The following is a 144,179-nucleotide window of genomic DNA, read 5'->3' as shown; positions in this document are numbered from 1 at the left end:
TGGTAGAACTTTTAAGCAGAAACTTGAAAAATGATGAATGTGGTCTTACTGCTAAAGATGTGTGAATTTGACAAAAGGTAAATTTAGAAATCTCAAGATGAATGGTTCCAGTCAGGATAATCTAGGTTTTGCTGTGATAACAACCAACATCAAAATCACTGTGGTTTAAAGCCACGGAGATATATTGTTTGATTACACTGCATGCTCATCAAGAATCAGCAGGGGGCTCTGTTCAACAGTCACTCTGGGGATGAGGCTGATGGAGCAGCCACTACCCCAAAGAGAGCCAGTTCCAAGTAAGAGAGTTCAGGAGGGTTTTACAGAGCAACTGACTATGCCATTTAGAGGGAATACATGTCTATTCCACTGAGGTCACCCCATTCACAAAGGGATCAGAAATCTCATCCTACCATGTACCTATTTTCCAGCATTTCTGTCTCTTGCCACCATTTTTATTTTGATAATCCTCCAAACTTTCAGATAGGGCAACTGGGAGAAATAATTCGTGCTATCATTTGATTCTCACAACAACCTCACAAACTAATTCTTATCTTTCCCATTATGCAGATGTGGAAATGGCAACATGGAGATATCCTGTAGCATGCTGAAGGTCCCACAATGAGTAGACAGAAGAAGCAGTATTTTAAGCCAGGCACAGATACAAAGCCATTCTTATTCTTCCCACAATACACACTACCACTTACAGCCCTACTTTCCCTTTAAAATGAGTTGGCATTTTCATTTTCAATCCACGCTGGCCAAACCCAAGGAGGAGAGGGAATGCTTTGCAAAATGTGTTTAATCAGAGAAGAGATCTACATGTAGCAGATGTTGAATGGGTTCAATATTTTTTGGTCATCTTTGTCTTCTGTGAGTAGATGGAGAAAGGAAGAGGAATAGACCACAGAGCAGATAAGAGGCCTCTGGTATTTCTGGGGAAGCTTATGTGTATTTTTAAAGGTTCTACAGGGATTCAAACACGTATAGGCCAGCCCAGTCTGAAACTCATGTTTCATAGAGTTGATTCCTTATGACCCATAAAAATGTTTTCACTTGTCCCTCGTGTTACTTGTAGAAATATGTATCAGAGAGATCTGAAAATGAATACACATTCTCTTTTCAAATGGCCCTAAGAAGTGGTCTGTTATGTTTCTTGGTTAGGAGGGCACATGCAGTTGTGTTCCAACTCCCTGACATTTGGGACTTGCCTTCATCCAAAACTCTTCATGAGTCTAACTTTCAGGTAGAGTGTGGAAGTATCCACATTGTCTCAGAGAACTGTTTTAAACTTCCTATAAATTCAATATGTTAAGTTGGTCATATTTATTTATGAAATATTTCCTAACACCTGTTACAATTAATCTACATCCCCCCCCCCACTCCCAATTACAACCTGGGTCCTAAGGGAAAGTCTGAAGCATTGGCCTAAGCTACCTGGGGCATATTCTCTCTTTCATAGAAAAGCCCCATTTCTCAAGGCTCAAGGGTGCCAAATTCTGAAATAAAAGCTCCCAATTAAAGTAAATTATTGGCCAGAGGAAGACAGAATGTAGAAAAGAGAAACCTTGAGTTATAAAGCTTTAGCTCATAAACATTTTAGACTTCTTCTCTTTAATGTCTCTGCCTTAAAGAACTACAAGCAGGTCTTTTAATTCCCAATCTACATACTGGTAAAGCACGACAAGAAAAATGAATGAGTCCAGACTGGACTTCTCACCAGAGGCAGCTGGCTTTCCACAGTGTCCCAAGATAAAAGAATCCAGGCTTCGCAGGAAAATGCAGTTTAAATAGGATGGGGCAAAAATAGGTTTACAATTGTGAGTATGCAAAATACAGAGTTTATTCTGGTATTGTTATTTATTAATGACTAGAGTCCCGATGCACAAGAATTGGTGCAAGAGTAGGCCTTCCTTCCCCGGGCTCTCAGCACCAGCTTCCCTCCAACACTTGGGACCAGGCTTCCCTCCTCTGGCTACCAGCAGGCACCCAGCCCTGGGCTGGCTTCCCTCTGGCCCTGCTTTGTCAGGAAGGACAACTGGAATGATGTCTGGTCTAAATAGCATCTTACCCTTTTATTTTTTTATTAATTATTGTATTATTTTCCATCTGAACAACTGTTAACCTACTTTTGCCCCATCCTGTATGGGTCCTGACTCAAGGATCCTTAAGTGGTATATAGCTTAGAATCAAATACAGAGCTTGTGAATCAAGCAATAGCCTAGATTTACAATAGTCTCCAATCTAGGAAACAGCCAGTATGCACATCCACAGGCCTCAGAACCAGTCCATCCTACAAAAGGATGGTCCAGAAATTAAATCTCCTAGTTCACAGATTAAGAAACTAAAATGAAGAACTCTTAAGTAGATGGGCCTAGAAATCAAGAATATAACTTGCCCAGCCGGCATAGCTCAGTGTTTGAGCATCAACCTATAAATCAGAAGGACATGGTTCAATTTTCCTTTAGGGCACAGGCCCGGGTTGCAGGTTTGATCCCCAGTGTGGGGCGTGCAGGGGGCAGCTAATCAGTGATTCTCTCTCATCACTGATTTCTCATCATCCTATTTCTCTCTCCCTTCCCCTTCCTCTCTGAACTCAATAAAAATATTTTTTTTAATTTTTTTAAAAAATATAACCCAACCAATGACAATGATTGTCATTATCCTTTAGCAACCAACTCAGAAGCAATATTCATAAGCAGGGAGGGGTATTCAGGTAGAATCAGTAGGATCTGGTCTTTATTTAACTGTGAAACAATTGAAGAGTTTGAAAAATTATGAGGTGCTTTTTTTTTTTTTCTTCAGAGTAACATGGCAAGAATATCAATTGGGAGAAGCAAACCCCTAAGAGCTTCTTATGTTAACACGCCAATGTCCTAAGAGACTCCCCGTGTGATCCTGGCCATGAGTGCCTTAGTCAGCCTCCCACCAGGACAAACAAAGGCAGGGGGAAAGAGCAGAAATAGCATGCGCTTCTGCAAGGAGGCATTTGAGCCGCTCTGAGTGCCTGCGAAGTGAGTGATCCCAGGGCCGAGCACCACGATCCACCGAAGCCTGTGATGCCTCGTGGCTCCATCCTGGACTTGCAGCCAACAGGCGCTTCACACATCCAGCCTGAATTCCGTCTCCCGAAAATGAAGTGCTTGCTCTTAGGGGAGCCCCCAGCTCTGACCTGCATGTAACTAGATCCACTCAGATTTCAGTTCCTTGTTTTGCTGGTGTAACACTTTATACTTTTAACTGTGAGAAGTCAAAATACATAAAAATATATTTAAAGTAATTTTTTTTCCTAAAGAATAACTCACAAGAAACAATGTCCTAAATGAAGGCACTTCTAAATATGTCTTGAGTCTTTTTTCCTCCAAAGGAGAGAAGGATTAACTCTAACTGCCATGAAAAGTTTAATCAAGATGCCCAATTAATGGGTGAATTAAAACTAAAGATAGCTACCATTTATTGTTCTCAGTCCCAGGAACTATGTCCAGAAGTTTATAAACATCCTTTTATTTAACCTTCATGGCAGTGCCATGAGATACTTCTTATTGGCCCCAACTTACAGATGCAATAGATCCTGAGAGGGGAGTGATATCCTGGGGCCAGGCTAGGGTAAGGGAAGAGAGGCACTCAAGTGTAAATTTTAAGGAGGCACTAATTCTCAGGGTTGTACAAATGCAAGGCCATCACCTGAGTATGGGTGCCACCTTAAATTTCCATCCTAAGAGCCTCCTTTGTCCCACCTTAGCCATGTCATACACAGCCTAGCAGTAGTCCACCTGGGATTAAAACTCAGGTCCATCTGGATCCAAAAACCTCATCCTATCAGCCATCCTAATGCAGACACAGGCAACTCTACCTCTAACAGTTCCTCCCAGAAGTCTCCACAACAACATCCCTGAGAGATGAGATCACAGATCACTAAAGGGGAACCCAGTAGAATCACGTGGGGGTGTGGCAGGTACACACACACACACACACACACACACACACACACACCAGCACTCCCCCACTACAACAGAACCATCCCACAATCATGTTATCACAGGGTAACCCAATATCCTAAAAGGAAAAACCACTTTGCAATGGTTCCCAATACAAAACATGTGAGCACACGATATCTGCTACATCTATTTTCAACCTAAGTTATTGATCAATTTGTTCCATGACAGAGAAAACAGTGCATATTTTTCATCAATGTAAAAACCAAAACCAAAGTTAGGATAAAATACCCTGGCCAACTCCCCAGCCTCGGCTCTACCCTGCTCCTGGCTTCAGCCATAAAACTTATAATTGCTCAGCAGTGGGGGGAGTAAAACACAGTTCTGGAGAGCAGTGAGTCTGGCTGCCTTGAAGCTCACCTCCGTCTCTTTGAGGTTCAGCATCCTCTCTATAAAGCGCACTGCCATTTCTATGGACTGTGAGGGAAGAATACTCCCCCTGTCCCCTGGCAGAAAGTGCTCTTCCCTGATTGGCTGGTGGTGGGGAGGATGTATGGGAATTCAACAGTGTCTGAGTTTGTCAAAATTACCCCCAATTATAAGAGATATTACCCAAAATGGCTCTTTTCCCTTGCTGGCCACGATTTCCCATTGTAATTTTCATTTTCATCTGAAAAGCATTTTTACCAAAAATAAAATGGTATCTATTTAGTTTAAAAATGGGCACCAGCCAGGTGTGGAACATGTGGCCTATTGGTCCTGAGTTAATCTAAGACACATCTGTCAGAAGCCGCTGACCTCAAGATGTTAAAGGTTGTGGGGAGATGGCTGACAGGGGGTGAGAAGGAACACAGATTTTGATATGCCCACAATGTGATAAGATTTCCAATAGCCATGTGCCAAAGATTTAGGCAGGCAAGACAGAAGAGAAAATCAACCCTTACATTTCTTAATTTTTTATTTTTTAATTGGTTTTAGAGAGAGAGAAAAATATCAGTGATGAGAGAGAATTATTGATTGGCTGCCTCCTGCATGTCCCTTACTGGAGATCGAGCCCAAAACCCAGGCATGTGCCCTTGATTGGAATCAAACCTGGGACCCCTCAGTCCACAGGCTGATGCTCTATCCACTGAGGCAAAACAGCTAGGGCCATTTCTTAATTATTTAGCTTAGTTTAAATAAACAATGAAATCATATTTCAATTAGGGTTTTCATCCCAAGTATGGTATTTTTATCTTCCCAGTAAAGGGACCAAGAGCAGAGGGATTTGCAGGTAAGCTGAAGCTTCATTCATCTCTCAAATTCTTACAGGTTCATTAGCAGCTTGAAGTTTCTGGAATCCCCTGGGGGCTAACCCTTGGTTCCAGCCCAAGATCTGCTGAAGCAGGGACTACATTTTAACAGACGACTGCTGGCATGCTAGAGTCTGGGAAGCACTGGAACTCTAAGATTCGGGATGAGGAGTGCAGAGATAACCAAGTTAGCTCTCATCCCCATCACCAGGGATGGAGTGCCTACAGTGTGCCAAGCAAGTGTTCTTTTCCCAATACTGTCACGAGGGCCTGGTGCAGAGCAGTGCTACATACATGCACCAGGAAACTTTCTGTGCCTCTGTTTCCTCACACGTTAGAATCGGGTAGTACTTGTGTCTTCAGTGCGAGGTTGTGAGGGTGAAGCAGGAACCCCTATTAAGAATGAAGCACTGTGTTCTACACATAGAGAATGTTCAGAATGTCTTTGGTCTAGGTCAGTGGTCAGCAAATGCATTAGTCAACAGTACAACAATTGCAATTTCTTTTGAGAGTCAAATTTTTTAAACTTAAACTTCTTCTAACGCCACTTCTTCAAAATAGACTTGCCCAGGCCATGGTATTTTGTGGAAGAGCCACACTCAAGGGGCCAAAGAGCCTCATGTGGCTCGCGAGCTGCAGTTTGCTGACCACGGGTCTAGGTGAAGGAACAAAGGTGGCCAATGGGCAAACAGTAGGCCTGCCTCCTCTGGGGGAGGAAGGAAGGTCCAGCTCCTCCCCTCCCACCTGCTCCCTGCATTTCAGGTGCTGAGGGAGGGAGAGATGGCCACCGAACCCACAGAGGCCCAGGGTGCACAGCTGGGGTGAGCCCTGTGTGGCACACTCTATCTCAAGCAGGATGCCCACACTTCCACCCATGGAATGCAAGGAACAGGGGTATGTGGGGGAGTGAAAACCCTGGAATACACCTGCATGTTCCCTCCCATGGAACCCAGAAAGGCCATGAGGCTTAAAGGTATCCTCTCTGTAGCCTTTTGTGGCTGAAAATAATGTGAAAAGAGCAGATTTTATTGGCCCTTTGTTACCTGCTGAACTCGAGGTCTTTAGATCTTGTCGATGAGGCCTTTTCTGCCTCCCAGTGGGCGCTGCCCCTTCCTCTTTGCCTCCCTCCACAGGGACTGCCTGTCATTCTGTCCCTTCATTGTACTCGTTGTTGAGGGTACAAATCTCCTGAGGGTCCTGGACACACACACACACACACACACACACACACACACACACGCATGAGAAACCCGCCTTTTTCTTCTAGAATTCAATGTAATTCCTGTCCAAGCCCCCATTTCCACCGCAAGCTCCTGTCAGTCAATCTAGGGCTTCCCACCCTCTCTGTCTGGTGTCTCAGGCACAACTGAGATCAGCATAGAGCCAAGGCTATTGGAGGCACTCAGGGCAGAGAGGAACACCCCAGCATCCAGCAGGGCACTCCTGTACCCATCCCCTGTTCTGCCCTGAGAGGGACTTTCCTCTAGGTCTATGCTGTTCTGTGTCCACAGAAGTATTTTGTGATTGCTCCACAATGCCGGCTCTGGGACCCATCAGAGCGTCCCAGTCCCATGGGCCCAGGTGCCCCGGGCAGCCACTGGCTCTTGGCCCAGGACACATCCCCGGGAAATGCTCTCCCACATGCACAGGTGCGCAGGAGCACACAGCCCTGGGCACCTCACTCCTCCAGGAGGGCGCAGCCAGCCAGCCAGCCTGCTCACCAGCCGGGAGAGGGGAGTCTCCCAGACCCCAGACCAGTCACATGGATAATCACTTAAGGCTAATTACTCGCTTGTGTCAGAGAGATGGCCCCCAAACATCTGGTTCTGATAAGCCGCCCCTCCTTCCCCAACTCCTGCCTGAAATGTTCTACCAAATGTTGCAGGGGGGAAATCCAAGCTGTGCGGCATCCGCGTGGCTGCTGGTCGGTGACCCAGCTCTCTAGGCTGACACCCAGGAGCAGGTCTGCACTGGCGCAGGAGATTCGGTGTCAGCGTTCATTTTCCAGGCGTGGGACTGAGCTCGCCCCCTTCCTCCCTCTCTCCCTCACCAAGAGAAGAATCTGGGGGCTGTCCCAGAGCTTTGTTGTACTCTTCATGTGATCCTTCCAAGATGCCCTGCTCTACTCATTCATGGTTGATTCAGTAAACCTTTAGGGTTCAAGGCATGCTGCGCAAGGCCCAGCATGGCAAATAGGACACATTTCAGAGGATGTAGGAAAGGGAGCCCGTGGGCACGGATAGTGGGACTGTGAGTTTGTGTAGTCACCCTGAAAAACAGGATGGAGATTCCTCAGAAAACTAAAAATATATCTACCACACGACCCAGCAACTCCACTTCTGGGCATTTACCCAAAGAAATAATTCAAAATCATATATGCACCCCTATGCTCATTGAAGCATTATACACAAGAGCCAAGATATGAAAACAAACAGTAGTCTAGGAGAAGGTGTCCCTCAGCCCAGCCTGCATTCTCTACAATTCGGGACCCCCTCGGGGGATGTCCAACTGCTGGTTTAGGCCTGATGCTGGTTTAGGCGAGATCTGATGTAAACTGGCAGTCAGACATCCCTCTCGTAATCTGGGACCACTGGCTCCTAATCGCTCACCTGCCTGCCTGCCTGATCACCCCTAACCACTCTGCCTGCTGGCCTGATTGCCCCTAACTATTCTCTCCTGCTGGCCTGGTCACCCTAACTGCTCTCCCCTGCTGGTCTAACCACCCCTAACTGCCTCTGCCTTGGCCCTGCCACTGCGGTTTTGTCTGGAAGGATGTCCAGAAGATCACTCAGAAGATGTCTGGTTTAATTAGCATATTATCCTTTTATTAATATAGATGGCTAATATGCAGTGTCCCCTTGGGAGTTCAACCAGGAGACCGGGAGTTTGATTACTGGCTATGATGTGTGCTGACCACCAGGGGATAGTGCAGAATGAAGGAAGGCCCTGGCCATCAGCCAGAACCTAGGTAAAGGAGTACCCAGCCTGCAGCCAGGAGGCTATGATTGGCAGCCAGAGCTAGGGACCCTACCCATGCATGAATTTCATGCACCGGACCTAGATAGATAGATGATAGATGATAGATAGATAGATAGATAGATAGAGGAATATTATCCAATCGTAAAAAAGAACAAAATCGTGCCATTTGCACGATTGGATGGGCCTAGAGGGTGTCATGCTAAGTGACATAAGTCAGACAGAGAAAGACAAATACTGCATGGTTTTAATTACATGTAACATCTACAAAAGCAAAATAAATGAACAAATAAGACAAAACAAAAACAGGCTCATGGAAACAGAGACCAAGGGGATGGCTACCAGATGTAGGGGGTAGGAGAGGATAGAGATAGTTAAAGAGGAAAATGTCAATGATACTGTGATAAATTTGCACAGTGTTGGTTACTAGAATTAGTGGGGTGATCACCTTGTAAGGTATAAAAGTGTTGAGTCACTATATTATAAGCCTGAAACTAATATAAGTAATATAATACTCTATACCAACTATACTCAAATTTATATATATATATATATATATATATATATATATATATATACACACACACAGTGTGTGTGTGTGTGTGTGTGTGTGTGTGTGTGTGTGTGTGTGTATATATGTCAGAGAAAGTTGAAAATATGACCTATTACAACCCTCTCTTGTTATAGGGTGGCTGGAGAAGGGAGCACCCACGTGCAGCATCCACATCCACACAATGACTGCAGTGGTATAGCCTAGACTAGAACCAAGCATGGCTGACCACTCACATCCAAGGGGAAACTGAGGCCTGAGCCTTACAAGTACAATAGGCTGAGGATGCCAGATGAGACATACATGCTTTCTAGCTTCTTCAAAGTTGCCATCAGTCCCCAAGACCAAGGAGAAAACACAAATTTTATTTTGTGACACCTGTTGTTATTGCCACAGCAACTCCATTCATATCAGTAAAGAGATCCTTGCTATTCCAAGTAACTTAAAAGTTCTGAGAAACTCCAGGGCATCTACCATGCAGAGATCTGCCTAAGACTTATTGGCATCTGCCCACCAGGCATGGCTTGAAAAGTACCTCAGTTTAGGGATGCCTGTGCCTCTTTCCTTCATTTTAATTCTACATGGCTTCTCTAAATCTATCACAGTCCATCATGTCTACAGCTATGAACCTGGACCTGAAGTGTTGGCCCTTACCATTATCTTGACTCACATTCTCAACTCCTCTCCTCACACACAATCGCAACAGCCTTCAGCCAATTTCTTAGCTTCCATCCATCACTGTCATTGGAGTGATCTTTATAAAATGCAAATTTAATCAGGATCTATACCCCCCTACTCTGCTTAAATCTCATGGCTTCCTATAGCTTGAAATAATTCTGAAGAACTTAATTAGCAAGACCTTCCATGATCTAGCACCAAATGATCTTCACAGCCTTATCATCCAGCAATCTCCATGACCCTCCAGCAGCCCAAGGATTCAAAGAGACTAAATGCCACAATCTTCTCCACAACCATTACCCTCTCTTGTATTCCGATACCATTTCGCACACCCAGAAAGCCTTTCCCTCACACTTCCACCCGGAAATCTCAAAGTCACCTTTAACCAATTTAATTGTCACCACATCGGCTAACTATTGACCTAAGAAAGTACATTTGAGACTCCCTCTACTTTTACACTTTACCCAGTTGCTATCACATTGTAAACTGTTTGCTAAACTAAATGGAGAGATCCTTATGGATACAAACTAGGAATTGTTCATCTTTCATTACTTAGGTTCTTGTACAATAAGTTTAATAAATCAATGGCAAGATCTGCATCTTAAATATCTCTATTTCTAATTCCTAACATAGTGCCATGGCATACAGCAAATAATCAAATTATACAAAGAAAGAAAGAAAGAAAGAAAGAAAGAAAGAAAGAAAGAAAGAAAGAAAGAAAGAAAGAAAGAAAGAAAGAAAGAAAGAAAGAAAGAAAGAAGGGAGGGAGGGAGGGAGGGAGGGAGGGAGGGAGGGAGGGAGGGAGGGAGGGAGGGAAAGAAGGAAGGGAGGGCAGAGACACCCCTAACCCAAGCTCACTTATACTTTCTTCCCTTCATTTTCACCCTCTACCTGCATCTTATGGTGAGCACTTCTACTGTGTATTCACTGGGCCATTTCTTAACGTTAGGGTACTCTAGGTGAAGGGGTTGGAGCAATATTTGCAGTGCAAGGCAGAATTTTTTCCTACATACTCCCATTAAAGCCATCAATAAATTAGATTAGTGGTTTTGACATTTTTCTGCCTACTTGCTGAGCTAAGCCTCTAAATAGAGGCTCTATAGTCCTTTCTTACAGCCCATCTCAGTGTTTATAAGGTGGTAGAGGTTGTGGGACTTACCTGTCGCCGGGCCAAGGTCAGAGGGAGCAAAGCACGGCTTTATTAGACTCTGGAAAAGTTCCCAATGGGAGACTCCTTCTCACATATATCGCCGTAGCTGGTAAAATACCTTCAAGCGGCTTCTAACCCCGCTGAAAAGGTGGGCCATGGCCAGTAACCCTCACCTAATATATCAACATAAATCTTACTCCTATCACCTTTTATTCCTTACGCTTCTCTGCACGGTTGGGCTGCATGAGGTCACTAGGAAATTGGTAGAGTTCCCTTCCCCCAGGACTCAGGAACACACTTCACGTCTCAGTTCCTGCTACTCAGATTCATTACGGTGGGGATTGGGGGTTTATGTGAGTGTTATGGCAGAGTCAGGGGCTCCTGGAACGAGGGGTCTGTTAAAAAATCATCTCTCCAAGTTTCTCATTTTACAACAGAGGAAGCAGGGGGACTCCAGGGGAATGAGTGCTTTTCTGTCACAAGCAGAAGTAAACTGGCTAAAGAAGCATTCTGAAACCCGCTACCCACCTGGCTGCTCACTCTGGGCACCAGAATCTTAACTTAAATAGACAATTCTGTTTCCACAGCTTGGGCATCTTTACAGAATAATGCCTATGGGAATCTTTTGTTTGTTTTTTGTTTTATTTTGTTTTGTCAATCTTCATCTGAGAATATCTATTCTCCATTGATTTTTAGAAAGAGTGGGAGAAAGGGAGGGAAGAAGCAGGGAGAAAGAGTGAGAGAGTAACACTGATGCAAGAGAGACATATCAATGGTTGCCTCCCTATAGGTGCCTCAGCCAGGGAATCAAACCCACAACTCAAGCAGGTGGTCTGAACTGGGAATCGAACCTGAGACCCTTTAGTGTACAGGCCTGTGATCTAACCATTGAGCAACACCTGCCAGGGCATGCCAGTAAGAGTCTTTAACACAAGACCTGACAACAGAGTTGATTCAAAAGCACTGGCCCCATAATGTAAATTGAAAACTAGTTATATTTTTCTCCAGTAATAAATTAAGCTTGTACCCATACAAAAATAATTAGCTTCTAGCTCTTTGTTACTGAGAAACAAATGAGTTGTGCACTGCAGAGTCAGACAAGACTCCCTGCTCTTGTCTGCTCTGGACTCTCCGCCTTCTTCCAGGCCACGTTAACCCTCTTAGAGCCCCATATGATTCTCTTTGCTTGAGATCACCACTTCCTTTCCCGAGTCAAGGTCATATTTTCAGCTCCAGCCCCTGCTTTTCTCTAAGCTTCTTTGCTGTGGCAATGAAAGGCCAGTGTCATACTTGACAACCTTTTACAAAAAGGTCCAATGGGGCACAGGGGTGGGGATTTGCTCCCTTGGCTGGAAGCAGGGTGACTTGATATTTTCTGTGTAATATCAATAGACATTCCCCATAAGTGAGGAAGGTCAGGGGTTTTCCTGATTTACCATGTTGTGCCTCTTCTTCATGGATTACATTAGCAGGGAGGGATGATTCCACAGGGTTTAAACCTTAGCCTAATGAGATTCAGTCCCTCTGAAAAACACATACTCCACTAAATGATGGACTCACAAGGCACTGAGCTAAAGACAATACTATTATTTCATTGAATTCTCACAACAACCCTATGAGACTGATACTGTTATCATTACTATCTTACAAACGAAGATGCTAAGCCTTAAAGAGGTTAAGCTGTGCAACATTACACACATGTTAAATGGAAGATTGACATTCATTTGGGGCTACAGCCAAAGCCGAGCATTTAGTCATTGCACCAAATGCTCAGCACCTATAGTAATGGACAGTGCTATCCCTCTGTGCTGCATTGATTAAGGAACCTGTGTTTTAAAGACAAGACTACTTTCTTAGAAGGCACTCCTTCCTGACTGCCAGTTCAAATACCATCCTCTTTGGAGCTGATCTGTAACTTCACAGATACTTTCATTGCTTCAACCTCTATACCATTTGGCTTTAGTCTTCCAAAGTCTCAGCACTTTGGCAGGTTCATCTTTTAGCAAGACTGGAGATGACAGTAGAATGTACAAAGCCCAACAAATTGAATCAGTTAAATAAGGACAGCCTTAAAAATGATGTTTTCCAGAAAACTACCAGACCAATCAAATAATAATTATGCTTTCATTTAGTTATTTAGACATGTTTTCCTTCAGCTTTTCAAACATTTAAAATAGCTAATATAAAGTCTTTGTCTAGTAAGTCTAACATGTAGGCTTCCTTGGTTTTTTAGCAACTGCTTTTCTTTCCTGTGTTGGGGACATACTTTCTTATTTATCTGTATATCTCATACATGGTTGTCAAAATTAAATAATGTGGCAATTCTGGAATCCAGATTCTTCTCCCACCCTCCAACCAGAGATTGTTGTTATTGCTGTTTGTTGTTGTTGCTATTGTTTGTTTACCAGTTTTACTGAACTAATTCTCTAAACTCTTTATTTCATATGTGCAACACTGAAGTCTGCTTTGTTAGCTTTGTAGTCAACTAATGATTAGAAAGAGATTTTCTTAAATTCTTGGAACCAACAAGTCTGCCAGTCTTTGCCAAGGAGTTCTGTTTGAATGCTGACCAACAACTCTGTCTTATCTTTTCATTCCCCCTGAGAAGAGCCTCAAAGTCAGCCACAGATGAGAGCTTAGAGCCTTCTCAGTTCTTTCCTGAGCATTCACATAGGCCATACATGTAGGCTACTAAGTTCTCAGTTATATGTCAAAGTTATTCAAAGCACCATGTGGAGATATTATTCCCCAGCTTTTTGTAAAGTTTCTTTGGTTAAACTATTATTTGTCCCAGTTGTTATGCACTCTCAGGTAGCCATGATATTAAGCAATTAAAATGCATTGTTTTAAAGGAGAAAAAAAAAAAAAAACTTTTCTCACTAGATGAGCTCCAAATCAGTTAAATAAGGACAGCCTTAAAAATGATATCTTCTAGGAACTATCAGAGAGATTAAGTAATGGCAATTCTATCAAAATGGGGCTTTGAAAGAGTGCCAGTCCTATTCTTTTTTCTCTCTGGTAGATGGCAGGCTGTTAGTTTTCAAGTTACCATGGAGCTAGAATTAAGGAGATGGATATTGGGAAAATTAAGCCTCCAGTGTTCATATCAACTTTTCATACTAATATTCAGCTGTCTTTCTTAAATAAATGCTTCCTGGATTGCTTCAAGCTTTTGAAAGAGTTGATTATGACAATTTTTGTAAATGGTCTCATTGTGTTTATGGGGGAAAGACTCTTCAGGGGTTCTAATTCCATCATTTTCACTGAGGTACAACCAAGACTCATTTTAAATCAATGTTTCTTTGCTCTGTTTGACCCATTTAAGTTTCTGGCTGCTTTGTTTCTGCTCGTTTTCATTCCAGTTTCCTCATTGCCTACTTTCAAGCAAAACATTTTTTTTCCCTACCTCAGGTCTTTAAACTATTCCTTCACTCCATTGTCATTGGATTTACTTAGGGGTTTTATCCTCTCTCACCCAAATTATCCCTTACATTGTGTCTTACTCTCTTTGAATACACTCACAACCCCACAGTTAGATTGGTCATTTTAAAAGATAAATCTGACTGTGTCTTCCATCGCTTATGCTCTTCCAAAGATCCATATCACCTGGCCAGTGGCCATGGACAACGGGGGGGGGGGGGGGGGTAAGGGCATATGTAGGATGGGCTACGGATGGGATTGGGGGAATGAGGACAATTATGTGATACCATAATCAATTTTTAAAAATGGGGGTGGGGGGGAGCGAGATCCACATCACCTCAAGGATAAAGTCCAGTCATTATCATGTCAAGGCATACAAGGCCCTCTTGATTTGACCCTGAATTTTCACTTTGTCCTTGCAGCTCTTACCCCAGTCATCTATAAATATGAAATTAATTATAAATTCTTCACTCTCTTCTTAGTATTTTTGCCCCTTGTTTTCCTATCAAATTCATGCATTTATCCACTCAACACATATTTTCTAAACACCTACTATGTGTCAGGCTCTATAGAAGGCATGGGAGGAAAGGGATTGAACCAGACAGGCAAAGTTCCTCTCCCTGTGGATATAACATCAGAGCAAGAAACTAACTATAATCAAGTAAATGAATAAACAAACTGGAAAATTACAGAATGCTTAAACTGCAGTAAGGAGATTAAAGGGGGTAATAGTAACAGGAAAAAAAAAACCACTTTCAATAATCACTCTGAAATTTTCTCTCTAAGAAAGAAATATTTGAGCTGAGACCTAAAGGATGACAAGGAGCCAATAAGGCATAAGGAGAGGGAAGAGACTCTCCGTACAAAAGCCTTGAAACCAAAATAAAACTCAAATAAAAATTAAAATAAAGAAAAATTGTCCCAGAAACCTCCACACATTCCAATGAACACACACACACACACACACACACACACACACACACGCATGCGCACACTTAACTTAGGTTCCTCAAGTGAGTAACTGCTGAATGGACCAGCTGACAGATGGGAAATCCTTGCACAGAGCTATGACAAGGGGAAGTCTGTGGGAAAAGCTGGTGTTGTTTAGCTGGCCCACCCCTGCTGAGTGAGTCCAAAGTTTCCCTTGGATTCATTCCCACCTGAACTTCCACCCTATGAGCTAAAAGGGCCTTTAACATTCGTGTTTTATACAAAGAAAGAGATGAGGATTAAGTAGCAGCTGCTTAGGGCTGGATGTAGAGAAGAAACACATATATGCTTGGTTGTAAAATGACTATATTTTTAAAAGAAACTTAAAACCCTCCATCCATGCTTTTCAGAATTGTGATCCAGTTAAGGAGTGTTGGGTAAGCAAAGTCCTTTAAGGGAAATGGCAAAAGGAATGAGAAAGTGTTCCACAAATAGGGGACGAGGGGTGTTGACTGAGGAGGTGATAGACTCTTGCAACTGAGTATCCAGCCCACAAGCACAGACCCTGAGACTGAGGATTTCTTGTAGAAGTCGAACCACAGCCTGATGGTCCTGGCAAATTCTTCCCAATGCTAGCTAGCACTCTCTGCATTCGTATGTTTAATGAATAACCACTGAGTGCCTACAATGTGCTAACCCCTTCTTCAGGTCAAAAGACACGTGAGTGAACAAATAAAGACACCTTGTAGAATTATATTCTAACTAGAAGCCTAATGCATAAAATTCATGTAAGAGTAGACCTTCTTTTCCCTGGCTGCCAGCACCAGCTTCCCTCTGGCACCCAAAACCCAGGCTTCCCTCCAGCCCCAGGCAGGCACCTGGGACCCTGGCTTCCCTCATAGCCCTGGCTTCATCTAAGAGGTTTTCTGGAAGGTCATCTGGTCTAATTAGTATTTTACATTTTTATTATTATAGATGTGGAAAAAAATCAGATGATAAGTAAATAAGAGGGGCCCTCACAGAATGTGTCCAATGTTAGTAAGGGCTGTAGTAGGAAAATAAAGCAGGAACAAGCAATGCTGAGAGGTTCTGCTTCTAGACAAGATGGACTAACAGGAACTTGATTTACCCTTCAACTCAAAACAACTGGAAAATCTGGACAAAATATATAAAACAGTGGTTTGCAAGTCATTGGATACCAGGTGATGAATGACAGACAACAGACAAGAGACAAACAAAAAAAGTGAGCATACTCCCTGTAGAGGTTTCCCCAGCTGCAGCACAAGGGAGAGGAACGCAGGGAGGACCCTGTGTCATTCCCTGACTTGAGAAGCTGGAGCTGGGAGTCTGAGGAGACTAAAGCCGCTAGAGTTTTTTGGAAGGAGTACTAGAGAGGACAGAGCTATTGAGAGAGGAAATTCTAGAGACCTTGAAAGGGTCCATTTCAAGTATTTGGCAGAGTGCTGATCCGTATATGCATGTGAGGAAACTACACAAGGCTGGGAAAAGAACAACTTGTGGTGGAAGTGCCCCCAGTGTTCCAGGTACAGCAATAGTCCAGGAGAGGAAAGTAAGAGAGAAAGTAGTGAAGGTGGTGAAAATATATCAGATTCTGAATATATTTTGGAAGAACAACAGGATTTGTTAAGGGTTTATTCCAGAAAGTATGATTATATTTATATTAGGAAATCTCTCCAATAGACTTGGCTTCTGTGTTATTTCTTTTGTTTCATACCACAGATGTCCTAAGCTAACTCAGATCTTTCTCCAAACAAGACCAACCATTCTCTCTCTTCTAATATATGTGTGTGTGTTGATTTCAGAGAGGAAAGGAGAGAGAGATAGAAACACCAATGATGAGGAAAAATCATTGACTGGCTGCTACCTGCAAGTCTGCCACTGGGGATTGAGCTCACAACCCAGGCATGTGCCTTGACCAGGAATTGAACCATGACCTCCTAGTTCATAGATTGATACTCAACCATTGAGCCATGCCAGTTGGGCCTCTTCTATATTTTCTTTTTATGGGACCAGAGTATGAAGATCTGAGACTTTGGTTGGGTTTAGGTATGGTGAAATAGAAATAATAATTTTCTTTGCCTACTTTAGGCTGAAGCCAAACTAACTTAGGAAAGGTTGGAATTCTTTGTGGTCCAAAGTTGTCTTTTAGAGTTCTTTAAATTGGAATGTGACCTTCTTTGTACTTATTCGTTGTGCATATTTCCCCTTTAGAAAATTCATTAGGAGGGGTGACAAGAACTTGAGATAGGATTCAGTTATTCCTGGTTTCTCTGACCAATTGCCATATTACCCCAGATGCACACATGACCTCCAACAGGATGTTATTAATATAATTCATCACATAAAATAATTCAAAAGCCATTATTATTTATTTTAGAGTTTAAAGTGAATAGAAGACTATTTCTTTAACCTGACAAAAAAAAATATTAATCTTAAAATTAATTGACAAAATCATCCCTAACTATAGTATCATATATCAGAGGAATTCCTATGAAAGTCAAGGATAAGGCAAGAACAATAGGAATCCCTACTTTAGTTACCAGTAGAAGCCTGGTGCACAAAAGTTTGTGCACTTGGGGGGTCTCTCAGCTTAGCCTGCGCCTTCTCGTAGTCCAGGACCCTTTGAGGGATGTGAACTTGCCAGCTTAGGCCCAATCCCTGCAGGATCAGACCTAAGCTGGCATTCAGAGACATTCCTCTGGCAGCTCAGAGCCCTTGGAAAAGGTCTAACCAATGGCTTAGGCCTGCTCCCCACAGGGACATCCTTAACGCTGCCATAAATCCCGCTGTCACCCCCTGGTGGTCAGTGCACATCATAGCCACTGGCATTAAGGTCAATTTGCATATTACCCTTTTATTATATAGGATTTTTGTGTAACTTCTGGATAATACAACAAGATAAAATACCAAAAAATAAAAGAAATGTCTTATGTGTCTTATAAATAAAATTATTTACTTATTTGGAAGGTATATTATTGAACACCTAGAACACATGTGTCAAACACAAGGCCCGCGGGCCAAATCCGTCCCGCTAGGCCTTGCAATGTGGCCCGCACCGCGCTGTCATCACTGCACTCCGCTGCGTTTCCATCACAATGACAGTTTATGACTGTTCAGTAAACCATTAGGCCCGCGATTTAGGCTGGATTTTAGATTTTGGCCCCTTCTCTGATTGAGTTCGACACCCCTAACCTAGAAGATACACACACAAAAAAAAATGAAAAAAACCTTCTAACTAAAATCCCATACAATAAAGGGCTTTTATGCAAATTGACCAACCATGGAATGACTGATCACTATGATGCACACTGACCATCAGGGGGCAGACAGTCAATTCAGGAGCTGCCCCCTGGTGGTTAGTTTGTTCCACAGGGGAAGAACCACTCAACCAGAAGTCAGGATCAAGGCTGGTGAGCACAGCAGCAGTAGCCAGAACCTCTCCCCTACCTCCGTGGTAGCACTAAGGTTGTTTGTCTGATGGCTTAGGCCCCCTAAGTCGGACATCCCCTAAGGGCTCCCAAACTGCAAGAGGGTGCAGGCCAGGCTGAAGGACCCATCCATGAGTGCATTAATTTCATGCACTGGGCCTCCAGTAGTTCAGTAATGGAACTGGTTACAAATTTGTATTATTTTTTAATTTTCTGTAAATCTAAAAAAACAAATTATAAGGTATAAGATTCCTTTATAATAACAAAAATGTTTTAAATTCTGAAAAGACATTTACTAGATTATATTGAAAGTATGTACATGCTATTTATAGAATTTTTATTATATTGACATAATATAATGTGCAAATTAACACTTTGATCACGGGGGTTTCAAAAAAAAGGGACCATATTAGAGACTGGCAAGTCAGTTGAGAGGCCATTGATAATTTTAGATAAGATAATAAGGCTCTGAACTAGGAGAGTAGAATAGATATGGTATCTATTGTGGCTAGTGTGGCTCAGTGGTTGAGCATCAATCTATGCAACAAGAGGTTGCTGGTTAAATTCCTAGTCAGGGCACATACCCAGGTAATGAGATTGATCCCCAGTCGGGGGCATGAAGGAGGCAGCCAATCCATGTTTCTCTCTTATTGATGTTTCTATCTCTCTCTTCCTCTCTCTCTAAAATCAATAAAAACATATTTTAAAAAACATGGTAAAGAGGGGAAATTTGGGCTGATAGAATTTGACAATGTGGTAAACCATTAAATAAGAGGTGATTTACTTTCCTGGATCAGGCAGTGAGTAAGCAGGAGTCCATTACCATAGGAGGTGATCTACAGTGAATAGAATTTCTAAATAAAATTCTATTAATTCATACTATAGAAAATAGTATGGAAGCCAAAGCGCTTGTGAATGCAGGATCAAAACTTGACAGAGACAATGGGAGGATAAGGACACATATGTAATACCTTAATCAATAAAGAAAACTTTAAAAAAAAAAAAAAAAAAAAAGCTTAACAGAGAAAAGGTTTATTTTAGTTCCAAATGTTTAGCTCAGAATATCAAAGTCTCGGCCCCAAGAGATTTTTTACATAAATGAATACTACAAGCTAGTGTTTTCAAACTGCAGGCTGAAATCCATTAGTAGATTGTGAAATATATGTAGTAAAATTGCAAGTACATTTTTTATAAATAAGAGAATATATTAAATAAAACACATGAGTGTATTACATATCCAAAAGTAGCTATTGATTCTTGAATTTTTATTGCATGTGTGTGTGCGCGCACGATATTGAACTGTGCCAAAGACTTGAAAAATGCTGCATAAGTAATACATTTGGGAGATACTGAGGAAAAGTATGATTGGCCAACCTCTCAATAGATGAGATAAATGAGCTCCAAGTAGGAAAATGGGCCAGATTAAAGGTGACTAGGGTCATGCAAGAAGTAAAGGAAGGGAAGAAGTGCAGTGGGAATGTAACCCGGGCAAGCCATGCCACCTGAGTTGGATACTGGGGAGTGGGGAGAGCATTCCCAGGAAGAGGAGCAGCTGATGCAAAGAGGGAAAAGTGGGGAATATATGGGCTTTCAGAGGATGAGGAAGATGTCCATCAAGCTGAAGCCAACTCAGACTGAATGATGGGAAGCTCAGGCTCAGGAAGGTTCATATAGTCGGAGGGCTGCTTTTGATGGGAGCGGGGAGTATCATGGGGTATTTTTGCTGTGATAAATGACAAAGATAACCAGATGGCCTGGAAGACAATGGAACCAGGGCAAGAAGAATTTTTAGAAGTCTCTTGAATGAATAAACCTAAGGAAAAAGACAAGATTTGTAGCAGAGCCATAAAAATCACAAATATGGTGTATTCCATGATAAAAGACTTAGAAGGCTCTTGAAAATGGGCTACATGAGAAAGACAAGAGAATAAGGCTAAGGTAAAAGCCTCCATCTCTGGGCAAATGAGTCTACCTGTTATTAATGCTGAGGTAACTAGTGCTGTTAATACCACCAGTAAGTGCTTTTTGCCTTCACTACACGCCAAATGTTTTCAAATCCATTAGTCATTTGATTTTCATGACCATCTTAGACAATGAGGGGGTATACCACTAACTCTGTGTTAAAGACAAGGATGCCCTGTCCAGAATGTATCTGGCTTCCCAACATGATGTAGTTCGTAATGACAGTAGATCACCAGATCTTGTTGCTCTTAACCCAAGATTCTCTCTGTGTGTGACAGTCCACAGCTCACATGTTGCCTTTCTCTCAGAATGACCCATCAATTTGTTAATTAAAACTATTCCCAGAATTGAATCAGCTCAATATTTCAGGGAGAAGGCCCATTAGGAAGGTCGCTGTGGCTTGGTGCAAGTTTATTTAATAAATATTTTTCTTATTTGGAGGTTTTAATTTTAAGTATGTGGTTTACTCTTTTTGTATGATTATTTGCTCAAAAAAAATTTTAGTCAGCAACACACCTCATAAAAAGTTAATATGTTTCAGAGCCCTTTTTACTATTTAAAACAGCACAAATCAGGCATTCTTGCATTTTGAAGGTGGTGCCCTTGTAATTGGGCTCTCTCCAAGGAAGGGCCTTCCAAACCCCGTCGTGAAATTGCTCTTTTGAAAGGAAAACAACCCTCGAATGGAGGGTTGTCTCAGACCGTGTCTGCACTCACCAGGAGTTCGCACATCAGCCACTCGGGGGTGTCTGGCTTTCCCGGTCACCTGCATATTTCTTTCTTTAGTGTTCATAGGCCTGCTCTAAGTGTGCCTTTGGCTTTCAGGGCAGTAGAGCAGGAAAAAGATGACTCAGAAGTCCACCAGCCCTGGGTTTACATGGCAGCTCTGGCTCTCCTTAGACATGTGACCTTGAACAAATTCCCTCACCTCTCTGAGCATCACTTTCTCACCTGAACCACAAAGTGGTTAAGTTTCATGTCACAGGGTTTTTATTGCCTGGAGGTAAGATAGCAAACTGAAAACACTGAGCCCAAAGTGAGTCTCCATTGAATACGTATTGCCTAAGAGCCTCTCAAAGAGAAGTTTTGCTGAGAGAGTAATCACGGGGTTCATACGTGACTTACTTGGAGAATTAGCACTTAGACCTTACTCTTTCCCAGGCTCAGAGATTTATACCCACAGGCCCCTACCTGGTCATATTCTACAACCAATTGCTTCGAGCAAAAAGCTGGTCATGGTTTTTCAAAGTTGGAGATCAACAGCCCTGACTTCTTCAATTTCTTCACTCAAAAAAAAAAAAAATATGTTTACTGAGCACTTCCTTTGTGCCAGCTATCGTTCTGGGCATGAAGGATATAGAAATAAAGATGATAGACAAGATTTGTGTTCTTCTGGGCCTTACCTTCTATGGAGGAGCACAAACAACAGGTAAACAAGCAAATAAAGAAGAAGCAATATCAGGTAGAGATGGGTGTAATACAGAAAACAGTGTGGTGCATTAGATAGGCTAATCTAAGAAGCCTCCCTGGAAACATAACCATTAAGCTGAGAATTTGCTGACTAGATGGGCTCGCCCATGGGAAAATCAAGATGAAGAACAAAGACCCTAAGACAGAAATCAGCTTTTGGTTCCATGGAATGGAAAGAACACCAGGATGGCTGGCAGGGGAGTGTTGCTGGAGTCTGAGTGAGAAGGGATCAAATGGAGGTGAGTGTGAGAAAGAAAGGAATCAGATTGTGCAGGTCCTTGCAGGCCAGAGGGAAAGGCAATGTTCTGTTCTAAGGAGATTTGAGCCCATTAGAGGATGCTAATCAGAAAAGTGCCATGACTTAAGTTGTTTCATTGCTTACTCAGTCTGCACCTTGGGAGCAAGGACAGGAATAGAACATCTCTTTGAAGGTATAGCAGAGCCACCCCCCCCCCCCAAAAAAAAAGTGATTGGATGGTAAAGGTCATGGGGGAACTGAACTGGACACACTGAGAACATATTTTGAAATGATGTGATGGGAGGTTGGAGTGGAAAAGAGAGAAGCCAAGACTATAGAATGTGGGTTTGGTTAAGTGGGTGAATTGTAGTGGGTGCACTGAGAGAGGGACCTGGGAGGGGAGCAAAGGAGAGGGGAAAACTGTAAATGTCCTCTGTTGCCTTTATTTACAGACTGGGTCTCAGGGCAGGAGTCAGGACCAGATCTATATATATAACCTCTCCATCCCCAGGGCTGAGTGCAGCCTACACAGCCCAGGTACCTAGTAACTTGTGCTCATGTGACACAGAGAGAAAAGACCTGTAAATCCCAGGTCTGTTGCTTTATCCTCAAGCTTTTTAATTTCTCTGCACCTCAATTTCTTGCCCTATAACACTGGAGGACAAAGACTTACTTTGCCTCTCCCATGGAATGTTGTCTCAAAATTAGAGTTGTACATTAAAAATTAACTTGAAACCATAAGCACTGGACAAGCATAAGTTTTATGGAAGGGATTATGATCTTACTAGAGGCCTGGTGCATGAATTCGTGCACGGGTGAGGTGTCTTGGCCTGGCCAGCAATGGGGCTGGTCAAGACCATTTCACCCAGTCCCAATCGGGGCTGATTGGGGCCAGCTGGCCATGGGAAGTTGGCTGAGGGAGCACACTGACCATCAGGGAGCAGCTCTTGCATTGATCATCTGGCCCTGGTGGTCAATACATGTCATAGCGACTGGTCAACTGGTTGTTCAGTTGCTTAGGCTTTTACAAAAATAGATGTTAGCAGGTTAGCCTCTACCTTGGTATCTCCATAGTCTAATGGCTAGAGGGCTTCTGGGCTCAGCAGGCCTCGGGTGGAAGCCCTTAGACAGGCAGCATGAACTTTCCAATCCTCAGTTTCTTAGCCTGTACAATGGGCATTATCCTACCTCTCACACAGGGTCGCTGAGAGATTCCGAAATGAAAGATGTGAATGCTCCACTGCAATGCTCACAGGTCGGAGAGTATTCTCAGGGAGAGAAGGGAGATCCGTCACTTTTCCCACAGTTATTTATCTACTGAGAAAGAAGGCACCAAAAAGCTGTATCGAGTTACTGACTCATGAATGTAGGATGGAGAGTTTCATAAAGAGGCCACTGTGAGCACAGTGACGGATTGAGTGTAGAAGACTGTTAGGGCAGAAATCATTTCCACTTACATCTGAAGAGCATTCTGTCGTTTACAAAGGCATTTTTGTAACACACAGAGTGCCTCCCCCAGTTAGCCTTCCTCAGGTGTGATGTCTGTGGGCAGAAGCTGCTGGCCCTGTTTGCCCACCTGGAGGTGGACACTTCACTCCAATATTCCTGTAGGGTCTTTATACCTTATGGAATTTGGAATACACTGAGAATAACTGAATCCAGACAACTGACAGGAGAACTAAATGCAGACCCTCCACATGGGCTATAGGCTGACCCTGAGGCCTCAGACTCACTCAGACAAACAAATCATTGCTAATACAGGAGTCCCCCGCTATCCACGGCTTCACCTTCCACAGTGCCAGTTACTTGTGGTCAACCACAGTCCGAAAATATTCAATGGGCAATTCCAGAAATAAGCAATTCATACGTTTTAAATTGCACACCTTTCTGAGCAGTGTGATGAATTCTTGCGACATCCTCCTTCCCAGGACATGAATCATCCTTTTGTTCAGCGTCCACACTGTCTACTCTCCCTGCCCATCAGCCACTTAGCAGCCATCTGTTATCAAATTGACTGTCCCTGTATCCAAAGGCTTAAGTTCTAGCAAATCTTAGTTTATTTAATCATGGCCCCATGGGCAAGAGTAGTGATGCTCAATGTGCCAAAGAGGAGCCATAAGTGAGTGTATGAACAGGAAACATCATGGTATATAGAGGGGTCTGGACCATCCTCAGATCCAGGAATCCACTGGGGCTCTTGAAATGTACACCCCGTTGGATAACAGGGGACTACTGTCTCTTTTGCATATAGTGATTTTTAACTGGTTACTGGTTGAAATATGCGAAGAAAGAGAAAAGTTAATATCATAGTGGAACAAACGTTCATTAAAATCTGTCTGGGAGAGGGATGGGGGGAGAAGGTATATAATAAAGTCTCCTGACACTTATCCCACCAAGTGGAAAATCACATGAGCTTCTTCTCTCTGATCGGATCTTGTTCAGTGCCTGGACCATTTTTGCCTCCCTGCTATGCCATCTGTAGCCTTCCCATTGTCCAGGACAATCTGAGTTTAACCTAGTCTGCATACCAGTAGTTACTTTGGGACTAAAAGGTCTAATTGATAAGAGTTATCAGCTTCTTATCTACAATTCCATTTCGGTTTTGCCTGTATTGTTATGGTTCTCACTGCTGCCCTCCTTATAGCTAGAGCACAGCTCTTTGTAGCCAAAACTGAAGACACCCATTATCTTCCTACAGACACCCTGCAGGGGTGCGGCTGCCTGTGTCTGTGACCCGAGGGTGCTTCTCTCTGCCCCCCCTTTCCCCCCTGCTGCCATGCTGCAGCCGTAGGAGGCATAGCATAGAGAGCTCTGATCTTCAGCACTAGTACAAAATTCTCTCGCACTGTTCATACATCAACACTGTGTTATTTCCTGCCCTGGAGAGAGGGAAAGGGAGAGAGGGAGGGGGAGGGAAAAGGAGAAAGAGAGGAGGAGGGAAAGAGAGGGGAAGGGAGGGGGAGGGAAGAGGAGGGGGAGGGGGGAGGGAGAAGGAGGGAGGAGGGAGGGAGAGGGGAAGAGAGAGGGAGAGGTTCTGTCTGAAGCAGCCTTTGGCTCTCTTTCTTGTTGACCATTTCCGGCTCACTCACTCCCACAACAAATACCTTCTTTGATCCTCCAGATAATACTGTGTCGTGCCAGAACACATAGATATCAGTTAAAAAGAGGAACAGAATTGGGTCTCATCCTTGTATCTCCTCTAGCTCCAAGCTGAGAGAGCCTCCAGTCAGTCACTGAGCTTCTGTCATAAAGCCTCTCTGACCCTCAGTCTCTTCATCTGAATGGAACCCAGATGCTTGCTGTCTTCTCCTCCAGGCTTTGCTGTTTCTGCTTTGGCTTTGGCTACAATTTGATGTAGAAACTGACTTCCATGCCAGATTCCATAAGAAATCCCATCACAGTAAGAACTCATGACTTTTCAGAGATCGAGGGAGCCCTGGGAAGAGGTTCAGACCATGCCATGCACTGCAGCATCCCATATTCTCCAAAGGTCCTAGCCAGGATTCTTTCTCATTGTTTCCCCTCTCTTATGCAACCTCCCAGGCCTCTGGCACCACGAGAGCCAGGGACCTCCTCCTTTCTTCCTGAGAGCATCTCCTGCCCAGCCTCATTTAGATGTTCCTCAGAAACCAGGCAGTCCCTTCTGAAAGGGAGAATGGAGGAGACAAGTTTTTCTTCTCCTACAAGAAAAATGAGAGGAGTAATGTGTCCCTTCCTATGCAGGGTTTGAGGACAACCATCTGGAATGGGATTAAAAATTCTCTGTAGAATGTAAAGTATCAATCAAATGTAAAGGAGTATGATGATGGTGACAGCAGAAATGCAACATTCGAGATAGGAGAACTATCCAGGGCTGTCCATGCTTCTTCAGCTACAGGGAGAAATGGAGACCCAACACATTCACACACACATGCATGCACACATATACACACACGGGCACACACACACACACACACATGCATGTATGCATGCACACATACATATATACACACATACACAACTGAAACAGTTTCACAAAGCAGCTCTACGCAGTCTACTCTATGTCTTTACTCTCTTCCCTTCTGCCACATTTTCAAATGCTCATTGTGGCCATGAAATTCCTTTCAAAACCCAGCAGTGAGTCACTAGCCTTGCTTAGAAGAACCCTGACAATCCCACTCTCATTCTCTAAAGAAGAAACCAAGGCCCAGTCATTGTTTAAACAGACGTTTACTGCGTGTCCACCCACCCACACGATGTACTGAACTTGGGAAGGTGCCCCGAGGACTCCCTGGGCTGGAAGAGGGGCATGAAGAGGCAAGTGTGGGCAGGGATTGCCAAGTTCACACCCCTTTAGGGAAAAGACTAGAATTCATACTGCAGGGGTTATTTTTTAAGTTATTTGCCTATAGTTTTGTTTAATATATTTTTATGGATTTCATAGATGGAGAGAGGGGGGAGGAGAGAGAGAGAGAGAGAGAGAGAGAGAGAGAGAGAGAGAGAGAGAGAGAGAGAGGGAGAGATATCAATGATGAGAGAGAATCACTGATCAGCTGCCTCCTGCACTCCCCACACTGGGCACTGAGCCGGAAACTCAGGCATGTGTCCTGACCAGAAAGCAAATACCTCCTGGTTCATAGGTCGATGCTCAATTACTGTGCAACACTGGCTGGGCACTTGCCTGCAATTTTTAAAATACAAATGTTTCATTGTATTTTTAAATATTTCCACTTGTAGCTGATGAAAAATATAACTTCCAGGTAAATTTTCAAAATTTTTGCTCTGTGTACATCCATTTGCTGGGGCCTGTGGACAAAGCAAACCAGCACAGCGGGGGAAAGCTCGGCCTTAAAGGGGCAAGAAATGCAAATTTCTATCTTATAAATAAAGTTGTATCACTTGAAGACCTCCTTCATATAACACTGATTATTTTATTTCAGTGTTGTCAACAATCCGAAGGCGTTACTCCCAGTTTACAGACAGAAAGCTGAGGCCACTCCATCAGTGAGTAACAGGAAGGCTGAACCCTGGCTGGGCTGTGATGGGAGCTAGGTGGCAGCCTAGGTCAGGATGGCCTTAGAGGAGGCCTGAGTTTCTCCTGAGGCAATCGTTATGAAACACGGCAATCCCTTATAAATTTGAAAAATTTTTCTCAAGTCATTGTAAAAATCACCCCTGCTTTTCAATATATCATAAATTGTCCTCATAAACCTCATTTTCTCATCCCTTTCCTGGCACAGACTTCTAGTCCAGGGTGGATGCCAGAAAGCAGCATTCCCAGGCCTCTTCCAGCTCCCAGACTCTGTGCAAGAGCCCGAGAAATAAGCCAAAAGCCCACTGTCTCCACACCCTCCTCCCAGCACGGCCCTGACTCACGGGCCCCACTCCCAGAGTGGGTCTCCTTCTCCAAGCTGTTTATTTATTTCCAGAAATTCTCACAAGGCTAATGACAAGGAAACCTGACATTTGTCTAACAGAGCTCAGACGGGAGAAAACGCAAAGCCCCTGAAGGGACAGTTGGGTGAATGGGAGCAAGCGGTTTTTAAACCCCAGGTGCAAATCAGAGCAAGAGGTCATTGTGAGAACCAGACAGGAGACGAGTTCAACTGCAGTTGATCTGCACAAGGCCCAGGTCCTTGCAGAAAAATATAAATAAATAGAACATGCACTTCAAGATGTTAGACTTACAGAAGGAATCTCTTTAAATTTCCTTTGTCTGTCATTAACACACACGCACCATGGCAGACAGAATTTGAGATGCACTTCATCAAGAATAGGCTGTAAGTCTATAAAGTCACTTGCAAAGCTTTCTCATGCCCATTACCTGTCCATTGCTTTGCATGAAGAGGTAGCTCCAAGCATTATTATTAAAATACTAGGGGCCCAGTGTACGAATTCGTGCACCTTGAAAGGAACTGTGGGCTGTGAGACTGCAGTAGGCACAGGGGCATGTCTCAGCCCATCCTCCATGCCCCTGCTGCCCCTTCTGTCATGGCCCCTGGTCCCCTATCTCCCAGCAGCCCCACTCCCACCACCACTGCTCCCATGTGCCGAAGGGAGTGGTGGTGGTGGGAGTGGGGAGCAATTGGGGCTGGTACCAGCAGTGGATGCAAGCAGGGCCAGCACCATCAGCGGGTGCAAGTGGCAGCTACTGCCCCAATCACCCCTCAGAAGGAGGAGGTGGAAAAGTCCTCAGGGGCTATCAGGGCAGGCAGCTACCGCTCACACCTGCTGGTGGTGCTAAGTGATCAGGACTGGCTATGGGTGAGAGCAGTGGCTGCAGTGCTAGCTACAGGTGTGAGCGGGGCCAGTGCTGGCAGTGGGTGTGAGTGGGGCTGGCGCCAGCAGCAGGTGCAACTGCTGGGCAGGACTGAGGTGTGCGGGAGCAAAGAACATTCAGTAACTACCAGAGGCTTGCTCCAATGACAGCAACCAGCACCCTGCCTTGGTCTGGCACCTTGGTCTGGCACCCCTGCTCATCTGTTCCACCATCTTGCCATGTTTCACACATGCCCCCTGGTGGTCAGCACACATAGCGACCATTTGTTCAGTTGTTCCAGTTGTTCCACCATTCGGTCTATTTGCATATTAGCCTTTTATTATATAGGATTAAATGCAAGCTGTAAATGCCAACCATACTCAACATAGAATGGAAGAGAAGACTGAAGAGGCATGCTTTGCACCATGATAGAAAAATTGTACTGCAGGAAGTAAGCAGCCATTGAATCACTGGAAGCCAGGGTAGCTGCAGGACTCTGCCTGCATTACAAAAGATTGTCCTTGCAACAAAGGGAGGGTGGTGAGACGACAGTGATACTAGGTGAAGCTTGGCCAGTTGGGCTGGCATTGTAATACTCTAAAAATAAGTGATTATTGTCCAGAGAAGGTGAGAGGAGACAATTCTCCATGGGCTTCCTAAGTCTCTGCATGTCTTGTGATTGAGGCACTGACCACCTTCTGTTCTAGGCTGTCTCTTCAACAGCCTTGGAAGAGATAGTGTCTCCCTGCAGAGCAAAGGGAAAGTTTGCTTAGAGCTACCAAATAGACATGGTGTCTCCCACAGCCTCCCAGAGCAAAGACAGGCATGTTTGCTGCCTATGTTAAAGATTTGGGTTCCCTGAACTCAGGGTTCCTCTCCTAGAATAAAAGTTGTGCTATGTGCAGGTGTCATGTGTTTTATTTTTGTGTTTCTTGCTGACACTCTGGTTACTGAGATTGCCATGAGTAATCACTTACCCTTTGTCTCTGACCCCTGCAACTTGTGTCTTCTACCAGCATCTATGAAACTGTGGCAGACTTGAGCGTTCACTTATAATGAAGGAACACTCTCCTCCTAACTCTGGGATATAACTGTTACAGCAGGAATGGCGAGGGAAGAATAGATGTGGAAGAAATTTAAGTTATTTTGGCAGAGAGAGAAGAGAAAGTCTTAAATTTAAAATAAATGCATTCTCCCCCTTGTGTACCCTTCCTCCTTTCCCAAGGACATGTCTGTGAATTCACTCAATTCTTAGTCTTTTGTGGTGCTAAAGGAGGTATGGATTAGAGAAAAGTCTGAGAGTACAGATGATTACGGGGCTACATCAGAAAAGGTCCAGAGTAGATCATGAAACAACAGAGAGGAAGAGAAATAAAAGATCCTTGGGGTTAGGGATAGTAGCAGGTTGGATTGGAAGAGTTTGGGGGCTTTTCAGGGGAAAAAAAAACAAACAAGAAGGCAGCTGTTCAGGTACAGTTAAGATAGATGGTAGGTAGATAGGTAGATAGAAAGAAAAAAAGAAAAATGATAGAAAAACCAATCAATATACAGGTAGATAGAAAAATGATAGGTAGAAAAACAATAGATGACAGATAGATTGGTAGAATGGTGAGTAAAGAGAGAAATAGGTGTAGCTAAGATAAAGATAGAGACAAAGAGAGACAAAATGCAAAAAGCAGATTTCCAGGATTGCTGTGTTTTATGAAAGAGACCTCTCTTTAGTTCTTTACAGGGTTCAATAAAGGTTAAAATCATTTTAAATTTTCGTTTTGTTTGCCAGGCTGCTGGGGATTTTTTCATCAAGTAAGCCAAGGCTAACTTCAAGGCACAGCCAACAGGCCAAGACATATGTGAATTACAGGTGCAAGACTCACGAGAAGGCAGTTCATTCCATGTGTCAAATTTAAGGGCAAAAGAAATCTGCGGTAGCACTCAGGCTGCCGACTTGAATGCTTGTTTTATGGGGTGCTGTTTATCACACCAGGCAATATGGGTGATGGGGCAGGGGTGAAAGTTGTAGCTTTTGATCTTGAACATGTAGAGTTGGGAGTATCTGATGGCCTGGAGTCCATGGCGGTGATAAGGCACCTGTGGCAATGGAATTGAACGAGAGGCTGTTGCCAGGGGTAGATCCCTGGAGCAGGCCATAGAGAGCTTGAGAAGGGCCAGGCAGCGGGAGGAAACTGGAAGAAGCTGTGTTAGAAAAGCCAAAGGAAGATCGTGTGTCAAGGAAGATGATTGGATGCTGCTGTGAGATCCAGGAAGACAAAGACTACGATTGCCCTAAATGCTCACTCTTCTCTAAAAAATAAAAATAGCAATAAAAGGTATAATATAAAAGACTTACTAGTAACAGAAAAATAACCGTCTTCCAAAACAACACATGGAAGAGAAACACAGCAACAAGTGGGAAGGGAAGGGAGGTCAGCAAGGCCAACCAGGAGTCCACAAGGAGATGGAGAGGGGCCCACGCAGTGCGCCCAGGCCAGCATTGGTCTCAGAGCGTGAAACCTGTAGCAGAGCAGGCATCTCCACTCACGAACAGAGGTTGAGGAAACCGCAGGGCTCCCGGACTGTAGCAGACATCAACCTGTTGTCTGGATCAGCTGGGAGCAGGGCAGCCACAAGGCCAGTGGGCCCACTGCAGGCCATGTGCCCAGCTCTTCTCTCCAGCACAGTCTATCCATCCTGGCCTCCAAGGCTCCCAGCTCTGCCATCTCAGCTCAGGGACACCGCCACACAACACCCAGCTTCCCATCCCTGCACAGCTTCCTGAGAAGTCACCAGGCAAGGATCTGGGAAAGTCATGACTCACCTCGCATGTCTCCCTGTCTCTGGGACCACTGCCCTCACCATCTAGTGCTTGATGTATGAGAACTATGTCCTATCTGGCTTTTGTTTTCTCAGAGGAGAGGGTCAATCTGGTTCCTATTACTCCATCTTGACCGAAAACGGAAATTGCTCCTCTGACTGCAAATGCCATCTGTCTATAAGCCCTTGATTTCCAATTCGCACTTCCCACCCCTGCCTCTCACACACTCTCCAGCTGCCTCCCTGGCATCTTCCTTCATATGTCTTCTCATTACCTCACACATAGGTGTCCTCGAGGAGGCACCTGTTCCTCCTCCTGCACAACCCTTCTCTTCTGCTCTGTCTGTAGCAGTCACATCCTCTTATTCATGCAAAGAGCTCCTGACCTTTCCCTTTCGCTCACCCATCACTGCCTACTCTACACAGGTGTACTTAAAACAACGAACAACTTCTGTCCATCACTCACAAACTCCATACACTGCATGGTCCTCTTCGGTCCCCTTGTCTGCACCTGACAACAAGCAATATCTTTTGCCTCAGATGATGCTATGGCCTCCACACTGGTCTCCTCTGTTCAGTCATGTCCCTTTGCATACTATGTTCTACTACACAGCAGATGAAGTAATATTTTCAAAACACTCATCTAGCCATGTTACCTTCCTGCATGGATTCTCTGATGTCCTTTCATTGCACTTTGCGTGAAATCTGAGGCTCTTCCTATGGCCTCCAAGGCCCTGTTCCATCTTGCCAGCTCCCTCTCCACCTTTCCCTCTGCTCACCAACTGCTCTGGCTGCCACACCCACTCCTGTCCCAGTTTCTTCCCACCTGCCTGGAAGTCATCTCTCCCCTGGACGCAGAGCTGGCTGCTCCACTCTTTACCCTAACTGTCACTTCCTCAGGGAGGTCTTCATTGTTCGCTCAATCCAATGGAGGCCCTGCCCTTGCCCATTCGACGTCTCAGCCCTTGTCTGTTTCTTTCACAACACTTTAGAAACAGAGTTTACTGATTCTATTCCTGTTTGTTCACAGTGTCTTGTCTGTCTGTCTCACTCGAACATCAGCAGCAGAGGGACAGGAACACTGTCCGTCTTATTCATCATTCTAATCCCAGCTTCCAGCACAGTGCCTAGCTCTGTAAGTGTAAATCAATCAATCAAAACTCAGTGAATAAACAAGAATGCATAATTGTATTTTGAAGGTAGAAAGCTCTGGCTACATTGTGGACCACACTGGAAGTGGGCAAGCCTGGCCTCAGCAGGGCCAGATGAGGGTGAGACAAGGAAGGTACCTTATGCAGAACATTTAAGGAAGTCTGCATTTTCATGACCATGGATTCAACATGGGAGAGCTAGGGCCTCCTTAAATATGATACTCTAGGTGCCTCCCACGCCTCACCTGGGCCCCAGCCCTGAGCAGCAAGGATACCCTTTGGGAGATGATTAAGACAGTTCAGAAAAGAGTTGAACCATGGTAAAGGACAGAAGTGGACGGTTAGAGACATGGAGGAGACCTAGACCCAGCAGGCCTACTCTCCAACTCTCTTTGCTCAAATCTCCTCATCCAGTCTGCCTAAAACACACAGGCTTCTCTTCCCATTTCCTAACTTGCTTCTTTATCATTCTTTCCAAGCTTCCAGGGTTAATTATCTTAGCTACCTGTCACCTCACTAGCCACAAGTAGGATTTTTGGTGAAAAGAACTTTGGAAAAGTTTGAAGCTCACAGAATTCAAGGGCATTATAGCAGAAGAGAAACAAGGAGCCATTTATTCAGTCTAACACCGTGGTTGGCAAACTGCAGCTTGCGAGCCACATGCGGCTCTTTGGCCCCTTGAGTGTGGCTCTTCCACAAAATACAATGTCCTGGGTGAGTCTATTTTGAAGAACTGGCATTAGAAGAAGTTTAAGTTTAAAAAATTTGGCTCTCAAAAGAAATTTCAATCGTTGTACTGTTGATATTTGGCTCTGTTGACTAATGAGTTTGCTGACCACTGGTCTAACAAGTCTTGAAGCTGTACCCACAGGATGCTGGCGTCTTATGACTAGACAAAGTGTTCCAGCAAAAAAATCCAACAACCACCAAATCTTCCCATTTCATAGCTTGTGTGTTTTGATGAAGGGAAGTTAAATACATGAAAATCATTTAAGTTATTCCAAAAAACATTCTTTGCAAATATTTAGGATACTGTCTCTTATCTTTATCTTGGTTTAGATGGTATGAGACTTAGCAGAGCATAATAAACACTGTTTTGCCGGGTAAATCAATATTTCCTGGATCCTGCTAGGAATACTGTGACTTCCACAAGCTCTGTCACCTAAGCATGATGAGAAATATGACTCCACCTTCCTTGTTTTTCAACATAATAAACTCAGTTCACCATTGAAATTGACAGCAATATCCAAATTTGGGGGCTCCCACTCACCAATGCAGTTCCTGCTTTAACCTTCTCTTTTCCCCATAAAGGCTTGCTTCCCATATTAGTCAGGATGGGCTCAGTTATGCTGCTATGACGAACAATGCCCAAATCTCATAAATTTGAATGCACAACCACACAAAGTTTTTATGTGTGTGCACATCTCCAGTTCAGTTAGATGTTGGGTGGGCAGGGTCGCCTATCTCTGTTAATCCTAATCACTCAGTGGTCCAGGTTGATGGACACTTTAGAAACATGTTTCCAGAAGTGGGGAGGGAGTGTGGAAAATCATGCGTGAATTTTTTTGTTTCTGCCAACAAGAGACACATGAAATGTCATTGGTCAAAAGCCAGTTATATAACAGTAGCTGATTTCCAGAAGGGCAAAGAAGTATGCATTTATAATGTGAAGAAAGATTTGGAGGACAACCCTGACTGCCATACACAGTCTATAAGAAGAGAAGGAGGAGAAGGCAGATGACTAGAGGAGGAAAAGAAGAAAAACAAGATGATTAAATAACCCTTATGCTAAGGGATCAGAAGGCTTGCATTTTCTTAAGATGTGTAATCTTGGGTAATTAAGTTAATCTCATGAAGCCTTACTTTTGTCACCTGTAAAATAGGAGTAATAGTATCTACCCTATTCAGTGGTTGTGGAGATTCAATTACATAATCTCTGTAAAGTGTTTCTCCCGCTCCTGGCACAAAGTTGACTGCTCAATATGAAGCCATTGTCAAAGCACTTTCAACTCCGTGGGCACATGTGATCCTCGTGTTGAGCCTGCAATGTCATTAGTGGGGTTTTTATTACCCGTAGTTTACAGATGTGGCCATGGAGGGTCTAAATCCAGTTGCCCAGGTCTTCAGGCTCTAACACAGTGCTCTCTCCTGCATGTCCCTCTCCTTCTCTTTTCTGAGCTTATTTTTAAAAACTCCCTAGTGGCAGGTGAATATTTAGGCATATATCAAAGTGAATGACTGAGAAAAAAAAGAAAGTAAACGGGTGAATTTGGCCCAGGCCAGAAGATGTAACACCTGTGTTAGCAAAGTCAGTGGAATGCCTCCGGACAGATTTTTGGAACATTTTTCATACATGTCAATGCAAAACTCACTCAGACTGCACATAGAAGACAGACATGACCAAGGACTTCAGGGGTCCCTGAGTGAGATCATCCCTTCCCAGGAAGGAGGCCCAGGAGACAGGGAATCGTGGCGTTATGGTTTTCATTCAGGGGTGCATGCATTGTTGCTTTTGATAAACATTCAACTATCAGTTGTGTAAAAGAAAGCGCTGTTCTGAAAGGTAGCTGGAAACAAATACAACACGAACACCTTTGCCCCTGTGTCTTAGTCTGGGCAGAGGCTGGTGGCTTAGCCCTGAAAGTAAAAGTTAGAGCAAGTCCTGTCTTCCAACGAAGCGAACGCCTAAAAAGAGGACCCAGACTTTCCGCATAGACAAATGCAAGCCTTGCTGCCACCTTTTGCCAACTGGAGGGGAGGGTCTCTAGGTCAGGGCCAAGCAGGACATTCAGCTCTGACTCTCCAGCCAGCATCCAGCTGATGCAGAGAGAGGAGTAGATGGGCTGGCTGTTATCCCAGCAACCTGGACGTCTTAGGGAGCAAATGCCACCTCCCTTCCTAGAGATCTGGGGCTTTCCAGAAACCCATCTCTAGAACTAACTCTTCCAGACCCTGCCTGACAGCTCCCACCACCCTCGCCTTTTCCTTCAACAACAGAACTTCACAGCCGAGACCGTGGTACATCTCTGATTGTCCCTCACATATGGGTTTAGAGACTCTCATCCTTCGTTAGTCACTCACTACCTTCTCATTGATGGTGTTGCCCATAGGCAAGGGAGGGGAATGTCCGGTCCAAGGGCTGTATAAGGCCCATGAAACCATTTGGTCTGGCCCTGCCAAGGCAATAAAGATGAGTTAATTAATTGTTTAATCAAATAAAGCAAGCTAATGTTTAAGTTGATACTTTTGTATCACCTGAGAATGATGTTATAAATATCCAAATGCCCTTGGCAGAAAAATGGTTCCCCATCCCTGCTGTAAGGATTTGCAATCAGACATTCAGGGAAGCCAGTGGGGCTTTAGGCATTAGAAATTACTATGGGAGAAAGACTTGGCATTGAGAAAAAGTTCATCCAGCAGAGCACAGGGACAGGATGAGACCTCCTGGACTCCAACCTGCTTTCACTACTTTCAACCTGACCCCCCAGCTCAGTTTCCTCATCTGTGAAAGGGGATCATATTGGGAAGTACCTCCTTCTGTTGTTGTAAGGGTTAAACAACACATGTACCACACTACAATGGGAGAGTACCATTAATGTATGGAGTCAGGAAATACCAGCAATCATCCTCATCAGTATAAATTTGCTCTCTCCACACACCGCCATCATTCTCGATTTGGGTCAGAATTTCTATGTCCTGCAGGAATGTGTTTGCAAACATGGCTCAGTGCAAACAGTGCAACATGAATAAGCTACTTTCCGAGGACTGCACTGCTGTGACGCTTGTGGTCCCGGGCTGAGAGGTTAGGCAACAGATTAAGACGAGACTAGAAATGTGTCTTCCAGGAACTCTATGCATTTGGTTTGTTAAAAGAGCATATAGCCCAGTTGTATGTGTTTTAACCTAACAAAACAAAACAAACAAAAAAAAAAACCACGAGATTATGATTTCTTTTTCCGCTACATCCCATATTCAATAAAGTCAGGGTTTGGGTCCATGGACATGGCAGGGGTGATAATCATAAGAGCAGAAGATGAAAGCATGTGGCACTGTGCAAAATTCATAACAAAATGTGCCCTGTTAGAGTCAAGAAGACTGTACATATTTCAAGATACAAATTCTGGCCCTAGCTGGTTTGGCTCAGTGGATGGAGCATCAGCCTGCAGACTGAGGGGTCCCAGGTTCAACTCCAGTCAAGGGCACACGACTAGGTTGCAGGCTCGATCCCAGTAGAGGATGTGCAGGAGAAGCTAATCAATGATTCTCTCTTATCACTGATGTTTCTATCTCTCTCTCCCTCTCCCTTCTTCTCTAAAATCAATAAAAATGTCTTTTTTAAAAAGATATAGAATCTGCATTGCTGTTTTTGCAAAAAATAAAAATAAAATCACAAGAAGACATTTCTGTATTTCCGACACAGAGCTCTTGTTCCTGCATTTTCTTCATGATCTCTACGCTTCCACTTGAAGCATCCACCCACCCCCTCTTTACACCTCCTACCTCCCCCTACCCCCCAGCAAACAAGCTGGGGAAGGAGGGAGGGATGGAGGAAGCACAGAGCACATGAGAGGTGGGGGACAGAGTTCACCCTGCGAAAAATCATTAATCATCCTGAGGTCACCAGCCCTGAACATGCTTCCTTCTCAAGCCTGTCCTGTGGGCGATCTGTCTCCTAACAGGTTTTGCAATGCTGAGTTGTAAAGCGTTCCTGATGAATTATTGTTGGCACTCGGTCCAAAGGCTGGAAGGCTGGAGTCCGCGGAAGGAAAAGCAGACCCTCTCTCCTACGTCTGTTGTGTCTGTTGCCCATGGGGCCAGCATGGGGCTTGCATTGTGGCTGCAAGCAGATGGTCCACAGGCCCCTTGTCCCTGCAGCCCCAAGTCCAGGAAGGGCCTGGCACAATTGGGGTTTATCACTGCACTTCAAAATGGGGACATCTGAGGGCAGGCCACACCCTAAACCATGCCCCATCGTAGTACATTTCTGGGTAAAGGCAGAATTCATGCTCACATTAGACAGTTAAAGAAACTGAGGCCAGGGCTAGGCTATGGCATGTTCAAGGTGACCCAGCTACTTTGTGGCATAGCCAGGATTAGAACTCAGGTTCCCAAACTACCATTCCTTTCCCTTCTTCTACCCTGCTTGTTCAGGCTACGTGGCCCTCCAGTGATGTGAGCTGGCCCTATAGGACCTCCCTCCTCACCTAAGGTGTCTGCCCCAGCCCCCAGGAACATGGGGTGCTCTGCTCCTAGACCTCCCCTTCCCCCCGGCTTCCTTCTGATCAACCAGAGCCAATGTAAGTAATGCTTCCCTGTCACTGTCCTGTGTGATGAAGGGAGACAGGTTTTGCTATACCCATTGTATAGTTAAGGAATTTAAGGCTTAGAGAGTGTGAAGTGTGGAGTGGTGAACAGAGGCCAGAATGAGGACACAAAACTCCTGCCCAATGTTGCAGCAAAAGAGAGATAAAGAGAAAAAAAAATCAGCCCTGACCAGTTTGGCTCAGTGGATAGAGTGTCTGCCTGTGGATTCAAGGATCCCAGGTTCGATTCTGCTCAAGGGCATATACCTTGGTTGAGGGACATACCCAGTAGGAAGTATGCAGGAGACAGCTGATCAATATTTCTAACTCTCTATCTCTCTCCCTTCCTCTCTGTAAAAAAAAAAATCAATAAAATATATTTTAAAAAGAAAAAAAAAATTAAATCAAAAGTGGCATTGAGTGAAGAGTTTATTTTTTTGGATTAAAGCAGCCTTGTGGGTTTTACTCCCAGATCCTCCTATCCTCAACACGCCATCTTAGACATCTTCTCTCCTTCACTAAGAAACACTCTCTTATCCCTTTCTTTCCCAACAGTTTGAGGACCCAGTAGGTCCCAGCACATCAATGTGAAATCACAGTTGAGGGATGCACACATCAGAGACCTCAATCATCTCCAGACCTGTAGAGCCAAGTAGCTTCACTCACTTGCTTTTGTACTGTGCTCATTCTACCTGGGAAGTTCTTAAATGACATGGACATTTAAGTATAATTTTAATTCAGAGGGACAGAATTTCATATAATTTTTTACTATATAGTGACTTCATTTCTAAAACTGAGTATATTTCATTTTTGGAAGCAAGAAAAAAAAATAAGTTGAAAATACAATATCTTGGAGAGGGAGGGAGGAGCAAATAGACAGAGCAAAGAGTATTTCTAGTGACAATACTCTGAAATTCCATAGCAGTTGTCCAAACCCACAGAATGCACCAGCTGCAATGTAGTGTATGGATTAGAGTGACTATGATTTGCCAAATAAGGCTCCTCAATTTCAACAAATGTACCACTCGGTTGGGAAAAGTTGATCATGGGAGAAATTATATGTGAGAAGGCAATTCTAGAAGATTTCTGTACCTTGCCTTCTATTTTTCTGTGAATCTTAAACTGCTTTAAAAAAAAAAAAGTATTCTTAATTTTAGAAAAATGCAATGTCTTGACAAAATAAAATGACAGTACCTACGCACTTTTGTACATACACACACACATATCTTTGCATATGTGTGACTTAGCATTTGCAATTATATTGGGGAATTACAGAGTGCTGGAGCATGAATGACCTGAGAAGTCATAGAGCTGGTTGGAATGGAACCACATCCTCAGGCCCCTCCAAATCCACAGAGACATCTCAAGGGTGCTCTGCAGAGGCGACAGGGTTCACGGAGACTTTTCTTCCTGCCTGAACAGAAGGGCTTGGCTTTCAGCATCATGGTTTTATATTTTGGATTTCCCTTTAAGATTCCATGTTAAAAAGAAATGTCACATGCCTGGGTGGTTTGGCTCAGTGGATAGAGAGTTGGCCTGTGGACTGAAGGTCCCAGGTTTGATTAGGGTCTAGGCGCAGGGGTCCTCAAACTTTTTAAAGTGGGGGCCAGATCACGGTCCCTCAGAGAGCTGGAGGGCCGGACTATATGAACTACTAATTCCTACTGTAACACCTCGGCTGCGCTCACTGCCCAAAAAACCTGGCGGGCCGGATCAGACTCCTCTGCGGACCGCATGTGGCCCGCGGGCCGTAGTTTGAAGACGCCTGGACCAGGGTTGCCGGCTGGATGCTGGGGGCAGCCTATCAATGATTCTCTCTCATCATTGATGTTTCTTTCTCTCTCTGTCTCCCTTCCTCAATGAAATCAATAAAAATATATATTTTTAAAAAGAAATTTCACCCAAAAAAAATTTAACTAAAAAAAATTGTTTCACTATAACACACACAGAAACACACAGAGAACTGTGAAAACCCGGGAATGAGCTCAAAGCTACCCAGCCTCAGCCACTTTTCAGGTGGGATCACGGAGGCCCACAGAGCTCCAAAGCCCACCAGTGGTCCCACAGAAGCAGCAGAGCGGGGTCTGGGTCTGGTGAGAATATTTTCTCTCCCCACACACCCTCTGCGAGAAGCCCAGGCGGAGTGGTCCAGACAGATGTGGCTGGGATCCCTGGGCCACATCATTGTGGGTGCTGTTTGTTTGCACAATGCAGAGCATTGTTTCAGACCCAGAGCTCAGAGACATCCCCTGGCAAGGCTCTCTGAACCGGGGCCCAGAGGACAGGTTTCAGGCGCTTGTGGTCTAGGATGGAGCAGGCCAAGAAGACAGCGCGCTCTGCTCTTCCAGGGGGGCAGTGCTCCCCTGCTCCCCATCACATCCCCTCGCAGTACTGTAAACACAAGTCCTCTGTATGTTTTTAAAATGTGAAAAGAAGCAGGATCCCGCCGCATGTTTTGACATAGCCTGCGGGGAGGGAGAAGCGGATCTCGCCGGTGCAGAATGTAATTGCTTCTTGCGCCTGATGGTTAATCTCTGGCCGGCTGTCCTGTCCGACAGGCCACCACCAAGCCACCCACCCCCCGCCATGCAGACACCTGGGAGCAGCCGGGGGCTCTGCCACCAGGTGCCCTGGGACGTGGATCCTAGGTTTCCTCACCTGAAAAATGAGTCTTGGACTAGATCCTGGTTTCCAAGCTGTCAGGAAGACTCCATTTGGATGGCGTTATGGACTGGGGCGTCCTGGTAAGATTTAGGTTGATGTTTCTGCTACTAAAAGGAAGTTGGAAATCCCCTGGGCTAGATGCTGCTAATACCTCTTTCAGCTCTGAGCTATTGCAGTTCCAGGTCTATTTCTCTCTTTTTTATTTCTCCTCACCTGAGGATATTTTTCCATTGATTTTTAGAAAAGGTGGAAGAGAGAGGGAAAGACAGAGAGAAATATCAATGTGAGAGAGACACATCGATTGATTGCTTCCTGCACCCACCCTGACCAGGGCCTTGCAACTGAGGTACATGAGGTACATGCCCTTGACTGGAATCAAACTTGGGACCTTCTGGTCTACAGACTGATGCTCTGGCCACTGAGCCAAACTGGCTAGGGCTATTTCTCTTTAAGGTAATAGAAGTTGTGAGAGATCAAGAAAGGCATGCTCAGTCCTTGGAAATTTGGTGAGGACCTCAGGGTGGCTGACCTTGGTCACCCTACTCCCATCCCCTCTCATACCCACGGGTTTAGTTACTCCCTCCTCTGCCCCATGTCAGTGCCCCTGCCTTGTGCCAATCACATTGCCACACTGTTATTGCACTGCTTCCCAGCATTCTCGCCACTCCTGCCTCCGACCTTCCATCCATCCTCTGAGCTGCCTGAGGCCCGTGGCCATGTCTTCTTCCTCACTCAGAGCCCAGTGCCCAGCACAAGGCCTGGTAGAGTACTGATGCTCAATAAATGGATGCTGAATTGAATTTCATTCTGAACAACTGCACTTCTTTTCAAGCTCAGCTAATTTTTATTTTATTTTTTTCCTAAGGTGGTATTCTTTTTTTTAAGTCTTTATTGTTGAAAGTATCATATATGTCCCAATTGTCCTCCATTGACTTCTTCTAGCCTGCCCCCATCCCACCCCAGGCCTTCATCACCCTATTGTCTGTGTCCCTGGGTTATGCATATGTGCATAAAATGCATACAAGTTCTTCTTCTCCCCCATCCACCCTCCCCTGCCTTCCCTCTGTGATTCAACAGTCCATTCTGTGCATCTATGTCCCTGGATCAATCTATTCAGCTCACTTCTAAATGTACAGTTTCAAGAACTATATGCTGGCCTGGGATAGAGGCAGCATCCGTTCAGTCAGTAAGCAGATGGTGAACATCAGCGCTCAGCCAAGCACTGCTCAAAGACCTGGAGATTCACTGGAGAATAGAACTGGTCCCATCTTGCCCTGGCAGGTGTGACTTAGTTGGTTGAGCATTGTCCCATGCCCAAGAGGTCTCTAGTTAAGGTTAGGAATTCCTGGTCAGGGCACTGATTTTGGACTCTATGCCCAGCAGGGGGAATGCAGGAGGCACCCAATCTATGTTCCACTTTCACATCAATGTTTCTCTCTCCCTCTTCCTTCTTCCCTCTCTTAAAAATAAATTTATATATATATATATATATATATATATATATATATATATATATATATATATATATATATATATATTTTTTTTTTTTTTTTTTTTTAATGGATGGTACCTCTGATGGAAGGAACTAGAATCACAAGATACAACTGAGTCTATAGTGAGGGTCAGCACCAGCTATGCTCTGCCATTACAAGTCACATGCAAAGCTGGAGCTTAACATGTGAGAGACTCAAGGAAGAAGAAGCCATCAGCATTGGCTACTGAGCAAAAGACTTCTAGAAAGAAGCACTGAAATACCAAGTGGCACACAGAAAAGGGCACCAGAGAGGACAGATATAAAACCAGAGGATAGACTGTGTGAATCTGGTCACTGTCACTTGTTTGCTGTGTGATAAGACCATGAATTTGGTTGATGATGTGTTGAGTTGGAAGTGATTTGGGATTCCCAATTGTGGGGTCCAAGAGGCACATGCACAACCCAGTGTGGAGTTCTAGAAAGAGATGTGAGCTCAAAAGAGGGATTTTGAAGTTAAATTTCAGGTGTGCGTGTGTGTGTGTGTGTGTGTGTGTGTGTGTGTGTGTGTGTGTGTGTTTGAAGCCATTGGTGTATATGGTGTCACCCAGGGAGAAGATGCAGAGAGAAGAATGGAGGAGCAGTGAAGGACAGATGACAGGGAACACTCATGAGAGAGGCCTAAAAGCTGACACCTCTGGGAGATGGGCTATCTCCTCTGTTAGTGGTTGGCAAACTGCGGCTCGCAAACCACATGCAGTTCTTGAGCCGCTATTTGCTGCTCTGTTGACTAATGAGTTTGCCAACCACTGCTCTATGACAAGCATGTCAAACTTGCTGCCCACAGGCTGCATGTGGCCCACACAAATATTTTTGCAGCCCAGTCAATATAACGGTATATAATAAACATTTTTTTATTAGTAACTTAATTTTTATAATATCCTGTGATACATAATTATTAATAGCATTATTCGCTAATGACTGATTATTATAATCGTGTTGCATTCATTTCCCTTATGTGCCTTACATGCAGGTGCACCATTTCTCTCCATTAATACTAACAGTGAATATTCTAGCAGTCGATGATCAAGTCATTAGTCTTGGACTGACTTGTTTGGTGTGCGCAACAGGAAATATTTTGCTTTCGGAGAACAAGAAAAATAGGTTTATTTGCATTATGCTTATTAATTTGTGCAGATATTCAGTGCCTAATAAGTTAATGTTCAAGAAAAAAATATTAATTTTTATTAAAATGTATTATTTTATGTTAATGATTACTAATTTATTTCAGCTTCTGTATTCAGCATGTCTCTATCAAAATAAACCTATGTTTCTATGAAAATTGAAGCTTTTGTTTTTTTGCAGCCCACATAAACTTAAAACTTGTTTATTTGGGTTTGACATACTTGCTCTAGGACCTTGCTCAGACAGCTATCGTAGCTCCTATCACACTGCCTGGAGAATCTTTGCTTCCCTCAATATTGTGAACTTTTTGAAAGCAGTCCAAGGTTCAAATTATCTTGCATCTCCAGAGCTAGCCCAGTATTTGAGTAAATGAAATCTAGAAACCATGTCCTTTGGGAAATAACTGAAGCATCTGGCAGTGTTGTCTTGGAGAAGACAACTAAGGGAACCCAAAAAGGGCTGACCGGTGGGAAAACGCAGAACATCATTATGTTGATTGTTGGAGGGAGGTTATTTCAGTTCAACACTGGAGCTGCCTAATGATGGAATAGGCCCCCTGGTAAAGTAGTGAGGTCTTCAAGCAAAGATGGATGACATTCTCCCGGGACAAGGGCATTGGGTGGGAGCCTAACCACACCTCAAAGGTGTACAGTTCAGAGAGTGTGATTCCAACCTGACACCCATGTGCCTCCCTCACCTGTGCCTGCTGACTCCAGAAGGGAGGAATGGAACCCACCCTGAGCAGACGAAGATAAGATCTAAGGAACTTCTGCACTGGCTGACCCAATCTTTTCCTAGGCATTCTGGGCCTTCAGCACCTGGCCCTCATTCTAGAGGCACATAGCTACCACTCTGTTCCACTCTTCATCTGTTCCACTCCCAGCCCTGACCCGCCTTTGATGGGAAGCCCTTAAAGAGTAGGGACCAGGCCTCATTTACTCATTAGGCCTATATATCTGAGATGGTCACAGAACTACTGTGAGGATTAAAGGGTTAATGTGCATGAAGTGCTTAGAATGGTTCTAGCATAGAGTGGGTTCTCAAAAGAAGTTATCTACTTTTACTATAGTAGCTTGTCCTGTACCAGCACAGTATCTGCCAGTGAAGGTTCGCTGAATAAAAGACAAAAGAATAAATTAGCAACTAAATATCAAAGCTACAATCACTAATCAATAAACATGTATTAAACTCTAATAAGCACCTGATACTCTGCTGGGTACTGAAAAAGACAGAAGTGGAAAAAATACACAGTTCTTATTTCTGAAGATTTTTGCAATCTGATCATAAAGATAAATATAGTTATTTTTTTAAGTTAATACATTGAAAACAAAATCCAACACAGGTTTATAAAGTAGCAGGTCAGGCCCTTCTAACCTGATCTTATTTGATTGAATTCTCAATTGTGAGGTACTGCCAATTAACGCTTGAGGAGAGAAAGGAAAATCAAATCACATGGGCTTCCTCAAAGAGAAAGGCTTTGACTTTCTTGAATAATGCTCTGCATTTTCTTACTTTTTTACAAGTTGCCCTGAAATATTCAAACAAGGCATAATGGGGAGAAGAGGGAAGGGGGCATAAACTCAGGCCATGTGGAGCCCTTTACCAACATCAATGCATTTAATACCAGCCTTAAAGCTATGAAGCAGGTGTGTCCTTTCCCTGGACCAATCCCAGAGTCAGTCTTTTCTCCCCTCTCTAGTGTGAGCATTCACAGAACTGCTGCCCTGGAAGTGGAGAGAATCTCAGGGGTCCTGCCCTCCCACCTACCAAGGGCCACGGAACAAAATGGGCTTTGGCTGGTCACGCAGAAAGGATCCCTTGCAGTCAATCATGGGATTATGTGCAAATTCACCATCAACGTCCTCACAAAAGAAAACATAAGCACCATTGATTACCTTCTAATAACCATTTTATTACACATTTTATATTTATGAAAGGGCATGGAGAGAGGGCTGTTATTATTTCTCTAATGCAAAGCAGATGGGCCTGACAGAGGTAAATGGGACTTTCTGGGCGTGGCCCTGAAAGTTTGTGTTTTCCCGGAAGGTTTTGAGCCAGGGCCAAACCAGACCCAGAAGTTCCCATCCACCCCTGTCTCGACACATGACTTTCATTAACAAAATTGCGTTGCTCTTTTCTGCAAAAAGTGGTACCATTACTCTAATAAAAACATGTCCATTATGGATCAATTGCCACCTACGTGGTGGTGAGGAGGACTCAGAAGCAAGAGGGCAGGAGCTGGTGAGAACAAAGGATCTTGTAGTGGGAGGCCCCAGCCACTGGGCATCCCTCCCTGGTCAAACTTAACAGGCATGATATGGATCAAACTTGTACCAGTAGCCAGATTGCACTGGGATGACCACCTACAGACAGAACTTGGCCCTCAGTCTTATGTTCCAATCGTTAACCAGCCTTGCCTGCTGCATGCATCTTGGCCATGGAGGCCAACACAGAGCCACCAGTCTCTGGGCTCATCTAGACTCACTCACTTTGCTCCTGGCTTTGCCTTCTTGCTCCATCCCAATACCTGCCCCTGCAATTTCCAGCCTCATGTTCACTTTTTAATTCAATGTGGATTTACTAACTAGCCATGTTCCACCTATATCTACCCACTCCTGATCACTTGGCTGACCCCTGCTTGATCGGTACCCATTCAGATTCTGAGATAATGTGAACTTTTGATGACCTAAGATGTGCTCATCTTGGTGGAGGTGTTTCCCCCTATACCTCTAATTCTTAAGCTTTTAGATACCCAAGAATTGGCTGTGGAGAGGTTAAAAAAAAAAAAAAAAAGAATTCCTGAGTCCTATTTTCAGAAACTCTAATTCTGTAGGTCTTCAATAGGCCGAGAATCTGCATTTCTTACAGTAGATGATTCAAATGGAGGAAGAACCTGGGATGCACTGAAGAGTACCACCTTCACTGGCAAGTGACCAGTTGAGGAAATACAACAAACATTGGCATTTGTACAATGCTCATCCCCTTGCGAGCACCTTCACATCCATTTGTCCTTTCTTTCCTCTGATTTTCTCTACCATTCAGGACGCTATCATGCCCATCTTACAGAGGATGAAAGTAAGGCTCAGCGTGGTGACTTGAATCTCCAAATGCATGTGCTCAGATCCTAACACGAATCCTGCCTCCAGCCTGAGCCCCTCCCCTGATTCCCAGCAGCTGAGAACACATTCCCCAGTGCCAGGAACTCAACAAAACCTCTCCTGAACAACTAGTCAAAGAATAGCCAGTCCTTAAACAGCATCTTCTCTCCCTCCTTGTCTGCCTCTTTCATAAGCACTGACTCTACAGCAAAGCAGATGCACCCAAAAGGATCTGTTCTGAGTTCTTGACCATGGGTGCTCAGGGGTCAGAGAAGTGGGTCAGACCCCCCTGTATCTTCGCTGACATCCGAGAAGGGCCCCATGCTGTGCCTGACAACTCTTATGCCAATGTGTTGAATGTGATCTGAGGAAAGTCATTTGCACTAAAATCTGGTTTCTTACCCTAAATGGTATCCTATTCTGGTTGGAAGAATGTTGAGCCATGGAGCAGGGGAGAATGGCCCCATGGTTATGTGAAAAGCTGCCCTGAGGAGAGCCCACTGGGAGCCCAGAAACATAATGAGTCATGTGGCCCCAAAGAAACAGGCTTTGGAGCTGGACAGGGTGTGTACCCTGGCTCTACCCACTTGACCTTTGGTCATATTTACCATCAACTTCTAAGCCTCAGTTTTCTTGTCTGTAACATGGAACCGATCATCCCCTTAAGTTCCTTGGGAGTAGGAAGAGGCCAATTTTTGTAAAGTGTTAGCTTCAGAGAGGCACTCAACCAATGGTACTTCTACTAGCTTCTGGTTTTAAATGTGGATTTAGAAGTATAATCTAAGTAGATGAAGGAGACTAACACACCAGAAACATGTGAGTCAGACCTTCAGACTAAACAGCGTGGTCCTCCCCAGAAGAGTGGCTAAGATTTCCAGCAGAGTCATGGCTGGAGGAGCTCCTGGGAGATGGGGCTCTACCCTGGGCCTCGAGGGTAAGTATGTGGAGCCAGAGAACATGAGGGACACTGGCTTGGACCCAGCAGGACTACGGGGTAAGAGGACCATTGGAGGAAGCAAGAGTTCTTTCAGTTATGCCTGTTTTGCTACTGAAAAAATCAGGACCTGGAAGGCAATATTTTTTCAAAGGAAAGTCAAGACCAAGCATGGGATGTAAAATCAGATTATTCATGTCAAGAAGGTGACATCCATTTATCTGAGGACCATGGATTTACCCCAAGTGTCCTGACAACCAGAGGGGAAGGGAAACCTGAGGTGGTCCTTTTCTTCCTTCTGTCCAAGATAAAGAAAAAACCCACAGTGTTCCTCAGAAGACAGTGCTCCTTCACCCAATGTTGGACTGTAAAGGAATTTCTCATTGGAGTTATTTCAAATAGAGCTTTCCACTGTGAACAGGATTCATTACCAATGATGAGGTCTACAAGGTGCTTACTCTACACAGCATGAAAGCATTACTCAAAACCCAGCAACATAAAGAGGAGGACAGAGCCTGGGTGCACTTCCTGATGTGTGGCCTTGGGTTGGTAAGGGAGCTGCCCAACCACCTCCTCACTGTGAGCGTCAATGCTGGCCCCGCCGCTGGGCTTTCAGTGGCTTCCCACTGCTCTTCCGAGAAAGTCCAGCTTCCTTACATGGCCCCAGAGGCCAGCAGATCAGGCTCCTGCCCACTCCCCAGGCTACTTCACACCCACTCAGCACCACCACACTCCACCACACTGGCCGTTGGGAAAGGTGCCAACCTCTCTCCCACTTCCAACCCCTTCCGCTTGCTCACTGTCCAGAAGGCTCCACCTCCAGCTTTCACATGGTGGTTGCCTCCTTCATCTTCTTGTCTCCACTTACACTCACTTCCTCCCACAGGTCTATCCTGCTCACCCCTCTACATTGGCCTCTCCTGTCACTCTCCAGTTCCCCGCCATTGTCTGCTCCATAGTGCTGATCACAGCCTGTACAGACTTCACCCCCATCTGTGCTCAGTATTACTGTGTTCCACAGAATGCAGGAAGGCAAGGATCTTGCCTACTTTTCCTCCATCATACGCCTAGGACTCCAGACAGCATCTGACACATGGTAGGTGCCCAACATGTATCTGTAGTACAAATGGAAAAAAGAAATGCTCTTGTTAGAGGTCAGAGGTCAGGCTTTCTTACATTGAATCCTGCCTTGGAAGGTCCTCCATCCACAAAGATAAGAAACTCAAAACATTCACTCCAAGGAGAGCCAGCTAGCATCAGCGCACAGAGAGCTCGCAGGTTGCCCTGCACAAGGTCAGAGTTCTCTCAGATTCGGGGTAGAGTCCAGCTTGTTCTTGGCTGTGCTGCTTGGCAGGGTGGATAGGAAGAAACACATACAAGGACAGTGGGATTCTCTTCTCCCATCCCTCCCAATCCAGTTCCCAAAGGAAAGTTCTCCCAGTAGGATGAAAACATACCTCCAGCCCCAAAGCACCCTGAGTACTCCATGGCATAACCAAATAAAAAAGAGACACTGTCTGCAGATGAATTTGAAAAATGCCCCGACTTGGCCCTTTTCTGGTCCCAGGGTCCACTGGCATCAACACACAGCTAAAGGCAGCAGCCTCTCTTGAAGTGAGGTTGCCTCCCTGCCCACCCCAAACCCCCTGCAAAGAGAAGCAGTAACCAGGGCGAGGCCACCCACTGGCAGCGGCAGCCCGGACTGAACTGAAGGCTTATTATCAGTCTCTAGTCCTCTCTGTTCCCTTTGGTTTCCTTCTTCTTCCCACACTCTTCTACCGCTCCAAAAGGACCACCTGGTCCCAGGCCCAAATTCCTGTGCTTTTGTACAGACACCTGGAGCTAGGAACGCAACCTAGAAATTTCCCCAACTGGAGACCGAGGTGGAGTCTTCATTCCTGGCTGGGCCATGCACAAGCTGTGGGACCTTGAGCAAAACTCCTCCTCACCTTGGTTTAGTCGTCTGTGAAATAAGCAAACTGTTCCCATTCATGTACCACTTTCATGGCTTTGCCACTTCTTCATATTACTCATGTTCTTTCAAACATGAGAGTATCCAACATTTGTCTTTATCCTTACTCTCTAGTTAACCAATAGTGGCACAGGTATGCTGTGTATATTTTTCTAATGTATAATACATTCAAAATATATAACTATTGAAAAACTCACTCATCTACCACTAAAAGGCATCTTGTGTTCCATCAGTCAAACATATGCTCCCCTGGGGAGATGCTGGATTCATGAATGGATCCTGAGATAAGTCCCTACAGTGTACGATTCTAAGTGGAACTCTAGGACACAGAGGAGCTGCTTTGAATTCTTGAGGGCATGGCATTGCGGCTGGGATTTCACCCATCCATGGTGATGAGTCCACTCTTAGGTATCCATGGAATCCCAAAAGCTCTGCTGATGGTAATAGGCCCCAGAGTGAAAGACCTATTCTTAGTATGGCTTGATTTTTCAAGTGTTTGAGGCCCTGTTATGTGTCACGTCTGATGCTAGGTCCTTGTGGAACATAAATAGGAGAAGGCATAGATCTGTCCTCAGGAGGTTTAGCAGGAGGCAATCAAGCAGGAGACCGCCTAGTAGGAGACAGAATGTGAACTAAAAGTTCCAGTATAGCCAAAACCAGTTTGGCTCCATGGATAGAGCGTCAGCCTGTGGACTGAAGGGTCCCGGGTTCATTTCCAGTCGAGGGCACATACCGTGGTTTCGGGCACATCCCCAGTAGGGAGTGTGCAAGAGGCAGCTGATCAATGATTCTTTCTCATCGATGTTTCTAACTCTCTATCCCTCTCTCTTCCTTTCTGTAAAAAATCAATAAAATATATTTTTTAAATAAAATAAAAAATAAAATAAATAAAAGTTCCAGTACAGGCTGCAAATTTTTTAGAGAGGAAACTATATTATTCACCTGTCATGGCACCTGGCACACTGCCCCACACACATTGAAGACTTTATTGGCTTATCTGCTGAGTTTCTGTAATGGGGATATTTACAAAGTACAGGGATATCATCAAGACAGAATCATCCTGCAATGGGGCATCACAGAGGTCTCTGCTAAGCAGGCTTTTGCAAGATGAGCTGTTCTCTTAGTGAGGAAGTCCCTCCGGGCAGACAAAATAGCCTGAGAAAGACCTGGGAGAAGGAGGCGCAGAAGAAGTGCAGAGACCTGTGAGTCATTTAAAAGAGCAGGACACCGCAACTGATGAGGGCTGGAGAGACACAGGTAAGCTGGCCACCTGGGAAGCATGTAATGTAATGAAGAGTGATAAGTGGTGGGCCCTCATAGAGACCTTCCTGACAACTGTATTTCAGATGGGCAATGATCACTGAGACCTGGAACCCCGTGAGAACTATTTAAACTGCTCAGATTCAATGTAACCCAATTCTCAAAAACCAACATCTCATCACCCTTATAATTTGAATTTCAATCTACATAGTCAATATGTTGAACAATGCAGTTAACTGATATGGCCTAACTTGTGTTTTCTACACCCAGTAACTTCAGAATATACTTCCTTTCCAGGTACAAAGGGAACATTAACTAAAATAGATCACTTCTGGGCCAATAAACAAGTCTCAAAAATTCCAAAGATATAAAAGCATGAAACCAGAGTATGTACTCTGACTAGATTGGAACTAAATTAAAATAAATAACAAAGGAAATCTAAAAAATCCACCACCTGCTAAATTTTTGTCAATTATCTCTAGATAATGCACAGGTTGAACAAAAAATCAAAGTAAGAGGGGGAAATAGTTCCAGCTGAGTGATAATGAAAAACATGACACATCAACATTTTTAGGATTCAGCTAAAGCAATCATCACAGGGAAGTGTATGACATGAAATATATATGTCAAATGCATTCTCTTTATCAAGAAGTAGCTTATTACTTTTTCCCATTCCCCCTCTCAATACAGCTATAAACCCTGGACACTGGACATAATACATAATACATATATAATATAAAGAGACCTGAGAGATGGAAAGGAGAAGGTAGGTTGGCAAGACCTCAGGCCCCCTGAGAACAGCAGGGCAGTAAGGTTGTTTCTCTTTGCCTGGGTTTCTCTTTACCTCAGATACTCCAGGTAGGTTGCTGGAGAAGCCATCAGCCCCAAACCCCAAAAAGTGGGGACACAAAGTTGCCAAGGACCTGATCATTCACTTGCCCTACTTTTTTCTTTTCTACAGCATCACCTGTAATACCAGACAATTGACGTATTTATAATGCTTTGGACACTCCACATCCACTGCCCAGAGGCTCTTCGTGACCCAGAGGCCCATCCATGACTGGACACAGAATGCTTGCCTCATCGACACGGTGACGACGAAGTAAGCATTCTGCCAGGCTGCACACGCTGCCCACTCTCAGTGGCAGCCCCCCAGGGACTGGGGGACTCTGGTGGGGCTGAGAGGGTTGGATGCCGCCATCTGTGGCTATGGGCACCACCATCTTTGTGATGGAATGACAGTTAATTTGCATATTGCCCTTTTATTAGATTGTCTGTTTCCTCCCACTGGGCCAATACACACTGCCATGAAAACATAAAGGAGATAAGTAAGCATCTTAAAGTGTTACTCACGGATATGTCACAATGGCTTAGATGTGCATATAACACACAGACGATGCTCAAGTAATACTTGCCAAATACCAAGTAAATCAGAAATAGATAAAGATTGTAAATACAATAACCATTATGTAAATATGGCAGAGAGAGCCATGCTGATGCTTTGGCCTTGGCATTCACTCCTCAATCCTTTTCCCTTCCTATTTTGACCTCACTCTTACAGAGCCTACATCTTTAAAATCTGGTTTAAAAAAAAAATCACTAACTCTATGGGTGGTAAATGTAACCCCTCTACCACTTGGTACCACAAGGATTCAGGGCCCCTCTTAAATGACAGAGAAACTGTTCCCTCCTCCCCAAAAGAACATGAGGTTGAGGGTTGAAGTATGATTCTATGTTGACACTGGCATGGCCTTCACACTTGCCAAACTGTGATTTGAAAAGCTCTTGTTGCATTTACTACTATTACTATATCATTGATTTTCAGCACCTTTTAAAAAAAAGTGGTCAAGAATATGAGGAGTGATTATCCACATGTGGAATTCATTTTTACACTTCTTCCATTGTGTTGCAAAAAAGAATCAATCATCTCAGGTCCCAGTGCATTCTACCACTAAGGGTCCGGGATGTTTCCTCAGCCTTACAGAATGAAGAGAGCAGCCTTTGTCCTCCAGGAAAAGACGGAGGCAGGAGAGGTACTCCTGATTCTCAGTGCAGAGCACATGCTACAGAAGATGTGCCTAAAAGAAGCTGCTGAGCTATTCAGGGAAGAACAATTAGAAAAGTTGACCGGGCAGGGTTCTGTTTACATTCTGTCATTTCTAATCACCGTTTGAACTCCTGCCTGTGTTTGCTGTAGCATTAATGCCTGTCATTGCTGCATTTCTCACTAGGGATCCAGTCTCCGTCTGCATTTCACATGGCAGCAGCAAGAGTTCCCTGTGACTGCCACCCTTTATGACCTGCCCAGGTCACAGAGACCTTCCATCTCTGAGAATTTCCCTCCCTACACACTGCCCCTGACCACATGTTTACCCATTTGACCTTACATCTCTGGCTGTGGCCACTTGAATTGAAGAGGACACCTGATCCAAGCTCCCTGTTTATGAGCTGGATTCCTGGGATGGTCGATGACTCTTTACATGTGGTGGCAACTGAAGAAATATATGCTCAAGCCCTTAAAGGGGGTTATCCAATGCCTATCGTGGGAACAGCTGTCAGCAGAGAGAGAAACGTATACAAAGAAACAGAGATGAGGAGGGAGAGGACTACCCTTTTTCCAGTTCTGGGTTCCATCTCCCCTACCCCCAAAGGCCTCTTGCTCTTGGACAACATGAGCCACGTATCTTTCTTATAATGACTAATTTCTGCTCAAACTGGTTACTTGAAACACATAGAATTAAAGGTTCAAATTACAGCTGAGCAAATGAGGTGACGCTGTCCTATATGATCAAAAAGAGGACCCTAGTTAATTTATTGATGAGTTTGTTTGTTTTTTCCTGGTTTGTATAATAGTCCTAAAAACAATCCTAAAATTCTTCTTAAGGAATTCTGGTTGCAATAGCTTAGTGTAACTGGCCTTGCAGGCTCCCAACTGCCCCTTCTCCAGTTCATCCTGTCCTCTGTGTCTCCCCATTTTTCTAGTTATTTCTCAGATCCAAAATTTGGCTAGTTCTTCAATGACTGGGAAAAAAAAGATCATTTCCTCTGTGAAACCCATCATCTGACAACCATCCACCCTCCTGTATTACTACCCACTTTCGTTTGGTTCACTTTCTACTGGAAAATGAAGGCCTCACAAACCCTGATGCTCTTAACTGTGATTACAATGCAGGAGCTCCCTGGAGCTACACTGACCGATATGGGTGTACTCATCTCAGGTGGCCACTTAAATTTCAGATCATTCAAATTAAACCATTTAGGGAACCAAGATGGAGGTGTAGGTAAACACCTGTACTCACTGCCTCCCACAACCATCATCAAAATTACAGCTGAAATACAGAAAACTATTATTCAAAACTGCTGGAAAACTGACTGAATGGAAATCCTACAACTAGAGAAGTAAAGAAGAATACACACTGAGACTGGTAGGAGGTGCAGAGGCACAGAACGGGCTGGTCTGACACCCAAGTATGCTGCTCTTTTTTTTTTAATAGATTTTTATTGAGTTAAGAGAGAAAGGAAGAGGGAGATAGAAAGAAAGAAAGATTAATGATAAGAGAGAATCACTGATCAGCTCCCTCCTGTACACCCCCTACTGAGCCTGAAACCCAGGCATGTACCCTTGACTGCAATCGAACCCAGGACCCCTCAATCTACACGCCCATGCTCTATCCATTGAGCCAAACCAGCCAGGGCTGTGCCACTTTTTTAATCAGGAGGGAGATTGTCTCTACAGAGACTGCCCATGAGGAGCAAAGGGCCACGTTCCACACCAGAAACCCAGCCCAGGGTCCCAGAGCTGGGAAAGAAAGTCCCTATGGACAGTAAGAACTAGGTGACGTAACAGCCAGTGCAGATTGGGGCTCAGTGATACAGAGGCTGCAGGAAACACAGCTGTGCCTCTTAAAAGGCTGGTCCACAAACTGAACTTACAAGATCCTGCTTCTTCTGAGCTCCAGGAGGAAGTAGATTGTCTGGTATGGGGGCAGGAACTCCAGGGCAGCTTTCTCCCAGATGGAGGTGCCCACAGGGATCACTGTTCCTATGCTGGGGCCTCATTGGTCACAGGGCTGACTGGCAGCCATATCTATTTATTCTGCCCTGCTGATTCCCTAAGGCCCCACCTAGAAGATCCTAAGAATCAAATCAACTATTTGAAATATGAGGAAGCACAAAATACCCTACCAGAAGAGCAAAAAGAATCAAGAATCCAAACATTTGAAGATAGGGTAAGGTGCCTCTGGGACAACTTCAAGCATACCAACATTCACATTATGGAGGTGCCAGAAAAAGAGAGAGCAAGATATTGAAAACCTATTTGAAAAAAGAATGACAGAAAACGTCCCCTACTTGGTGAAAGAAATAGATTTATAAACCCAGGAAGCACAGAGAGTCCCAAACAAGAGGAAACCAAAGAGGACCACACCAAGACACATCATAATTAAAATACCAAGGGCAAAAGACAAAGAGAGAATCTTAAAAGCAGCTAGAGAAATGCAGATAGTTAACTACAAGGGAATGCTCATATAACTGTCAGCTAATTTCTCAACAGAAACTATGCAGATAGCCACCTGGTAAAATTCCAGTCTCTCTCATTTCTTCTTCGCTTGGTAGTGGCTACAGACCTAAATGTTTTTGTGTGTCCCCAAAAAGTAATTCATATGTTGAAATCCTAACCCCTAACTGGAGTTGGAGCTTTTATGAGGTGATTTAGTCATGAGGATGGGCCTTCATGAATGGGGTTAGTGTCCTTATAAAGAGGCCCCCAAAAAAGCTCCCTTCCCCTCCAACCATGTGAGGACACAACAAGACAGCCACCTACAAGAAGTGAATCCTCATCAGACACTTTGATCTTGGACCTTCCAGCTTCCAGAACAGTGAGAAATAAATTTTTACCATTTAAGCCCCCCTGTCTATGGTATTCTGTTACAGCATCACAAACTAACTGAGATAAGTAGTAAACATTCAGTCTCTGGATCCCGGCTAGAAATCTATTGCTGACTAGCTATGTGACTTTGAGCAATTCACTCAACCTGTCTGAAGTCAGTTTCTTCCTCTATAAAATAAAGATAAGAACACTATTCTCCTCGCTGTGTTATTGTATGCATTAAACTCATTATTCATATATGTATTAATGTACAACACCAATGCAATGCAAATCTCTCTGCCAACGCCTGGCACAAAGTAAGCTCTCATTCAGGGCTAGCAGCAGTGGCAACCGTGCCAAACTGGTGATGTTATTTAGACTCAAGTCTCATCTGGTCTCCCCTCCAGACTCTCATTCCTTGAATGAAGAATCCAAGTCTGTTTCATCACTGCACCTCCCACAGTTCCCAGCATAACTCCTGCCACTGAAGTAGATATGCACACCTATTTTTAGTGCATAACTTAGAAAATAATTTAACAAACTAATGCAAAGATGAATATTTATAAGGGAAATAAAAGGCTGACTCGAGAGAAAGACTGTACAGAAATAATCAAGATAAATGGCAAGAATCCAAGGATCATCCAAGTTAAGATCTGCCCTCACTGGTTTGGCTCAATGGATAAAGTGTCGGCCTTCGGACTGAAGGGTCCCAGGTTCGATTCTATAGTCAGGGCATATGCCCAGGTTGCAGGCTCAGTCCCCAGTAGGGGGTGTGCAGGAGGCAGCTGATCTATGATTCTCTCTCATCATTGATGTTTCTCTCCCTCTCTCTCTCTCTCTCTCTCTCTCTCTCTCTCTCTCTCTCTCTCTGAAATCAATAAAAATATATTTAAAAAAAAACAAAAACAAAAAAACACGGAGTGTGGCTCTGTCACAGGACATGGTCAATATCACTCCAATGAACACAGTTCACACTGCAGTCACAGCTAAGTGGGTCCATGGGATTCTGTGTCCCCCAGGCTACCCCCGTGCAGCAGGGAACAGGAAGGGACAGAGAAGCACAGACTGTCAGTGTTCCCATGGCAGGGCCCTGTGTCCCCATGGGGAATGAGCCTTCAGGGGTCGCACAGGAAGCTGGCCTCCCTTATGCACAAGGCAGTCTCGGAGAGGAGTGGCAGCAGCAGAAACCACACCACTCGGCCACTCTGTGAGCCTTGTTTAGAGAAGCTCAGAAAGGAAGTCCTGGGCCCGGAATATCCCTGCCCTGGAATCCCTCCGGGCCTCTGAGGCCTCAGCACTGTAGAGCCGGCAAGTGTTTACCCAGAGCCTCCTGCCCCTGGGCTGGGCCTCCTAGTGCAAGTGGCTTCTCTACCCGGACCTCCGGCTCTCACAGCTCATGTCCCAGCTGTGCCCTTGTTTTGCCCAGGCTTTCCTTTTACACATGACTTGCTGCTTCACCTATTTTGCCCACAAAATGGGTGAGGCATTTATCTCCAGAAAGGTTAGCAAAGTTGAAACAGCCGGCACTGAGGAAGGAGGGGGAGGAAGGACTTACTCGGTGACAGCCCGTGTGGCTTCTGTGACTGGGCTCAGAGGGAGCCCCCTGTCCATCGCAGTCCTGGCACCAGGAGACGTCCAGCTGAGGCCCATGGGAAGCAGACACAGCCCCTGAGGGAGGTGACTATGTAGGCAGAGTCACAGTCCCCAAAGCTGTGCATGTTGTCATCGCTGGAACTGGTGAAGATCTTTCCTTCTCTGACAAAAGAGCCTCTGCAGATGGGATCAAGGTAAAGACCCTAAATCAGGGAGATTGTTCTGGATTACCCAGGTCGGCCACGGGGCTCCTCATAAGTGGATGCATCAGAGAACGCGGTATCGGAGTCACGTGAGGAGATTCAAATCTCCACCTCTGTTCTGGTTCTGAAGGGAGAAGGCTGCACAGCAGAATGTGGGCGTCTAGAAGCAGGAAGAGGCGAGGAAAAGGATGTTTCCCCAGAGCCTGTGCTAGGCAGGACAGCTTTGCCAATACCTTGGCCTTCGCCCGGTGAGAATCATTCAGATCCTGAGAGCCTCCAGAACCATAGGGTGATAAACCTGTGTGGTTTTTAGCCCCAGGTGTTTCTGTGTTACATTTGTGGTAATTTGTTACAGCAGCCATTGAGAACTAATACAGCCTCTCTCCCCAAATAAGCTCACGTCATCCTTTCTCTCCTCTCTCCTTCCCACTCTTGGGATTCAGATACAGAGTCTGGAGGGATTCAGCTGTCTTGTAATTATACAATATCCCTGGTGATGAAGGACTCCCACGCAGGACAGCGTGAGGCCCCTAAGGGCTCTATCCAGGCATCAGCCCTGGCCTTCTTGTCACAGGAGATGACTGAAACACAATGTGTGGAAGCCCTTGTAGTAGAACTTTGGGCCGAGGTGTGCTGGTGCTGACCCAACTAGCTCCTCTGAGGAAATGGTTCAATTTTTAGGAACTCTGGAGTCTAGCTGTTAAGCACACGCATTATTAAAAAATTTAGTTCTAGCCCTAGCTGGTTAGGCTTAGTGGATAGAGCATCAGCCTGCAGACTGAAGGGTCCCAGTTCAATTCCAGTCAAGGGCACATGCCTGGGTTGTGGGCATACAGGAGGCAGTGAGGGGCATACAGGAGGCAGCCAATCAGTGATTCTCTCTCATCATTGATATTTCTCTCTCTCCCTCTCCCTTCTGCTCTGAAATCAATAAAAATATTTTTTAAAATTAAGCTCTATAATCTCACAAAAAATATATTGTGTTTAAAATAAAGTAATAAATACTCAGAACTCATCAATTCCTAAGTATTTTATCAATCTGACCATGCTCTCAGGCTGTACACATCACCTGTGTCTGAAGGTGGCAATACCATGCAACTCTCAATGCGGTGCTGTATACACAGGCTACACCATGGGAGATGTTGCACATCTTCCCAGCCCACATCCAGTCCCATCGCACAGGAGCCTGGGATCAGCCACTGAGGGAGTATTTACACCATGGGAATTGGCAAACACTACAAATCAGATCCCCAAGGAGTCAACTGTTCATCATGTACTGACCTGTTCCTTGCTTTGTGTTTTTGCAGCCAAATACATTCCTAACTAATGTGTTCCTGGTGCTTTTTAATGTGACTTGCAGTAACATAAGAGCCACATCATCAACTCAAATTATATTTTTGGGGAACTGAATTTTTTTTTTCAGTAAAGATTTAGGGACCAGGCACTTGTTAGGCAGTCTCTTTCTTATTCTGCCTCCCATGATCTATCCTGCATCCCTGAAAGGTAAATACAATCACCCCATTTCACACATGAGAAAACCAAAGCTCAGGAGAAGTACAATTTGCCTGTGAGCTGAGACCAGTTAGGGGCCAACAGAGGCATAACCCAGAAGTCTGTGCTCATTCTCTAGCAGCACAATGTGTTTTGCACATAGTGGGCACTACATAAATATTTCTTGAATTCTTGAAACAAATACAAACTCTTCCTTCAAGACAGTTGGGGACCCAGGATGCTGGGTTCTTGTGTGAGGCAGCTTTCACACCAGATGTGCAGAAGACGTTGGCACCAGGCGCTCTCTCCTGAACATCAAAGAGAGCCCTGAAACACTTATGGTCAGGAGATTGAGTTTCATGAAAGTATTAAATTTATGTTTTTTCGAACAGCATCACTGGGGGAAGGACCGTGGTTACCACTCTCTCATCTTGAAATAGACACAGAGTAATTTCCTCCTTTGCTGGTTGTCAGCCTGGCTCCCCATCACTTCCCCCAGAGCTGGCAGAATTTCAATGACTCTAAAATTAATCTGTGGGCCAGAGAGTTTGTCCGGTGCCTTGAAATTCTGGGAGCTTTGCTGTGGTCTCAGAGTCAGTGCCTGGGATGGGCAAGTCGGGAGGTCAGAGGTGAAACCCTAATTCTTGGCCCAGTTGGGAAACGTTGGACAATCCTGTGGGCGCATTTCTCCCCTGGGTTTATGAGAAGAAACCCCACAAATTGTCCTGAATTAGAGCAATCAGTGACTAACAGAATGGCTAGGCACATACATGGAATTTTTAACATTTATTTATTCAGCATGTATTTGAATTCCTAAGGAAGATGGTTATGTAAACAGATAGACAATGTGATGTTTCACTACATGGTGAAAAAGACAAGTACAGGTCCCTGGAGTTGTGCAGAGCCTAGGAGGACTAAGCCCAGTGAGGTGGAGAGGGAGAGATCTTTCCTGAGATAATGATGCTTAGGTTTAAAGAAAACAAAACTTGAAGTGAATAAGGGAGAAATTAGGGTAGGGGATGACAGGCAAGGGAACAATGTACCTATTAAGCTTTTAAGATGGTTGACCTATAAGCAGTTCATTGCTACAAAGCATTGGGTATGAGGCACAGAATGGTAAGGAAGGGCTAGGCTGCAGAGGGAGTCCAGTACCTAGAGGTTGTCCCATAGGTAATGGGAGGCCACCAGAAATTTTAACTACAGGGTAATGTTGCCACGTTTGTGTTTAGGAACCATCCAAAAGTCCCTGAGATCCATTAAAATATTATCACAAAAGAACAATTGGGAGATGAGAGCCAAGGATGGAGCTGTGGTTATTACAAAAGGTAGGACATGAGGGCTAAGGATGGAGCTGTGGTGGGAAGGGAGAGGGTTAGCATTCAGATTCAAAATATTCCTTCAGGGACTCATAGGACATGGGGGTGAGGTTGAAGCAGATCTGGGATAACACCCAAGTATCTGGCTTGATTGACCGTCTTGAGGGTGATGACCAGGCACAGGCACAGGAGCTGGGCTGGAAGGGAAAGGAACCTCAGGATGGGTTAAGTGTACGTTGTGTGTCATCTAAATGGAGATCGCCAAGAGAAAATGGACATAGAACTTCAGAGACCATGCTTTAACCATCCTTTAATCTAAATAAAATCCCAGTGTACAAAAAGCTCTTGACAAGTATCTGTGAATTGGAAGCCTGAATAAACTTAGGGGACTCAAGGCAAAGGAGTAATGTTTTAAACAGGAAGACCTTACCCATGGCTGTTAAAGAGTTGAAACTATAAGAAAGAGATGTGATCATCTACTCTATAGGATCCCACAGGAGGTGCTCAGGCAGGGGACTGGCAATAGAAGTGGGGAGAGTAAGTGATGGGACTTCACTCTGAGACAGAGAGGAGTGAGAAGAATAGGTGAGGGACTTCACTCTGAGGATGAGGAGTGGGGAGAAGGGGTGAGGAGTGGGGAGAATGGATGAGAGGCTTCACTCTGAGATGTGAGGAGATGCAGGCTGGGCACAGAGATCCCCTTGTCAGTGCAGAGATGGGACAGTGCATCATTTACTACAGAAAAAGGCTGGCAAACCCTCTGTGTCCACAAACAGGTAGGTGGTTATATAATTACTTTGCATCTACCCAAGGAAATATTTTGCCCTCATCTATAATAGTAAAAGTGTAATATGCTAATTAGATCAGACAGCCGAACAACCTTCCGGACAACCTTCTGGATGAAGCTAAGGCTGCAAGGGCCAGCCTTCTTGCAGGAATTTTATGCATCGGGCCTCTAGTAAAAGATAATGTTATAAAACAATGTGGCCATATTAAAATAAAAAAAAAGAGTTAAAATGATGCTAAATGAAAAAGATGGTTGATTCCCAATTCAAGAGTGACAATTCTTTTTAAGAAAAACATCAGAAAAATGTCTAGGACCTTAACACTATGTTTGTGTTAAGGTATAAAAATTTTGTGGGTGCTGCCTAGTACTTTATCTTTAAATTGGAACTTATTTAATGAGGACCAAGTTTTTCCATAGACAATAACTGTCATTCTTCTATGTTAAGTTACCCAAGAATTATAGCTCTAGGCAGCATTTCCCATCCTGTGAGTTACACGTGGTGGGACCATTCCTGCCTCATAATTTACTCCTCACCTTTTCCCTCACAGCCCTTTCCCTGAGGAATCTGCCTGCCCACTGGCATGCACACAGGCTTTCAGCTGGCATGTCCAAAGAACTGCTTCCAACCCACAGGGCAGCTTCTGTCCTCACCACAGGCAGGTGGCCGAGGTGCAAGCCAGTCCTGCAGGCAGCGTAGGTTCCACTGGATACTTTGCCTAAGGTCTCGCCTGAATCTTAAAATGTAATTGAGACAGGAGTTTGGGGGAGAACCCAGGTGTTGGGGTGGGATGAAACTGAGTCCAAATTGCCAAGTATTCTTTTTTTTAAAATACATTTTTATTGATTTCAGAGAGGAAGGGAGAGAGAAAAAGAAACATCAATGATGAGAGAATCATTGATCGGCCGCCTCCTACACACCCCACACTGGTATCAAGCCTGCAACCTGGGCATGTGCCCTGACCAGGAATCAAACTATGACCTCCTGGTTTATAGGCTGACACTCAACCACTGAGCCATGCCAGCCAGGCTAGGGACCCTATTTGAACCTTTGAGTAATAAGGGGCATTTTCTGATCTGGTGGCAAAAGGCTGAAACCTATTTTGAATGAGTTTAAGTAAGCATGTGAGTTTTCTAATCAGCGTCCTAGGTCTCGCTGAGGACAGACAGGTATTTGTCCTCCAGGATATACTAGAACCAAGGGTTTGAATGCCATCAAAACACCTGTCTCCATCTTGTATTTCTCAGCCACTTTACATTCCTGCCTTCAGCAATACTAGAGCGGAGACTCCGGATCTGTTTGAGGCAGGAGCTCACTGTGGAGCTGACTGCCTTGGCTAGAGGACTGAGTCACAGTGGAGCATCCCTGCCTCTGCTTCCATTTGAGGAGGAGGAGAGAGCAGGCTGGCGCCAAGTGTTAATTAGTATTTATTAGTGTAGGTTCTAGGAGAGAAGAACAGTTGGGGGAGAGCCAGATTCCTCCCACTCTGGAGGAGACAAGGACATACTCCGGCCCAGGCAGGGCCATGCCACATTGGGTAGGAAGATAGAATGGAATCACACCTTACACAGGGCTTGGCTTCCAAAGCCAGCAAGCAAGGCAAATGGTCTACAGTCAAATTTGATTGCCTAATACTTGAATCCAGCCAAGCACAGGCACATGCTCAGGGCAGAGAGACAGGCGGGGCCCAAACTGACAGTTCAGAGTCCCATTGTCCCTCTGAGTAGGGGGGTGGGAGGGGTGGGTTCTCATTAACAGCCTGGCAGGCAGAATCACCTGGGCTACTGATAGCCTTTCCTTCTTGTGCACTTCTACCAAGTCTGTGCAGTTAAATCCACAGAGAGCCAGGATTTGAGCCCAACACTAGACATCTTCCAGAGTGAACTGGTCCACCATTCCGAGTCTTTTAAAGATGGAGGTCTGCCCAGCTGGTATGGCTCAGTGGTTGAGCATCACTCTGAACCAGGAGGTCATGGTTCCATTGCTGCTCAGGGCACATGCCCAGGTTGCTAGCTCGATCCCCAATAGGGGGTGTGCAGGAGGCAGCCAATCGATATTTCTCATCAATAATGTTTCTATGGCTCTCCCTCTCTTTTCCCCTCTGAACTCAATAAAAATGCATTTAAGAAATACTTTTTAAAAAGACAGAGGGTCCCCACCTCCTCCTTGGAAGTCCTGGGTCCCAGTCAAGGAGCAGTGCAAAGTGGGCCCACATAGATTGGACTGGGTGAACTGAGCCGAGCTGAACCAGGAGGTCATCTGACTGAGCATAGGGGCCAGCGAGTCCAGGCAGCTGGTAGGATGCCATTTGTTTTCCTGGGTTGTATATGCTGTAAAGAGCTTATCAAGGAGGTGTTTACAAGTGGGAGCTGTGCCATTTTTAACAGATTAACTGTAACATGTTGGTTCAGTGACCTGACAACCCATTTTCCTGAACTGTTAGTTTACACTTACCTCTTTTACTGGACAGTAGGCAGATAAAGAGGCCACGGGGTTGACAGGGAGGAGGCTGGCCATGCCCAGGGCTTCCATTAAGCAGTTAAGCATGGGCTCTGCAGGCTCTGATAGACCCTAGAATGCAGCAGAATTACGCCTCACTCTTTCCTACGCAGTAGTCAAAAACCTTCCAGCAGCCCTGCCTGGGGCTTCCTTTTGGGCAAGTCTGTGTGAGGCTCCCATCCAAGCAACACAAGGAACTCTGCCGCTGCTGCTCTGGCCAATGATTCTGGTCACTGCCACCTCAGAAAGGCCCAAAGGACCCCAGGCAGGTCCCATTATATTTTCTGATGTGGAATAGGAATATCTGACCTCCACGGACATTGACTAACATGTATTGAGCCCTAAACTATGTCACCTGTTCCCACTTCCTTGTTCTCATTTAACCTTAAAACTTCTCCAACAGGTAGGTAGTACTTGCTTTAGTGCTTGGATAAGGAAACTGAGGCTCAGAGAGATTGACTTAATTTGCAATGTACAGGTGATAGACCTGGAGTTCTCAATCAGTTTAGTCACATTTTAACACAGGTCCTTTAGGGGTGTCTACCCAATAGCCACACTCCCTGTCCAGAACTTCATTGGCTCAGATATCCTGTGGGCATGTGCTTCAGTGAACACTAGGATGCTCCCCATCCCAGGGGGTGAAACTTGGAGAGTCTAAACCAATGATTCTCAGCCTTAGATGCTTACCAAAGCTTCTTGGAGTGTGTATACATATGCACACGCGCGCGCGTGCGCGCACACACACACACACACACACACATACACGCAAAAGGCCCCAACTAATCCCAACGATATCAATCTGTAAGGGTAAAACCTAGACATCTGTATTATAAAGGCTCCCTAATTCATTCTCAGCCAGAGCTGAGAATCACTGGTACTACCTAACCACTTCCCTTATCACTGGCCTGAGTTTCATAAAGTTCTGGCCAACAAAAGGGAGGGGAACTTTGGGGAAATCCTTTTTTCTTTAAAGTAGTCATGAGGATGGGTGGGCCCTCTTTCCTCTCTTTGACCTTTGCATTCTGTGGTGTCCAGATGTGATAGCTGGAGGTATTGCAGCCATCTTGGTACTGTGTGGGTGACAACCTAACAGCCAATGGGCTGAAGGTGACAGAAGAAAGAATCTGGAAACTTGATGGCATCCTTGAGCAATTGAAACCAACCTGGAATCATCTTCCCATGAGAATGCTTGTGGTAGTAGGCGATCAGTATTCTTAATTGTTTAAGATACTTTAAGTGAGGTATTCTGTGCAGCCAACAGGCACGCCCATGAGTGAACTTCACCTGTGTCCCGCCGGGCCTATTTCTAACAGGGGCGGAGGCACATCAGCAGGTGAGGCCCACCTGACAGTAAGGCCTACACTCTGTCTTGCTGCTCAAGAGGCTCCTAACTATAGTGAGCCCCAGGCATGTCATAAAATGACTAGTTAAGGTACCCTAAGAACTCTTCCAATAATAACTGTGATATTTATTATGCACTTACTTCATGACAGGAGCAGTGCAAAGTACTACCAGTCCATCATCTCATTCCACCCTGAAAGTGATGCAGAGAGATAAGGATTATCATCCGTGTCGTACACACTGGGAAGGTGAGGCTCAGAGAAGGGAATGGGTTTGAGCAAGTGTGCAGAGCTAGTGTGGCTGAGACAGGATGCTAGCCTGTCAGACACTCGAGATTTTTCTTCTTTCCAGGAGACCTCGTGGTTTCATTTCCCCATGACTTATGATGCTCCGCGTGTTCACATACTCGCTGAAGTGCTTAACGATGCGAGTAAAAGGCATTCATCATTGTAATCCCTAATGGAGATAACAGAAATATTAGCAAAGGCTGAAGTGAAAACAGTTCAAGTGAGGCCTAATTTTTTACAAGGCCAAGGAATGATTTACTTTATCACAGCAAAGAATTTTATTTGACAAATGCATACTTTATCATCTCTGGTCTGCTGAACATGTAAGTTTACATTTTTCCTAGCCATAAAATTTAAATAATTTTGGCTCCAAAAAGTTAAAAGAAACCTCCTCCAAGGTTCAGACGTCTCGCTGGAAATTTAAATGCTCACCACAGGGCGAGAGTAAACACCATTTCCATTGGGAAGGACAAACTCGAAAGTCACAAAGAGCAGGGTTCAAATCCCGGTCCTGTGTCTTGCTGACCGGGACACTGGACAAGTCATTGTACTTCCCTAAGGGCCCAGCTTCCTGAGGTGGAAGCTGAGACCACCATTCCCACTAAGGCTGGGATGAGGATAACATCGATGGCCTGGGAAACCTGCACAGCAAGGTTCATGTGCTATGAAACTGGACTGTCATGAGAAACAGGTACCAAGTGCCTGCCTGGAGCAGAGTAGCTGCTCAATAAATGATGGACCCCTTCCCTCTGTCTTCCCTCCCCTGGTCCTCATCACCAGTCACCAAAGAGAGCACCGAGAGCAAAGCAGGCCTGTCCCCTTTGCACAGGGCTGTGGGCGGAAGGATGAGACAGCACCCGCATCTTGGTTCACTCAGCTTTCTGTCAGCTTTTTACAGCATCATCTCTCCACGCTGACCCTAACACAGGGCTGCTGGCCAATCTGTTAGTGGGCCACCTGCCAATGCAGAAGACAAATCTGAGAAAGTGTCAGAGGACTGGGAGAAGGGACAGAGCAGGGGGTGGAGGTGGGGTGAGAAGAAATGGTTTTAAGTTGACTCAAGAGCTAAGGGTGTTGGGGGAAGTTGGAAAGAGACAATGCCCTGCCCCCAAGTTAGATACAAGTGAAGGGTTTCCCAGGGGCTCTGGGCTGCTGGTGGGAGAAGCAAAAGGCAGGCCTGGGCAGGGCTTACTTACCCAAAACAGGTCAGGAGAAGGGCACCATTAGTGCTCCACTGAGGTTGGGTAGCCAAAATTGGGCTCCAAGTCACACTCAGAAAAGCAGATAGAAAGACCCATGGTTCACAGACTTGTCTGAAATTGTTAGAAGTGTCTGAGGTCCTTCTCCTCAGGATTAGAGTCTCATCCTAGCCCCAGGAAGTTTTCAGGGCAGGCACCATGGTTATCACCCTCATTTACAGGTTTGCAAACTGAGGCTTCATCACTGGCAATATGTGTTTGGTCACATCAGGTAGAGGTAGATACACAGAGAGGTGAGTTTGTCCAGTTGATCAGCCAGGTGTGGGGGCCGCTGACACAGCATCTGACGAACTCTCTGCAGATAAGGAAGCAGAGCCGGAGTGGAGGTGGAGGAGTCTGCCCAAGGCCACATCAGTGTTTGATGGCTAAGACAAGGTCAGTGCCTCGCTTGACAGTCTCCAGGACGAGTGTGTCCCGGCTCCCCCATGGCCTGTTTACAGTTAGCCATGACGACCTCCAACACAGATAAGCTCCATTCATTCAATAAACCTTTATTGGGTGCCTCTTTGGTGCCAGGCGCCAGGGAGACAGATAAAAACAACAGGGTTCTGGGCCTCAGAGTTCATGGTCTGAGGGGTGAGGGCTGCAGGGTGGCACAGTGGGGTTCCTGTGACTGAGTTCTTCCAGCCCTGGGTCTCCAGTGAGGTGTGGTAGGTGGAAAGCTGGGGGCACAAAAGGGCTAGATGAGCTCGGTATACCTGAAAGGGCGGGGGTGCTGGCTGGTGGGGAGGAACTGGGGCTTCCGAGGAAGGGAGAAAAAAACAAGGAAAACAAAAGCTCCTTATATGGAAGGCAGGTTACTTTGGTTTTAATGAGCCACTTGGGTGCTGTGACTATATACAAATCAAGTTAGAATAAACGGTGTTGAGTGAAAGGTTTCTAAGGTTATTTCCTGGGTGTATAAGAAACAACGGGATGTTACTAAAATATGTTAAGACCAAAATAGAGGCATCAAAGAAACATCCCTGTGAGCTCCAGTCTCTGTGACTGCAGAGGTCAGATCTGAGGAGAGTCTGTGCCCATCAGTGCTGTGAGTGGGACTAGCAGGTCCATGACCCCACTGCTGTGCCAGACAGACCTACATTTGGGTCCCTGTCCCATCACCCTGACAGTAAAACCATGGGCAGGCCCTAGCCGGTTTGGCTCAGTGAATAGTGTCTGTCTGCAGACCAAAGGGTCCCAGGTTCAATTCTGGTCAACGGCCCATGCCTGGGTTATGGGCTCGATCCCCAGTGGGGGGCATGCAGGAGGTAGCTGATCAATGATTCTCTTTCATTGTTGATGTTTTTATCTCTCCCTCTCCCATCCTTTCTGAAATAAAAATATTTTTAAAAATAAAGTTGGCTTTCTCCACTTGGGGAAGATAAAATTTCTGAGCCATCTTATTTAAAAAAAAAAAAAAAAGGGGGGGGGGCAGGTTATTCAACTGCCCTGAGCCTCTGTTTTCCCATCTGTCAGAGAGAATACAAACGCTGATATATTGATCACCAGGAAGCAAATGACCTGAGATTGAATGGCTTAAACAGCAGCAATGGTTTATCTCCCATGGTTCTGTGGACGAGGAATCAGAGGCCCTTTGGCTGGGTGCTCCTAGTTCCAGGCCTCCGGTGAGGCTGCAGTCCAGGGAAAAGCCAGGGGATTCGCGTCCATGCTGCCGCAGAGGGCTGGCATGGAGTGCTGACGGGATGTGTTCTTCAGGGGGCCCTCTCCTCATGGCTACTGAAGTGTCCCGTGGTGGGGGGCCTACTTCCCCAGGAGGAGTCTGAGGGACTCACGTGGAGGCTGCACTGCCTGTGATGACCTCCCCTGGAAACACCTACTCACCTTGTCTGCAGATTCTGTGGGTCACGTGGTTTGCCCTGATCCAATGTATTAAGAGGGGACAGCACAGGGTGTGCACACCAGGGGCGAGGATCCCAGGCTGCCTATCATGTGCATCGAATGTGAGATGTTTAGGAAGAGCTTGGTATCCCTGCCCTGCACCATCAGTGGGGGCTGATAAAGATGTGACTACTCCCCACCACCAGCCCCCAGGACACAGCCCAGGGACAGTAAGCAGTGGAACTAGTCACCCAGCCAGTGGGTTTCGGAGCCCAGAGGAAAGGCAGGTTTCCTAAATTTGCCTCCTCAGGCCCCTCTTTCCCTGGAGGAAGTCCCACAGAGACAAAGAGGTGAGGGACCACTTGCCACAACAGAGAAGTCACCAGGCTGAAGACACAGAGGTCTCAGGAGGAGGGACGGGGAAGCTGCAGGAGGATCCTAAACTTCAGGCCGAGGAAGTCATTTTCTCTGCTGGAAAAGGGCATAAGGAGCCACTGGGGGTGTGGAACAACTGACTTAATCCAAACCCACAGGTCCAGGTCACTCTGAGGGCTGTGAGTGCAGCCGAACGTGGAGGTGTCCCAGGAGGCAGGCATTGGAGCAATCTGAGCGGCAGGAAGAGGGCAGCCACGCGGAGAAGAGACCGAGACACCGTGGCCAGAGAGCCCACCCAGGAGCAGTCCGGGGACGCAGATGAGTGAGGGCTTGGGCGGCCTGGCCGGTAGGCTCAGGCCAGAGCGGCTGGCCGAGCTGGTATCTGTGCAGTGCTATGCATCTGCCTCCCCGGGCCTGACCTCCAGCCCTGAGCTGACTTCAGTCCGTGGTGTGGGAGGCCTGAGAACATGCGGCATGACTTGGAAGCAGAACTTTAAAACAAATAGCCTGCCTCTCCTCGTTCCCAGCTCTCCAGGGTGGAAAGCTGAAGCCGAGAAGGGCCAGCCCAAGTGGAATGCATAGGGCTCTGAGCGCAGCCCGAGGCCCTGCTCTGCCGAAAGCCTCCCTTCCCAGGCCGGGCGGCAGGAGGGAGCTGGTCTCACTCATGGCTGTCAGTCCAGCCTCGCTGCCCAGTCCAATCTGTTCTGACCACCCCTCAGCCCGGTCCGGACAGGACTGACCTGCCCTCGGCGTCTGCGTTATCTGTAGGATGGACTCTCTTACGCCATGGTAACCCACTACCCTGTGGGCAGACACTGTACTAGGCACTGCATGCCCCCAGGGCCTCGCCTGAACACTAGGATTCTGCTGTCTGAAAAAGCTGGTCAAGTAATTTTTCTCTTCATTTCAGCAAAAGCTGTGGGAACTTTTTATAAATGCAGAATCTCAAATCCGACCTGGGATCTGCTGAATCAAGATGGTCCCGGTGATTCACAGGCACAAGCCAACTCAGGGAACAGGCTCTTTTGGGCATTATCTGGTTAAGATCACATGAGCTTCTGAGGCGATTCTGTTAACTGGTGACCCCGACTCCAGTTCTCTGAAACCCATGTTTTCACACTCACTGCTAAGCCACACCTTCCTATAGCATAGTTTCACCGAGGCAACAGTCTGATTGCCTTTCACTGGGTTATACATGTGCCTAGACTAAGATCTTGAGGACAAACACAGATCATGATCACCTCTGTCTCTGGTGCCAAGCAAACCCTGACACATAATGATCTTACGTAAGAAGTAACAAAAAATAAACCAACCCTGGCTGAAATGATTAAAAAAAACAACCGAGTCATACTGCTGAACAGGTCCAGAGGCATGGCAGGCTCTGGGACTGGGTCAGGGGCCAGATTCCCTCTGCCTCTCTCTCTGCCTCCCTGGCTCAGCTCTGGGCTTGGGTCTGCCCTCCTTGTGCCCTCAAGGTGGCTCCAATGTTGCCCAGGACCAGTCTTTCTCATTCAAGCCCAACAGTCAGTTATCCGGACTTCAGGGGAGAGAAGCTATTGTTCTTCCTTTCTTCTTTCCTTTTTTAGAACCGACAGCAATGTCCCCTCTGGTTACCCTGGCACTAATGGACTTATTCCCCGTTTCTGAGCCATCCCTGAGGCCAGGAGCAGCTGAGCATGGAGGGCCCCAGCAGGAAGCCAGGCAATGTTGTTGGGAGCAGTGGCGACCTGGGTGCTAGGGAGGCAGCGGACAGATGTCGACCACAACGCACCACGGGTCTGCATTTCCATTTCCTTTGAATCTCGCAACTGCTTTTCAGGCTGTCCAACAGCACAGCAATCACCAGCCTGGGTATGGCCAGAAACGTTTTCTATTTTTACATGACACACAAATTATTATGCTCCGTTACATTGTTTCGGTGATCGACTTTAAAGGGCCCTGGCTTACCTCCTCCTGGAATAATAAAGCGGTCACAGGAGTTCTTTGGGCCACTCCAAAAACCACTCCGCAGCGGTTCGCCACACATAATGGAGGGTGCACTTGAAAGGCAACATCCAATGACCAGTTCTGGCTGAAAACTTTTGTTTTTCAAAAAAGTTCAATAAGCAGCAGGAGTGACCACAATGAGCCTGAAACTCTATAGCATGCTGCAGGAGACAAAGTACCTAAAACTAGCTGGAAAGACGTGTAATTTTTTAAATTAAAAACTGTACACAGGAGAGGTAACAGAGTAAAATAAGCATGACTCCCATGTTTTTGTTTCAAAATAAAACCCGAGGTATGGGGAAAATTGTAATATGGAATTCAGAAGTCTGCGCTGGCCGTATGCTATATTGCATGTTCTCTCTGCCTGCTGACCTGGAGCCAGAAGGTTTTCAATGCCCAGATAAGTATAGCTGGGAGAGACATAAAGTCAATGAGGCCAAAGGCGACAGGAGAAAAGGGCCGTTTCCGTCCTCACCTCCACGAGCAGAGGGCAAACTGACCCCCACCAGACTCGGGACACCCACTGCCGATCTAGGTGGTCCATGGTGGGAGACGGCGGGTGGGTCAGAACAATAGAACACCCAGGCCTGGTGGAGTTTTAGGAAGGAGCTGGTTGTATGATCTTCACCAAAGGAAGGCAGCCTGAGAGGCGCCCAGCCTCCTCCGTTCCATCTCAGAACTAATTTGTGCAGACCCCGGCTCTACCTCGGACTCCTGGTACCACGGACTCTCAGATCCAGTGCCCTCGTGTGTGAAATGAGGACAGTGCTAGCCCTGACATAGGTTGGAAGGAGAAATGACAGAGCTCATGTGACCAGTGCCTAGAAATGCCCAGGACAGAGTGATCCTACACAGGCCCCCGCCGCTGGCCAGCTCCATTCGGTGCTTGGCTGTCTTCACACACCACAGGAGCACCTGGTCCGATCGAAGGCCTTGTGCGAGTTCTCTCTGCCTCCCCAGCATCCCCACTGCACTCAACCTGCAGTCACAGGATGCGCATAAGTCAAACCTGCAAACGCTGCACTGACTGCACTGAAGCAAGAGAAAATCCTCAAGTCGTCACATGAATGCAAAACAACACAAATGAGCAGAAGAGCATGGCCAGCCTCTTCTGAATGGAAAGCCCTGGCAGTTTGGTTTAACAGTAGACTTCAACTGATCACAACCTTTGCAGCAACCACAGAAACAGACACCTCTCCCACCGGACTGTAAAATCCTTGAGGGTTGAGATCTCTTTCATCCAACTTTGTATTCTCCTGAAGGATAGAGAAAATACATGTTCTCCCTGGAAATTGACCGGCCAGCGTTGGGAAGATGTTGACAAGAAGGATAGACTGAACCACCTAGAAGGGATTATAACCTTGAAAGGGATGCCTAATTGCTATACAAGGAAACATATAAAAACCAAAGTAGAATAGGATTGGACCCACTGCCTAATGAGTAGAGCAGTCACAATTTCTAAACTTGCTCAAGTTCAAATCACTCCTGACAAGTGCCACCCTGGTCCAGAGACCGGGGATTTCCGTGGGGTCTGGCTCCGTGATTCCATGTCCTCCGGAGAGTTTTCTCTCTCTGAACCTCAGTTTCCTTCGTCACACAGGATATGAAATAACAAGTCGTCTAAAATCTCTTACAGCTGTAAAGTGAGGGTGTCCAAAATCTCTGCCCACACTTGTAGCAAGCCTCCCTGTGAGAGGTTCCCTGCCTGGGCACTCCTGGGACCCTCCCCGCCCCGCGCAAGCTTCCGCCCTATCAGACAGTAAACCACAAGGACATGAATGTCTGTGACTCGGGCAGGAAGGGGCAATGGCCATCAAGAGGCACTCGTGGGAAGCTTGTGGCTGTGGAGATGAGGAGACTATGGAAGGGCGGCATTCATTGTTTCGATGTGGGCAAATCCCACTAGGCCAGGCACTGTGCCTTACTTAGCTCAGAAAACATGAGACAAGCGTGCCTCGCACAGAGCCTCCCTCAGGGTAACTGCAGGCTGGATGGCAGAACCAGACACTTGGAGGGATGCAGAGGATCCAGATGATGGGGGCGGGGGGGGGGGGGGGGCAGAGCATCACACAGCTCACAGGAGGGAGGCTAGGGCACTGTCTGTGCAGAGGCAGAGAGAAAGAGAGAGAAAGAGAGAGACAGAGAGAGACAGAGAGAGACAGAGAGAGAGAGAGAGAGAGAGAGAGAGAGAGAGGGAGGAGCACACTGCCGTGGACCCCTGGAAGGTCAGACCACAGCGTCTGGGCTTGAATCAGTACATGATCACTGATGTTACAGCCAAATACCCCTTGGTTCTGTAACTGAAAGGAAGATAGCTAAAAGAAAATTTGCCCAGGGGAGGGAAAAAAAAAAAAGAAAAGAAAAGAAAAGAAAAGAAAATTTGCCCAAAAAAGGTAATTTAAATAAATTTATTTGCAGGAGAAAAACATCTGAACATCAGGTACAGGTCTGATCCATAATGATCCAACAACAGGCCTAACTTGTCCTGGGGTACTCGGATGCACCCATCCAAGTCCATGCAGCATTAGACCTGAGTACTCCACAATGCACGTGACCATGACACAGTGATGAAGTACAACAGCAATTCTCACCACTCTGTGAGCTACAGCCACAATATAAATAGTTTAGGTCCTTTGTTAAAAAATGGAAAAAAATATTTCTATTACAGCTTTATTTCCAGCATTTTCCGTTAGATACAGCTTTATATATTTTCTCTCACGATAGACAGAAAAAGGTCGCCTTCTTTAGCGTCTGTAGATAAAATATATTACTTGTTAAACGTCTGTACTCTGAAGCATGTTTGCCATGTATGAGTTCAGATAAGAGAATGCAACTGTGCTGTGGCAAAATCCTGGCTGAGGATCAGGACTTGGATAGCTTCCATATTTGTTTTAAAAAATTGCCATCTGGGAAAAAAGAAGTGAAGACATTAAAGAGAACCGATATACTCTCTTTCAATGAGGCAGTCTAACTCCGGAGAATGTGCTTTCCATCTGAATTCCAAGTGTGTGGTCCCGAAGTGGAATTCTCCCCAGTCCAGGAGCTGCTGCGGCTGGGAGCAGCACACACAGGGAAAGCAAGTGGGGAGGGAAGGGTTAACTGAGCTACAAAATTGGCCCCTGATAAACCAGCTCCTCCAGGTCCTTGGCCCACACAGAGGCAGGGTGGCCAGCACGCCAACATGGGACCACGCACTCACTGAACTGCACACATAGAGCTTCGAGGAGGGTTCACAGTTCTTGACATGGGTTCCTGGTTGTAGTTTACAATATCTGCCTTCACCACCCTCTGTCATAAAAGAAAACAGAGTCATTATCAGGGCATCAGAACATTCAGAAAGGACTCCTTACAGTATATTTTCATTTTCTGAACTTTGGCGAACCCCTGATGATAGACACCATAAATGAAGCAGGAGCTGATATTAAAAGAACCAACCAGAACAAACTAGTGCAGAGCTGGGATTGGCGGGCAAGGGAGCTTTCCTGTTGTTGGGTTTTGTTTTAAGTATCTAATTGCAAGTCCTTTAATTGAGTCTTTCCTGGTTTTATGACATAAGCTTGAGGTTATCACAAGTCTAATAAAAACCTGACAAATTAATGTAAAATATTAAACCCTGGTTATAACATAAAGCAAAGGATTGAAATTAATCATTTATATAGTTTAACTGATAGACAAGAGTTTGTTATTTCAAAGTAAAAAAAGTCATTATTTATTAATACTTCCATAAACCACCATCCCCAGCCATAGCTTTTGTAGAATGTTTACAGCAATTAGTGAGTTAGTGAGAAGAGGTGTGAATGTTAAAAGACACAAAGAAAGGGGAAATGTTTTGAGCAACTCAGTATTTAAAACAGTGCCAATTTTTAAAACTTTCCTCCCAAATCCCTAACTTACTTCCAAATAGCTCACTAGTGGGATATGAATAATGACTAACAAAATACAGAATGAGAATTTAGAAAATTACTGCATACTCATATTTTTAAAATAATTTAAACTGAAAGATAGTTTTAAGTCTTCCTTCCTTCCCTCTAACCCACATTCAAGGATTATCTTAAATAATAAATTTAGCAATTTACCCTAATATTCATCTCTAGGTCATAATTTACATTAAAACAAATCCTTTACTGTTTTCAACTCTTTTACAAGTCTGCACACACAAGCAGACAAAGAAGAGTAATTCAAGACAAATTTTAAAAGTACTCTTTCAATTACCAGGCTATTTCAGGAAAAATGGTAAGGAATGAATAATGAAATAACTGCCTCAATTCTCCACTTCACTGCACATGTAATAAACACAACCATAAAGACAAATAAGTGTGAAAGTAACTGAAATGTTATTTTAATTTGTTCCCAATTCCTTATTTCATTCGTAAGTCTCTTGGCAAAGGATCAATTTTTCAAAGTTCTAAAACAGGATGTATGCAATATTAATTCCAATACTGTACAATAATCATTTGAACTTCTCTATTCATAAGGGGAAAAGAACAAGATAGCATTCACTAGTTCTCACCACCCTCCTTCCCCAAATTGCAGTAATTTACCCGTTATACCTGCACTACTGTACTGAACAGAGTCTAGTCTGAGCAGAGGTGGAATGCTGATTATCTTCTTCCGGGTACTTCACTATGTCTGCCCTGACAATACGCTGTCAATTCCGTACAACATAAATGAGATGAAGAAGAAAGAAAAAATGGAAAGCATGTTTAATGACTGAAAACAGAAGAGAACACCAAAGGAGAAAAAGGAATATACACATAAATTTAAACATGTCTCAAAAGAAAACAGCAGGATATAGACATATAAAAAGAAGGAAAGCAAGCAAAGATCCAAGAAACATTATTCTTTATAATTCCACTTAATTGTTAAAATTGTTCAGACAAGTTTGAGTTTTAATTTTGATATCACAATTACACATCCTATCTAATAAAAGAGTAACATGCATATTGACCATCACTCCAGGACACAAGATGGCCGCCACAAGATGGCATGCAGGGGAAGGCAGTTATGGGCAGTTAGGGATGACCAGGCCAGCAGATGAAGACAGTTGGGAGAAACCAGGCCAGTAAGGAAGGGTAGTTGGGGGTACCCAGGCCTGCAGGGGAGGGCAGTTGGGTGGGACCCACGCCTGCAGAGGAGGGCAGTTGGGGGAACCAGGCCAGCAGAGAAGGGTAGTTGAAGGAGACCAGGCCAGCAGGGGAGGGCCGTTGGGGGAAACCAGGCTTGAAGGGGAGGGCAGTTAGGGGGACCAGGTTAGCAGGGGAGGGCAGTTAGGGGTGACTAGGCCAGCAGAGGAGGACAGTTGGGGGAGACCAGTTATGGGAGATCAGGCCAGGAGGTAGGGCAGTTAGGGGTGACGAGGCTGGCAGGATAGGGCAGTTAGGGGCAATCAGGCTGGCCAGGGAGCGTTAGGTGTCAATCAGGCTGGCAGGGGAGTGGTTAGGGGGTGATCAGGATGGCAGGCAGAAGCGGTTAGGGGCAGTCAGGCAGAAACAGGCGAGCATGTTCCCGGATTGGAGAAGGTGCAGGCTGGGCTGAGGGACACTCCGCCCCATCTGTGCACGAATTTCATGCACCAGGCCTCTATAATATCCTGTATTCAGAGAACAACCAAGAATTATGGTGCTTTTCTATTCTAACATGCAGTAAAAGTATTAATTCTATTTCTTTCCACTAACATTACTGAGAATCTACCCTGTGCCAGTCACTCTGTGATGGGAATTCACAGGTAAGTTACACAGTATCTTTTCACAAGTTGCTGGGGACCCCATGGGAAAAGAAATACATTCACAGATAATTGTCATACAAGGTAAGTGCTGTACTAGTAGACCTATATACTGTGGTAATAGAGAGGAAGAAGTAATTTTCTTTGAAGGTAAGGAAGAGGAGATATATATCAGAGGAAGCCAAATGGGATTTATAAATTTTATATTTAATAACATTTACTATTTGTCAAAGATATTCTTTTGATGCTAATTGCCCCATTCCTCACAACCCTAATGTCCATGGTCATCCCATATTTCATATAAAAATAAAAACAAGTTCAAAATGCACTTTTCTGTCATTTAAAAAAACACCTGACATACAGTTTAAGCACAACAGCTATTTTATCAAATATCTAAGAGTTTTGCTAACTAAAGAATCAAAATTACTATTAGGTTTTTGTTTTCAATAACCCTTATGATAAAAAGACTACATGTGACAAGTATGACAAAGATAACATGCTCTCCAAATTGTTCAACTTTAAACTATCCTGGTTTTTTCTTTCTTTCACAACTTCAAATATCTTATTTCAGAAAACTCAGTAATAATTAACATGTAGAAAACCATGTTAATAAGTCTGCTGGTTGTGATGGCACTTATAACGACTGGCTGAACTAGGAGTAAATGAGTGGGGTGGGACGGTATACTGGCCTGAGCAGGCTCTGCCCCAGTTCCCACAGCCTTAACTTCTGGACAAGACTGGGATTTACTAGGCAGAGCATTACTAACCACAATGTGAGGAACTGTGGGAGAAGTATGTCAGTAAAACACTGAACACCATTATCTGCCCTCCCTGAACCTAATTGTTTCATGACAAACTGGGGGTTACAATAAAGAAAGGGGATTTTCATAATCAGTAAGCAACTCATCAATCCTCCAAAATGCTGGTTTAAACCCTATTCTATAAACACAACCAGGTTACTGACCTACGGTCAAAATATTTGGTCAATGTACTGACTAACACAAATGGCTTGAATATTCAGCATTAATTTTCATCCAATTAATGAAGAACTACAAAGGCAGCATCTTTCTTTCTTGGGGGCCTTCGTTGTTTGTCATACTGCTTTGTACAAAGTTTCTGAACTGGCAGCCAGAACCAAGGCTTTGCTTCCTAGGAGTAGCAAACAGAATATCTGGGCCATAAACTTGATGGCAGGTGATGCCACAGGAGTCAGCCTGTTTACAAGTCACTCGTTTCAGAGAAAATGTCACATACAAAACGTCGACTTTTGTTTGAACACCAGCTTGGTCCTGGAAGCGGAAGTGGTAGCTATCTAGCAGAAAGCAAGGAAACAAACCTGGAGCTGGGGGAATAGGCATAAGGAGTAGAGATGGACTCTTGGGAAGACACAAAAGGTAAATTTGGTCTACTCTGCCATTGTGTCTTAATACAGATAGTAGTTACATGTTTATCATTGGAAAGTCATAGTTTGTCATGCTCAGGATATAGAGTAAACATACCTTTAAGGCTCAAAACACTTGCCACTATCACTCATTCAAAGACAATCACTATCCTAGTACTGAAGACATTCAGATAAATAATAGATGATCTCTGTTTTTGAGATGCGTAAGAGTCCAGTATGGAAAACAGACGTATAAAGTATTAAAGAATATCATGACTGCTATACATCCATAATCCTATATAATAAATCCTATGTAATAAAAGGATAATATGCAAATTAACTCTAATGGCAGAACAACCAGAACGACTGCTGGACCAGTAACTATAAGGCGCACTGACCACCTCTTGGTCTCTTTCCCTGGCCAGCAGGCTCGATCGCCTAATGGCGAATGGGGAGACGGGGTAGGGTGATGGGGGACACAGGCAGCATCAAGGCAAGGCCCCCGTCCCACTGGTCATCCCACACACAGAGGGCGGGGGTGCAGCCAGCAATTGGGCGGGAACAGCTGAACTCTTGGTCCCTTTCCTGGCTGTCAGGCATTGATCACCCAATAGTGAATGGGGAACTGGGGGTGGGTGGTGGCAGGGGGCAGGGCTGGGTGCAGGCAGCTGGGGAAGATGGCCCTGGTCACATAAATTCATAGTTTATTAACTGGGAAGTGAAACTGTATTAAGACTGTATTAAGATTGTATTAAGAACTTTGAACACTGAGTATATATGGCAAAACATCCTTGCAATTCAGACAGAGATAAGATTCAGGACAGTGCATTTTTGTTTCAGACTACCTAATGCATTATTAAGGAGCTGAAAACTAAACTTCCTAGAGAACAGCAGTAGTAAATTTATTTTTCCTCCTAAAGGTTTGACTACTTTGTAAATAAAAAATTCTGAACAATCTCAGAAACTAGGACATTTGTTAACAACCCTTCCCAACTTTTACACTATCTTAGAGGAGAATGTTTGGGGCAGGGGAGAAAAGAGAAAAAATAAACAATGAAAATAAAACAATCAACTAAATTGGGAATTGTGAGAAATGCATCTGGAGTATACTTAATTGTTTAAATACTTGTCTGTCCATTTGTGCTGGGAGTTTCTTGAGGACAAGGACTTATTCATCTCTATGGTCCCTGGAACAAAGTAGACCCTCAAAAAATGCTTGCTGTATTCAGAAACTGCATTCCATTTCTTTCTCTTTCTTACCCTATCTCTTTTCTTATAAAACTTGCACAATGTATTGATAAGTCATTTTATGACTCCCAAACAGTAATGATCTAGGTTAGAACTAAAATAACAGGATCTCTTTAAATAAATCAGTGAATGGAATTAAGACTAAAGCCTTATTACAAATATTTTTCACAAACTAAATTTCTATAGCATCAATTTCCATGTGACTGGTGGTGAGTCTACCATCTCCTCTATAAAATGAATAAAAACATTTTCAAACATTACACCAAATTCCCTCAGGTATCTTTTAAATGGCATGAAACCCACAGAAACCATTCACGAGCATCTCTCTCTCTCTCTCTCTCTCTCTCTCTCTCTCTCTCTCTCTCTCTCTCTCTCTCTCTCTCTCTCTCTCTCCCCCCCCTGCCCACCCTCCTCCCTTCATATATAAACACAAAATATGAATCCTGAACTTCTTTGTCTCCCCCCACCCCCAGCCCTTGACATCCAAATGGCCAACAAGTACATGAAAAAGATGCTCAACTTCACTAATTATCAGGGAAATGTAAATTAACACTGCAAAGATCTAACACTCACATAATGGCTAGCGACCATCAGGAACACAAGAGATGTCCTGCGGAGGATGTGCAGAAAAGAGAACCCTGTGCACTGTTGATGAGAATGTAAAATGGTGCAGCCACTATAAAAAAAACAACACTATGGAGGTTGCTCTAAAAACTGAAGTATCACATGATCCAACAGTTCCATTCCTGGATATTTGTCAAAGAAAATACTAGTTCAAAAAGATATATGTACCACAATGTTCATTGCAGTGTTTTTTTTTATAACAGCCAAGATATGGAAACAATCTAACTATTCCACAACAAATGAATGGATAAATAAAATGTGGCATGCATGCGCGTCCATAGACTCACAACACACAACACACACACACACGCACACACGCACACATACACACAAGGGAATATTATTCAGCCATGAGAAAGGAGGACATTCTGCCACTTGCAACAACATGAATAAACTTAAGTATATTGTGCTAAGTGAAGTAAGTCACACAGAGAAAGATAAATACTGCAGGATATCACTATATGTAAAAAGCCAAACTTGAACAAACAGAATAAAATGGTGTCACTGGGGAATGAGAGGAGGGAGGACAGGGTAGGTACTGTTAAGGGTACAAACTTACACTGAGTAGTAAAACCAGAGATATAATGTGCAGCACAGTGAATAATATCAAATCCGCTAAGAGACTAGAACTTAATTATTCCAGCTATTAAAAATAAATAAATATAAAGTTCAATATAATCACCTGTGACTGTTCTATTTCTGCTTTGTTTAATTTGATTCCAAGGATTTCAGCAGCAACTTTCTGAAAACACAGGAATACCTACATTCCAAAAATAGGTTTGAATGATTTAAAACAGACATGCTTAAGTTACCTTCAAATAAATTGAACTTTCTAAACAATGATAAACAGCAAGAATTACAAAAATATGATGTACCAAGTTATTCCAAAAATAGCTTTTTCAGAGACAACAAAATTTTAAATGTAATAAATTTTTAAGTGATCAAACCCATAAATTGAAAAAATTCATGAAATTCAATGTACTGGTCTAAACATAAGCATTAATCCCTAAAAACTTACATTTTAAAGATTTAACGTAAGACAATTACAGCGACCACATTCAAAAAATACCAGCAAAACAAATACCTTTAGATGCTGAAGAAATTGAGAATGCATAGTATACTACCTGGGTTTTTCAATGCCAACTTTAAATTGGTCTTTTGACCTGGCTTTAGTCTATACATTAAAAATATTTGTTGCTCTCAAGTCAATAAACTCTCCACATCTTTTGAGCAGAACAACTTAGAAATCCTTACTGTATTTTACCAGTTCAGAGTGAAGGAGCAGTATACTCCATTAAAAGCAAAAGTCTGCAAACACTTTTCTATAAATGGACTTTTCATACACTGTTAGCTTACATTATGATTTTCAGTGCTCCAATCCAGCGTTCACCTGTAAGGTATACTTTATCTTTGCTTCATAAGTGTACCATCATCTTCTTATCCCTACTTACCTCATAATTACTTACTAAATATTTATCACAATTTTATTAATTTAATTTTGATTTATAATCAAAAAGAGATACATACTCTGAAAGGCTTATTTCATTTGCACCTCAAAAAGTAACATATATATTATAGTTCACTGATAGTCAATGTTTAACAAAAAACAGGAAAGTTAGTGTGGTAGAATGGAGAGGAAGAGATGGATTGTACAAAAAAATAAGCAGAGATTACAAATCATGTAAGATCTGGTAAGCTATCAGAAGGGCTGTGGCTTTTACTCTGAGCAAAATGGAAACCCTGGGACAGTAGCTTGTTGTAATTTCTATTTGAATAGGTTCAATCTGGCTGCTGTACTGAGTACTCACAAGAAAAGATCAAGGGTACAAAAACAGAAACCAGCAAAGACACTAATGTCAAAGATGATGAAGGCTTGAAACAAAGTGGTAGCAATGCAGATGGTAAGAAATAACCACCAGGTTCTGGACATATTTTGAAAGTAGAGCCAAGAGTACTTACTGATAGATAATAGATGTGGGGTGTAAAGAAAAGAGGGTTCAAGAATAACTCCAATATACTTTTGGATTTAGTAATTGATAGAACTGCCATTTACTGAAGTGAAAAGATGGTGAGAGATTTGAAGAGGGAATAACAGCAGCTCAGAATAAGACCTGAATTAAACTTGGACTGTCTAAGAACTCAGCAGAGGTCTTAGGTGGGCAGTTGAACATTGAGTCTGATCAAAGCTATGAGACTAGATGAGGTCACTAAGGAAATAAGTTTTAGAAAAGAAATACACAAAGTGGGCACTGCTGGCAGGAGCACTAATACTTGTGAGAATCAGAAAAAGAAGACTAGAAAGAATCATCATATGAGATTAGCAGTCATCTCTGAAACTGAGATAATGGGGATTTATATTCTTTTTAAACTCTTGTATTTTTAAATATCCTAAAATAACCATAAACTTATGTTAAATGAATTACAAAAGTAATAAACACAGAATAAACATGTTACATCTAACCTAGTCTATTTTATATCTTCAATAAGCATTAATTTGTTGCAAAACAGAAGTCAGTTCCTATGAATATTAGTAAATAAACGTAAAACCTCACTTATAGATCCATTTTCATTATTTTACTTACAGAGTCTCCTGTCTTTGCTGAGACAAAGTGGCTACTAAAACCATTTTCCTGGCAAAACCTCAAGTGCTTTTCAGGTTTTACTGTTCGCATATGCTCCAAATCAACTAGAAAGGTGAACAGAAAGAGAGAAAAAATATTAAGAGTCAATCAATATACTTTAACATGTTTACGTTTGACTTATCTTCCACTATTATATCCCAGCTTGGGCACTATCTGTGTAATCTTAGGCAATTTCCTTAACTTTTTTATGTCTCAGTCTCTAAACCTAAAAAACTAAGAATAACAAATATACCTATATTATATGGAGTGTTTGAGAATTAATCCATGTATAGTGCAAATGTCCAGACCTGATAAGTGCTCGAAAAAATGAAAGCTATCACTCTATCTATAGAGCTTCAAGAACCCTAATGATACTCAAAAAAGATTTCATTAGTACAGTGTTCTGCAACTCATTAGTCAACAGAGCCAAATATCAACAGTACACGATTGAAATTTCTTTTGAGAACCAAATTTTTTAAACTTAAACTTCTTCCAACGCCACTTCTTCAAAATAGATTCACCCAAGCCGTAGTATTTTGTGGAAGAGCCACATTCAAGGGGCCAAAGAGCCACATGTGGCTCTCGAGCCGCAGTTTGCCAACCAAGGCCTTAATATAATGTGTTTAAATAGAGATTAATTGAAAGATGCATATTTATTGTAATTGAAAGTTTAATTACTTTAATAATTAGAATAGTTCTGGAAGTTTTATAAATATTAATATTCAATAAACATGTAATTAATTTTTGCTTAAAGATATCAATATTTCATAGTGTATTTAATTTATTTACAGCCATGGTTTAATTTCACAAGGAGACAGCTCAGCTACTTTCCAAACCTGAAGTATGCATTTTGAAAGTAAGGGGTAAGCACTTATTTCCTTGAATACTTGTAGGTTCGTTAAAGGCAAGCACAGTATTCATATCCAATACTGGTTTCATCCGGCACAGTCTATTTTTTCAAATGTGACCCTTTATTGAACAGTTTCTCTTTTTACAACACTAGAAACCCTATAAGGGTGTTGACTCAATGCCGTCAAATTATAAGGTAAATGTATTCATAGGATTTAAGGACAACTAGGTTCTTTGAGTCAATATAGGGGGAGAAAAGTTAAACTGGTTTCCTGAGGAAAGGACCCAACTGACTTGTAAAAATTGTAAATTTGCAAATCTAGTGAGCCTACATAATAGTGTCAATTGATTATCAACTAAAAAGTGCTCTCATTTTACATAAAAAGTTTTATTTAAAATTATATTGAAGATCTTCAGTTTGTAGGCTCAAGAGATCTTTCTCTAGGAGATTTTTTTATTTAGTCAGGGATTCTGAGTCCCATTTATATTGCTTAGCTTGAATAATATGGAGGGCTGTTTTTTTTCTGACCACAAGTTACTGTTCCTTAAATGAAAACCTTATTTACAAGAAAAGGCTAAAAAATGTCCAGATATCACAGGCATCAATTTGTAGAAGACTAAAATACTAAGATATTAGCACTGACATTTATATATCTATGTTATTATAATATCGATATTAAAGCTAAAATACTTTTCTAATTCAACAAGAGTAAGAACAAATCCTGACACTAGAAAAAATACCCAATGAATCTCTACCCAATTTTTTTTTTAATTTGTCATTTTGTGTGTGTGCTTTTTTTTCAAATGGAACTATCCATCACTGTTGAACTTTTTTCTTTCTCTTTTTTTCCTTCCCCTCCATCCTTCCCTACAACTCCCCAACTATATCACATAAGTCATCTATAGCATTGGGTAATTTACTATCCAAGCCAATGTTTTCCTAATGAAGACAGCAATAAAAGACCAGTATGTCACTGATTAATTGGGGGGGTAGGGAGTATTTATTCAACAACTTATTGACTACCTATTATATACCAAGTACTGTGTTTGGTAGTAAGAACCCACAGATCAAAAAAATACAATCGTTTCTCAAAAAGTCATCCCCAGTATATGAACATAAAAGACCATTAAAGATATAAAAGTTATTTTAAATGAATGAGATTCTGACAAATGAGACAATAGATATTAAAAACAAAAAACTTCACTGCAAAGTTTCCTTTTGTCTTAGAATTTAACATTAAGAGGGTTCATTTACTAGAGTAGTAATAAAATATTTTTCTTCCTATTTTAAGAATATTCTTAAAATTATTATCCATGTATGATAGCAGGTGAGGCCAGCTATACATGTGATAGCACATTTATAATGATTTCATTTCCTTTATGTCCTTCAGTGAAGCGCATCATTTTTCAAGGTGATATACACACACACACACACACATATATTTTATCCTCACCTGAGGATATGTTGTTTTTTTATTGATTTTAGGAAGAAATGAAGGGACTGGGTAGAGAGGGAGAGAAGGAAGAAGGAAGGAGGGAGGGAAGGAGGGGAGAAAGAAAGAGAAAGAGAGAGAGAGAGAGAGAGAGAGAGAGAGAGAGAGAGAGAGAGAGAGAGAGAGATCTCAATAGGTTGCCTCCTGCAGGAGCCCAGACCAGGAATCAAACCCACAACCTTCTGGTGCACAGAATGACACTCCAACCAACCAAGCTACCCTAATAATAGTAATATATGCTCATTTCCCAAATATTCAGAAAAACAATTATGAAAATGAAATTTAAATGCCATTAACTAAAGACAACTACTGTTAACATTTTGACATAAATCATTCCAACATCTAAACAATATGAAGGACAAAGGCATTAATATTGTATACACAAGGTGTATCGGTTAATAATGTGGATTTTATAATAAAAGAAAACGAGATAATTTCAAGAGAAACATCGAAGGTACTTTTTATTCAAAGTAATGTCCATTGCCAGCTACACAGTTCCCCCATCTTCCAGGCAATTTGTGGATACCGTCCCAATAGAACTTTTCTTGCTTTGAGGCAACCATTCAGAGACCCAATTTTCCACTTCTTCCTATGTACTGAAGTGCTGCTCAGAAAGAGTGTGTGCCAATCATCAGAACAAGTGGTAATCTGAAGGAGCAAGGTCTGGTGAATACAGTGGGTGGGTTCATACTTCCCAGGCAAGATCTTTTAACGTGAATTTAACTGGTTTTTAAGTGTGTAATGGTGCGTCATCATGAAGCAAAATTATTTTGCCATGTCTTCTGGCACATTCTGTTCGTTTCACAATCAGAGCATAGTTCAAATTGATTATTTGTTGTCGGTAGCGATCAGTAGAAACGGTTTCACTTGGTTTTAGAAGCTCATAATACATCACACCTTCCTGATCTCACCAAACACAGGGCATTGTCTTCTTTCCAAAATGATTTGGCCTTGAAGTTGATGTTGATGGCTGACCTGGATCAGTCCATGATTTTGTGCATTTGGGATTCTCAACATAAATCCACTTTTCATTGACAGTCACAATTCGATGCAAAAAAGACTTTCATGCCATTGAAGCAACAATTTACTGATGACTTTTCAGTTTTCCATTTGTCTTTCGTTCAGTTGATATGGCACCCATTTTCTTTTTCTTTTTTTTTTCCCACCCATTTTCTTTCCTTTAAAATCTTTCCCATTGCTTGTAAACGACTGGAAATTGTTTGCTGAGCAATGTTTTAATCTTTCTGCAAGTTGTTTTTGAGTTTGATTTGCATCTTCATCCAATAATGCTTGTAGTTGTTGGTCTTCAAACTTTTTCAGTTGATGTGGCTGTTCCTTGTCTTTCACATCAAAATCATCACTTTTAAAGTGTTTAAACCAGCGTTCACAAGTATCTGAGATGGAGCATGTTCACCATAAGCTTCCCAAAGTATTCAGCAGAACTTTTCTTCAAAATAAAGTAATTAAAACTTCCCACAAATGCTCTTTTTTTGGCATGAAATTCGACATTTTTAAGTGTAAAAATATCTATGATGTTAACGCCTTCAGAACGTTTGACATGTGAAGTTTTAAAGCTTGTCAATACAACAAAATAGCATACATATCAAATCGCCTATATATCAACATATGTGTAACTCCATCTATTGAAAAACATCCGCATTATTAAACAGTACACCTAGTATGCCATTTCTTTCACCTCAATCAACCACATTACATCCTGCTTAATAATTTCCATGTATAACTTTACTGATGATTCATTCATTTAACAAATATTTGAGTGTCAGACACTGTCCTGGATGCTGCCAATTTAACAATGAGCTTACATTTTAAAGAAGGAGAAAGGACCATCAAGTAAATTTTATAGTATGGCAAATGCTGATAAATGTAATAAAGAAAGATAAATGGTACATAAGGGGCAGGGATATTTTAAACAACTAGGTAAAAAAAAAAAACTTAAGAAGGCTAAGGAGTATGTGTATCTGGGAGAAAGTCTTCCAAGCAGAGGAAGATGAAGTACAAATGTCCTAATGAAGATTATTCTTAGCCTACTCAAGGAAAAGCCAGGAGGCCAGAGGGGCTAAAATCAATTGGCAAGAGAGGGAAACAGCATGAAAAGAGGTTTAAAAAAAAAAGGCCATATAGGGCAGTGTGTGTCGGCCACTCTAAGAGATGAAAAGTTACTGGAGGGTTGTGAGGAGGAAAGTGATAATCTGTCTCATATTTTAAAGATTCTGGGCTCTTTTTTTAGAATATAGAGCAGTGGTTCTCAACCTTTCTAATGCCGTGACCCTTTAATACAGTTCCTCATGTTGTGGTGACCCCCAACCATAAAATTATTTTCGTTACTACTTCATAACTGTCATTTTGCTACTATTATAAATTGTAATGTAAATATCTGTGTTTTCCGATGGTCTTAGGTGACCCTGCTAGCGGTTCTCAACGTGTGGGTCATGACCCACAGGTTGAAAAACGCTGCTGTAGACCATCAGAAAACACAGATATTTATAAATAGCTTAAAAACTTATCATATTAGGCTTTTATCATATAGGACTAGAGGCCCAATGCATGAAATTTGTGCAAGGGGCTTGGCCCTCACAGCCCTGGTTTCCAGACGGTTGTCTGGAAGGTCGTCCAGACAGTCACTTTGCTATTTGGTCTAATTAGCATATTAGCTCTTTATTATATAGGATGCTGCAGTGAACATTGAAGTGCATATATTCTTTCAAATTAGTGTTTTAGGTTTCTTTAGGAATATACCACAAATGGAATCACTAGATCAGAAGTCAGTTCCATTTTTAATTTTTTAGGAACATCCACAGTTTCCATAGAGGCTATACCAGGCTGCATTCCTACCAAGAATGCACAAGGATTCCCTTTTCTCCACATCCTCACCAACAGTTTTTGTTTTTTGATTTATTGATGATAGCCTTTCTGGCAGATGTGAGATGGTATCTCATTGTGATTTTAATTTGCATTTCTGTGATGATTAGAGACATTGAGCATCTTTTCATATGTCTATGGCCATCTGTATGTCCTTTTTGGAGAAGTGTCTATTCAGGTTCTTTGCCTGTTTTTTAATTGTTTGGTTTTTTTAGTTTTGTCCGAGTTTTTTATAAATTTTGGATATTAACCCCTTTAATCAATTTATCATGACAAGTATCTTCTCCCATTCAGTAAGTTGTCTTTTTCTTTTGTTGATGGTTTCCTATGGAAACTTCTCTTTCTAAGGCCTATTTGTTTACTGGCATTCAGGCATCTTCATTGCATCTGTCCACAGCAGGGGTGGGGAATGTAAGCCGGAGAAGCACTTGAAATCATTTGGTCTGGCCGGAGAAGGCCCTTGAAATCATTTAGTCTGGCCCTACCAAGGCATCAGGGGAGAGTTAATTAAATGATTGGCCAAATATAGCAGGCTAATTATTAAGTTGATAATTTTGTATGACCCGCAAATGATGTTATAAATATCCAAATGATTCTCAGCAGAAAAAGGTTTCCCACCCCTAGATATAGTGAACAGAATAGTCTTTAAAAATACAGTACTAACTGTAACAAATAGCTTAAAAGCTAGATATATCCAACGTACAATAATCAGGACTACTTATCAGGCTGATGTAAAATTTTGAGTAAAATTTAAAGTTCTTAAAAACATCACAATAATACTGATATTACTTTTTATATTGGCCTGAACTTTATAACATTCCTGTCTTCCTGAATATTCATTTTTCAACATGCTATAAGAACATATTCTATGATGAATATGACTTTTTTATTCACACCAGACTGCTTTACTTCATGCTTTTTAAAACATGGAAAGTATTATATGGTGCTAATTAATTAAATCATTGTCTATTCCCTGTCAATGGAAAAAGACATGAAAAGTATAAACTATTTGTGCTCTTCAGTCCATGTATGATGTCAGAAACAATATTCTCAGCGAAATGACTGTAAAATATGTCACTGTCTAACTTAAAAAAGTAAAAACAAAATACAAATATAGCACTTGCACAGATTTTCACAGTAATTTTTAGGTTATCAAGGAAACATCTAGAGTGTTGATCTGGCTATACTCAATTCAAACAAACTACTTGTCACATTAACTACCTCCAGGAAGTTACTCCAAACACAAAATAAACTGTTTATGCCCCTACTCAGATAGATAACATGACAGATTGTTATTAGTTGAAGACAGATGAAATACATTAATTTGATTGTGAGCATGTGTTTAATTTTACCCTGCCATGTACACTCTCTAATGCTGTCTTTCTATGATGACATAGTAAATCATACTATACTAGAAGAACTGCTAATGCAAGAAAATTAAAAATTACCAGAACTTGACTGAGTTTGTAGATTTTTTTTAACCAACCTTCTTAAAAAACATAATTGCTTTAAAATTACTGGGTTCCACAAAGAGATTTTTTTTTTAAAGGGTGTCTTAAAAGAAACAACTTTAATTCTAGTGCAAAAGTTAAAATTTCTATGCAATTGAACATTTTTCCTGCATACTAGTTTTTCTATTTCTTTGTGAATTGTCTCTTCCTTCCTTTTCCCATTTTATATTATTTTATTTTAAGTGTTTATCTTATCAATGTGTAGGGAAAGGACATTTGCCATATTTGTTCTGAATCTTTCCCTCCGGCTAGAATTTTCCTTTTAAATATTTCATCATATCTAGAGACACAGAAATTAAGATTGTATGAAATCAAGTCACTAAGATACTAAGTCCATTGTTGTTTAAGCTTTCTTACTTTGTTCTTTTGTAACATGCAGCTGAAAACAAACAAAAAAAGAAACAAAGAAGCGCACAGAACAACAGCCAATTACAAAGTATTTGCTGGATAAAGAAAAATATTTTTAGGCTTTTAAAAAAAATACAAAATATCAACTGTGTCAAAAATAATATATACTCCTTCCTTTCTCAGGAATACAATACAGGACTAAAAATTAATTAACTAGAGTCTCACACCACAATAAGAATATCACAATCATGTGTTAAGTAAAAACAGCAAGACACAAAGGAATGCTAGCATGCATTCATACAAAAATTACAGATGACTAATTACATATTACTTAGTCAAGCTTACAGAGATGATGAAACTAAAAGAAAAAAATGAGGAAAAGATCAGGACACAAGGTAAGTTACTTCTAAAGGCAGAGGAAGGATGGATAAAGGCACGGGGTAGAGGGCCTCTGGGGTGCTCGACAAAGCTCAATTTCCTGACACAGGAATCATGTTTAAATTACACATGTATTTTACATAGTCTTCTCTATATATTGCACTGTATTTAAAAATTCTTATTAAAATTATTATAATAACTTGACAGGCTTCTCTTTAAACCTAGTTTTTTTCATATCATCATAAAAAAGGGTCACAAATGGAAAAATATTCATGGTTTTTGTAATTTTTCCCAAGGATCTCTATTCTTTTTCTTTTTTTTTACACTAGGTATACTTTTTTTACTTTTTACTGCTCTGCACATATTCTTATTTTTTATTGATTAAGTTATTACATGTGTGTCCTTATCTCCCCATTGTCCCCCTACTCCCCCGCCTCGTGCCCTCACCCCCCTGGTGTCTGTGTCCATTGGTTGGGCTTATATGCATGCATACAAGTCCTTTGGTTAATCTTTCTCCCTTGCTCCACCCTTCCCTGCCTTCCCTCTGAGATTTGATGGTTTGATTGATGTTTCTCTATCTCTGGATCTGTTTTTGTTCATCAGTTTATATTGTCCATTATATTCCACAAATGAGTGAAATCTTGTCAAATTATACTCTTTTGACCTACTTATATATGTAATGATCCTTGTGAATTTCCACTTCAGTTATTTATCACCTGACTGCCAGATCATTTGCTACTTTGCTTTTGGCAATTTTTCAACAGTTTCATAGATTCTCCACCATGCTACAAGATTTGCCTATCACTTTGCACTGTATTTCTATTCATATATATCCACAAACTCACCTGGTAAGGATTCTGAAGCAATAATGATAAATATTGTTAATTCTGTAGAGTAACCAGATACCAACAGTCAGTATCAAGAGGACAGGAAGGGCAGTATGTAAAAATCATATTATTTTTTCAATTTATTTAGTTATAATTAATTAGATTATATAAATTTCTTCTGGTCATCGATAATAGATAATTACTTGTCCTCTAACTTCAGACTAAAATGAAATAATTGGTTTAAATGAGGACTAGAGAACAAATAGATCTTTCTACATTTGTGGCTATCTGCAAATTTTATTGCTTCCTATAACATTTGTACATAAATGATAAAGATTAGCATTTTCCCACATGCCAAAAGCATAAAGAAACTGGAAAATTAATTAACTGCCTTTCCTTTCTTTATATCATGTTTTGGGCTTTCTTAATAAGAATTTTATATTGGTATAGTTCTATATAGGTTTATTTGCATCATTCTGTGTGACAAATACAAGGTTCAAGTTCACTTATGCCTTTCAAAGATACACGTGCATAAAAAAAAAATGTCTTCCCAGACACCATCATATCCTGGGATTTGGCAAAGAACAGAAGCCATAATAAGAACTGCTTCAAATGGCAATCTTATTCTGGCTATTTAATTCTTCTTTATGCTTTCCTCTATTTTCCAACTGCCCACAATAACCAAAAATTAGATATACTGGGAGAGGGGAATGACAGAACATGATTTATAATAACAAAAAGGAGGAGGGTTGGGGGGGGGGTATAAAATGGAGGACAGCTATTTTCCTTCCAACCATTTAAAAATGTTAAAACCAAATCAAAATGACAATAAGGTACCATCTCACGCCTATCAGAATGGCTATCATCAACAAATCACCAAAGACAAGTGCTGGCGGAAAAGGAATACTCATGCACTGCTGGTGGGAATGCAGACTGGTACAGCCACTGTGGAGAACAGTATGGAGTTTCCTCAAAAAACTGAAAATGGAACTTCCATCTGACCCAGTGAACCCACTTCTAGAAATATATCCCAAGAAACTAGAAACACCAATCAGAAAGGAACTATGCACCCCTATGTTCATAGCAGCACAATTTACAATAGCTAAAATTTGGAAATAGCCCAAGTGCCCATCAGCAGATGAGTGGATTAAAAAACTGTGGTACATCTACACACTGGAATACTATATTGCTATTAAAAGGAAAGAACTCCTTGCCGAAACCAGTTTGGCTCAGTGGAGAGTGTGGGCCTGCTGACTGAAAGGTCCCGGGTTCGATTCTGGTCAAGGGCATGTTACCTTGGTTGCCAGCAGATCCCCAGTAGGGGGTGTGCAAGAGGCAGCTGATCCATGACTCTCTCTCATCGATGTTTCTAACTCTCTATCTCTCTCCCTTCCTCTCTGTACAAAATCAATAAAATATATTTTAAAAATATATATATATTAGGAACAGTAAAATCCTCTCATGTTTTCATGGCCATCAAAACGCATTTTAACCAAACTGATTTTAGAAAAGTAAAAAAATTCTCATAAAACAGAAAGCATTTTCTTAATTATAAAATGTCCCTTAGACTTTGATAGTAAACTGTGATGTAACAAACTCTGAGAAGATGGTGCTAGCCCAATATATCAATAAGCCAAAAAATAAATAGTAAGACAACTGTCAGAAAAAATGCTTTCTCTAAAAAAGAATAATAATGGATCAATTTAAAAGCATAAGTACAGATAATTCCTAGCAGACAACTGTTGAGAGGAAAACTTCATTCCTAAACCTAAGACTTAAATGTAAAATTTATTCAATTTTATCAATTTGTATTAAAATCCAGAATAGTGATCAGTAGTCTTTAATACCTAAAAAAGATGAGATCCTGAAGAGGCCTAGAAAACATTATGTCCACTCACAAAGAATTTAGTTCAGTCTCAATATATTAGCATATCAAATTATAAGTCTATGGATATAAATGGCAGTGTTGGGAAAAGAGCTGGGATAAAGAAGGAAACAAAATTATACAACCATCTTTGGAGTCCAGTTTGAAACCAAAAAATACTTCTTTTCAGAAACTAAAATAAACATTCAGTTGATAAGTTTTAACAACACTAACTAGTTTTTTGCTTGTTTTCAGATACCTGCCATTTTGTTTTGTTTTTGTTAAACTGACCTGACCACTCTGTACTTTTTGGCTAATCCAAAACTACAGAAAATTCTAAAATGGGATTTAATAGCCACTCTTGACAAGATTTTAAAAACTCCACAATGAGGCATTCATTTTCAAAAGTTTCATCTTTCTGGTATAAAAAATCTCTCTTAATGAAAATGTAAGCCCATATATCTGAAAAGTAAATAGCTGGTGTTGGAAGATAAACTGAAAATGTTCTGGCTTAGGAGAAAATAAATGCACACAGCCAAAATCCCAAATCTAAGAATATCTCACTTACAACTAGTAGTCTTTTATGGAAGAGTGTTACTAGAAGACATATTTTAACTCTAACTGCACTCAAATACTGCATATGGTGCTCCTAATTCAAAATTAAACCTCAGGAGTATACCTGATGGGTGCAATATATTCTGTAAAGCTAAAACAATAAACACATGAGTTTATACCCAAAAGAGGCAGAAGAAAGCTGTCAGTCTATATGAAATATATTGTAAGTTCAAGAGACTACAGAAAATTCACTTGAAGACTACAGTTCTTAGATAACTGTTATGTTAATGAATCACCTGATTCTGAGATTGACAAAAACATTTTTTATTGACTACTCCAAAAAAAAATTTTAATCAGAAAACCTGACACCGTTCCTTCCCATTACATGTTAAAAATACAATTAGCATTTATGAATAAAATTCTGAGATTTCTTAATGAATATTATAATTATGGGAGAACAATGAGAATGGAAATTCCTACACTCTGATTGGCGTTCTTCTAGAATACTCACTATTTGAAGAACAGATGAAGACTACACCGTGAGAATTTAGAAAGAATAAGCATTATAGCTTTTCAGGTTAAACACCAATAAGAATTTTCCACTCTTTCAATTACCTGGAAAATATATCACTTTTCAATTTACTGGGATCTATTATTCATTTAAGTTTGACTCCTGGTTCATTTCCCCCTCTTTATAATACACTGTAAAAGTCATGTATTTTTAAAGTCAGAAATAATCACAAAAGGCTGATACGCAAAGTGTCCCCTCGAAAGTTTGAACAGGAGTTCGATCACTTGCTATGACATGCACTGACCACCAGGGAGCGGTGTGGAACATGGCAGGCAGACCAGCAGGGACAGCTGGGGGCTAAAGGAGTGAGGGAAGGAATAGATGACTGGGAGGCAGGGAACCTGATTGGACCTGATTGCTGATCAGACGTAGGGACCCTACCCGTGCACAAATTTTGTGCACCAGGCCTTTAGTCAAAAATAAAAAGAAAATGAGGCCGAAACTGGTTTGGCTCAATGGATAGAGCGTCGGCTTGGGGACTGAAAGGTCCTGGGTTTGATTCCAGTCAAGGGCATGTACCTTGGTTGCGGGCATATCCCCAGTAGGGGATGTGCAAGAGGCAGCTGATCGATGACTCTCTCTCATCGATGTTTCTAACTCTCTATCTCTCTCCCTTCCTCTATGTACAAAATTAATAAAATGTATTTTTAAAAAATAATAATAAAAAAATAAATAAAAAGAAAGAGAAAATGAGTAGACTATTGGGCATCCAATCAGTATAAGTTTTAGGTAGTTCTTCGAAACAAAGCTTCTCAGAAATATGCATAACAAACAAATATGTGAGATAAAAACCTTATGTGAAAAAAACGTATGTGGGGAAAAGATTGAAAGAATACATATACATATTAACAATATGGTTGGTTCTGTGAGGTAGAACTATTAGTGTTTTTTTCTTCATAAGATTTCATTTTTCATATTTTCTAAATTAAATATGTAATGATCATTCTTTATTTTAAACCCTTAAAAATATCCACTACCTAATTGTAGAATAACTCCCACTATGTCTTAGAAAGCATTATATAAGTAATTTTTTAAAATATACTTTTATTGATTTCAGAGAGGAAGAAAGAGGGAGATAGAAACATCAATAAAGAGAAACACTGATTGGCTGCCTCCTGCATGCCCCACACTGGGTATGGAACCCACAAACTGAGCATGTGCCTTGACAAGGAATCAAACCGTGACTTCCTGGTCCATAGGTGGAGACTCAACCATTGAGCCACACCAGCCAGGCACAAATGATACTAGTATATTTTTAAAAATTCACTAAGCTAATACTCCAATATGAGATAAATATGGAAATAAAAAAAATATTTTTAAAACAAGTATAGCAATAGTATCTTATACTCTAAGAAGCTATATAGTTACTCCACTAATATTTAACAATATATTTTGTTAAAATTTAGTAATATGTTTTATCTTCCCCATTAGAAATTAATTAATTATGTGTATTACATTGTCTTTTACAGGTAAGTGTCTCCAGAAGAAAATAAAGCACTGCAATAAAATCTCATTTGGGGCCAATTCTGTTTACTGGCAACATAAAAGTCAATCCTAAGTATCAAAATATACTACCTCTGCTATTATATAAGCATGAGGAGGGGGGGCAATACAGAAACCAATAGCAATAAAAATTGCATGTCATTGAAACAGCTGTACAAACTTTAAAGTTGCCAAAAAGAAAAAGTTTGAGACCTTATTTTATAAGTGATCACACTCCACTGCATGATACATCATCAGCATAATATGAAAATATGTCTGCCTGTTGGTTGTCAAACACTTCTCACTACCCCTTTGCCATTATACTGATTTAAAATAATGGGGTTTTTGTTAGTCTTCAGAGATATTTTATTTGTAAAGTGTGCATAAAATTACTGATGCACATTTATTTACATTCCTTCTGAGCACTGTCATCTGATTTATAACAGTTGAATTCTTATTTTTTTATTTTTATTGAATTTATTCAGGGGTAACAATGGTTAATAAAATAGATTTCAAGTGTATAATTCCTGTTTATTGTACTGTGTTCACCACCCAAAGTCAAGTCTCTTTCTGTCATTATTTATTTCCTTTACCCTCTTCTAACTCCCCCAAACCCCTTTATCTCTGGTAATCACCATACTGTTATCTGTGGGTTTTGTGTGTGTGTGTTTTCTTAATCCCTTTACCTTCTGTTTCACCGTCTAAATGTAAAAACTTCCTTGTCGTTTTGGTACACTCTCCACCTCACTGTTTTGTTACACAGGTTTTGTGGTAAAAAGACGTCAACTGTTTTTAAAAGACTGTTATGTCTGTTTAAATGTTTTTAAAACTAACATCTAAGCACAATAAAAGATGTTTTAATCAAAACTATTATTTAAGGTTCAAAATACCACAAGTATGCCAGATGACATATTAAAAATGAGAATACAAACCAACACTAAAGAAAAAATAAGAAGAAAAAGGAGCCAAGAGTAGAAAACAAATAGCAAACTTAAAATGAGATGGCAAAGCATCGCCCTGTGAACCAGGGTTCGATTCTGGTCAAGGCATATGCCTGGGTTGTGGGCTGGATTCCCAGTGTGGGGCACGCAGGAGGCAGCCAATCAATGATTCTCACTCATCATTGTTGTTTCTATCTATCTTTCCCTCTCTCTTCCTCTCTGAAATCAATATACATATATATACATATACGTATACATATACATATACATATACATATATATATATATATATATTTTTTTTTTTAATGAGCTGGTAGGAACAACTCTCTAAATTCAGGTCTAATATTAAAAGTTTTTACTATAAACTCTGGAATAGGCAGTATGGATCAATTATGGTTCGATCAAGCAGAAGACTCGGGATGGGTAATAAGGCAGAATGATTTATTGCAGGGGTTAGACTTGATATAACTGTGAGAGCAGTCAGAATGGCAGATGTAGACCCTTGCCTCCTCATCTAGTTTTAAGCCTGCAATCACTATAGGTCAGCCAGATCAACAGTTAAAAAGAGAACTGGATAAGGAAAAGAGCAAGGACAAACTGGACCCTGTGAAGATGAGCAGAAACTGATAAAGACAATGGAAATACACAAGAACAAACTTTCATCTGTGAGGACAACAGGAAATGGCAGTGACAAACTGGAACATCTGTCTCTCTCCAACTCCAAACCCAATGCCAAGAGTGACCTTGAGAGAAGCTTGCAGCCCTCACTAGGGAGCTGTACAGGCATGAACATTTTGAGGAGGTGAAGGGGGAAATGCGACAGGAGCCTGACTCAGCACTGACCCTCAAGAGTCAGAAGGCATGCCTGCCACTTCACTTCCTCCTTAAAACATAGTCAAAATGTCTCCTGTGGCCACTGCTAACCAGAACAATGCAGGGAAGGAATTTTTAGGAAATATATTTCCAGTTTAGTCAAGTTGACAAAGCACAATGCCTCCACAGAAACAGGTCAGTGCCTCCACATAACCTCAAACTGTGCTAAACGTTAAAGAAAGGAAGGTTAGCTGGAAAGAGTGGTCAAATCCTCAACATCACTCCAAAGTAACGCTTCCAAACTTCTTACAATGGATGACTATCAATATGCCATCAATACTCTGTGGCTGGGGTGAAATATATTGCAATTCCTGAAGTTTGTGCACACATTCAAGGTAAAAACTGCTAACAAAATTGAATAATGACCTTCATCCTAAATTTTAAAAACCAGCTCAGCTACCAATATTATCCAATCCTATCTTCATATTTAAATAGGAATAAGCAAGAGTCTTAAAATCTTAAAGAATACAAAGCATGAATGTAAGGCTACAGACCTGTTGACCTTCAAGAAAACAGTCAATAAAGAAATGAAGGACAAAGAAAAACAAAGGCAAGCACTCCATTGCTATAGCTCCCATCTCTTTCCCACTCTGGCTGGACATTAAAATCAAACACTGCTCTGCTAAAAACAATGTCATGAAAATGAGAAGACAAGACCCAGATTAGCCAGAAATATTTGCAAAAGACACCTCTGATAAAGGAGTGTCATCCAAAATATACAAAACAAATCTTAAAACTGAACATTGAGAAAATAAACAACCCAGTTGAAAAATGGGCCAAAGTCCTTAGCAGACACCTCACCGAAGAAGATATATACAGATGGCAAATAGTATTTGAAAAGATGTTCCAATCATGTTATCAAGGACATGGAAATTAAAACAACATCCTATGTTATCCTATATGATAAAGAGGTGATATGCAAATTGACCGTCACTCCAACACACAAGATGGCCAAACAAGATGGCCAGCAGGGGAGGAAATTAAAACAACATCCTATGTTATCCTATATGATAAAGAGGTGATATGCAAATTGACCGTCACTCCAACACACAAGATGGCCAAACAAGATGGCCAGCAGGGGAGGAAATTAAAACAACATCCTATGTTATCCTATATGGTAAAGAGGTGATATGCAAATTGACCGTCACTCCAACACACAAGATGGCCCCACAAGATGGCCAGCAGGTTGTGGGCAATCACCGCAGTCCTAGGTTGTGAGAGGGATTTCTGACTGCCCATTTAGGCCTGATCCCAGTAGACAGTAGGACATCCTCGATGGGTCCCAGATTGGAGAGAGTGCAGGCTGAGCCAAGGGACACACACCCTGTGCACGAATTTCATGCACTGGGCCTCTAGTTAAGTACATAAAAAAAATACTCCACATAATTAACTAGTAGGCAAATGCAAATCAAAACCACAATGAGATATTACTTCACACACACTAGGATAGACATAATTTTTAAAAAGTAAAACAACAGCTGAGGAGAAACTGCAGCTCTCACACATTGCTGGTAGAAATGTCAGGTGATGAAGCTGCTCTGGACAACAGGAAAAGTCAGAATTACCTTATGATCCAGCAATTCCATTCCTAGTTATCTTCCCAAAAGAAATAAACCTATGTCTAAGTAAAAACCTGTACACAAATGTTTACAACAGCACTATTCATAATGGCCAACAATTGGAAACAATCCAAATGTCCAACAACTGACGAATAAATAAACAAAACGTGGTAAGACATATCCATAAAATGAATATTATTCAGCCATACAGATAAATGAAGTGCTGATACCTGTTATAACAAAAATGAACCTTGAAAACATAAGTGAAAGAAGCCAGAAACAAAAGGCCATCTATTTCTTGATTCCATTTATATGAAATGTCAAGCAAACACAAAAGACAGAAAGTAGTTTAGTACTTACCAGAGGCTACAAAGAAGGAGAAGGAAGGGAAAGGGGTAATGACTGATAATGGGTATAGGGTTTCTTTGGGCGGTAATGAAAATGTACTAGGATTAGGTGGATACATAGCCTAGTAACCCCATTGCCATATCTCCCAATTCTTCCCACCCTATACTAAAACCTGTATACTTTAAAATGGTGAATTTTTGCCATAACCAGTTTGTCTCAGTGGACAGGCATCGGCCTGCGAACTGAAGGGTCCCAAGTTCGATTCTAATCAAGGGCATGTACCTTGGTTGTGGGCACATCCCAAGTAGGGGATGTGCAGGAGACAGCTAATCAATGTTTCTCTCTCACAATGTTTCTCTCTCATCAATGTTTCTAACTACCTCTCTCACTTCCTCTCTGTAAAAGAAGGAAAAAATCAATCAATCAATCAATCAATCAATAAAATGAATTTTATACTATATAAAATATATCTTCATAAAAAGATCCCATAACTATAACATCATAAAATTTTAAAAGTGGTCTCTTGTAATAATAGGAAATATTATGATTACAATTTACCAATCTAAATTAATTCATGGATAACAAAACTTTACTAGGTGTACCAGTTAATAATGTGGATATTTTTCAATGGATCGAGTTACACATATGTTGATATGTATGGTATTTTGTTGTACTGACAACAAGCTTCAAAACTTATGTCAAATTTGCTAAAGGTGTTAACATCAAAGACTTTTACGCTTAAAAATGTCAAATCTTATGCCAAAAATAAAGAACATTTGCGGAAAGTTTTAATTCATTACTTTATTTTAAAGAAAAAGTTATTATATACTTCAGGAAGCTTATGGTGAACATGCTCCATCTCAAGATATTTGTGAACGCTGGTTTAAACGCTTTAAAAGTGATGATTTCGATGTAAAAGCCAAAGAATGTCCAGGTCAACCAAAAAAGTTTGAAGACCAACAATTACAAGCATTATTGGATGAAGATGCATGTCAAACTCAAAAACAACTTGCAGAAAGATTAAACTACAATTTTCAAACATTTACAAGCAATGGGAAAGATTTTAAAGGTAGGAAAATGGGTGCCACATCAACTGAACGAAGGGCAAATGGAAAACCGAAAAGTCATCAGTAAAATGCTGCTTCAATGGCAGAAAAGAACGTCTTTTTTGCATCAAATTGTGACTGGCAATGAAAAGTGGATTTATGTTGAGAATCCAAAATGCACAAAATCATGGACTGATCCAGGTCAACCGTCAACATGGACTACAAGGCCAAATCACTTTAGAATGAAGACAATGCTCTGTGTTTGGTGGGATCAGGAAGGTGTGGTGTATTATGAGCTTCTAAAACCAAGTAAAACCCTTACTACTGATCGCTTCTGACAACAAATAATCAATGTGAACATGCTCTGATTGTGAAACGACCAGAATGTGCCAGAAGACATGGCAAAGTAATTTTGCTTCATGATAACACACAATCACACACTTCAAAACCAGTTAAAGACAGGTTAAAAGATCTTGCCTGGGAAGTATGAACCCACCCACTGTATTCACCAGACCTTGCTCCTTCAGATTACCACTTGTTTGATGAATGGCACACACACTTTCTGAGCAGCACTTCAGTACATAGGAAGAAGTGGAAAATTGGGTCTCTGAATGGTTTGCCTCAAAGCAAGAAAAATTCTATTGGGACGGTATCCACAAATGACCTGAAAGATGAAGGAAATATGTAGCTAGCGATGGATATTACTTTGAATAAAGCACTTTTGATGTTTCTCTTGAAATTATTGTGTTTTCTTTGATTACCAAATCCAAATTATTAACTCATACACCTAATATTTAAAGCATACAAAATTTTTATATCCTCTCCCAACACCAGAATAAATTTTTCTGCAATACAGCAAACAATGAATATGTCCTCAAACACAATTATATATGTACAATTCCTCAAGTACTAACTATATAACTGTATATCTATTTCTCTCCCTCTTTAGAAAGTATATCAAAATACAAAGTAATATGTACATATATATATGGGTGACCAAAAGTAGGTTTACAGTTTTAATACAAATAAATAATACAATAATAAATAATATAAGAACAAACTGTTTCACATACTCATAACTTTAACCTTCTTTTACCCACCCGTGTATATATGACTAGATATAGATACAGATATATAGATATGGATATAGATATAGATATGTAGATATATCATTCACATTAAAATATACATTTATCATATATTCACTTTATTATTATTAAATTATTTGTAATACAGAGCAAATTAATCACATCAAGTGTGACATGACTGCTCTATTGCACCTGAAAATTTTTTGACATTCCTCTTGGAAAAAAGTTATCAAAATAAAATACTTGATGATATAGAGACTGATAGGTTATAACAATACTAAGTAAAGCCCCTTATTAACAATAAAATAAAATTATACTGTAGAATTAACCCCCCAAAAAAGTTACTTTTTATATGTGTCCAATAGATTATCAGGCAGTTCATTTGTACCTCATCATTTTCCAAAAATAATTTAAAGTTGATAGTTCCATATATACATATTTAATAAATTTAAGAAAATTCAATAGAAAAAAGTCAAGTAGTTCAAAAGAAGGTAAAATAAGCTTTTGTAATTAAACCTACCATACTCAGTAAAGAAAGAGAATTCATTTTAATGTTAGGGATGCTCCTAAAAGTCATATGTAATACTATATTTCTGTAAATCAACTCACTTTCACCCTTCCTTTGGCTTTGAAAAAAATATTAAATACTTGGCACAGACTCTATTTAATGAATCAAATAGAGATTAAAGATTTTTTGTCAACCTCTCGAAATGCATTTTATCTTAATATGTTACATTTTATCAGAAATCGGTCCTTCCATTATGTATCCAAACCTTACTTTCCAATACTAAATCTGAGTTCCACATTCTTAATCCTCAACTGACAATTTCTCCCTCCCATTGATACAACAGAACTAAATTACATACTGACTTTCTTCCGCACTTTTTATCCACTATGTTAATCTTACTTCCACAACAAAACGTTTCCTCAAGGCTGGGTTCATAATATATGTATCTAGCATGTAGCCATGTGCTAACAGAAAAAATGTATTACTTTTTGGATTAAATAATTATATTGTTTGCTATTGCCTTTCTATGCTGCTTAATTTTAAGGAATTTCAAATTAGGGAGAACTCAGAACATATCTTTATCACATATAGAATCACAGGTAGATTTGAAAACATCCTAAAGAACCACCTAATTAAGGTTAATTAATCGCCTAGTCTAGTGGTAGGCAAACTGCAGCTCACAAGCCACATGCGGCTCTTTGGCCCCATGAGTGTGGCTCTTCCACAAAATACCACAGCTTGGGTGAGTCTATTTTGAAGAAGTGGCATTAGAAGTTTAAGTTCAAGAAGTTTGGCTCTCAAAAGAAATTTCAATCTTTGTACTGTTGATATTTGGCCCTGTTGACTAATGAGTTTGCCGACCACTGGCCTAGTCAATTCTTTAAAAGTAATTGTTAGATAAAACACAGACTACAACATTTATTGTTTTCCCATTATTAACAATATGTATCTTTTACCATATACAACGGTTAATCTCTCACATTCCTTGAATGATAATGAGAATATATTTTCATAGTAGCAATTGGTGACATTTCCATAAATCAATGTGCTGCAGTGATACCTAAATAAAAGCTTAGTTCACTATAATGATGCTTCCAGGCTTCCCTCAAGTCAGGTGGTTACTTGCAGTTAATGATCTGTGACATACCACACAAGTAGTCCTAAAAAGACTTATTATCCACTGCATGTGCAACAATATTTGCTTTATGGATGGCTAAATGAATGAAGACATTCAATGTAACTGTAAAAGTAAAATCAAAAGAAAACTTACAAGTAACATGTTTTCTTTAAGTAAAAGGGCTGTGACCATTTTCCATTAATACTTAACCTTTTGCTGGAGCAGTGTAACCACATATCCATAAAGCCCAAGAGCTGTTCTGGGTTAATGCTAATTAACTGCTCCCAATCAAAAGAGCAGTAACTTTCCAAAAAAGTGAGATCATCAGCCTCTATTGTTGACATCAAAGCTACATCACAAAGCTTAGTGAACAATAATAGAAGACAAATATGCTTTACATAAGTTGAGAGCTTGTCTTGTAATCAAATTTATATATACATAACAAACATGCCAAGAAAAGAATTATTATTATTATGCTACACACAAAATTTGCTAATCTCAAACAATACTCTATCTTTCATAGCTGCCAGACAGACTTTGTAAGCATTCATATGTTTATCATTTATAATTTTATTTCATTTACTAGACTCGGCTTTTGTCCACCATATGTATGTCCACTGTGGATTAACTATTCCCTTAGGTACAATTAAGGCCTTTCCATTTGTTGTAAGAAGAGCTAAGTATGAAGGACACAGCCAGAAATAACATTTATACCTCAACCAAAAACAGAAGCACATTCAAACTAAAACGATGGTTTATGCAGCATCTTTTTTTTTTTATTAGACACATGTCTACAGAGCAAAATAAACTTGAGATAAAAATTCATGGCAATTGTACACCAGCTTTCGCCATTCAGATCGAATATCAAAACTATATCACCTCCATCAATTAAATTTAAATAACTTTCCAGAAAAAATATAGTTCTAAATTACAAGTGAAGTGAAGGTTGGCTTCCAGACATTAATTATAACCATTTGATTCAATATCTGTGTAGTTCAAAGACATATAAAAACATTGTTAATGGTTTTTATTTTTAAACCCTTTAATTAAAAATAGATTGATTTAGCAATACGTCCTCTGATTACCCATAGCTAGAACACATGATTTGAAGACAGAGGAACACAATAACAACAAATAACACATATAGCACCTATTATATATACTTGACATGGTTCTAGGAGCTTTATATATATTTCATTCTTACAACAACCTCCCTGTAAGGTAGGTGCTATTATTATTCCTACTTTATAGATGAGGGTAAGTACCTTATAAGTGAGCCCATATCTGAACCTAAGAAGTCTTACTCAGAAGTCTGTGCTCATACTGTTACTCTATATAAAAGATACTGAAATGCTTCAACAGCCCTGGCCAGGCAGCTCAGTTGATTAGGGTTGTCCCGATATGCCCAGGTTTTAGGTTCAATCCCTGGTCAGGGCACATACAAGAATCAACCAATGAATGCATCAATAATTGGAACAACAAATGGAATATCTATCTATATTCTCAATCTCTCTCTCTCTCTCTCTCAAAATCAAACTTTTAATTCCACATTCTTCATCATCTCAGTAAACTGAACTTCAACATTCAAGACGCTTATGCAAAAAAATCCTGGCTTTATCTTCTCTCCTCTACTTCACAACCATACTATGACAAAAAGCATCACCCCTACCTTCAAAATATATCCAGAAGCCAACCTCGTCTCACTATTTCCACAGCTATCACCCTGCTCCATGCTCCCCTTATTTATCACCTGAATTACCCACTATGGTATATTCTCAAAAACAAAACTGTAGTGATCTTTTCAAGCTAAACCACTTCACTCTGATCAAGGTTCTCAGTGGCTTTCCATCACACCGAGTAAACGTCAAAGCCCTTACAGTAGCCTACAAAGCTGTTCCTGACTCATCCTCTTCCTAGGTCTGTCCCTCTTTATATCAAACTTAAATTTGAAAAACAACTCAACCAATTAAACTTGGAATTATATCAGAATGCTCTAAAAGTACATTAAGAATTGAAGTATGATACAAGAGAACAGTTTCAGTGCGTACATTAAAATATCTCTCACTCAGTGTACAGAATACTGATGCCTTTAGTATAAGAACATCAGCATCTCCCAGTAAGTAAATTAACATTGCTGTGTTTGCCAAATTTACATGTAAAAAGGTAAAAAGCAAAAATAAAGCAATCAAAACCGAAATGTTAGGTCCATCTGAAAAAGACACTTGGATATGATACTCTGGGATACTATTCCCAGGAAAAAGAACCAAAGTATTAAAACAAATGGACAAAAAGCAGAATGTTTTAATTTAGAATGTATAAACAAAATGAGCTTTTCAAATCCTCAAAAGTTTTTGTTTATGCCTTATAAATTTTAAATTCTCTTAAGTAAACTGATAATGACTCACTCATTCACTTTGTTATAATATTGTAGAAGTTAATATGAATCCTTCAAAATAAAAATCCAAGTTTCACATTTCTACTTTCCATTTAAAATAGGAATTTTGAAGACTCAAAAGAGTCACAGTATAGGCAAGGACTTTCATGTAAATTCTCATTAAGTTTTTAAAAATGGACATATAACCACCTCTTATACTCCTCTATTATGGACAAAAAGAACTATCTTTTTAAAAGCTTTGTGATCATTTTATTGAGTGCATCAGTAAAATTTTCAACTTGAAATTTACTTGTTTTACTAATACATTTCCACTGAGTTCAGAGAACACAACTTACAGGGTACATTAAAATGTAACCTTTGAACCTGGCAGTGTAAAACATCACTTCCTGGGCAGAGATAGTACTCCAAGAACAATCAATCACTGTTAAGAAGAATATACACTCAACATTGTTAATTAGTCTTGATGCACTCTTCTCTATGCTCTCATCTGTCATGAAGATTGTTTAAAAATCTGAGTTATTAGTCTTTATTTGGGAAAGGATCTGGTTAATATCTTTAAGAGTAGAAATCATTCATCCATCCACTCTGTCCCAGAGCATGATAATTCCTACCCCCAATACAAGCTATGGATAACCACCACCCCTCCACTAACTAAGAACCTATAAATCAGGAAGAGGGCAGCTCCTATGCAACCCCTGTTAATTTCTGTTTACAATCTATCCAACTAAGAATGTTAGCTAGTCAGGGGAGAAACTAGCTGATGGACCAGATAATAAAAAAAAAAACATAACAGCTTAAAGACAGAAAATAACAAAATGACAAATTAAAGAGGCAGGGATTATAAAACATGGTTAAAATTAAAACTATTCTTTAAAAAATAATATTCCTAAATGTTCATTTCAATTTGAACCTTTCCTTAAACACTGGGAGGAGAAAGATTAAAACTGTACATTAGTACAGATCATGATTTTTTTAAATAAATATAAAAATAAACAATTTATAAATAAAAAGGCATCATGTAAAAGGCATTATGTAAAAGTCACATGTTAGGAAAAAGAAGCAAAATTCTTAATTCTTTTATGTTTATTTACCTTAAAATCATGACATAAAATCTATGACATTATCTCAAACATCATCCAGTATTGTATAACTCCAATGCATTTCCAAAGGAACTCTCTCTGACATTACTCACCAGGATGGAATTCAGGAAGCCAATTGGCTCCGAAGGCCATCTAAAAGATACCCTGCATCTACATATGTATTTTTCCTCATTAAAAAAACCATTTTCCCTGATTAACACATCCCAGGCCATAAACACTTCGAATTTCAACAGTCTTCATGAAAAGGCTTTTCTTCATTCATTCAGGCACTGTTCTAAGTGATGAGATCCTTAGCTCTCACAGAGCTTAGATTTTAGTGGGGAAAGACCGACTAGAAACAAACAAGAAACAGTATCAGATGGCAATGACACTACGCAGGTAACACAGTCAGAATGTCCTGACAGAAAGGGACTAGATGGCTCCTTTAGATTGAGTGGGTGAAGAAGGCAACTCTGAAGAGAAGACATTTAAAATGAGATCCAAATGACCAAATGGAGCCAGTCAAGCAATGACCAGAAGAAAAAGCCTTTCAATCAGAGCAAACCCTAAGGTGCAAATTAACTTGGAGTGTTAGAAGTAGACATACAATGGGCCTTATGCACACAGTGGGTAAGGGAACATGTACTACAGTAGTGGTCAGGTTTGAGACCACCTAGTGCTCCTAGATAAGGAGCTTGGATTTTATTCTAAGCATGATGAGAAAGCACTAGAGGATTTTAAGCTGCAGAGTTGTATATTACGATTTCCCACTAGGGAACTAGAGTGTAGAAGAGCAAAGCTAGGAGCGGGAAGACCAATAACAGGATGACTACAGCAGCAGCTCCCATGAGAGGCAGTGGTGGTATGTGAGGCCATGGCCAGGGTCCACCTGTAATAAGCCCCTAAGTGGACATTAACTGAAAATCCGAGACTCTTCAGTGTAGGCTCTGATCAAATGAGAGTGCCCCGGTGCTAGGAGCGCAAGATCTTCAAGGCCAGGACACCAATAGTAGGCCTGGTGGCCTTGGCTCTCTGAATGGCATAAGTTACCTCAGGCGGTAATATTATTTTTCTGGGTGCTCTGTAGCCCGTGAAACATTTCATTCCACATGGGGCTATAGTCATCATCAAACTTCAATGAACTTCCCATAAAATATACGGAATAAATAAATGACTTAGCCTCATTCTCATTTTGAAACTTACCTACCAAAAATTTATTTTTATCTCACTAGGGAAAAGTAGGAGCTTCAGTGAAGATTTGGACAAAACTGATTTATTAATCTCAACTACCAAACAGAGCAAAAAACAGTCAAGATTTTTAGAAAACCTGAATATGGCAGGAGGAAAAAAAAAAAAAAAAGATCAAAATTAAGACCTGGGTTAGCAAGTCCAATCACTCCTTAAGCAGTCTCTCCGGCTCAACTTCTGTGCAAACTAACAATGACTAGTGGCACACACATAGCTGGCACTGGAGAATGTTTGCTGAATGAATTGCCTATCCAACACACAATCTGAGAACTATCAACCTGAAAACAAAAACAAGGAATAAGATGGTAACAAAGAAATTCTCTAGGAACCATTTCCTTCAGGCCACTTTTATAAAACTTCTATTTCAGCTCTACTAATTTATAATTTGCAATTATTCAAAATGAAGCTATAGTTAATGCTTTTATTTTTTTTTATGGGCTAACTCATTTCATTTTATTTTTATTGTTTAAAATATTACAAATAGTAGTATATGCCTCCTTTTTCTCCCACTGACCTCCCGGCCACTTCTACCCTCCAGCACATGCCCTACCCGCCCCCATGTCTGTGTTCATTGGTTACGCTTATATGCATGCATGCATACCAGTCCTTCAGTTGATCTCTTAATCCCCCCAACCCTCCCCTGACTTCCGAATGTAGTTTGACAGTCTGTTCGATGCTTCTTTGTTTCTATATCTATTTTTATTCATTAGTTTATGATGTTCTTTATATTCCACAAATGAGTGAGATTATGTGATATTTATCTTCCTCTGACTGGCTTATTTCACTTAGTACAGTAGTCCACAAACTCATTAGTCAACAGAGCCAAATACCAACAGTACAACGATTGAAACTTCTTTTGAGAGCCAAATTTTTTAAATTAAACTTCTTCTAATGCTACTTCTTCAAAATAGACTCACCCAGGCCATGGTATTTGTGGAAGAGCCACACTCAGGGAGCCAAAGAGCTGCATGTGGCTCGCAAGCTGCAGTTTGCCAACCACAGGCTTAGCATAATGCTCTCCAGCTCTATGCATGCTATTGCAAATGGTAAGAATTCCTTTTTTTACAGCAGCTTATTATTCCATTGTGTAGATGTACCACAGTTTTCTAATTCACTCATCTGCTGGTGGGCACCTAGGCTATTTCCAAATCTCTGCTATTGTAAATTGTGCTGCTATGAACATAGGGGTGCATATATCCTTTCTGATTGGTGTTTCTAGTTTCTTGCAATATATTCCTATAAGTAGGATCACTGGGTCAAATGGCAGTTCCATTTTTAATTTTTTGAGGAAATGCCATACTTTTTTCACAATGGCTGCACCAGTCTGCATTCCCACCAGCAGTGAAGGAGGGTTCCTTTTTCTCCGCATCCTCGCCAGCACTTGTCGTTTGTTGGTTTTTTGATGATAGCCATTCTGACAAGTGTAAAATGGTACCTCATTGTTGTTTTGATTTGCATCTCTAGGATGATTAGTGACTTTAAGTATGTTTTCATATGTCTCTTGGCCTCTGTATGTCCTCTTTCAAAAGTGTCTATTTAGCCGGGACCAGATTGGCTCAGTAGATAGAGCGTCGGCCTACAGACTGAAAGGTCCGGGGTTCAATTCCGGGCAAGGGCATGTACCTGGTTGCGGGCACATCCCCAGTAGGGGGTGTGCAAAAGGCAGCTGATGGATGATTCTCTCTCATCGATGTTTCTCTCTATCCCTCTCTCTTCCTCTCTGTAAAAAATCAATAAAATATATATTTTTTTAAAGTGTCTATTTAGGTCCTTTGCCCATTTTTTATTGGATTATCTTCTTTTTGTTAAGTTGTATGAGTTCCCAGTAAATGTTCGAGATCAAACACTTATCAGAGATAACATTGGCAAATATGTTCTCCCATGCAGTGGGCTTTCTTGTTTTGTTGATGGTTTCTTATGCTGTGCAGAAGCTTTTTATTTTGATGTAGTCCCGTTTGTTTATTTTCTCCTTAGTTTCCATGCCCTAGGAGCTGTATCAGTAAAGATACTGCTACGACAAATGTCTGCTATTTTGCTGCCTATGGCCTCTTCTAAGATTTTTATGGTTTCCCGTCTTACATTTAAGTCCTTTATCCATTTTGAGTTTATTTTTGTGTATGGTTTAAGTTGGTGCTTTAGTGTCATTTTTTTGCATGTATCTGTCCAATTTTCCCAACACCATATATTGAAGAAACTATCTTGACTCCATTTTATGCTCTTGCCCCCTTGGTCAAATATTAATTGAGAATAATGGCTTATGTCAATTTCTGGGTTCTCTGTTCTGTTCCATTGGTCTACATGTCTGTTCTTGTGCCAGTACCAGGCAGTTTTGACAATAGTGGCTTTGTACAATAATATAGCTTAATATCTGCTATTGTGATCCCTCCAACTTTGTTCTTTTTTCTCAAGATTGCTGCAGCTATTTGGGGTCTTTTTTTATTCCAGATGAATTTTTGCAGTTTGTTCTAGGTCTTTGAAGTATGCTGCTGGTATTTTAATGGGGATTGCATTGAGTTTATAGATTGTTTTGGGTAGTATGGACATTTTAATGATCTTGATTCTACCAATCCAAGAACACGGTATATTATTCCATTTGTTTATGTGTTCCTGTATCTCTTTTTTCAGCATCCTGTAATTTTCTGAGTATAGATCCTTTATTTCCTTTGTTTAATTTATTCCTAGATATCTTAATTTTTTTGTTGTAATGGTAAATGGGATTGTTTTTTTAGTTTCTCTTTCTGTGAGTTCATTATTGGTGCATAAAAAAGTCATAGACTTTTGGATGTTAATTTTGTATCCTGCTACATTGCCAAATTCATTTTATTAAGTCTATTAGTTTTTTTATGGAGTCTTTATGGTTTTCTATGTACAATATTATGTCATCTGAGAATAATGACAATTTTACTTTTTCTTTTCCAATTTGGTTGCTTTTCAATGTCAACATAGTTAATGCTTTTAAAAGGCTATTATGATTAAGAATAATAATATTATTGAACACTAACATTGGATAAAACCACATGCTAAGTGTTTTTCATGTAATATCTCATTTAATCTTTAAACCAACTTTATCAGACAGAAACTATTACCCTTATTTCCAGAAGAGGAAATGGAGGCTTAGAAATATAAAATAGCTTCTCTGGTTGTCACAGTGCTGTAAAGGGAAGAAATTGGGCTTGAAAACAAATCTTAACCACACTCAATACTTCATTTAAAATCTTAATTAGGCCGAAGCCGGTTTGGCTCAGTGGTAGAGCGTCGGTCTGCGGACTGAAGGGTCCCAGGTTCGATTCCGGTCAAGGGCATGTACATTGGTTGCGGGCATATCCCCAGTAGGGGGTGTGCAAGAGGCAGCTGGTCGATGTTTCTCTCTCATCGACGTTTCTAACTCTCTATCTCTCTCTCTTCCTCTCTGTAAAAAATCAATAAAATATATTTTTAAAAAAAAATCTTAATTAGTATAAAGAACATTAATCTCTTAAAGCTTTTCAGAATATAGAATGAAATAAAGTCAGTAAATTTGCTTTAAACATTATATACTTTTAAGTATCATACACTGAAATAACTTACTAATTACCAATTCTGTCTATGTCATTAAAGCAAGTCCCTTCCTCTTCTGGCTACTTTATTAACCTACTCTAGTTACTCTTTATATTTAAACATAATAAAACACAAAATTTTTTACAAAAATAAACCCATAATTCACCGTTACCTAAGACTATCTTCTATCCTCAGCCCAAATTTCTGAGTTTATTATATTTTAATAAAAAGTAAATGATTTTATATATTTCTAATCATAAGGTCTTATAATGGAACAAATTCACACATGCCTATGAATGCGCACGCACTCATAAACACACACTTTGTGAGGAAATTTTCTTTGCTTCTACTGAACTTTGGCTAAAAGCTGGCTATTGCTGCCAATATATTCAGGGCCTACGCCTATTTCTCTTCAACATATGCTTACTATTGAATTTGCAAAGAATAGGAAACAATGATGAATTTTAAATTGCACATTTAGGCAGAAGATGACTTGTGTAGATAATTAGAATAATATAATTTCAGCTTTCTTCCCATCATGTTTCTTTCTCTTTGCCTTTAACCAGTAGGTGAAGTCTTTGCTTTTAATATAATTTTATATCCAAAAAAGAAAATGAATGCATATTACCATACAAATACAACATCAATTTAGAAACACATATTATAAACTCTTTCATTACATGATCATATGAAATAATATTCAGGAAAATGTTTATCTATAATCTCTTCATTTTACATATAGTATATCATTCTGTGTGACTGCATACTCTATTATATGATCTCATTCTGAAGGAGTATTATAAATACAAGAAAGTGGTTAGAGCTAAGCCAAAAGTGAAAAAATTCTTTTAATTTTTATGCTATGAAATCTCAAACATAACACTGATCATTTTTTGCATAAATTTATATAACTCGGAATGGCACAACCAAGCACAGTTCAATAGCCTATCTAGTCTGATATCCTGCCTCTGACAGCGACCAACGCCGGATGCCTCACAGGAGAGCATAAACACATAATGTATATAATTATGTACCACTACGCTGTTACTCCAGATGGTGGTTAGATGATATCCTGAAAGAAATGAAAACAAATCGGAACCCCTATCCTCCTTCCCTACTCTACAATTTCCCAAAAGTTAATGGGAAACCTCAAATAAAGCACACATTTAACCAGAAAATAAGCCAATTCTTTGGTAACATAATGACCAAGAAATTATCTCCTAAAATGAAAAGTCCACCTTAGAAATAGAATCTTAGCTCATTAAAACTCATGATTTGTAAAGGGGGATTTCAATGAATTGAAAAGTATTTAATTCAGTCAATTATAATTATATACAAAATAGATAAGCAAAGTTTTAAAATATTTAATTCAGTCAATTATAATTATATACAAAATAGATGAGAATATTTTACTAAACTTTAAAAAAAAATCTGTACCTTTTATCCAACCTATACATCTTGTGATATGTAATTCTGTTTCCTAAAAACAATATATTTGTATTTTTCACTCTTCAGAGAAATGATATTCACACCTGTTTTATAACGGTTTTAAAATAAGGCTTGGATTTATTACATGTTCATCTAAGTGTGCAAAACCACATAATGAAGAAATCTTGGTTTAGTCTTTCAGGAAGTACTATTTCCTAACCAATTACAGACAAAAAAAATGCACTCTACTATTAAAGATTTTTGGTAAAGATAATTCTCTTCCTAAGTATACTTGGATATTGATTTAACAATGCTTGTAGGCAGGAAACAGTTTCTGACCTAAATCTTTCATGGTATAATTTTTATTCATTTTCTCTTTTTCTGTCCTCAAATAAGTTGTAAAAGATTAGGTCATATTATAATATTCTATATAATTGAAACTCCTTTGTAGGGACTCCTTTTCCAAGTAACTGCATTGGAGGACGATGAACCAAGTAAGTCTTGTGCTACATTGTCTTACCATTTTTATATGCTATACATCGTAACCCAAAAGACTAATCTCAAAAATTATTTACCCATCATTTTTACCGAGCGCTACTATTTCCCCATTATAACACACTTTTTCAAAAAAAAAAATTAATTTATATCGCAGAGCCTGAAAAATTCAGAAAGGAACTTTATGGGAGCAAAAAACGATACACACAAAATTCCACACAGACACTGCTCCCTTCCCTAGAATAGGGGATCATTTAATGAAATGTATCTCCCAAAATCTCTGGGGCAGTGAAGCTGCAGAGCAATATCATAAAATCTGCAGCTGTGTTGCTGTTCTTAATAGGCCGCGCTGTTTCCTTAGACCTCAGGAAACCAAAACACACAGGCAGAGCAGAACTTACCTTAACAGGAATTGGCCAAAGCAGCACAGCAGTTAAGATAGATCAGCATCAAAACTGCTATTGGAAAGACTGTACACATCTTTAGGAATTTTCTCTTTAAGCAATTTGCTTACTCCAGGAAAGCTGTATCTACTTGTGTTTTCAAACATTTTTAGAAATAAAAACAATAGAATAGGCAAATAAACTTTATTATATATTAATAAGCATTAATAACTTACTTTTATTGCCCACCAAGGCAATCAGTGGCTGAGTTTCCGACTCCTCGCTCACTTTCTTCACCACAGTATACCAGTCTTCCAAATTCTCGAAGCTTTGATAATTTGTAATGTCATATACCAAGAGGACTCCCTGTCACAAGAGTTACAGAATATTTGTAATACACTACTTGAAAATAATATTAATATTAAATACTCTAAGTAATGCTTCAGATATACCTAGAATTGTGTAAAAATACAAACGTGGACTATTCTATATATAAACTTACTTTGATTTAGCTATTAGCAGACAAATAATACTGAATCTTTTCATTCAAGATAAACCCAAGCCAAGTAAAGCAAGCTAAATAATAATTTTATCAAGTTCTAAGTGGTTTCCTAATAAGATATCTGGGATATGCTTGGTAAGTTATAATCAACGTAAGAAAATATGTCACAGAAAAAGCCGCAAGGTCTACAATCCTGTCTGTTACTTTCATGAGGTCAAATATCTAAACCTTTCAATAAAAAAACCATCTGCTGCTGCTCTTTTTAAATATTTTTTTAAATGGAAAGTCCATGACATCCCTTGATAGTCCATTTCAGTGTTTTAACACAATTTTCTTTAAATGAAATAAATTGATTTCCTCTTTTGGTCCTCTGTGCATTTGGAGAACAACATGTGAGTATCCTCCTTGTAATAACCCTTCATGTACTTAAAGATAGTTAAGAAACGCCTTTACTGTCTCCTTTCCAGAATAAACAAACTCAATTCCTAAACTTGCCTCAAAGGACCTATTTTCTATCCCTTTAATCACAGTTGTTGGTTCTTCCCAGGACACTCTCCATACAATTTTTTGACATCCTCTTTAAAATGAGCAATGTAAAACTAGATATGATTCTGTAGTAAGAGCATGGACAAAGCCAAATATAACAGAGGGATTGCTTCCTGCCTCTTATGTATCATATTCCTTTTAATATATCCCATTATTTTGTGGGGGAAGGAGAAGTATGTACACACAAAAATAACAGTGCCAGATTCTTGATTCCCATCCAGTTTGTGGTCAAACACTTAATACAAAGTTCTGCATTCAAAATAATAAGTCTGGACCCTAATAGCATTTATGTCTCCCTCTTCTCAGTTTATAATCCTAAATATTGACTACTTTTTGCACCTATAATGTCCTAGACAACTCTAGATCTTTTCATTAATCATCAGAACAAGCATGCAAAGCTGGTTCTATTATTCTCATTTTACTAATAAACAGAGGTTAAAATAACCAAGGTCACACAGCTAGTTAAGTAATTGAGCCAGAATTTGAATCAAAGACTGAATAAATATAAAGTTCGCTCATTCATTCCACAAACATTTGTCTGCCAACTATATGCCTAGCACTGTGCTGGGTGCTAGGGATATAAATTCCAAACCTCCAGGAACCCACCGTCTTGCACCAAAACCAAGCACATACTAGTAAACAGACAAGTATACCAACACAGGAATCATGGCCTGTGATATCTTGGTAAATATTAATAGATTGGTTCAGGGGATGGTACAGGTGGGCGTCAGAAGAGTGTTGTTTGTAGAATTTGCCAATTTCTGTGGTGTAAATACTGCTGTGTGGCCATTTTCAAGTTATCAAAGTCACTTCACTGATCACAGAGCATGACAGGACATCACTATATAGCACCTCCACCACGCAGGGACACTAAACATAAATAATCTCCAAAGCATAGATAATAAAAATATATAGTAAAATAGCCCTCGCTGGTTTGGCTCGGTGGATAGAGCGTCGGCCTGCAGACTGAAAGGTCCCAGGTTCAATTCCAATCAACAGCACATGATTGGGTTGCGGGATTGGTCTCCAGTAGGTGGCGTGCAGGAGGAAGCAAATAATCAATGATTATTTCTCATCATCGCTGTTTCTCTCTCTCTCTCTCTCTCTCTCTCTCTCTCTCTCTCTCTCTCTCTCTCTCTCTCTTCCTTCTTTTCTGAAATCAATAAAAATATATTTAATATATATATAATATATATAGCAAAATAATTGGTAAGTGTGCATTTTGAGCATATATTTGTTTTTATATAATTTGTAAGTTTATTTATAATTTTTAACCATAAATGTATTCAACTGGTTCACAAAAACTCCTGAACTTAACAATAATTCTCCCAAACTGGTTCTAGCATACTGCTGTTATGGTCTTCCAGTATCATGCTCTTTTATTATACTACGCTGGCCTCCAAGTCACTTATTCTCTCTGAATCTTGGGTTATTTGCCTCTGAAATTAAATAATTGAGTTAAAATCCCTTCCAGTATAAATATTCTATAATTATTATGCAATATCAATCACCCTCTGAAATTAAATAATTGAGTTAAATAAAATCCCTTCCAGTTTAAATATTCTATAATTATAATGCAATATCAATCACCCTTATACTTAACTAAACACCAACATAGCTGAAGTATAATAGTAGTGGATTATAGCTGAAAAAGCTATAAGACACAAACTTCAACTAAGAAAGAATTGTTTAAGACACTCAGAAAAAAAGGAGAGGAAAAACTCAAAGACATAGAAGAATTTGATGTCTCTGGCACCTATAGCTTCAGTTAACATTAAATTCAGACTAACTCCTGGCCATGTTAACACAAAACCTCACAATAAAGGCCTATTAGACTGAGTTCTTATTACTCAATACATCATGTCTAGCTTTCAACAAAAAATTAGAACACTAAAAGGCAGTTTGAAAAGAAAAAGCAATCATTGGGATCAAACTCAGATAAAATAGAGTTGGAATTATCAGACCAAGAATTTATTACCGTATTTTCCGGCGTATATGACGACCCCCTAATTTTACAGTTAAAACATAGGTTTAGGGCTAGGGGTGTCGAACTCAATCAGAAAAGGGGCCAAAATCTAAAATCCAGCCTAAATCGCGGGCCGAATGGTTTACTGAACAGTCATAAACTGTCATTGTGATGGAAACGCAGCGGAGTGCAGTGATGACAGCGCGGTGCGGGCCACATTGCAAGGCCTGGCGGGACGGATTTGGCCCGCGGGCCTTGTGTTTGACACATGTGGTTTAGGCCTATATTCACTGTATAAGACTACCCTCCACTTCAAAGAAAAGACTGACTTTGCCGTCAAGATCTGCAGGTAATTTTTGTGCAATTTTGGACTTTTGCCCCCGATTTTCGGTTGACTTTTTTTCATTTCAAAAGTCGTCTTATTCGCTGGAAAATACTTTTTATTTTAAAAATATATTTATATTGATTTCAGAGAGGAAGGTAGAGGGAGAGAGAAACATCAATGAGAGAGACTCATTGATCGAATGCCTCCTGCACACCCCCTACTGGTGATCGAGCCTGCAAACCACGCATGTGCCCTTGACCGGAATGGAACCTAAGACCATTCAGTCCGCATGCAAGCCAACACTCTACCCACTGAGCCAAACCAACTAGGGCGTCAGACCAAGGTTAAAATAACTATGATTAATATGTTAAAAATTCTAATAAAAAGGTAAGTAACATAAACAAAGAGATGTAAACTCTAAAGAATAAAAAAAGGAGCCCTGGTCGGGTGGGTCATCTGGTTGGAGCAAAGTCCTGTACAACAAAAGGTTCTGGTCTCAATTGCCAGTAGTTGGTGTGTGGGAGGCAGCTGGTCAATCTTTTGTTCTCACTTTGATGTTTTTCTCTTTCCCTCTCCATTCCTCTCTCCCTCTCTATTCCTCTCTCTCGGGGGGGGGGGGGGGGGGGGACCATAATGTCCAGCCAGTGTGGTTAAGTGGTTAAGCATTGACCCAGAAACCAAGAGGTCACTAGTTCAATTTCTGATCAGGGCATATGCCCAGGTTTCAGGCTCGATCCCCCAGTAGGGGGCATGCAGGGGGCAACTGATCCATGAAGTTTCCCTCTCACCAATGTACCTCTCTTTCTCTACCCTTTCCTTTCACTCTCTATAAAAATCAATGGAAAAAAATATTCTATAGAAAAACAAGGATAAGAACTACAGAAAATTTCTTATCAGAAATCATGTAAGAAAAGAAGGAAATACTTTAAGTGTTAAAAAAGTCTAGAATTCTATATGTAAAATTATCCTTCATAAGTGAGGGAGAAATAAAGACTTTCTCAAATAAACAAAAACTAAAGGAATTCACAAACAGTAGACCTGCCGTGCAATAAATGTTAAAAGAGGTTCTTCAGAGAGAAGGAAATGATATTATGAATAAGAAATTCAGTTCTCCATAAAGAAAGGTAAAGTACCAGAGAAGAAACAAGTGTTTATTGTTTAAACTAATCAGAGTAATAATAAATTGAGTGATTTTAGCATATTGACAAGCAAAATGATGACAGCAATGCCCTAAAGAATGGGAGATGGATTCAGATTATCTATACTAATAAAACAGTAATATGCTTATTAGACCAGGTCAACCGGACATCTTCTGGACGTCCGACCTCTTTCTGGACAGTTAGGGGGTGACCAGACTGGCAGGAGGGTAATTAGGGGTGACCAGGCTGGCAAAGAGAGGGCAGTTAGAGGTCATCAGGCTGGCAGATAGAGTAGTTAGGGGTGATCAGGCAGGCCGGCATCCAGCGGTTAGGGGGCAATCAAGCTGGCAGGGGAGCAGTTAGGAGGGTGGCTAGGCCAGCAGGAGGCAGTTAGGGAGCAGCAGGGCTGGCAGGGGGGCAATTAGAGGGTGACCAGGTTGGGGGTGATCAAGCTGGCAAGCAGAAGCAGTTAAGGGTGTTCAGGCAGGCAGGTAGAGTAGTTAGGGGTGATCAGGCAGGCAGGCAGGCAGGGGAGCAGTTAGGGGGCAAACAAGCTGGCAAGGAGGGCAGTTATGGGGTGACCAGGACTGCAGGAGGGCAGTTAGGGGTAATCAGGCAGGCAGGTAGAGTGGTTAGGGGAGATCATGCAGGCAGGTGAGCGGTTAGGAGCCAGTGGTCTCAGATTGCAAGAGGGATGTCTGACTGCCAGTTTAGGCCCCATTCCTGGGGTCCCAGATTGGAGAGGGTGCAGGTCTGGCTGAGGAACTCCCCCCACCCCCACCCCAAGTGCACTTATTTTGTGCACCGGGCCGCTAGTTCTTTTATAAGGTATCTGAACTAAATGTGAAACAATATAGTGTTATATGAAAGTACACTTAGATTAGTTAAAACTGTATATTGCAAACTCTAGAGAAAGATTTTTAAATATAATTAACAGGCTAAGAAAGAAGATAACAAGAAAAGTTTTTTTAAAAAAAAAAAAGATAAGGGAGGTGGGAGTGGCTAGGGAAAGGTCAATGGGGAAAAAGGGAGACTCAGGTAATACTTGAAACAATAAAGAATTTAAATTTTTAAAAAATATAAAAATAGAACCAGAAAAGACCAAAAGCAAGGAATAGAAAACAAACATGTTATGATAGATATTAACCCAACTATATCAATAATCACTTCAAATGTGAATGATCTAAATATACCAATTAAAAAGACAGAGATTATCAGAGAATTTTAAAACCAAGATTCAACTTATATGTTGTCTACAGGAAATTCACTTTACATATGAAGACAGAGATTAAAAGTAAGGAAATACAGAAATATCATGTTAACATTAATAAAAAGAAAGCTACAGTCACTGTATTAATTTCAGACAAATCAGACTTCAGAAAAAAAAATATTTAACGTATAAAGGTTGATATCATAATAAAGGGGTCAATTTTCCAAGAAGATACAATAATTTTTCATGTACATATACCTAATAACAGAGTATCAAAATACATGAGACCAAATGGATAGAACTATAAGAAATTCCAAATCCTCAGGTCCAGTAATATAAATGGAGACTTCAACACCCCTTTTTCATTAATTGATACATAAAGCAGAAAACAGTAAGTTGAACCAAATAGCACTAACAATCAGCATCATCTAATTGACATTTACAGAACAGTTTGTCCAACAACATTAGAATTTACACTCTTATCAAATTCACATGAGACACTCACTTAGACTATACCAGGCATGTCAAACCCAAAGACAAACACTGTCCAAATAAACAAGGTTTAAGTTTATGTGGGCCACAAAAAAAAACAAAAGCTTCAATTTTCACAGAAACGTGGGTTTATTTTGATACAGACATGCTAAAAACAAAGGACTGAAATAAGTAATCATTAACATAAATAGAACATTTTAATAAAAATTATTTTTCTTTAACATTAACTTACTAGACACTGAGTAACTGCACAAATTAATAAGAATAATGCAAATAAACCTGTTTTTCTTGTTCTCCAAAAGTGAAATATTTCCTGTTGTGCACACCAAACAAGTCAGTGCAAGACTAATGACATGGCTATCGGCTGTTAAAATATTTGTTGCTAGAAATGGTATGTCTGCACGTAAGGCGTATAAGGGAAACGAATGCAACATGATTACAGTAATCAGTCATTAACGAACATTATAGTTCATTGTTAATAATTATGTATAACAGAATGATATAAAAATTAAGTTACAAACTTTTTTATTAAAATGTTTCTTACATACTGTTATATTTGGGCCAGAAAAATATTCGTTGTGGGCTGAGTTTGACATGCTTGGACTATACTGTGGGCCATAAAATATACCTTAGCAAATTTATAAGAATAGAAATTATACAAAACATGTTAGTAGACAGACTACAATGAAATTAAATTAGAAATCAGTAATTAGAAAGATAGCTGGAAAACTCAAAATATTTGGAGATTAAACAACATACTTCAAAATAACACATGGGTCAAAAAAAAAGTCTCAAGAGAAGTTAAAAATACCTTAAACTAATGAAATTACAACCTATCAAAACTTTTGAAATAGAGCAATAACAGTGCTGACAGAAAAGTATACAGCACTGAATATATTGTATATGTTAGAAAAGAAGTATCAATAGTCTGAGCTTCCACTTTAGAAACTAAGGAAGAAGAGCAACGTTAGCCTAATGCAAGCAGAAAAACTAAATAATAAAAATTACCTACAGATCAATAAAGCTGAAAAGAGGAAAACAATAAATAAAATGAACAAAATCTGAAGTTGGTAACTCTCTAGCCAACTTAACCAAAAAGGGAGGGATAGAGAAGAGGCAAATTAATAAGATCCCATAGACCTTAAAAGGATAATAAAGGACTATAAGCAACTCTATAGCTAAAATTTGACAACTTAAATGAAATGGACCAATTCCTTGAAAGACACAAACTACCAAAATCATATAAGCAGACCTGACTCCCAGGGCTCTGGCCACCAGCTTCAGCACACCAAAGCCAGCCCTCTAAGTACTCCCCTCTGTGGGAGTTTATACAAGCACCTCAAAGCCCCTCTCACCACAGGGATCAATCCAGACCTCTTCTGATTCCTTCCAGAATTCTATCAGAATCTTCTCAGCCAAAAGAAGTTACAATATAACTCCCTCACAAATCCAACACATCTTGGTAACAACTAAAATCTGAAAAGAATCTACTGAGGATACTGGAAATAATTTTCTTGGTAATCTTGTAGATATCTAAACCAATCACCATGTGCCATGTCCCTGGTACCCTCTTTTACCACCCATCTACCCGCCACTCATCCTTTTCCTATGTCATTATCCCCTTATGTCCCCGTGCTTCCTCTTCCCAATTTGCTCTTCTTCTTCCTAAATATTTCTGCCATGACTTTTGGAAATCAGATTTCAAGTTTAATAAATCCTGCTATATTTTCAAATTCTTCACAATAATTTTCTCCATTTTCTATATCTTAACATCTCTTTCTCCCCTACAATTCCCTCCTCTTTGTAAACCTCAAGACATTTAGTAAATATTATATAAAATTACTTCATATAGTATTTTGTTTTCATCTATTTTACTTATCACCATTTCTAACAAGCATGATGAGTCAGTAAATCAAATGGATGCCATTTGCAAAGGAATAATTGGTAGGAATAATTGAAGAAACAAACACTGGTGGTAACACAACAGTCTTAGAAGGTATTTCACAGATTTATTTCTAAATTTTATAAGGCGCGCGCACACACACACACACACACACACACACACACACAATTTAACCTTCCCTAAAATGAAAAGTTCCCTATTCTCAAAATGTAGGTGATTTTTCTCCTTGATTTTTATGACAAATAATGTACTTTAGTACAGCGTTTTTCAACCGCTGTTCCGCGGCACACTAGTTGTTGCCTGGTGTGCCGTAGGTGCAGACAAGACAAGAATTTTATAATTTTTCACTATTTTGTTTACTTAATATTTCATAATAAAGTAATTATAAAATACTTTCTTTGTGTTTATTTGATTCCTATTCAAGAGAATTACTTTATATATAGTCAATATAGGCACAGAGTTAAATTTTTTAACATTTTCTAATGGTGGTGTGCCTCGTGATTTTTTTCATGAAACAAGTGTGCCTTTGCCCAAAAAAGGTTGAAAAACACTGCTTTAGTATTTAATCATATATAGAAATAAATCATATTGATTATACAATCATATACCTTGAAATAAGTACAATCTGTAAGAAGAAAGAGGAAAGCAAGAGAGGTCTGCAAATAAAATTAGATACAAGTTGGCAAACATCTAACTAAAAATTTCATAATAAAAGATAGCAGAGGGGCTCAGGGAATCCCACTTCAGATGTGATCTCTCCTCAGTGGTCATACCGACACCAGATCCTTTTGTTGGTGGTGAACAGGCTGGCTCATCTGCGTGGGGCACTGGCACACAACAGTACTTATGTTTAACTCACAAACGACTGTACTTCATTGAGCTAGCTTATCCTCGGTGCTCAGTAGAGCAGTGTTTGCAAACCACTTAGATTCCAGGATGGAAAGAGCTACCAAAATGAACACGCAGTCCTTCTCCGAGGTTTGTTATTAGCCTCTGTTAGCCACAGGTTACAGGGCATTAAACACCACGCACTGTGTGTTTGCTCGTAACCACTGAAAAATAGCCTATGGCATCTTTCTGAAGACTCCTAGGAAAAGTTAAGGCAATTCTAAACCTGGGAATTTAACTGGGATATACCTCAATTCTTAGAACAGTTCTTGTCAAAATATCTCACTAATTCTTTCTTGGGTGTCAATTCAATTTTGTTTCACACAACACTATTCAACAGACTATTACTAAAGATTAATGCTACTGGAGTGGGGGGAGTGAAGAGGATAAAGTAATAAGTTTTATTTGAAACTATGTCAGTTTCTATACAATAAATGAGCTTCTTCATAGATGTTTTGAAAGGCTTTTTAAAAAACAGATTCACTAACTTAATAGCTCCGATGGTTTTAAGATAATTCTTTTTATACCCAATACATAAACTAGAGAATCTAAAATAAAATCCTAATAATACATTAAACTGATGTCTTCAAAACAGCTCATCAAAACATTATTTATGAAGACTTCTATCCTGTAACGTGTGTACTAAAATACAAAGTACTCATGAGATAGGTAATAGATAGCATCAACAACTCTAGAAACAGCATTGATCCACTTTGAATAATAATTACATGATATAACATAAAGTTAACTATATTAAAATGCTATTTGAAAGCTTGTTCTTGAAAAATAACAGTTCCCCCAATTTATGGTAGTGAATTATAGTCAGAATGTCTCTGACCTGGATAAAAAAAATTACACATATTTTAACAAGAAACTACTAGTAAATGCACTCTATATATTTTAGATAGCATTTAATTTAGAATCTCTGGAAAAGAGAGAAAATTTATTTCATTACGTTAATTTATGACAATTTATTTTATCATCTCAGAATTACTAGTTTCCTGAGATGCTTTCATGCAAATGTTAATGAACCTCTCAGAAATACTGTATTATATTGTTGTTTAATAAAACATGGTATATGCTTACAACATTCACAGAAATTGTAATATATAAATAAGACATCATCAAAGAGAGGAAAAAAAACACCTCCAAAATAGAAATCTTACATAACAAGTTCTAAAAAATATAACATTCTCTTCCTCCCAAGATATGAGGTGAATTAGAAGAGAACAGAGAAGTAGTACTAACATCAAGTACTCTCAAAAAAAGAAATTTCTGAAATTTCTACAAATTTGTCCACAATGCCTACTAATTATAAGCAGGTATGTAATAGTATAAAACATACACTGTACAAAAAATGATTTGAGGGAATGTCATAAACCTTAATCTTGGACTTCTCAGCCTCCCGAACTGTAAGAAATAAGTGTTGTTTGTGTCACCTGGTCTCTCATTTGTTTATATACTGTAAAATGGTTAATTCTATATTTCATGAATTTCACATTATTAATTTTTATATAACACCATAATTTTATAACATTAACAAACTTTAAATAATTTAAGTATATCAAACAATTTTTAATGACTTTACATATGGTAAAATTAAAGATTCCAATGCATGAGTGTAATATTCCCCTAAGTTTTAAATAAATTAATTGAATTTGATATTATTTATGCTGAGATACATAAAATCTTCCTGTTCTCCACTAACTTTAGTTCATTTATAAAACATAAAAAGATTCTATTTGACACTCAGAATCAAATATCATAAGCTTGACTAATCTAATTTTCTTTTTTTTTAAATCCAATATTTGTCCTTGAAGATAAATCTTAATGGAGCAAAGTGGGAAAAGATTTTTATTTTCAAATCCCATTTACCAACTATGTGAAACAAGTACTGCTGATTTGCACAAATCTCTGTTCAGCAATTTTTCTTTAGTTTAATATCCACTTTAAACATAATCAGTTTAAAACAAAAAATTAACAATAAAGACAGAAACCAAAACCTGCGATGTACCTTTCAAGGGAAAAATAAACATGCATAAAATATCAAGTCATACGGTCACAAGAGAAAATGTTAAGTGAGCAGGAAGGCTTTGCAGGAGACAAAGAACAAACTATATATATTTAAAAGCCTAAGTGACCATTTGACTGTTCAACAGTTCAACCGGTTGTTATGACATGCACTGACCACCAGGGGGCAGACGCTCAGTGCAAAAGCTGCCCCCTGGTGGTCAGTGCGCTCCCACAGCGGGAGCACCACTCCGCTGACAGACAGGCGCCAGATTCTGGGCTCACGGCTGGTGAACACAGCTGCAGTGGCACAAACCTCTCCCACACACTCACACTGCACACCCCTCTCCTCCCAGCCCATCTGAACCATGACGGGGATTGGGACCAGCATCAGGACTGACTGGGCACAAGCCCACGGCCGCTTCTCAGTCATGGGCATACCAGTATCACCCTAAGATGGGCGTGCAGAGACCTCGGAGTGGCAGCAAGCCTACCCTGCAGCGGAGGCAGGCGGCAGGCACAGTGGGGCGGATGAGCAGTAGTGGCACGATGCCCAGCCCAGGCTTGGGCTCCTCCCCAGACGCCTGCCGCTTCGCACACTACTATTAATACATCCCTCAGGGATGTTGGACTGCCAATTTCGGCCCAATCCCTGCAGGACAGGCTGAGGGACCCCACCTGTGCACAAATCTGCACACCAGGCCCCTAGTGTAGATGAAAAGGCAAAGGAGAAAAAGTGCTAAGAACCCAATCAATGTATGAATCATAAAAAAGCAAAAGTAGGGCCTTTTCACATGATCAGAACATTATGAGCCTCATTTATGTTAAAAAAAAAAATAATTCAGAAAATCTCTTTTTCATCAAAAATTAAATAATGGTATTTAACAATCATCAAATTCATGAAGAAGAGTGCTTAACATTATCGGTTTTCATCTTCTAGATTCATTTCTTATAAGCAACATAGTTCTACATAACCAAGTTCTGATTCTCCCACTAAAAACATCTAACTCCCCCCAATACCCAAGACAATGTGAAAGAAACACACTAATTAAAAGTAAAAGAAAAAGCAAAAATTAATAGCATGTCCATAATTAACTTTTTAAAGTATACTACTACCATACACATTCCCTATTTGTACAATAATTTAAAAACATGTTTATATAAGCTCATTTGCCAAGTAATTTTTGTTACATAATATATATTTTCTTCTGAAAAGACATCATTATCATGCTAAAATATTGTATGTACTTTATATAACTACTCATACTTAGTTTTCTAATATATTAATATACCTATTAAATCTGGAGAACTATAAATATTTAGCAGACTAGTTCATAGCATATAAATATAGACATACAAGTATGCTTTTTGTCCTTATAATTTAAATGAAATTAAATTTTCCCTTTCTATACTTTTCATTCATTCAGCTTATATATTTTGAAAGTTGTCACTATTATGAAGTCAGCTAATAAATATCAAAGTATTAATTATCACTACATTTATTCAACTGTTGATATAATATCTTATAATATAAGTAGCATATGAAAGCTATCGATATTAAGAGTCACAGCAGTTCCGTGATTCAAATCATTCCAAACAATTTGGGAAGGATGACACCAAAGGATTAGCACAAATATAAAGTTAGTCTCTTTAGGTATCAGATAAAACTCGTGTCCAAAAAAAAGTGTGTGTGTGTACCCAGTTAAGTGTGTTTGTGAAAAGAGTATTTTTAGTATCAGAATAATCACAGAATTCATGTCATACCTGGGCTCCGTAGATATATTTATCCAACATCTTGCCTCCTATTGTCTGCCCTCCTATATCCCAAACTTGAAGTGTAACATTCAAGTTTCCTAAAACATAAAAAAGGAAAATAAAAATAAGAATACAAAAAAGTTAAGTAACAATATAACAACTGAATCCAGTTTCACAGAACATTAAATCACAATCATAAACTCTGAACTTAATTTGCTTTTTATTCTGCAGACTCATGTAGTCAAATATTTGGAAATGTAAAGTAACATTAGCAAAAGAAATCATAGTAGAAATTTAGGCTTATATTTTTACCCTTTTTCCATGGAACTATATTTATAATTACCTTCAAAACAAAAGAAAATAAAGAAAGCATTAATTCATAAATTTCTTAAATCTTAAAAAAAATTTTCTTGAACAGAAAGTAGAACGATATATTATTAGAAGTATACTTTAAAAATAAAAATTGAATTTTACATACTAACCTACCCTATTGCACATAATGAATTTTACTGTTAAGTTCCATACTCTAAAGGTTCTAAAGCACACAGAATGATAACAGACAACAAAATGAATCCGTAATTTCAACTTGAATAAATGTTTTAAATTTGAATGTCAATCTTTATGTGCAATAGTAAACATAATAAAAATTACGTTTTCAGATTTAACTTATAAAATACAAACACGATTAGCCTCTTCAGAAGTGAGGTAGGATACCTACCGCATGTATCACTAAATATTTGCATTTATACCTGTTCAAAGCATTTCCACTGAAACAAATTTTATGTGCCTCAAAGCCTTCATAAAATCAGCTTTATAACTCTTTTTCCATGCACAAACATTATAAAAATACAAAGCAATCTTTAAAATTTTGTTGTTCATTTTGCAAATTATTCATAAGCTACTCTCTCTAATCAATACAATTGACTAAAAAAGACCATGTTCAATATGCTTTTTAGTTTAACAGTTCAAACTATTTCTTCTAATAAAATTATGCAGTTTTCTCCAAAAGTAGACAAATCTCAGTATCTTCAAAATGAGTTTCCTCACGAAAAATGTATCTTTCTGAAAGATTTGCAAATCAGGAAAACTCAAAATATTGTAAAAACTTAGAAACTGAAAAAAATGGTCTCACCTCAAACACCAAAAAAAAGAAAAGGACTATAAAATATATGAGTTTTTAAACCAATGTAAAACATTAAAATCAGAAAATGTTAATCAAACCATTCAGCCTTGCAACTGAAAGGAAAGCACCACACTGGACTAACCAGCCAGGTTTCGCCCTTACCCCTAAGTCTTGTTGGGTGCTGGGTATGCATTACAACCTTTCCATTATTTGGATGTAGGTCTGTTCCATCTGCCAACATGCAGAGGATTTACATGAGGAACTTCCATTAGCATTAATGAGAGCTACTGAAGTTTGTCACCCGTCATCTTTCCCACATACACTCACTTTTAAAGTCCAGAGTAATGACAGAAATGTTTTTAAGCTCTATGAATACGAAAACAAAATGTCACAAACTAAGACTTGTCCAACAACTGTCCAAAAAATGTAATTTCTTAAAAATCTAAATTTTTCAAAATTCAAAGCTGAAATCATTCCCCTATACTGCTGTCTCAAATTAAGCAGGTAGGGCTAGCCATCATTAGAATTATATCAAATAATTTCAGAAGCCCTTAGATTAACAGGCAGTACTCCATTCATTTTATTTGGAAAAATTCTTTACAATCAGTACCTAACAATATTAATATTTTTACAGTAGGATTTTGGGCAACACTTAATAAAATACATCTACTCCCATTTTTTCCAAGGACAGCAAAAACCTATCACAACTTCATATGAAGATATACGAAGCCTTTTCCTTTAAGCTCTGATATTCAGGTCCTATCTGAATTAAGTTGAATACTTCAACTATTAATATAACTTAAGGAGTATGATCTTCATGACATGTTTTCAAATTCTGAGGACAATCACCTGAAGACTCTAAATCATTTATTCAGCTGTCTCCACCTAAGAGGTTTATATTGTATTTATTTTTTGAGAGTATTTTTTAAATCTATACTTTTCCAAATAAGCACTCTTTTGTGGTTATCTTGTGTGTTTTTTTAATATACATATTCTAGTGCTTTAGAAATAAAAACAGCTATGCATTACTGATAACCCATTAATATACAATGCTAGCAAAAAGACAAAGCGAAAAAGAAAACTACTACCATAACCTCAATAAATATTAACTTTTAGTTATTTCATATATGTAGAAATGTAATTTTAATCACATTTGAATGAGACTTATTAACACATAAAAATAAAAATGAAATCACATAAATATGGAATTCAAATCAACATCACTTTAGTTTTTGCACACAGACGTGAAGTCTCCCAGTTTATTTTCAAAGTAGCATGCCTATGAAGCTATATAAATAACTAATATTTAAATAACTAATATTGCAAAATTTTTAAAAATCAAGAATCTAACATAATTTTCTAACTAGTAAAAAACATTAAGAAAACTGCCAGCAATCTAATCCCAAATGCAAAATTGTACAAAATTCCTGCTCCTTTGTAAGCAGAGACATTTAACTAGAGAGAAAAATAAAATAAATGAGGTGACAAAATACAGGTAAGTTTCTTTTGGTATGAATCAAAGCCACAAAGAGGATTCAACAGTGACCTTATAAAAGTACACTTGGTGCCTTGGTTAACCTTACTTAAAGTGCTGCATAGTCAAGATGGAACTAAAAACACAAGTCTGCCCACTTCTTGTACTAAAGACTTAGAAATCCTTTTCACAGTAGAACGCTGTTTACTGGACTGTACCCACAAGCTTCCTGAAAGTATTTTGACTAAGGCTCTTAAGAAGCTCTATCAGCAGAATCTCTGACTAACAGATAGACTATTTTAAGCAGTAAAATCTGCACAGTGGTTGCATCCAGACTATACAGAATACCAGATCATGAAATACACTAAAATGGATGAGTATTTGCAAAGTAATGACCTTGAAAATGTACATGAAGAGAATGTGAATAGATGGACAGGCAGTGTTACACCACTAACAATCTGAATGGACGTAAGGGTTACTGGAATACTAATAAATACTAGATTTGATTACTATGTTCTTTACTATAAATCCCATAATGCTATCTGCAATGTTTTAGCAAATTATATAAACATTGATCATACTACAATTAACAGTTACAATGAATTAAAATTAAAGTAATGTATATTAAGGATATACTATGACTTTGTATATTTCTTAATTTACCTATTAATTATAAATCAAGATACATTAAAACAATTTTTTCCAACTGAAATTTCTACCATAATTTTAAGTCCATAAATACCATAAAAACAATTGCTTTTTCCAAAAAAGAAAGAAAGAAATTTCTGGAACTCTGCCCATCAAAATAAAACTGAATAAGAAAAATTAAAATATACATTCATTGACTATATATTTCCTAACATCATTTTTTAACCTAAGTAGCTTCGAACTCTAAAATATTCAAAAATACCAAATATTTTTGCGAAATAATCAAAATTTAAAAATTGGTTAGCATTGTGCAATAGATCAGAAATCATCACATCCATCAAATATATAAAATGTTCAAAATTAGTCTTAAAATGTTTTGAATGTTTGAATAGGTACTTGCTCCTTTATTTAAACCTCTGAACTAAAAAACTGGAAATATTAAACAATATTAATGATACAGAAAGATGGTGCTTTTGCTAATTAGCACCAAAAGAACATAGTCAATAACTAAGTACATACCCGGATTCCCTGAGTATGAATGGTACTTCTGAAAAACCTGCTGTAAAAGTACGTTGTCAGCATGTATATTATGTGATAGTGCATGTATTCTGCTAGTGATGGCTGTAAATATTGTGAATGTAGCAAAAACCTACCCATAAGAATGACAATGATGAAAATAAGATGAGATTCTTGGTTTTGAATACATTAAAATACAAGTGAAACTAAATATGCATGTTTCTCAGCTAAACTTCTTGTTGAAAAAAATAACTCCCTAACAGAATATTAGAATTCCTTTCTCATACTAAGTCTTCTAATTTCTTTTTCTAAATACAGACCACCACAAAAATATTATATAAGAACCTATTAGTAGTAAGAGTTTTCATTAGCTGTTCCAGAACTCTCAGGGAGAGCTTTCTGAGAGATGGGGTGTTTGAGAGATTAAAATATTTTCATAATATTAGATTTTATTAAACCCTTTCCACTATCACTGATATCCTAGCATAAGATTCTAACACTACACTTGCAATGGTTTTTATTCAAATGGGTTTCCTCAGAGAGGAGAGAGATACACTAGTTTATAAGGCTAATCAAGATAAACTGTTTTTAATAAAATACTTTAAATATATAATTTAACCATCATAGTGAATGGACAGAAAATTTTAAAGCCCCAATTGTTCAGTAACTAACTTAAAACAGAAACCACTCTTTTTTTGTTATTATTTCCCTGTATTTCCCACAAAATGTGCTGCAACTGGCATCTAAATAGTTTCTTTGCATGGTGAACTGAAACATCTTGAATGCTCAAACTGTATTTTTATGAGTGCCTAGGGACCCTAAATTTTAGTGGTCTATTAAATGCCAGCAATTTCATGCTGCCTTGCATAAAACAGCATTCACATATTAGAGCACAGAAGTTCCATAGCTACATTATACTTCTGGTCCAACTTTCTCTCAAACAAAAAACTGAAGCAGAGGCTAATCAAAATAATATTTTTTAAAAATAATCCTTTCCAGTCTTTTCCATTTACTTTATACAGTATCTGTTGATAATAGCATAGCATTTGATTTTTTTTTAATGTTTTAGAATTTTATAAGCAACTATTGTTTATCCTTGAAAAATCTGTAGTGGTCAAAAATAGTAGGAGAGTAGAGAAGTATTCATATATAAACTCTATTCTCACACCACAGACAATGTCTTCATGGTAGATGCTGAGGAAAATTAATCTCCCTAAGATAAACTGACTGATTACACATATTTTCATGTAGAAGCAGCCCCAAAATTTATTTTACACATTTCTACCTATATCTCTTATTATAAAATATGCACAATTTTCTATGTTAAACTTTTAGTCTCTTACCTGGCAATGTTATCCTTCTCAAAAAGAAATCCAGTCCTATAGTTTGTTTGTACTGTTTCCCAAAAGTTTCTTGAGCAAAACATGTAGCTAAGGAGGTCTAAAAAATTAATGTACATAATATCAAAATTAATGTCTTTGTTTTAGAAATTTAACATCACATCATTACCAAACCTTATGAAGTAATATTAATATTCACATTCCCATCAATCCAACAATGTTAAGCTGTTCTAATCAGTTTCAAGAGGAAGAGGAACTAACGCTCCACCAGGTAAACTTCACTTGCCAACCGCTGTGAGTGGAGACAACAAACTGCTAGATCTCTTTAAATCTGGATTCCCACGCTCCTTTTCCTAGCTGGAACTTAGAATTTGAAATGTATCAAGAGAGAAAACTAACGTATCATGATAAAAGATCTGAATTTTATATATCCATATATATCAGTTCAATTCAAATTTCAGAGAACTCTGGAGTTTCATTCTGAGGTTAAATATTTCGAGTAGTTTGTGCCCTCAGCCAATAATAAAAAATGATTAAGGAGGGAAAAGACTGTTTATATAATTTCTTTTCTTCTCCCTCTCCCCACAAAAAAAAAGTATCATTAAATATCTAATTTGTCTCTATATTAAAGCTGTTAAATAAAAATAATTCTACAGAATAACTCTGGTAATATATAGCCGTTAAATAAAAAAGTTGATAGTTTTAAATTAATATTAAGCAAGTAAAGATAAGTATTTTCCACCCATGAACCTTAAAAGCCATAAGAATAGTGTAACCAGAACAAATATATACAGTACCTACATTTATTTTAAAAGTTGCGTTCAAAATTCTAAGGCTTTACCATTTCTTATCAAAGCAAAAGAATAATCATTTTGGTAACAAATGAAATAAGTCAACTTACAAGCTTCTTAAACATCTTAAATGCACTATTTATTTGTAAACTTTCCCTAATAAAAGAGAAAGACAGCTTCATGAAGATTTTATGCACTTCAAGACTCCCAAAGTTAAGGAAAAATAACACTTTAGTTTTAAGAGTTAAAATTAGATGTCAACTCCTAAATATTTAAAATTAAGATAAAATTTCCTAGATAACACATTATAATTATGACATAAGTACAGCAGTGCAAAAGAAATCCTAATCAATTTCAATTTCTTTAAGCAAAACAACCTAAAATTCCTTTTGACACAACATATTTTTCACAGAAATGGCAACTTGCATGCCTAACTCCAATTCCTTTATAGTAGTAAAATACCCAGCATTTGTAATAAATTTCAAAGACACTTGGTCAAATGTTTACTGAGCACTACAAGAAAGATGTTCTGCTAGACAATGAGAAATAAACTCACTACACCAAAATGAAATTTTATTTGGCTCCCAAGAAGCATATAACAATACCATTAAAACTGAGAAATCAGAATTAAAAAGGTAAAGTGCTCCTTTTTAAACCCTTTGTTCACTTAAGACTTATCTATGCTATTGAACTTGTTTAATTCAGAACACAAGTCATCTGTGAAGAAGTTCAAGAGTTCCAGAGAAAAATAACTAGCACCACTCCTGCTACAGATATTTCAAAATATTTAATACATGGATGGCTGAAATAGTACTTTAAGTCAAAGAATAAGTCAGAGCATATGTAACATCAGCATAATGTCTTTTAAGGTAATTTTTCACTTTAAGATTCTCAAAGTTCAGTATTTTTATACTAGTTAATATTCAGAACAATTCTAAGGTGGTTTTCTTGGAAACATCTACCCTCATACTTTTGAGGCAAAGTTAGGGTTTCAAGTGAAATGAAGTATAATCTATCAAGAGTACTGGTCATTGGGCACACAAAATATTAGAATGGATTCTTATTTCATCCCCGGACACCTTATTATAATCACTATAAAATTAAACAGGACAACCATATCAATGGGAGGCACTTCCTCTTCAATTATATAGACTTTGTACTATTTTTCAGATCCAATGATTTCTCACACATCATTGTATAAATATCAGTCTTAAACAATTATAAAGTGAGCAACCATCTACCATATCTGAAATATGTCATCTCCTTCTGTGAGGCTTTTGTTTTATGGTTTGGTGAACATTTTGCCAACAATTTTAACCACACCACACTTACTAATACTGAAAAGACATCATAAAGAATGTTTTGCCTTAAAAAGTCTTTAAAAATATGCAATGAAATCAAAAGTATGAATCAAAACAGGAAAGAGGTAGAAACATGTGTTACTAGGAGAAGGAGCTAAATTTCTCTTGGAGAGACTGTTGGTGGTGATCTCAATCTATTGCTTCTCTCGGTAGGTATCAAAATGCCCTGAGTTAGTTCTAACTCAGAACTAGCAGATAAACTCTTGCTAGAAAAAATGGCCAGGAGTTAAAGCAGGATACAAATTAGAATGAAAGAGGGGCTGAGTTCATCAAAGAAAAGGAAGTAGAATGGCAATGTTGGTAGCTGCCAACAAATTGAGAACTGAATAGAATAAGGAGAAAAAAACTTGATACATGAATAATGATAAAAGGTTAGGTTTCTGATGCTTGTATCTGAAAACTTTGGACCAAAAAATTCTTATGGTTTAAAAATAGATGACTCAAGATGTTGAAAACCAAGTCAAAACACCATAATGAATATCACTGTTATCCTCTGAAGCAGAATGATAGTCCTTCCACAATACAGAAGGGAGAAAATATGCTTTGTTCTACACAGAATTTTAGACAGAGATGAAAAACCATAATTATTCAAGCTAAATTAACAAGAAGAGAAACACACGTATGACAGGCTAAATGAAAAAAGTAAATACAGAATTATGAGCAAATTTCAACTGAGTAATACACCTATGATAATAAATACTGGGAGAAATAAAAGTTTAAAGAATTATGATAGAATGTAGGATAATGGGAAATTTTTGTCTTTTTACAAGTGTATTAGTGTTATAGATTGCCATTACTATTTTAAACAGGAAATACATGATTTGACTGTAAAAATATAAGAAATGAAAAATCACAAAGCTTTCAAAAGAATATGAAGAATGAGAAAACTAAAATGTAACAGATTTTTATTGAATAACGGTGTTAGAGCAAGGCTAATTGGTTTCAATGCATACAATCAAAAAGTTATTTGAAGTGTACAAAAAAATCCGTATAATACTTTTATAATGAAAAGTGGTTCCAAGTTCTTCTCTATCCCCCAAAATGCTTATGGGTTAGCACAGCCTATTTAGCTGTTCTTCCTCAGCGAGAAAAATCAGTAACAAAATACAGAAGGCAAGAAAGAAATGAACAGAATTCTCCCAATTCTGCACATGAATGACACCTTTCCGGAGGGCCCCAGGAACCCACATCTCAGGACCAAAGACAAGGAAACCAGGGTCCAAACCATGCGGGGGGGGGGGGGGGGGGGGGGGCTGTGAGGACGAAAATCGGGAGCTGGTACTAAGACCTGAAGGCTCTGGCTGGGGAGAGGGAGGGGAGAAGAAAGGAGACCCACTTGAGCCGGATTCCCAGAAAGTGTTAGCGCCTGGGGCGGAAGCGACAGGTGTGATGGCACCCGGCAGAGACCCTCCGTTTCATTTGGGGAAAGGGGGGGTCTGGGGGAGGGGGGGAGGGGTCACAGATCCCTCTGAGATCCTACGGCCCCAGCTCTCCAAAGAGCAAATGCCGGGCGATGCTTGTTCCGTTTCAGCAGCTCCGCAGCGATGGGTTAAAAAGCGCGGCCTGGCCTCGGACATCAGTCTGTCTGTCTGTCTGTCCGGGGACTGTCCGCCGAATATTCCCACGCACTCGCTCCCATTCATTCAACCAACCCTCCCGGGAGGCTACACTTCCGGGCGAGGACCCCCTGGGCCAACGCTACCCGTCCTCCCCTCAGCACCCAGCCCCTAAGAGGAGTTCACCGGGTATTTGTGGGAGGGATGCCTGAGCGGACAGGTGCCTCCCCCGGAAACAGGAGCAGGCGTGATGCTGTGACACTGCAGCTAACGGTCTACTGGCTGCACGCTGCGTGCTGGGAGCTGCGTGTGGCTTCTCACATGGAGTGTGCACTTGCACGCTGCAGGCTTGGGGACGACCCCTGTGCATACACCACACACACACACATACACACGCACACACACACCCCTTACAGAGGAAGCACGACCAGGTAGGTGAGCAATGGGCCCTCTGAGAACCTGACCAGTCAGTGATTCTGAGGGATCATGATTCTGGGGGGATCAGTGATTCGTGGGAGCCCCCAGGGAAGTGGAGGCATCAGGTACGGGAGGGAGGAAAAGGGGAGGTCGGGAAGGGGTGCAGGGGGAGGAGGGTGACCTGAACTAAGGAAGGAGATGCGCCGCCCTGGCAGGTCCTCGCCCATCACCACAGAGGCCGGGCGGCTTCCCGCGGAGGCGATGCCGGGGTCCTGGAGGGCAGCAGGCGCTGGCGCCGCCTTGGGGAGCTGAGAAGCGGCCTTTGTAAATAGTAGACATCATTCAGGGGAGGAGGAAAGCTCTCGCCAGCCATTCCCCAGCGCCAGCTTCGCGCCCGGCCCCAGGCCGCGACCGGGCGGGCCCGGGCCCGAGGCCCCGGGGCGGGCGGCGGGGAGGAGCTGGGGTCCCGGGGCCGCGCCAGGGGCCTCCAGGATCGGACAGCGGGCCCGCCCAGGACTGACCTTCCCGGAGGTGCCGTCCCCCAGCACGACGATTTTCACTTGCCGGTCCTGGCTCTCCTCCTCAGAGTCCGACATGCTGTCCCGGGAACCAGGACTGCCTCCCCCCAACTCCCCGAGGTCGAGGAAGGAAGGGCAGGAGGGGAGTCCGGGCGCGGGGAAAGGAGGAAGGGCGGCTGTGGGAGCAGAACCACCCCCGGCCCGGGCGCCTGAGCCACCACCACCACCGGAGAAATCCGCGCAAATCACTCGCCGGGCGCCATCTTGCCCGCCCTGCCGCCCCCCACCCACCTCGGCGCGGCCACGCCCCCTTCGCGCGACGTCGGACGCGCCCCCCCAGCGTCGGCTCCAACCTGCGCCTTCCGAGCCCCCGGCCGGGCCGGCCCATTCGCGGGCCTGGAAGGGGGGAGACGCTCTAGGGGAGCAGGCCAGACGCGGCGCTGCCCACGCAGGGACAGTAGGCGAGTGGAGGGGAGTGTGTCACTCACACTAGCCAGGAAAACGAAAGCTAAGTAGCTCGCTTATGTTCTGTCAAATTCTCTTGTATCCATCAGCCCCTGAGATTAATGGGCCCCTGAGGCGAATGGTTTGGCCCGAAGGAGGAGTGACGCCTGGGCTGCGCGCTGTGGTTGCCATGGAAGCCAGGCGGAGGGGCGGAGCCTGTCTCCGGGCGCCCGGGACGCGGGTTGTCCAGCGGAGCGCGCAGGAGCGAGGCACTGGAGCTGGAACAACAGAATCGGATGGTTCATTGATCAGTCCCAAAACTTAAAGCAGCAGTTGTCAAAGCATAGGCCGGGGAACCCTGGAGGAGAGGGCAAATAAAATTTTCATAATAATGCACTTTTTTTTTTTTTTTTTTTGCCTTTTTCATGTTCATTCTCTCGCAGGTATACAGTTTCCAGAGGATATAGGAGGCGCATGACATCACTCTGACAGCTAAGGGAACCTGTGCTAATTATTCTGTTTCAAACATTTCTTAGTATTAATAGCAAGGCAGCAGTGATAGCTAACCTTAAATAGACACCCTTTGGAATTCACAGTAATGCTTAAGAGTGTCAGGGGCCCTGAGCCCAACATTTGGGGAAGTACTCTCCAATAGAGTAGATTTAAAAAAAAAAAAAAAAAAATCACAAAATTTTTTTAAATAAAATTCATAATAATAATTCTGGCCTACTATGTTTGTCTCGTTGTTCATTATTTAACATGTACACTCCTCATGGGAACCCCAAAAAGAATAGGTAGAATTATCCCATTGTATAGATGAAGAAGCTTAAGTCACAATATGCTGAGCTCAGAGGCAATGCCCTTCATAGAATGAGAATGGAATGAGAAAGCAGTACAGCGTAAGCAGTGCCCAGCATGGAGGCTGCCCTGGGATTCAATTCTCACAGACTTGCACTTACTGGAGCCACAGTTTCCTTATTTACAAAAGAGAGGCATGGTCCTACCTCCTTCACAGGGTTGAGAATGAAATGTTATAATCAATGTAAAGTCACACAGCACAAAGCCTGGCATATAGTAAGCACTCAGTATTAACCATTGTGATGACCACCCCCCTCATCTGTCCTGTGATAAAATGCCTCTTCTGCCTAGGTTACCTCTTCCTCTGTAGGATAGGGCTGGTCCACAATAACAGCTACCTAGTTAATATTTCCAGTCTTCCTCTATTTCCAACCATGAACTTTCTACATCACAATGTATGTTCATGAGAATTAGAAGAAAAAAAAATGCATGTGAAAGGGCTTTGCAAAATGCTTGGTGAATGTTAGTTTTAGGAATCTGTATCTAATATGGATAGATGTAGCCCCTTTTTGTCCATCAGGGGAGTTAATGTGACAGAAACTTGCTTTTCCACTCTTCCTTAATGATAATGGTTGTGTGGCCCAGTACTGACCAATGAGCTGGAAGAGTGTGGAGCTCGGCTACAGAGTTTGGGCAGGTTTAAGCCTTGGACTGATGAGAGGACACAGTCCTCTCGTGGCCACATGCAAGTCCCAGCTTGGAGGACAGAGCCCTCCCCGCATAATTATAGCCAACAGCTATAGTTGAAAGCTTGAACCTATGGCCTGAACACATGGCCCCACATGCCTAAGTGATATAGGCTACGAGGTTTGATCAGGTGCATGTAATTGAGTAGGATCAAAAACCACGAGAATGTTAACATCTTGACCACACCCTTACTTTGCCTCCTGGCATCTGGCTATAAAATAAAGGCAAGGCTTGTAGTCTGTGGTGCTGTCTCTCCATCATGGAAGCAGCGTCCCACCTAGACCCAGCTTTCATTCTCTTGTCTGTCTTTTCTAAGCCTTTCAATTGCCCCCTCTCAGGCTCACCCTTGGCTGTGCCAGTGGGGCACTGAAGAGGGTGTCCTTTGGGAGAAATCTGGGATAGATTTTCCTCTCTGGTAGGAACAGGAAGAAGAAAAGGAAAAGAAAAAAAGGATATATGCAGAAGGAAAGATCTCCCTCTCCCTTCCTTTGCTGTCATTATTTGAATGAGGACATAATGTTTGCAACTGCTCAGTCTTAGGCTTCTTCTTATGGAAAATAATACTAAGGCATTTAGTGATGTATTCCATTACCTGAAGACAAAAAAAAAAAAAAATATCCCAAATGACAAAACTATTTTGGCCAAAAACTAGATTTAACTAAAGTCATAAGACTGATTTTCATGTATAGTTTAATATGAAGAAAATATAGAGGGAAATTTTGCTTTTCCCAGTCATTAATTTCCTAAACAATTGCCTTCATCCCTGTGACATGAAATAAAAAGCCAATTGCATCAAGTTAGTGACCACATTTTACATATCTATGGCAAGACTCCAGGGTGAAAATTAGATTTGAAGACTTGGAGCCATATTTGTAAATTAAAAAGAAATAAATATTCCTCTGTGCGGAGTACCTTGCTGGCTGGCATTGAAAGCTTCCGGTATGCTGCTAAAGAGAAACAGAGCTGACCCACAGAAAACAAAGGTGTCTCTGTGGATCCTCTGTAAAATGCCCAGCAGGGCCATAAACTAGGGGAATCTTTTCCCATCTTCCTAAACCTACTAACTTAATAAAATGTTTAGAGAAGAATTCTAGAAACAAGAAACCAGGGTTCTTTAGATATGAAGGAGTGAAAGTAATTACACAAGATAAACCCGACTGCTATCTGTAAAGCCAACTTCCCACCTAATTTTAAAACTTCTTTTCTGGCATCCATAACATATGAAAATCCATTTTTTGTTGGAATACCTCCAGATTCAAGGAGTTTATTCCCTCATGAAGCAACTTGGAAGATGACCTGGTTATTAGAATATTCTTTCGGAGATGAGCTGAAGTCTCCCACTGTAAAATTCAACGAATAGTATTGGCTGTGTCTTCTGAAGTAAAACAGAACCTCCCCATTCTAAAAGAAGGGTTATAAAATGATTCATTATATGAATGACTGATTTGACAAATATTAAGTGATTGCCTACCATGTGCCAAGAATTCTTGTACAATTCTTCTGAGTAATGAGGACACACAAGTAGCAAAGCACACAAGGCTCTGCTCCCATGGGACTTGCAATCTGGTGGAGGGTATAGTAGACTAAATAACGATTGCCCAAAGATATCAGTTCCTAATTTCTGGAACCTGTAAATGTTACCTTATTTGGAAAAAGCACTTTTCAGGTGTAATTAAATTCAGGTTCTTGAGATGGAGAGATTATCCTGAATTATCAGGGTAAACCCTAAATGCAATCATATGTATCCTTAGAGAGTGAGGAAGAGATTTGACCCAATGTGACCACAAAGGCAGAGACTGGAGTGTTGCAGCCACAAGCCAAAGAATGCTGGCAGCCACTAGAAACTGGAAGAAGCAAGGAAGGAATCTGTCCCCTGGAGCCTCCAGGAAGAGCACCGCCCTATCAACATCTGGACTTCAGTCTCATGGACACTGATTTAGGCTTCTGCCCTCCAAAACTATGAAAGAATAAATGTATATTATCTTAATTTACCAAGTTTATGGTAATTTGTTACAGTGGCCACAGGAAACTAATATAAGAAGAAACACAGAAATTTTATAAATCAAATATACAGATTTCACATCAAAAATAAAAAACCGATAGTAGATGGGATAAACACTAAAAACACTTGAACATTTTTGTTCAAACACTAAATAAATGGAGAGATATCCCATGTCCATATATAGAAATATAGTATTGTAAAATGGAGCAATTCTACAGAAAATAATCTATGCAATTCTAATAAAATTTTTCATGAAATTTGAGATAATCATACAGAAGGTGAAGATCCAAGAATAGTGAATATATTCCAGGAAAAGAAGGGCAAAGAACTTGCTGTACCAGATATCAAGACTTTGCATAAAGTTATAATAATTAAGATATACAGTATTTATTATTTCAGGAATAGATGCAAATGGACCATTATAACAAAATAGAGAGCCTTGAAATGGTCTCCCATATACATGGAACTTTGGTGTAAAACAGAGTATATATGATAGTAAATAAAAGGGGGAAAGAAGCATAGCTGAAAACCATATAGAAAAAAGAAATGAAATTGGAATTCTACATTTGATCACACACACACACTCATACATACATACACACATGCAAGAAAAATTTCTAGTGGAATTACAGATCTTTTATTTTAATTGAAAATCTAAATGTAAAAAACAAAATTTATTTGTGATTACTATTTTTCTTATCTTGGGATACACAAAGATTTCTTGAACAAAGTACAAGAATTAATAATAAAGTATAATATTAAAAATTGCACTAGCCCTAGTCAGCTTGGCTCAATGGCTAGAGCGTTGGCCTACAGACTGAGGGGTCCTGGGTTCGATTCCGGTCAAGGGCACATGCCCGGATTGTGGGCTCAATCCCCAATGGGGGATATGCAAGAGGCAGCCGATCAGTGATTCTCATCACTGATGTTAAAATCTCTCTCTCCCTCTCCCTTTCTCTCTGAAATCAGTAAAAATATATATTAAAAATTTCATTGAAGCTAAAAGCTACTCCACCAAAAGATACCACACACATGGAGAGGTTAGGGATTATTATAACATCTGTTATTTAAACCACCTAGTATTTCATTATAACAGCCCAAACTAAAACGAACTTTGAGCACAATTCAGCCCATAGCAATATCTAAAAGAAAATAAATGTACTTGCCTAATTTTTTAAGTACTGAAAAAGAAATTAGAATTTCCATATTTTCTAAAGTATTATTAAGTGACTATAATTAAAACTGTGGAACAGGCACTGGAATAGGTTTATGGATTCCTTCTAAAGAATTTTTCATTGACTTGAGAGACATTAATTTGTTGTTTTACTTGTTTATGCATTCATTGATTGATTCTTGTAGAGCCCTGACTGGGGATTAAACCAACAACCTTGGCACATTGGGATTACACTCTAACCAACTGAACTACCCAGCCAGGTGAAGGTTTCTTAAAGAAAACACAAAAGAGCCGATACCATTTTGGCTCAGTGGTAGAGCGTCGGTCTGTGGACTGAAGGGTCCCAGGTTCGATTCCGGTCAAGGGCATGTGCATTGGTTGCAGGCACATCCTGGTAGGGGGTATGCAGGAGGCAGCTGGTTGATGTTTCTCTCTCATCGACATTTCTGGCTCTCTATCTCTCTTCCTTCCTTTCTGTAAAAAATCAATAAAATATATTTTTTTAAAAAATAAAAGAAAAAAGAAAAGAAAAGAAACCAACCTTTAAGGTTAAAGTTGATTAAATGAGTTACAATAAAATTTTAAAGTTGTTCTTATCAAAAGATATCTTTAAAAAAATAAAATTCTCACAGTGGACGAAGTTACTTTCAATACATTTAACTCACAAGGGACTTGTATTAAAATTGGAAAATATACCCAGTTAAATAAAAAGCAAACACAACCTAATAGAATATTGGGCATGAGGCTTGAATGCACATTTCACAAAAAAGCCAATAACATTAAAAAGTTCTTAATTTCTTAGTAATTCCATTAGTGACTAGGTTAATGCAAAGGAAAACTATAATGAGATATCACTACATCCCCACCAGAAAGGCTAAAACTACAAAGACTGATATTGTCAAGAGCTGGAGTTGTGGAGCTTGTAAGCTCTCCAAGCACTGCTGGTAAGAGTATATATTTCGGTAACCACCTCAGCAACCTGTTTAGCATCACCTAACAGAGCTGGATAAATGCTCTGTAGTCTAATAATTTTATTTCTTTGTATCTGTCCAACCAAGATACAATCAAAGACATACACAAGAATGTTCCCAGCAGCATTATTCATAACTCTTTAAGACTGGGATCAATCAGCAGTTGAAACGTGGTATATTCACAAAATGGGATATCATGCAGCAATGAAAATGAATGAGTTACTACATGTTACAATACGGAAGGATCTCATCAATAAAATGTAGAATGAAAGAAGCCAGACACAAATGAGTACATCTTCTACGATTCCATTGATATAAAGTTCCTCCCCAAAACCCTTTAGTATTAGAACTCAAAATGATTGTTACCTCTGAGGAGGAGGAAGAGGATAGTAATGAAGAGCAGGGCACAAGAGAAGCTTTCAGAGTAAAGGTATTGTGCTATATTATTATTTGGGTGGTGGTCATATGGTATGTCTACTTTCCTAAGGTCTAGATTTGAGAGTAGTGCGATTTTCTGTGGTATGTTATTCCTAAAGTAAAATTATAAATATACATACTTGGTTGATAGAAAATGCATAATAAAATTAAATCTAAAAGAATATAAGCCACATTATTAATAGTGATTAATAGCAATGAAATTATAGAGAGCTATTGCTTTCCATGTTATATATTCCTATATTGGTTAAAGTTTTTACAGTGAGAATGAATGTGTGTTTTGATGAGGAAGTAAAACATGAAAAGTACATCAATAACAACAAGAGACTAAATGGCTACCTAAAGTTATTTTTATAGTGGGCAGATGAGAACTTGATCGTGGGATAAATAGACTCTACAAATATAGAAAACCTGTTCCTTTCACAATCGTGTAGAAACCTTTCTTTGAAAAGGGGGGGAGGGGAGGAGGCAACTTACTTGTAACAGAACCCCAGGCTGGCCTGTGAGCTACAATTTCCCAGCTGCCCACAGTTCTGCCTCATTGCTTGGGGATGTGTTTCATTGATTCCTAAAGCATAGCTCCAGACAAAACCAAAAATTTGTAAAGCAGGAGCGTTCTCAAATCACCTCGACAGCTGTGAAAACCAGACCTATCACAACTTACCAGAGAGTCTGGCATGGTTAAATAAGGTTATAAGAAATGTTTTGGGGGGAAATGGAAGTAATGGTACAAGTGCAAAATATTATTTGAAACTTGATAATGGTACTTTTGGGAGGTGAATTTCCCTGGCCATTAAGAACCAGCATAGAGAACTCAGTGATTTTAAGAAAACTATGGGTTTCCAGATTCTATGGCTTGGCAGTGGCATAAATGTTCTCCAAGACATATTATCCTTTACTGTGATCCCTCTGAAACCTTATTTTACACAACTCTCCTCTATAGCGTAACTGCTTTGTGTGTGGTGGGTCTTAGCTGTGTCACTTGGTTTCCAGTTCATTTATGTTGTTAAAATTAGGTTTGAGACATTCAGACAAGTGAGATGTTATACTCAGGTGTTAACTTTGGGTAGCATTGCCCAGGCACGAGTTCTTTGGGGCACTAGTCCCATGAATTGCTGTTCAGATAAAGCTTGGAAACAGGTATAGCTCCCCTGCTTTTGGAAAGTAACAATGCACTTGAGCATCTCACACTCTGGGGCAGTAAACAATCTCTCTGGATGTTTTTAACCCAAAATTTTCCAAACTGCTTCAACCAAAGTACTATTTACTGATATCCTATAGAACTGATGTTGTATGAAACATTATTTCAGAAACCCTTACTTCAAAACTAAAGCATTCCAGGAACAAAAGAAATCTTAAAAGTAATTAAGGAACAGACTTGCAGTACTTAACTGCTCGTTATAAAAAGGTTCATATGCAAAAGGTCTCCATTTCTGGAGGGAGAAATGGAGAGTTCAGGTTTATCATCCACAAGTGTTTTCACTCAGAATGTATTTGGAACTTTCTCAGAGCCTTTGTCATCATTGCTAAAATATGTTATTATCATAAGAACATGAAGAGCTGCTCAAGCATAGTTTTACTTGAAGCAGCAGCCTACTTCAAGTAAATGTAAATTTCATTTGTAGTCATGTTTATGACCTTGGACGAGTAATTTAAATTCTGAGTTTTAGTTTCTTCATCTACAAAATAGAGATTATAGTAATACTAAGTAGCCCTGTGCAGGCCAGTAGCTCCCCAGTAGCTTACTGCTGCCCTCCAGTAGCTCCCCACCCACTGCCCTGCCCTCCTGTAGCTCCCTCCACCCCCCTCTCCATCCTGCCCCGTTCATAGCACGCTGCCCTGCCCCCTCCTCTGATCCGTGATCTAGTCATTACATGGTCAGTCGTTATGCTTCAGGGTATAACAACCATTTGCATGTTATATCTTTATTATATAGGATTGTATAAGATAATTTCCACAGGGTTGTTATGGTTCTTATCAATAGTACATACACAATGCTTGGTACAACACCAAATCTATGTTAAGCCTATTATTAAAGTGACTCATTTTGATATCAAGTAAGCACATTAGAATATAAATATTCCAATGAATTTTGCCTATAAAGCAGTCACTATGGCAAGCTGTACAGTTAAGCCAGTGATGCTAGCATTTTTTTAAAATAAATTTTTATTGTTCATATTATTACAAATGTTCCTTTCCCCCCCCCCCACCATTGCTCTCCTCCACCAGGTTCCCACCCCACCCTCTGCCCTTTCCCCACTCCCCATTGTCCTCATCCATAGGTGCACAGTTTATGTTCAGTCTCTTCCCACATCCCCCTCTCCCCTTTTCCCCAAGAATCTTCAGTTCACTCCCCTTCCATACCTCTGATTCTATTATATTCAACAGTTAATATTGTTCATCAGATTTTTTAAGAGAAAGTAAATAAAGATAAAAATTATGAACAACAAATACGTAACTATCAACAAGTGATTTTAAAAACCAAGGATGCTAGCATTTTTAAAATATCTTTTCTGGAAGGTAAGTGAAGGGAAAGAGAGTAAGCTTTCTGACTAAACAGATAAATTAAAATTTGGTGTGATGTGTAAAAAATATTTTCCTTAAAAAAAAAAATACTGAATTCAATAAAACTTTTAATAGAAGGCCTGCATATACAAACCTGATTAATACTACAGGCTGTGTGATGGTTAATTTTCAAAAACTGAAGTTTCCATGAAAAGAAGAAATTCTACCTCAAGACAGCAACATAGAAACCTGTCTGAGTTTCCAGCC

At 40.7% G+C, this 144,179-nt stretch overlaps 1 protein-coding gene and 1 long non-coding RNA gene across 5 annotated transcripts; one reads left to right on the top strand and one right to left on the bottom strand.

Annotated features, from left to right (window-relative positions):
• Positions 1–72,351: 72,351 nt before the first annotated feature.
• RAB28 (RAB28, member RAS oncogene family) lies at positions 72,352–135,138 on the bottom strand. 4 transcript variants are annotated; one of them, XM_036420394.2, is made up of 8 exons: positions 134,840–135,138; positions 130,197–130,293; positions 125,102–125,190; positions 112,593–112,722; positions 81,515–81,618; positions 79,615–79,692; positions 74,508–74,602; positions 72,352–73,245 (listed from the first exon to the last, which is right to left on the bottom strand). In XM_036420394.2, the coding sequence occupies exons 1-7, from the start codon at positions 134,912–134,914 to the stop codon at positions 74,513–74,515; spliced, it is 663 nt and encodes a 220-aa protein (XP_036276287.1). In that variant the 5' UTR covers positions 134,915–135,138; the 3' UTR covers positions 72,352–73,245; positions 74,508–74,512. The 4 variants fall into 4 exon arrangements, with proteins under 4 accessions (XP_036276287.1, XP_036276279.1, XP_036276295.1 ...); XM_036420386.2 differs by lacking the exon at positions 74,508–74,602; XM_036420402.2 differs by lacking the exons at positions 74,508–74,602; positions 79,615–79,692.
• On the top strand, positions 133,560–135,607 carry LOC123651476. Its single transcript, XR_006740218.1, has 2 exons — positions 133,560–134,332; positions 135,391–135,607. It is a non-coding gene; the product is annotated as an uncharacterized LOC123651476 (long non-coding RNA).
• The last annotated feature ends 8,572 nt before the right edge of the window (positions 135,608–144,179 follow it).

This window comes from Pipistrellus kuhlii, unplaced genomic scaffold, assembly GCF_014108245.1.
Source record: "Pipistrellus kuhlii isolate mPipKuh1 unplaced genomic scaffold, mPipKuh1.p scaffold_m20_p_1, whole genome shotgun sequence".
Taxonomy (NCBI): Eukaryota; Metazoa; Chordata; class Mammalia; order Chiroptera; family Vespertilionidae; genus Pipistrellus; species Pipistrellus kuhlii.
The sequence above is the reverse complement of the archived record's forward strand: the minus strand, read 5'-3'. Positions and strand labels throughout refer to the sequence as shown.

Coding starts and splice junctions, on each gene's coding strand:
- RAB28 (XM_036420386.2), bottom strand. CDS start 134,914: ATGTCGGACTCTGAGGAGGAGAGCCAGGACCGGCAAGTGAAAATCGTC. Junction 81,619..112,592: donor TGCCTTGGTGGGCAATAAAA/GTAAGTTATTAA, acceptor TCACCTTTCTAG/TTGATTTGGAGCATATGCGA. Junction 79,693..81,514: donor CAGCAAAGACAGGAGACTCT/GTAAGTAAAATA, acceptor TTTGGAATGTAG/GTATTCCTGTGTTTTCAGAA.